Source organism: Neovison vison, chromosome 6 (genome assembly GCF_020171115.1).
Source record: "Neovison vison isolate M4711 chromosome 6, ASM_NN_V1, whole genome shotgun sequence".
Classification (NCBI taxonomy): Eukaryota; Metazoa; Chordata; class Mammalia; order Carnivora; family Mustelidae; genus Neogale; species Neogale vison.
The window spans coordinates 178267012-178411190 of record NC_058096.1 but is presented as its reverse complement, the minus strand read 5'-3'; positions in this window follow the sequence as shown (position 1 = coordinate 178411190).

Sequence of the window (144179 nt, the reverse complement as noted above, 5' to 3'; positions counted from 1 at the left end):
ACTGACAAACTGGACTTCATTAAAATGAAATATTTATGCTCTGTAAAAAACAATAGTTAATACAATAAGAAGACAAGTCATAGGGAGAAAATATTTGAAAAGATATATGTAAAGAATTGGTATCTAAAATATACCAAGAATTCTTAAAACTCAATTACTTAAAAAAAGGACAATTAAAAAATGGGCTAAAGACCTTGACACCTCACCAAAAAAGATGAACAGATGGAAAATAGTATATGAAAAGATGTTCCACATATGTCATCAGGAAATTGCAAATTAAAACAACCGTAAGATTACTACACACCTGTTAGACTAACCAGAAATGTGGAACACTGACAGCACCAAATACTGGTGATGATGTGGAGCACAGAAATTCTCACTTACTGCTGGTGAGAATGTAAAAGACACAGCCAGCTTAGAAAATATTTTGGTGGTTACTTATATATAAGGATACACACAGACACACACACACACACACACACATATATACATACACACACACTTCCATATATATATATTTATATATAAAAATATATAAATATACTCTTACCATATAATCCAAAAATCATGCTCTTTGGTATATACCCTAAGAGTTGAAAACTTAAGTCTACATAAAAACATGCACCAGCTATTTATGGTAGCTTTACTTATAATGGCAAAAATCAGGAGCAATCAAGAAGTCCTTCATTAAGTGAATGGATAAATAAACTGTGGTACACTCAGACAAAGGACTATTATTCAGTATTAATAATAAATTATCTAATCAAACCATGGAAAGACATGAAGGAAACGTTAAGTGCATACTATTACCTGGAAGAAGGAAATCTTATATGATTCCAACTACATGACATTCTAGAAAAGGCAAAACTATGGAAACAGTAAAAAGATCAATAGTTGCCAGGGGTTGGGGACAGGAGAGGGATGAACAAACCAAGCACAGAGCATTTTTAAGGCAGTGAAAATACTCTGTATGATACTATAATGGTGGATATATGTCATTATACATTTGTTAAAACCCATAAAATATACAACATCAAGAGTGGATCTTAATGTAAACTACAGGCTTCAGGTAAGCATGAAATGTCAATGTAGATTCATCAGTTGTAACAAATGTATCACTCTGGTGGGGGTTATTAGTAAGAGAGGAAGCTATACGTGTAAGGTAGCAGAGGGTATATAAGAAATCTCTGCACTTCCCTCTTTTTGCTGTGAACCTTAAACTGACCTAAAAAGGAAAAAAGCAATCTCTGTAAACACTTAGAATATAATCTCATTGTACCACTTTCTGATGGTAAACAAGTATCTTAAACTGTCTTACTTTCTCATCTTATAATAAGGGTAATAATAGAACTTACTGAATGGAATTGTTTCAAGAACTAAGTAAGAAATGGAAAGTGTTCTGCACAGTGGTACTATGATTATATCCACCATTATGATTTCCACTTTCATCATCACATTTATCATCCTTTTTATTTCCAAATAAAACTAGTGGAACTTATAACTCAGTCTCTCCAATATGGTATTCCTTGAGCATCAATTTCAAGGGCATCATTCTTACCTCGAGGAATATGCATTCTATGACTCTCTTTGAGAAATGTCCATATGTAGAGGACTATGTTAGTGCCAATCAAAACCATTAAGGCATTTTCAATAGAAACAGAACAAAATGAGAGCTAAATCAACTGGTTTTATATACCTTTCAAAGTCACCAATGCAAAGTTGTTAATACTGGGATTTGTTATAAGTTCACTATTTTATTGACTCTAATCAATTCAAGGTAGAGTGATTTTGTATTTATTCTACTACACACCTTCTTCAGCATAAGCTAACACTATAGTGTAAGTAGGCTGAAATGGTTTGTTCTAAATAGCTATTTTTACATGAGAGGACAAGGTACAGTAAAAACCAGAAGTTTGAAACACCAGACATAACAAAAAAGGCAGGTCAGGGTCAGATCCAAAGAAGTAGAGTCTTGGAGGCATCTGAAGCCCACTGATAGATGGGGGACACATCTATGTCCCCATATGATAGAAGCATAAAATTATTGCTAAGAGGATGAAAGAATTGCAAGCACAATTTTTTTAAAAGTAAAGGAAATTAAAGATAGGAATGGCGGCACGTTGGTGGTGCAGTTGGTTAAGCGTCGACTCTTGATTTTGGCTTAGGGCTCAGGTTGTGATCGATCTCAGGGTCGTGGAATCAAGCCCCATGCCAAGCTCTGCACTCAGCATGAAGTTTCCTTAAGTTTATCTCTCCCTCCCCCACTGCCCCTCTCTCCACTAATAAATAAATCTTATGGGGAAAAAAGAAACAGAATAATTCCAACATATCATTCAAGTGGCTAAATTTTTAGAAAGCTAACACAACTTGTTCTTCAGCTTCCTTTTTGATAACCCACTTGACTACTTCCAGATTCAAGATTAGTTGGACCCCTTATATCATACACAAAAGTCAACTCAAAATGGGTTACAGCTTAAATTTATGACCTAAACCATAAAATTAGAGGACAATATAGAAGGCAAGCTCCTTTACATTGGTCTTGGTGATAATTTTTAAAATTTGACATCAAAAGCAAAAGCAACAAAAGCAAAAATAAACAAGTGGGATTACATCAAACTAAAAAGCTTCTGCACAGTGAAGGAAACCGTCAACAAAATGAAAAGGCAACCTATGGAAGAGGAGAAAATATTTGTAAATCATACATCCGATAAGGGGGTAATATCCAAAAATATAAAAAGAATACAGATTATTCAATAGTAAAAAAAGACAAAAACAAATAAAAAATCTGATTTTAAAAAATAGGCAGAAGACCCAAAGAGTTTTCAAAAGATGATATGAAAATAACGAAGAGGTACATCCAAAGGTTCTTAACACAACTAATCATCAAGGAAATGCAAATCAAAACCACCTCACACCTGTTAGAGTGGCAGTAATCAAAAAGAGAGAACAAGTATTGGTACAGATGTGGAGAAGGGGGAACTCTTGTGTAAGGCTTGGAATGTAAACTACTGCAGTCAGTATGGAAAACGGTATGGAGATTCTCCTCCAAAAAAATTAAAAATAGAACTACCATAAAATCCAATAATCCCACTTCTGAGTATATTTCTTTTCCTAGGCATATCCCTAAAGTAAATGAAGACAACATCTCAAAGAAATAACTGTACTCCAGTGTCCACTGCAGTGTTATTCACAATAGCCAAAATATGGAAAGAATCTAAATGTATGTCAATGTATGATTGGATAAAGAAGATGTAGTATAGATGTGCAATACAATATTATTCAGCTATGAGAAAAAGGGAATCCTGCTATTTGCAACAACATGGATGGAATTTGAGGGCATTATGCTAAGTGAAATAAGCCAGGCAGAGAAAAACAAATAATCTATTGTATCACATATCTGTGGAATTTAAACAAAAAGTCAACTAAAAAATTAATTTACTCATCTTTCTGCAAATAGCCTAAAATATGTTTTACAACCGTCACAGTCAACAACAACCAAAAGAACAGGATCTTAGAATCAGGCACAGGATAAAATCCTGGGTATCTGGTATGAGCAAAGCATGTAATAAGATAGTTTCTAAGGAGTCAGCGCTTGGAAAAGAATCACTGGCAATACTCAGTCAAGAGTTTGGTAGGATTCTTGTGATCTTTCTCAATCCATGGACCTTCAAGTCCCCTCCCCCATATCTCCTTCCTAAAAGATTACTATCCCTCAAGTTATCCTTGAGGGATAGTAGGGACCACCACAGCTTGGTGTTAAACATATTTAGGCTGGACTCCCAATTCACCCATTGAAAGAGTAAGTTATTTAGCCTTTTTAAATTCTGGTATTAACTAGAGAAAAATGGGGATTATATCATCCATCCCAACAAGCTGTTATGAAATAAAAAGAGACAGTGTTGCAAAACACTTAGCTATAAGCCTGGCTATCAGTGCTTCAACATCGTCATCTGCAAAATGAGGTTGGATTAAAAGTGGTAAGTGACAGGGTGCCTGGGTGGCTCAGTGGGTTAAGCCGCTGCCTTCGGCTCAGGTCATGATCTCAGGGTCGTGGGATCGAGTCCCGCATCGGGCTCTCTGCTCAGCAGGGAGCCTGCTTCCTCCTCTCTCTCTCTCTGCCTGCCTCTCTGGCTACTTGTGATCTCTCTCTGTCATAAATAAATAAAATCTTAAAAAGAAAAAAAGTGGTAGGTGACAGATGGTACCTACACTTATGGTTCAACAGAGTGGTTGATTCACTATGTTGTATACCAGAAACTAATGTAATATTGTGCATCAACTATACTGAAAAAAGAAGGAGGAGGAGGAGAAGGTGAAAGAGCAGTGGGGAGAGAAGAAGAGGTAAATCTTCATGAAGGTATCCTTCTCCTGCTGTGAAATTCCAGGGCTGCCCAAGTATCCCAAGTTAGTAATAATATCTCCAATTAGGAATTTTCCCATCAAATTGTCTTTGAGCTTAATAGTCTAACATTAAATTTCCTTCCTGTGCCCTCTAGTTTTCATCACTAATCTTTCAAATGATCACAAAGAACATGTAAGGTGATCCCAACCCTAAGGAAGACTATTTAATAGTGCGGCATAATAAAAAATTTTTGGATCTAGGCAGAACTTGAATTAAATTCTGACTCTGCCATATTGGTTACATAATCTTGAACAAGTTATTTCAGCTGTTTAAATTTTGTTTTCTTTTCTAAGAAATGAGGCTAATAAGGTGCTAGCATGTGAAAACTTGAATTAATGCATCTATCAGGCACTCAGTGTTATACAGTTATTTTATCTCAATAATTTGACCAAAATACCCTGAAAGGATCAAGAGAATTCAGCTTTAATCCTTCATGATATGTTTAATACATCTTTGATTAAATAATATGGCAGTGTTTTAAGCAAATTTCCCCCCAAATCCTGTGTATTTTAAAATAAAAATTATAGAAACAGTGAGTTATAAAAATGCTTGCTCTAACTTTGCCACCAAATTGTGACAAGACTATTGAACACATGAAATGTACCTCAATTTGAACTATGAAGAATTACAACATCTAGAAATGTATTTTAAATTGTTGTAATGAGTACTCATTAATGTTGAAACAAAAATTGTTCACTTTTGAAAGACCCCCAAACTGAATATTTAAGCACTATTTCAAAACCTATTTTCACAAAGTGCATCAAAACGTTCAGAAAGATAATTTGTGAATAATGAAACACCATTTCAAAGTTAGGAAGAAAACTATAGAATGGCCGATTTTTCAGTTCTCATATTATTAGTTTAATAGATTTATTTAAAAATCTTTCTGATCTCTTGCTCTGATTCACCGAAAGCAAATTTTGAAAAGAGAAGAACCTATAGAGGTTTTCGTTTTCTATTAAGTATCATCTACATACCCAACATCAATAAAATATGACAGCCCTGAACCTGAATATGACAGCCTTTATACTATTCCTACACGTTGTCTAGGCTATCAGCAGAACAATCACTAAAATCAGCAGGAAGGAAGATCAATCAATGAAAATAGGGATGTGAATTTAAATAAAATACCTGAGAATACCAAGTCACTTTCACATATTCTCATCTAAAAAGCCGTAACACTTTTTAAAAAATAAGTATATAAGTAAATTAATGAAAGAAGGATATATTTCATGAAGCTAGCAATCATTTCTGCCTTCTTAGGCACCTGGAAATAGTCAACTAATATCTACTGAACACCTACTGTATACCCAGACACCTTCTAGATGCTGTGGTTATAGTAGTGAATAGGATAGAAAAATAAGACCACCGCTCTGATGATTTTAAAAAGGTAACAAATAATAAACAAATAAATGGCCAAAATAATTGCATAACATGGTAAATGCAAGGAGGATATAGAAGTGATTATGTGATTAGGGGGAGGGTACTAATTTAGCTTCCACATCAAGGAAGGTCCAGGAAAGTTTCTCCAAGCTGAGACCTCAAAGATAAGAAGGACGCTGCCAGGGGATAACCTGAACACAAAGAATTTCAGACAGAGGAAACAAGTATCAAAGTGTTTTAGCAAATACAAACTTGAGCTTGGTGTATTAGAAGTGCAAAAACAGGGCAGCTCTATCTGGAGCCAACATAGCAAAATGGAGACTAATAGGAGATGAGATCAGAGAATAAGGGAGACAAGAGGGCAAATTTGAATTCTATCCTAAGACTAATGGAAAAAGCTACTGGAAGTTTTGTTTTGTTTTGTTTTTTTCTTTTAAGATTTATTTTAGAGAGAGAGAGTGAGTGCATGGGGGGATGGGAAGAAGGAGAGGGAGAGAATCTCAAGCAGACTCCATGCTGAGCACAGAGTCCAAGGCAGGGCTTGATCTCACGACCCTAAGATCAGGACCTGAGCTGAAGCCCAGAATCAGAGGCTTAACAGACTGTGCCACCAAGGCAACCCTGGAAGGTTTTAAAGAACTTTCAGGAGGCTGTGCACAGAAGGAAAAGGAGGCAGGCAGAAGTGGAAGTAGGATGTATCAGGAGCTATCATTATAATCTACGTTAGATATGATGAGTTTGGGATTAGGATTAAAAGTGAAAATGGAAAGAAGTAGTTAAATTGGAATATACATTTGAAGATAGACCTTAAATTACCAGCTTTTGGACTGGGTAAGACTAGGGTTAAGACAGAGATGGGCTCTGTTTTCGGCTTGAGCAATTTATGCAGACATCTCTAAAACTGCAAGAGGAACAGATTTGGGTGGGAAGAGCTCCATTTTAATCATTGTTTCTTTTCTGCTATGGATATCAACTAACATTCAGCCCTTATGCACAGCGAGATTAATATAATGGTATAATAAATTGCACATTTATCATGTGTTTTAATGATTGCTTCCTGACCAGTATCACTTTGCAGCTCTATCCATGATGTAATTTTTGTCAAATTACATAGACGCTTCTAACAACTTAAAGGTACACAGATATGTTTGTTCTTTCACACCATTTGCCCTCCAAATGGAAGTGATATTTAATTTACTCTTATTATTAGAAGTGAATAACCCAAATCAATGCTTGAAATCAAAGCCATCAGAGTTTTACCTATTCATGGGGATCTGAAAGATCACAATGACATACTAATGATTCTGACGTTTTGTTTCTGTGTGAAGCCTATAGCACTGAGGATAACAAATTATTTAATTACATAAATGGTAAGGCTCAATCACTCAGTACCAGAAGTTCTCCAGGCCAAACATCATTACACCAAAGTACACACTGAGAAGTATCACATGCCTATCTGTAATTAAAATTCAGTTGGCTTTTGTATTTTAACAATAACAGTGAAAATAATAACAATAACAACAATAGTTAACAATTCCATGAATAAATACTAAGGACCTGAGTATCTAGGCTTAGTGCTTTATCTACTCGACCTCATTCAATCCTCAAAAAACCCAACTCACAGTTCATAAAACTGAGGATCAAAAAGCTTAAGTCACTCAACCAGATCAAACATTAGGTAATGATGGAGCTAAGATTAGAAAGCAGACATGCTGTTTCTTTCATTTATTCATTCAGATATGTATGCATTCACCAAATGATTCTTTTTCTTAAAGATATGCCACTGTAGGAGAAAGATGGCTGCAAATTGTCGCTCTACAAATTGGGAAATAAAGTCCATTTCCTCTTCTCTGAAACTGGGCTTGTCCTGTGACTTAATTTGACAGTGGGATATAGAAGTGCCTAAGTCACTTCCCAGGCTCAGGCTAAGGAGATCTGCAGATTTCTGTTATCACACCTTTGGAACATTCTTGGGACTATTCTGTCACAGAGAAGCCCAAGCCACATGAGAGACTACATGGAAAAAAAACTAAGATATTCCAGTTCATAGCCTGAATAGGTAGGCCAACATCAAATGCCAGCTATGTGTATAAACCATCTTGACAATCCCTGGCCAGTAGAACATCGTGATCACACTGGCTCCAATCAACACCACAGGGAGCAGAAGAATAACCCAACAGAGCCCAGTCAACCCACAGAACAGGGAAAGAATAATAAATGATCATTGTTTTAAACCACTATGTTTAAGGGTGGTTAGTTATGCAGTGATAATCAAAGAGCCACAGTATTTTTCTTCAAAGGAAAGTATTAGTTATTATAGCAAAATGCAACTCTAAAAAGAAAATACATGAAGAGATTGCTTTGCTCTCATGGCTGCATATGTTTTTCTAATACTCACTGCCCATTAAAGTAAGAAAATCAGAATAGACCATGGTCTTTTTCCTTCACTTACTTGTTCAATCATTTATTCATTCATTCACTTATTCACTTATTCATTTTTACATTCATTCTGCAAGTATTTCTTGTTCTGTGTGAGCCTCTAAGTTAATCATTTGGGTGAACAAAGAAACTATGTAAGACTTTTGTTTTTAAGAACTTTTTAATCTAAAGAAGGGCTGAATAAATACTTTTGGTCTATTGACTCTTGCTCATTCTACAAGGAGTAAAGTGGAATTTAGAAAAGTTAAGGAAAGTAGAAAAAAAAACTAGGAGAAGCCTAATTTACATTTTTAAATTTTGCTTTTGGTAACATACTACAAATTATGGACTATGCACTGTTTTTATATTTATATTTTATTTTGTTTTATTTAAAGATTTATGTATTTATTTTAAAGAAAGAAAGAGTTTGAGTGAACACAAGAGTTGGGGGAAGGGCAGAGAGGAAGAATCTTCAAGCAGGACTCTCTGCTGAGTGGGGAGCTTAACACAGTGCTCTACCCCACAACCCATGAGATCATAACCTGAGCCAAAGCCAAGAGTCAGACAGTTAACAAACTGAGCCACCTAGGCACCCCTGTATTTATATTTTAATACTTTATTCTTACCCATAAGATGTTAACCCCTTTCCCCCAAAAAAGTAGACATAAAAGGAGTATACATTAAATTACTTTTGCTCTTCTGCTTGGTTCTCCTTAAAAGTACTGACTAACTTCCTAATCTATCCTGAGCTTCAGTTCTCTTAAATGAACAGGTAAGATGACTCTAGCTCTATCCACCCCAAGAGACTGCAACATGCAAATGATAATATGGACATAAATTTATTAAATTTTGGTATTGGGGTCAACACTTACTCACTGAACATCTCATTCATTCAGTGAAAATGCTCCCTTTTTTACAAGTGGTATTTTACGCACAAGTAAGCAAATGATTAAAGAAAAAAAATAAAAATCACTACCTAAATATAACTAAACAATGTCTCCCCAGATTTAAACGTTTGATTCTAATAGGACTAAAGATCATATTACTCTGCCTCCCTCATCTCAAAACTGGACGTGTGATGCAACTGAGTCAAAGTCTACCATCTAAGGATTTTTAGTAAATCTAAAAGCTAAGGGAGGAAGGGCTTAAAATCTGAGTCACTGAGACAAAAGGATTTGAATCAAATACTGCTAGCATCTCTTCCCTGCTATAAGAAGAAAGACTGGGTCTGAGAAGGAAGGGTTTCAACTAGGTAAGGGATACAATGGTGACTGGGGTTAAGGTATCATACACCTCCTTTATTCTAATCAGGCTCATATTTTTAAGATTAGAGATACTTTTATCCTAAGAGAGTAATTGTCCAAACAATTTAGAAAAGTTTCAGATAACTTCAATATGCCTTTCATGCTTTAATTTTTTTATTCAAAACTCTTTTGGTTGCAACCAAGAGAAATTAAATTCAGCTTCTATTAACTTGAATAATAAAAGGGAATTCACTGGCTCACATAACTTCAAAGTTAAAGGCTATTATGGCTTCAGGCATGGCTGGATCCAGGAACCCAAGTAAGGTTATCAGGATTTATCTCTCTTTCACATCTACAGGAAAATAAGAGATCCACAGAGAAAAATAAAAGTGAGGAAGAGATCAGTCCTGACAAAGTCACTTGGATCCCCTTCCTGACCATATACAAAGACAGGCTTTGTCTCATCCTGTCTTTTTAATTTCTATTTCACAACATGTTATCCCTCCAGGATACCACAAAACAAGCTCAAATCTAGGGAAAGAGTCAAGAAAGGGAGGATAAAATTTAGGTTGTTATCTGTTGGCACAATAGCTAATACATCTAACCCTCAACAGATGCTCAGAAGTCCTGAGCCCAGAAGTCTTATTCATTAATACTAAAGAAATGAATCTTACACATTAGCTGTACTGAATATGTTAAGGGAATGGAGAAGCACTGCTATTTTGATAACCAACTCAAAAGAAAATTAAATGTACTAATGAAAACTACCACTATTCATCTGTCTGGCTGCATGTAAAGATAAAGCCAGCTTAGGGTGCCTGGCTGGCTCAGTGGGTTAAAGCCTCTGCTTTCGGCTCAGGTCATGGTCCCAGGGATCGAGGCCCGCATCGGGATCTCTGCTCAGCAGGGAGCCTGCTTCCTCCTCTCTCTCTGCCTGCCTCTCTGCCTACTTGTGATCTCTCTCTCTCTCTCTCTCTGTCAAATAAATAAATAAAATATATATATTTTTTAAAGATAAAGCCAGCTTAAAATAGCAAACAGCCTCCTAATCTCTTAACCTTCAGATATGGTGCAAAAACATTACCTAAAAGGTACTTAATCAGTAGTGAAGTAGGCTGTACACACAAACTGCACCTTTGACCATTGGACATCTGCCCATTTGTCTTGTGTTGCCTTTCTCGTTCAGTGTCCTAGATACCAAGGAACTTGACTGCTAAAGGCTGAGACTATATTCAAAGTGCTCTAAGCTTTCCTACCAGAGCTCCAATCATGAGGCAAAGAGGCAGACTGGGAAACAGATTCTCTCTGGAAACTGCCTGGCCCTTCAAAATGCTATGTCTGAAAAATAAATTAGTGTGGGGCAAACTGGACTCTTTTCCTCAACCCTGATCCCAGGAAGCAGCAAGAGTCTTGTGGTCAGTCTGTTTTTGGCCTTTGCTTACATTCAGAGGTATGTGAAGCTAAAGTCTTCTTGGTAGACCATGATGAGCCCCCTTTTATCCTCCTACTCTCAGGGATGAAAGATGTCAAGCCTTGAGTGCAACAGAGCTGCAGGCGCCGACTTTTCCAAAAGATAGAAATAAAAACCCAAAAAAGACCACAAATTCCCTTTGAAATACAGAAAAACCAGCTTTCTCAGAGTGGCTACTTTCCAGACACACAAATGCTTTAAAGATAAAAACAGATTGTCATATTTGTCAGGGCAAATAAAAAAGCCTAGAGCGGGGCTCTTAAGTCTCTCTTTTTGTGATAAGGAACATCTTTCCAATCCCTTGCAGCCTTAAGGCAAACGAGGACAGGGAGATGGCTGGGAAATTGTTGAAGAGGGCACGAAAAGTGCCTTGTGTTATATACTAGATACAGGTTCCAATACACAGGGGCAGCTATAACAAAACAAAACTAAACTAAACAAAAAAGATTTTGGGTACTCTTCTTGGAGTTTCCAAGCTTTTAGTTGCAGATCCTGTCATTTGACCAAATATTTATTGAGTAGTTACTATATATTAAACAATATTCTAGGTCCTGTGGATTCATCAGTGAACAAAAAGAAAACAGAGGAGAAAGAGTAAAACAAGAAACCTGTTCAAGTAAAGGTTATGTTGTGATGGACTCTGTGGAGAGAGACTTAAAATAAATAAAATAAATAAGAAAGTTTGTAATGCCTTAGAAAATAATAAGTACTACAAGGACAATTAAGCCAAGGAAAATATTACAAAGAAAACAGAAGTACTACCAGGTACTCAAAGGAAGAGGTACAGGGAGTGTCAGGAAAGCAAATGATAGGTTAACAATTTTATTTTATTTTTTAAAAGATCTACTTATTTATTTGAGAGAGAGAGCACATATGGGGGTAGGGGCAGAAGGAGAGAATCTCAAACAGACTCTGCACTGAGCGGGGAGTCCAATGCCTGGCTTGACTCTCACAACCTATGAGATCACGACCTGAGCCAAAACCAAGAGTTGGAGGTTTAACCAACTGAATCACCCAGGCACCCCAGGTTTACAATTATAAATCAGTGTTCAGAGAAGATGCCAGTGAGCAGGTAAAGCCTAAAAAGAGATTTGAAAAAAAGATATTGGAGATGAAGAGTGTTAGAGGCAAAGGACACAGTAAGTGTAAAAATCCTAAGGAGAGACCTTGCCAGTCAAGTTAAAAAAATAACAAGGAGACCAGCATGGCTATAAAAGAGTGAGTGAGAGGCACAGAGGTTGGAGATGTGATCAGAGAAGCAGACTTGGATTAGATTAAGTATAGATTTATAAAACTTCAGCTTTTACTCTAACATGGAAAGTCTTTGGAGAGTTTTAACCTGAGATGTGATATGATTTAATTTAGTTACAAAATTCAGGACAGAAGATTAGTTAGGAGACTATTCAGTAAAACTTTGGTGCTTTAGAATTAAAATATGCATCTTCATTTTATCACAGTCTACCTTCAAATAATATTAAACCACTTCACATACGATGGAAGACCCTTACAACAGAATGCTTACATTTCTCCTCCCTATCCATTCTGCTATTGTCCTATTTTATTCTTAAATGTGTTATAAATTCTACATTATTTTTGCTATAAAGAAAATTATTCTTGGGGCACTGGGTAGCTCAGTGGGTTAAGCCTCTGCCTTAGGCTTGGGTCATGATCCTAGGGTCCTGGGATTGAGCCCTGCATCAGACTCTCTGCTCGACGGGGAGCCTGCTTCTCCCTCTCTCTCTGCCTGCCTCTCTGCCTACTTGTGATCTCTGTCTATCAAATAAATAAATAAAATCTTTTTTTAAAAAAAAGAAAATTATTCTTCAAAGAAATATATGAAAATAAATTATTTGTATTTATATCTTCCCACATATTTACCATATCCTGAGACCTTAAATCTGTTTTGTGGATCCAAGGTTCTATCTGGTATCATTTTTCTACATCCTGAAACTTCTTTTATCATTTATTGGAGTACAAATATGCTGGCAATGAATTCTATCAACTTTTCTTTATCTGAAAATTTCTTTATTTCACATTTATTTTTGAAGGATATTTTCCATTGGACATAGAATTCTAAGTGTTTTTTTTTTCTGCCCAGCATTTAAAAGATGCCATTCTATTTTTTTATGTATTGCCTTATTTCTAACAAGAAATCAGTGATTATTCTTATTTTTTTCCTCTGTGGGTAATGTGCCTCTATTTAGCTGTTCTTAAGACTTTTTTTAATAACAGGTTTTCAATAATTTCATTATAATATATTTTGGCATAGTTTTCTTTCTGTTTTTCTCTGCTTGGGACTCATTGAACTACTTAGATCAGAAGACTGAAAGATATTCTTTAACTTTGGAGATTTTTCACTTATTATTATTATTATTATTATTATTATTATTTTTTATGTACCTGTCCCATCCTTTTTTTCTGGAGCGCCAATTATATATGTTAAACTGCCTGTGGTCCCAGAAGCTCATTTAGTGTCTGTTAATTACATTTAAAACTTTTTTTTTCTCTCTGTGCTTCAGTTTAAGAGTTTCTACTGCTGTGTCTTCAAGTTCTATGATCTCTTTTTCAGGGGTGGGGGGTGAAGAGTGTGATTCACTTGCTGTTAATTTTTCCTTTCTGAAATGGCATTTCTACATTTTAGAAGTTCCATCTGATACTTCTTAAATATCTTCCATTTATCCTATTACTACATTCACAATTTCATTTAAATCTGAGGACATTTACTAGAGCTATTTTAAAATCTTTGTCTGCTCATTCCATTGTTTATAACATTCCTAGGTCTGACTCTACCGAATGATTATGAGTCACAATTTCCTGATACTTAAAATTTCCTGCTACTTCTAATAATTTTTTTCTTGGATGATGGACTTTAAAAATATTATATTATTGAGTGTCTGGATTTTGTTGCATTCCTTTAAAGAGTGTTGAAGTTTCTTTTGGTAGGCAGTTAACACTGCTTGCAAATGGACCTGATCTTTTCAACATTTATTCTTCTGTTCTGTTAAGGTAGGTCAAGAATACTCTTTTTTTTTTTTTTTTTTTTTTTTTTAAAGATTTTATTTATTTATTTGAGAGAGACAGTGAGAGAGAGCATGAGCGAGGAGAAGGTCAGAGAGGGAAGCAGACTCCCCATGGAGCTGGGAGCCTGATGTGGGACTCGATCCCGGGACTCCAGGATCACGCCCTGAGCCGAAGGCAGTCGTCCAACCAACTGCGCCACCCAGGCGTCCCAAGAATACTCTTTATTTAAAGTTAGTTTAGTACTACTACTAAGACATAACTCTTGTGGTGTCTTTAATGATATGCTGGGTGTTCAATGAAGTCTCTCCAAGATGACTGGTTGGAACTAAAACAGCTTCCAGGCTGTGTGAGATCAGGAAACCATGTAGCTCACCACTACCCCGTCACTCCATTGTCCATCATTGTGAAATTTCACCATATGCATTTACATCTTAGTATCCAGCAATGGTTCAAGGGGAATACTATGCAGATTTTTGGAGCTGTCTTTCTGCATAATTCTCTCCTCTCTGGCACTCTGCACCACAAATTCCAGCTCCCTGTCCTACAAAAATTCCAACATTTTTCTTTTCAACTAAGCAATGCTGCTGGGCTTTGTTTTGACTCCCCATCTCTGAGATACAGTGCATAAAGTGCCTGGAAGCAAAACCTGGAATAATCTTTTTTTTTTTTTAAGATTTTTATTTATTTATTTGATAGAGATCACAAGTAGGCAGAGAGGCAGGCTCCCTGCTGAGCAGAGAGCCGAATGCAGGACTCTATCCCAGGACCCCAGGACCATGACCTGAGCCGAAGGTAGAAGCTTTAACCCACTGAGCCACCCAGGTGTCCCAAGCAGGAATAATCTTAAAGCTCATCTTTTTTTTCTCTCTCTCTTTTCTCAGTCAACACACTCCTATGCTGCCTGTTGTCTACTCTCCAAAAAGCATTATTTTATGTTTTGTACGGTTTTCCAGTTTTTTTTTTTTTAAGTAGGATAATAAGAGTAGACCTAGAAGGACTTGAAAGGATTTCCAAGTCTTCATTTTATGGTTCAGAGAGAGGTTGTGACATACCTAAGGTCACACAGCTACCAATAGCAGCCTTAAGCTTAGAAACTATGTTTCCTAACTCTAAATCCAATACCTTTCTATTCCATCATGCTGTGACCTACAAAATGCCTAATGGAAGGTGGTACATTAGCTTCCTAGAGCTACTGTAGCAAATTAGCACAAATAGGTGACTCAAAATAATGGAAAGGTATTATCTTACAGTTTTGGAGACCAAGAATCTAAATCCAGGTGTGAGCAAGCTTCTAGAGGCTCTGAGGGAGAATCTTTTCCATAACTCTCTCCTAGCTTGTGGTGACTGCTACAACCATTGTGTCCCTGGGGTTATAGGCAAATCACTCCAATCTCTGCCTCAGTATTCTTATGGTCTTATACACTGCATGTCTTATAAGGACCTTATAATTGGCTTTAGGGCCCACCCAGTTAATCCAGGATGACTTCAACTAGAGATACGTCAGTTACTTGCATCGGCAAAGACTCTTTCTCCAAACAAAGAAATGGGGTCATATCCACAGGTACTAGAGTTAGGTCTTGCATATATCTTTTTATGGATGGCTACATTCCACTCAATACAGCTGGGAAAGGGGAAGGGCAAATAATACAGACAAACTCACACAATACAGTTTGGAAATGTTTGTCTCATATAAACACAAATATTGAGAATGACCCAAGCTAGGTGTATTTTGGAGAATTTGAAAGGGTTTCCAGGTAGAGCCCTAAAATCATGAGGAAAAAAATACAAAATTAGATTGGTAATGTCCCGTTTCATTTAAGGACAGTTATGTTACTGGCTCACACCTTTTTACAACACTTTCTGTATTATGCACTTAACACTACTATTAATTTAGCCAAATCACCCAGATGTAACAAGTAATAACTGTTTTCACTTAATCTAACCTCTTCTTTCTCTAATAACCCTATCAGTCATGACTAGAGCTCTGAATCCTGAAAATAGTGACATGTAGAAGAAATAAATTGCTGACAAGGTTTTACATGACAGGAAGCTTGTCATCACTGTAATTGTGTTCCTTCTTTCCTGAGATGACCCAATGCCATGTTCAGAGCATCTGAGGAGTAAAAAAGAAAGTCTATCATGTGACATCTAATTGTTACTTTGCCTATCATTTTCCACTAACCAATAATGTTTGTTTTTCAGCATGAACTCGTTTTTTTTTTTTCAGTTTTTTCCAACTTTCTAGGTACGTTCAGATGGTATATTGTGAGACTAAAGCAAAAACAATAGAGAATCATCTCACCAAAAACCAAATAAACAAATAAATAAATAGCAAGAGGCATCATGATGGGACAGTAAAGATACTTTGTTAAAACATCATTCCAACATGAATATTTTGAGAGCGCTAATTTGTAAAGAAAAAGATATATAGAATAGATACCACCCTGAGATCCTTAAACAATGCTCTGAAACTTCATGTGCTACAAACACATCCACTACATTGCAGTTAGGAATTCAACCCAAATTTCAACCCAAATTTCACCTGGGTTTAAAGTCCTATTGGCTAATGAGTAGTGGCCATCAATTTGGTTTCTTATGGTCTCTTCCCATAGCTTTTATCAGACTAATATCCAATTTTATTTCTCCAGTGTCAACTTCTCTGATCTTCAGACTTAGAGTTAACAGTCTCATTTGTGTGTTTCATAGGTATGAAATTTAACATGTACAAATGCAAACTTTCAATTCCTACCCTTGCCTCTACAAATCTACTCCTGAATTGTTTTCGAACGACTAGATGAAACTACCATCTTACCAGTTCCTCTATCCAGAATCCAAGATGTCAGCCTTGAACTGATGTCTTCCCTTTACCTTTGTACTACAACCAACCCATCAATGAGACCCCTAAGTAGATCTCAAAAAAGTCTCTTTTCACTGCCACCAACACAGTCTAAGGCACCAACACCAACAGATTACCTCCTACATGGTCTCTCTATTCTGATTTTCCCTCTTCTAATTCATTTGCCACACAGCACCCAGGTGATCTATTAAAAACATTCTGTTTTAATCAAATCTAAATTCCTTATTATTGCTTACAAGGTCAGATATTATTTGGCCCCTTGGTTCCTTCCCCAACTTCACTGCATGCCAGCCTCTTCCTCAACCACTCTGCTGTAGCTATACTGACCTCTTAAATTTCTCAAACACATTACAGTCTTTCTATTTCAGGGCCTTTGCAGATTCTACTCCCTTTGTCAAGAGGACTCTTCTCTCAATGCTAAAATGCTAATCTCTTTTATACCTCAGGGCTTGTAGTAAACATCACTTACAAGTCTCTACTTCTAAGCCTCTGTTCACTCATCTAAACTAGGCTTTAGCTTCCTTTTGCTCCTTTCTATAGCAGCACTTTATTCCCTTTATAGCACTTATTACCATGTGTAATCACTTATTTGTTTATTGAGTTTTATCCATCATGTGTCTTTCAGTTAAATATTAACAAGAGTCAAATCTGTCTCTTCTACTGCTCCACCCTTGTATCACTTGCAATGAGCCCAAAGCAGGTACCCAATAAGTGTTCTCCTAATTGATGAAAATGACGGACACTTAACAGCACTGTTCTTTCTACCCAAAAAGGACACAAAAGACTATGAACTTCCATTCTATGTAAACATATTCACCGAGATAGAAGGAATGTCACAATAGAGGATAGCTAAAATATTGAAGGTTGTCAACTATTATTCTCTAGAGATCTTTCTTAAACAGTGTCCCATCCATCAAGGGTGAATTAAATTCAGCCCTACTTGAAGACAGAATGAAATGACTTCACCCAGCCCCTTATGAACTTATGATTTTATGAAAAATCCATAAGCTCTCATCCTTCCAGCACACTGATAACTAGGTAATTACCCTTTTGATGAAAAAGGAACCCTTTTTATATCTATCCTCATTGAATTACAGACCACAAAATTGAATTGGAGTCTAATAGACATCAAGCACCACTACCTACCAGTTCCCAGCAAAGATGAGAGATAATTTATAGTGGTATCTGGGGACTCAGGGACAGTGCTGTCAGCATGTCCTTCCTGCCTTCTCCAGAGACTCCTCACTGTGAGCCCTAAGTGCATAGTATCAATTAAGTGCCCTCCTCATTTTGTGAATCAGTCCCTAACAAAACAGAAGTTGCCCCACCTTGTCTGTTCATGGATTTTGAAATTAAGCCATTAAGTTGAAGATTTGTATAGATTCACGTTGAGATGTAACTTTCACCATTCCTACCATGTTAACCAAGGTCAGAGGGCTTTTTCCTGACAACACATCAGTTCCCACACTGCAGTGGACCTGTCCCAGAATCCCAATTTGCTTTCCAGTGTCTTGACACCCGTGTAAGACCCTGTCCACACTCTCCGATTACTGAATGACCACTTACAACAACAACAGACTGATTACTGGAATCGTATCATTAACTCCCCACTTGATTGTACCCAGAACCCACAATATGTATGTCTTCCCCATCACCCTACAGTTTATTGGCACTGCTCAGTTATCAGTACTGGATCAGACTAAGTTCTCAAATGTTAGCTGCCCCATTCCATGGCCATGGCTATTACTCTTACTCCTAGATTTTCTTGCCTAACATCTTGTTTTTAGGGGCTCAGACCACAGACATTTATAGTTGAGCCTATCCAAACTATCATGCCCACACTTGTACCTGGTATCTCATATTAATCCCCTGTGATTTCTTTTCATCCAACTATCTGTTTGAAGGCATAATCTTATAAACCTTTACCTTCTGGACATTAGCATTGGAAAACTTCATTATGTCTATGGCCATACCACCCTGAACGTGCCCGATCTCGTCTGATCTCGGAAGCTAAGCAGGGTCGGGCCTGGTTAGTACTTGGATGGGAAAACTTCATTATTTTTAGTTAAGATACAACAGAGTGACAAACATAGCTTCAAAAGCTGAACAACTTTTTTCCGCTTGAGAATTTTTGCACAACTTTCCATATTTGGTACCCAAAGACATTTTTTCTCTCTCTCTGCTAACATGGAATACAGCAAGGTTACATTGGCTAATAAAAGCTCTCTGCTGACAAAAGATGCTTTTGAAAAGTCACTCGAAAAGGGAGCACTGTTGATAGCTTTATTAAAATAAAATGCCACATTTTTGTGAAGTTAAAAGTCTGTAGATTATGGTTAAAAGTCTGGTCAGCTCTAAATACAATGGAAAGTCTTTGAAGAAGCATGTTTTTCTCAAACTGGCCTCACTATACATAACAGCTAGAATATAAATCCACACTATTCCAGTCCATCTATCATTTCCTTTCCATGTCCTGAAGGGGCTCCCATGGGAAGAAGAAATCTACAGAATTAAATGAGACAGGTTCTATTCTGAACACCAATTAATAGAAGTTATGGAAATCATGATATCAAAACAACATGCAAGTTAAAACAATAGTTAAGTACCGTTTTTGCTCACCACCGGGCAAGAACACTTAAATATGAATATTGGCCAGTATACAAGGAAATGGTATTCTCAGACACTGTTACTGTGAAGTGTATTTGTGCAGCCTTGCCAATAGACATTTTGATAATATGTATCAAAGTATAAAATACAGATAATCTTAAACTCAGTGATTCCTCTTCAAGGTATCCTAGAGAGATAATTACACATGTGTAAAAAGGGACCCTTATAAGGATGCTCACTATACAATGTCCATAATAGTAAAAATATTGAGACTCACCAAAATGCCCATCATCAGGGGAATGGTTACATGCACATCTATTTGGCAACTGAAATAATCAGGTAGATTTACATGTACAATGTTTGGGAAAGACAGCTATGCAAACAATATAATCTATATGTATGAAAGAGAAACCTATTTAAATCTTTACATATATAATATGTATATATGTAAAATAAATAAATAAATAAATAATAAGTATATATTTATTTCAATGTATATAAAAAAGTTGTGAAGAAAATATTTATAAACCATATATCTGAAAAGAATATATTCAGAATGCTTACAACTCAATAAAAGGACAAATAGTCAATTTAAAAAAAGACAAAGCATTTGAATAAACATTTCTCCAAAGAAGATATACAAATAGATAATAACTACATGAAAGATGCTCAAGATTACTAGTCATTATGGAAACATAACTCAAAACCACAATGAGATAACACTTCACACTCACTACAATGACATAGCGAAAAACACAGACAAGAACAAGTGGTGACAAAGATGTAGAAAAACTGGAATCCTCATTCATCGCTGGTGGGAATTGAAATGGTGCAGCCGCTATGGAAAACAGTTTAGCAATTCTTCAGCCCATTACACATAGAGTCACCATATGACCCAGCAGTTCCACTCCTAGGCCACATACCCAAGGGAACCAAAAACATATGATAACACAAAAATTTGTGCAGAGATGTTCATAAAGTATTATTCATAACAGTCAGAAAGTGGAAGCAACCCAAATTTCTTTCCACTGATAGATAAACAAAATACATTCTATCTAAAATTAGAATATCATTCTGCCATAAAAGGGAAGAAGAACTGATACATGGCGCCAAATGGATGAGCCTGGAAAACAGTAAACTAAATAATAGAAGTCAGACATAAAATGCTTCTTGGATGGTTTCATTCGCAGGAAATATCCAGAATAGGTGAATCCCCCAAGACAGAAAGTACATTAGTTGGTTATTAAGGGCTGATGGGGAGCAAAAACTGAGGAGTGACTGCTAATGACTAACATTAGATACTGGTGATGGCTTCATAACTGTGAAAATGCTAAGAATTGTCAAACCGTACATTTTAAAGGAGTGAATTTTATTGTATGTGGATTATATCTGAATAAAGCTGTTATTTTAAATAAATAAATAATTTTTAAAAGCCTTGAAGAATATCCACCAACTTAATAACAGTGGTTACCTTGGCAGAAGGGATTAATATACATTTTCAAGGATAAGAATGGATTCCTGTATTTCTTATTACTATATAATTTAAAATATATTGAAAAAAGGGAAGAAAAAGTCAGAAGAAGCACTCAGAATGGTGCTGTAATAAGAGAAATTCATGGAAGTGTCTTTCATCCTTCTTGATTTACAACCTAAGAACAGATATACATTGCTGAAAATAAGCTCTGCTTTTGAACACTTTTCTAGGCTCTGGGTATATAAAAGTGCATGAATTAATGTTCTTTTTCTTCCATGAATCTATGGGATACACAGAGATAGGGAGAGGTGCACAGTCAATTGTTAAATAGTGTGATAAATGCATAGTAATAGCATGGACATCTAGCTATGGAAACACAGGAGCAGGCACCCAGGGGAGAAGAGCTGAACTTTGAAAAATATGCAGAAGTTAGCCAAGCAGAGAAGAGGTAAGGGCAGACAGCCAGCAAAAACAGCGTGGGCAAAATCCTGCAGGGGTGCTGGGGCATAGAGTTTTTAGAGAAGAATGAACATCAGCAGCTATGGCTGTAATAGATGTTTTGTGGGGGAGATTCTTGCAGATGGAAGGTAGGCTGGAATCAGACTGAAAAGGTGTTTAAATAATGCCTTGCTAAGGAATTAGGACATCATTGTGTAGGCAAGGGAAAGGAGCAAAGGAAAGGAGCAGACCAGATAGAAAGACAAGTGACACAGGGAACCAAGTTAGAAAAATTCCTGACTTAACCAGGCAGGAGAGAAGGGCTTGTGAACTAGAGCTGGGGCAGAGGCAATGAAGAGTGAGGTCAGATTCAAGAAATATTTCAGAGATAGAACAGGCAAGACTCTGGGACTGACTGGTGTGGGAAGGGAAAAGAGGTGTGGCAATGACTCCGAAAAGCCATTAGTTGTCAGAGAATATATACAAAGATTCTAGTCAGACTTGAAGACCCCTCAGGAAATAAGGTGGGGATGGAAAGAAGGGCTTCATAGCCAATAAAAGAAAATATGCCCTGTACTTTGCATGCTTCTAGATAGATAAGCTCTCCTCCTTTGCCCCAGGGCTTGGTTCTGAGTTAGGCATGTGATGCAACTCAGCCCAGTGATAGTCAGGCCCAGGATACTTTTTCAAATTTACCAATAAGAAAAAGTTTTCTGTTTCCTGTGTTTGGACCTATAAGGAAGAATGTTTGAAGTTTCTACGCACATCAATATGGCCAGACTCTGTTTGAGCTAGTTAGCCAAAATGGAGGGATGAAGAGTTGCAAAATAAAAACAAGGAAAACTTGAGTTCCTAAATCAAGCCATTCCTGAAACCTAAGCTGAACTTTTCTTTAGGTTATACAAGTCAATACATTCCCCTTGCTATTTGAGCTATTTTGAATTTCTGACATCTGCAAGCAAACCAAAAAATCACAAGAAAGAAAAACCTAAAACACCTGCCTCAATAACAACTAGGTAGTGCCGAGTAGGTAGTTAACTAGCTTTCCTACAAAAGAAACATTCAGAGGTGGCTGCTACTTCCAAGGCAATTTCTGCCAAGATCTGCCTAGAAGAAGCAGTAACGTAAGAGCTGTCACATCCAGAGACACTTAGCGTTGGCCTTGTAAATAGTACATTACACAGAGCATCTGTGGGGCATAAGCAACAAAAGAGAAGGTGAAAAAATCTCTGTGCACATAGCATGGACCTGCTGTCAGCCCAACTTCTATGCTGACATCTTGCACGAGGTTTCTTTCTCTCTCAGAATGTCCTCCCTATTCAAGCCCAACTGTTCTAATCCTAGCCATTTTGAAGATTCAACTCTAGATTCACCTATTCCAAGGAATCTTCTCTGGTCATTACACCCTTTATTGGCATCTTATTTGAGTTCCTATAATGCTTAGACCTAGTACCTCCTCCATGGAGGAGGGCAAAAGAGCTGAATTTGCCTTTCTAGCTTGGGAAAATGTTCCCACGGCTGGCTTTCCATATGTGCTACAAGCCCACAAGGAGGGCACTAGAAGAGGAATTGGGAGCTTTGGTCAAGTCTACACATGGTATGGATTTTAGTATTGAAAGGAGAGGCTGACAGGGTCTTTAATATTCTACAACTTTGCAACACTGAAAAGGGCTTCCTGGAGAAGGACAAGTGCTCACCATTAGCCATGGATGTGGATACTCAGGCCTTCCTACAGGGGGTTTTTGTGGCTTCCTTCATTTCTCCCATGGGTCATGAATTAATGCAGAACTGCAGGTGCAAAAACCGTAAGACGCTCTCCAGAAGTGATGCTAAAAGTGAGGCTAAATGTGCAGGAGTTGAGAGCTCAGAAAGCCAGACTCCAGCAGACATTAAAGTGTCTCTGAGAAATGCTCTGATAGGCGAGTCCCCTGGGAGCACTCTCAACCAGTGACACTCCTGACAAGAGATACTAAGGAGAGCTGCTCCTGACACTGTGGCCACAAACATAGCAAAATCCTTTGTCTAGAATTGCCTTTGCAAAGAGCAGCTAGACAGTCTGACTGGGCAACATTTCCCAGCAGTGGCTCAGCCTCTTGGCCCTTCCAGAACAAGAGGCTATATGGCATTGTGTTCAAGATAATGGGCCATGGACTGACAGACTTGGGTTGTTATAATAGCTCTGTCCCTGTCTATTGTGTGACCTTGGGGGAAATCTCTTAATCACTCTAAGCCCCTTTTTTTATCACTCATAAAATATGAATAATACTATCAAATTACAAAGGTCTGAAGCAGACAAAATGTGATACTGCACATCAAGTGTTTAACTCTGCCTGGCACAAGGTAAATTGCTAAATGTTAGGCATCATCACCATTATTGTCATTATCCAGAAGACTGTGGGGATTAGAAACTGTTGGGTGTCTCAAGATGCCATTCACTGAGAAGACAGGATAATAAATTCTTCTCCAGAAACCCAGAGCAGTTTCAGGTTCAGGCTCAGTTTAGAGCTCAAGCTAATCAAGGAGACCCTATGTTGTAGAGACCTCAGATTCCTAACATGGCTTATAAAGGAAGATAATAGAGTTTCTGTCTTGAATTGTTTGTTAATTTTATGCCTTAATTTTGTTATCCAGTTAGATATAAACTTCTATGAAACAAATTTTACCTCTTATTCTATCAAAGGGTCTAAATCAAGGTTAAAGGCCCTCATTGACTGGCTGATTGGCACCAATGGCCCAAAGTGGGTAGCCACAGTAATTCACACAGTGTCAGAAAATATTGCACATTATCAGCAATGTGTGAGAAGAAGACACTCAGAGGTTGAACAGAGAATATGGCACCATAACAATTCTATAAAAATATTACATATCAGGAGTCTTAAAAATACTCATAGTCTTTTCCATTATAATTCTATTTCTAGGAAATTATCCTAACAAAATAATCTAGTGAGTAGAAGAAATTTTATGTGGAAAGTCACTGTTTTAAAACAACCTACCAAACAATAGACTTATTATGTAAACTATGGATCTTCTTTCATGTAAAGTACCAGTCAGAATAGCTAAAATTAACAAGTCAGGAAATGACAGATGCTGGCGAGGATCCAGAAAAAGAGGAACCCTCCTACACTGTTGGTGGGAATGCACGCTGGTGCAACCACTCTGGAAGACAGCATGGAAGTTCCTCAAAAAGTTGAAAATAGAGCTACCCTACGACCCAGCAATTGCACTACTGGGTATTTACCCTAAAGATACAAACGTAGTGATCTGAAGGGGCACGTGCACCCAAATGTTTATAGCAGCAATGTCCACAATAGCCAAACTATGGAAAGAACCTAGATGTCCATCAACAGATGAATGGATAAAGAAGAGGTGGTATATATATATACAATGGAATACTATGCAATCATCAAAAGAAATGAAATCTTGCCATTTGCGATGATTTGGATGGAACTAGAGGGTATTATGCTTAGTGAAATAAGTCAAGATAACTATCATATGATCTCCCTGATATGAGGAAGTGGAGATGCAATGTTGGGAGCTTGGGGGGTAGGAAAAGAATAAATGAAACAAGATGGGATTGGGAGGGAGACAAACCATAAGAGACTCTTAATCTCACAAAATAAACTAAGGGTTGCTGGGGGTGGGGTGGGACGGGAGAGGGTGATGGGGTTATGGACATTAGGGAGGGTATGTGCTATGGTGAGTGCTGTGAAGTATGTAAACCTGGCGATTCACAGACCTGTACCCCTGGGGCTAATAATACCTTATATGTTTATAAAAAAATTTTAAATTTAAAAAAACAACAATTCTTAAGAAGCATTTTAGGGGTGCCTGTGTGGCTCAGTTGGTTAAATGTCTGACTCTTGATTTCAGCTCAGGTCATGATCTCAGGGTTATAAGATCAATCCCTGAGTTGGGCTCCACACTCAGTGCAGAGTCTGCTTGATATTCTCTCTCTCCTTCTCCCTCTGCTCCTCCCCCTGTGCACGCACGCTCGCTCTCTCTCAAATTAATTAATTAATTAAAATCTTAAAAAAGGAAGCCTTTTAAAGGCTTAATAAGTGTTTATGATGTAATGTTCAGTGGAAAAAGCCACATGCATACTATGATCTCAATTGTGAGAAAATGCACAGAATATTAACAGGGTTATTTCTGAGTGGTGAGATTTAGGATGGCTTTTATTTTCTTATTTATACCTTCTAGTTCCTGTTTCCCAAATTTGCCACAATAATAATGTATTACTTTTATAATAAAAAACATGTTAAAATATTATTTTTAATCACATATATAAAAAGCCTAGAGCCAGCTGAGGGTAATACTCTACCTAGATCCTGGACCTGGCAATGAGGGGTTAATATAACAGGGTAACAGGATGGTAAAGCAGAGAAGTCCAGTGGAGGTGAAAAAGCCCAGCTTTCTACATCTATAGGACATGAAAACACCCAAAACAAAGACTTCCAAATTCTCCTTTGGAGCAAGGGAAAACCAAGGCTTGGGACTTAAATATTCTCTTCTCAAGGGGAGAAGAAAAAAGGAAAAAAGCTAGCTCTCTCATTAAAGACACCATCAGTGGGGAGTAATATCGCCAAGATGGTGACAGAGGTCATTCCTGACTTGCTTCCTCTTGCGAGAACAACTAACAACACTTTAAGAACAAGACACTACTGAGAGAATCCTAGAATATGGAGGTGAGGCTGAAGCACCCCCCTACCCTGCATCACAGAGACGGAGACAGACTACATTACAAGAGTAAAAGAAGCAGCTACACCCTGACCCAACTGCCTCTCCCCCAGCCCAGCATAGCACCACACTGAGAGATCTTCCCTGAGTCCCAGCACCTTTGATGAGAAAAGAAAACTCAAGGGGGACAACACACGCCCCTAGCATTGTGGGTCACTTTGTGGGAGCTACTACTCTGATCTCATGCCTTGGAAATGGCCGGGGAATCTGCAGGTCTCGACCACTAGAAATCTGACTGTGATGGAGTCAGGAGAGCAGCCAGCAACAATGAGCATATAGATCTTGACAGAACTAGTTCATACCTGTAGTGCCCACATAATATTCCCAACCAGTGGCTTTGCTTATCTGCAGAACCAGGTTGGTGGTACAATCTGATCTGAGAACATAACACAGTGCAGATCTGATTGATTCAGATTCCCAAACAGGAGTTTTGCCAGCCCTAGATCCTGGTTTGCCCATGCCCAGGCAAGAAGCTGAATCATAGCCACAACCCCTGTGGAGAGTGTCTGACCAAAGGTCTGGCTGAAGCAGTATAGCCTGGAAGCAGTATAGCCCAGGGTGCTTGAGCTGAGAGGCAGGTAGGCAAAGCTGACTACCAGCAGAGCAAAGCTAGTTGCAGGTGTGAAGGATTCCTGTGTGATGCATAGGCAGGAGGATTAATTCATAGCAAAGTTTGAGGGTATTTCCTGGCCTATCCCAATCAGATAACCTGTTTGGGAAATTGAGAATTGCCTGGAATGTTCCCTCCCTTCCCCATACAGTTCAGGGAACTGAGAGATAGCTCTACCCACACTTTGTACATCCTAGCTCCATCTGACCAGCAAGCATGTCACTTGGAAGCTGTGTGGCCCAGTAGTCCTAAAGCTGAAAGATGGGCAGGAAGAGGCCATAGTTTTCACAGCAAAGCCAGTGGAGCTGTTCAGCCAGAAAACCTGAGGCATGAGTCAGTCTGAGTTAGACAACAAAGAGCTTTACTTGCTTCTCCCCCTATGCCTGGGCAAGAAAATAAATTCATAGTCTGGGTCATCCCTGAATACACCTACCAGTCTGTCTGACCAGGGAATCTAACCAGGGCACATGGGAAACTGTATAGCCCATTCAACACCCCTGCTTACAGAGGCACTTAGACAGAGAGCACAGCTTGTGGCTTTCCCCATCTGCAGAGTAAAAGCAGTGCCCTCATCTGATTAGGCAATTCGGTGTGCACTCCTGCCTGAATCAGATTCTCAAAAGATGAGCCATACAAGCTCTGGGTCCCATCCTGCTACCTTGCCAGGGCAAGGAAACTAATTCAGAGTCCCAACTACTACTGAATATCATACACTTTCCCAACCATCTAGAAAGACTGATCAGACAATCAAAAGAGCCCATCCTTTAGCCTCACTTGAGTAGGGAACCAAGCCAGCAGTTCTGTCCAACTCTTCTCAGATGATGGTCCATACCCAACCTCTGAATTTGAACAGGTAACTAACCCCAAAACAGACCATAATAGCAGGCCCCACCTGCCAAAAAACATTACCAGCAGACAGGCCCCAAAACTCAAACTGTGCTGATTGAGAAAGATCCATCTCTACAAATATGTGAAGTCTAAAAGAGGATCCTAATTACTCAAATGCACTTTTACCAACATGAGGAATCAAGGATCATGAAAAACCAGGTAAATATGACATCACCAAATGAAACTAATAAAGCTCTAATAACTGATCTTAAAGAAAGAATTGCCAGACAAAGAATCCAGAATAATCTTCTTAAAGAAGTTTAATGAACTACAAGAATGCACAGAAGTAAATGAAATTGGGAAAATAATTTACAAATAAAACAAGATCAGCAAAGTGATAGAGACCAGCAAATAAACAAACATCCCAGGGGGGGAAATACAATAACTGAACTAAAAAAGTCAATCTAAAATTTCAAAAACAGACTTAACAATGCAGAAGAAAGAATAAGAGACCTGGAGAATATAATAGTAGAAAGAATCTGGTCATAGGAGGAAAACAAAATGAATAAAAAAGCATGAGGAATGCCTATAAGAGTCATGGGACACAATGAAAAGAAACAATATTCACATTATAGGAAATCCAAATAGAGAAGAGAAAGAGCAAGAGGCAGAAAGTATATTTAAGGCAATCATGGCTGAAAACTTTCCAAACCTAGGGAGAGAAATAGACATCCCAACCAATAAGATCCAAAGGATTCCACATAGGTTGAACCCGAATAGGGCTACACCAAGACACATTTTGATTATTAAAACTTAAAGACAAATAAAGAATTTTGAAAGCAACAAAAGGAAAGAAAAAATTTACATATAAGGGAACCACCCCCCCCATAAGACTTATCAGCAAAACATTCTCAACAAAAACATTTCAGGCCAGGAGAGAATGCAATTGCATGTTCAAAATATTGAAAGAAAAAAAAAACTGTCAGCCAAAAATTCTATACCCAACAAAGATGTCCTTTAGAAATAAAGGAGGATAAAGACTTTCTTGAACAAACAAAATCTGAGGGAGTTCATTACCACCAGACCTACCTTACAAGAAATGCTAGAAGGAATTCCTGAATGAAAATAAAAGGATGCTAACTAACTTCACAAAAACATTTTAAAAAGGGAACCTCTGGGTAGCTCAGTCGTTTAAGCATCTGCCTCTTGATTTTGGCTCAGGTCATTATCTCAGTGTTATGAAACCGAACCTCATGTTGGGTTCTATTCTGGATGGACAACCTGCTTAAGATTCTCTCTCTCTCCATCTGTCCCTCCCCCAACCCCTCTCTTTAAAAAAAAAGGTAGTTCAAACCTCACTGTAATGGTAAATATATTGTGAAAGTTAGATTCTGTAACTTGGTAACAGTGATGGACAACTCCTTTATAATTGTAGATTAAAAGTTATAAAAATGAACATAGTAAAAATAATCATAACTACAACAATCTCTTATTAGTTACACAATATAAAAATATGTACATTATAACTCTAATAACCTGAACTGTGAGGGGGAGAAGTGAACATGTAAAGTTTAGCAATTCAATTGAAGTTAAGTTATCATCAACTTAAAACCAACTTATACCAAATAGCCAAAGAAATTCTGAAAAATAAAAGAAAAGTGGGAGGCATCTTGATTCTGGACTTCAAGCTTTATTACAAAACTGTAATCATCAAAACAGAATGGTACTAGCACAAAAACAGACACACAGATCAATGGAACAGAATAGAAAACCCAGAAATGGACCCATAACTATATGGGTCCATATCTTTCCCACAAAGCAGGAAAGATATCCAATTGAAAAAAAAAATACAACCTCTTCAAAAAATGGTGTCAGGAAAACTGGATAGCAACATATAGAAGAATGAAACTGGACCACTAAAATAAATTCAAAATGGATCAAAGACCTAAATATGAGACAGGAAACCATCAAAATCCTAGAGAGAACACAGGCAGCAACCTGTGACCTCAGCTGTAGCAACTTCTTACTAGATACATCACTGGAAGAAAATGAAACAAAGGCAAAACTGAACTACTGGGACTTCATCTAGATAAAAAGTTTCTGCACAGCAGAAGAAACAATCCACAAAACTAAAGGGCAGCCTATGGAATGGGAGAAGATATTTGCAAATGACATATTAGATAAAGAGTTAGTATCCAAAATCTATACAGAACTTATCAAACTCAACACCCAAAAAACAAATAACCCAGTTAAGAAATGGGCAGAAGATATGAATAGATATTTTTCCAAAGAAGACCTCCAGACGGCTAAAAGACACATGAAAAGATACTCAGCATCACTGATCATCAGGGAAATACAAATCAAAACCATGATGAGATAACACCTCATATCTGTCAGAACAGATAAAATTAGCGATACAGGAAACAACAGATATTGATGAGGATATGAAGAAAGTGGAACTCTCTTGAACTGTGTGCTGGGAATGCAAACTGGTGTATTCATTCTGGAAAATAGTATGGAGGTTCCTCAAAAAGTTAAAAATAGAATTATCCTATCACCCACCAATTGCACAACTGGTATTTACTCGAAGGATACAAAAATACAGATTCCAAGGTATACATGCACTCCAATGTTTATAGTAACATTATCAATAATGAGATCCAGCCCCATGTCAAGCTCCCAGCTCGGCAGGGAGCCTGCTTCTCCCTCTCCCTCTGCCTAATGCTCCCCCTGCTTGCGCGCGCGCGCTCTCTCTCTCTCTCTCTCATGAATAAATAAAATATTAAAAAAAAATAGCCAAACTGGGAATAATCCAAGTGTTCATTGACTGATAAATGGATAAAGAAGATGTAATACACACACACACACACACACACACACAGGAACATTACTCAGCCATCAAAAAGAATGATATCTTGCCATTTGCAGTGATGTGAATGGAACAAGAGTATATTATGTTAAGCAGAATAAGTCAGTCAAAGAAAGATGAATACCATAAGATTTTACTAAGAAACAAAACAGCTGAACACATGGGAAGCGGGGGGACCAGAAGAGAGAAGGGGGAGGCAAACCATAAGAGACTCTTAACAATAGAGATCAAAATGAGGATAGATAGGGAGGTGGATGGGGGATGGGTTAAATGGGTGATGGGTATTAAGGAGGGCACTTGTTATAATTAGTACTTGGAGTTATATGTTAGTGATGAATCACTAAATCCTAGTCCTGAAACCAATATCGCACTGTACATTAACTAACTAGAATTTAAATAAAAATTTAGAAGAAAAAAAAATAGGAGATTATAATTTTAAGATTTTTATATAAGCCTTGTAATAACTATAAGAGAAAAACCATAACAATTAGACAACACAATAAAGGAGTGAAAGCATAGTGATACCCAAAAACATCAAAACACAAAAAAAGGTAGTAAGAAGTAAGAAACAATAAATCCACAAAACAAAATAGCTAATAAAATGGCAGTAGTAAATCCTTAGGTACTTTAAATCTAAACAGACTGAATACTACAATCAAAAGACAGAATGGTTGAATGGATTTAAAAAACCCAAGATCTAATGATATGCTCTCCAAAGAGACCTGCCTTAAACTTCAAGACACACACAAACTGAGAGTAAAGGGACAGAAAAGTAATTTCAAATGAATGGTAACAAAAAGAGAAAAGGGAGTGGGTAGTCATAGTCATCAGACAATATAGGCTTTAAACAAAAAAGTGGTAAAAAGAGACAAAGAAGATCATTACATAATGATAAAGAGGTCAATCCATCACGAAGATACAATAATTGTAAATATTTATGTGTCCAACATTGGAGCACCTAAGTATATAAAGCAAAACCAAACAGAACTAAAAGGAGAAATAAACAGTAATACAGTAATAGTTAAGGACCTTAACCCACTCTCAACAAAAGATCATCCAGACAGAGAGTCAATAAGGAAAGAGGATTTGAACAACAGTGTAGATCAAAGGAACCTCACAGACACATACAGAACATTCTATCTAACAGGACCAGAATACACATTCCTCTCAAGTGCACCTGGAACATCCTCTAAGACAGACTGTATGTTAAGCCACAAAACCAGTTTTAGCAAATTAGGAAAGATTAAAGCCATACCATGTATCTTCTCTGACCACAATAACATAAAATTAAAAATCAGTGACAAAAGGAACACTGAAAAATTCACAAACATGGAAATGAAACAATATTCTCCTAAACCACCAGTGGAACAAAAAAGAAATTAAGAGGAAATAAATAGTTTCTTGAAACAAATGAAAATAGAAACACAATATACCAAAATTATAGAATACAGCAAAAGCAGTTCTAAGAGGGAAGTTCATAGCAATGAACACCTACATTAAGAAAAAAGAAAGATCTATAAACAACCCAGCTCTACACCAGAGGAAACTAGACAAAAAAGAACAAACTGAGCCCAAAGTTGGCAGAAGAAATGAAATAATAAGGCTTAGAGCAGAAATAAATGGAATAGAAAACACAAAAGCAATAGGAAAGATTAACAAAACTAAGAGTTGGTTATTTGGAAAGATAAACAAAATAACAAGCTCTTAGCTAGACTAACCAAAAGAAAAAGAGAGGGGCACCTGGGTGGCTCAATGGTTTAAGCCTCTGCCTTCAGCTCAGGTCACGATATTGGGGTCCTGGGATAGAGCCCTGCATCAGGCTCTCTGCAGGGTGCCTGCTTCCCCTCTCTCTGCCTGCCTTTCCACCTACTTGTGATGTGTGTGTGTGTTTGTGTCAAATAAATCAATAAATCTTAAAAAAAAGAAAGAAAGAAAAAGAGAGAGGACACAAATTTAAAAAATCTCCTAAGATAAAAAAGGAGATAATACAATTGATCCCACAGAAATAAAGGATCATAAGAGTCTGCTATGAACAACTACAGACCAACAAACTGGACAACCTAGAAGAAATGTTAAAATTCTTCAATAAAACTTATCAAGACCAACTCAGGAAAAAAATTAAAAATCTGAATAGACCAATTGCTAGTAAGGATATTGAATTGGTAATCAAATTCCTCCCAATGGCAAAAATCCCAGGACTAGAAGGCTTCACTGGTGAATTTTACCAAATATTTAAAAAAGAATTAAAACCAATTCTTCTCAAACTCTTCCAAATAACCAAAGAGGAGGGAACACTCTCAAACTTATTTTAAGAAGCCAGCATTATCCTAATGTCAAAACCAGAAAAGAATGTTGTTAGAAAACTACAAATCCATATCCCTAATGAATATTGATGCAAAAATTCTCAATAAATACTAGCAAACAAATTCAACATCACATAAAGGATCATTCAGCATGATCAAGTGGGATATATCTCTGGGATGCGAGAATGGTTGAAATCAATCATTGTGATACATCATGTTAATAGAGTGAAAGAAAAGAATCCCCCATATGATAATCTTAATAAATGCAGAAAAAGCATTTGACAAAAAACAATGTCCATTTGTGATAAAAAATTTTTTTAACCTATTAAGCAGAGAAGGAACATATTTCAATGTAATAAAAGTCATATAAAATAATCCCCCAGCTAACATCATACTCAACTTGAAATCATACTCATCAACTTGAAATGTTGAAAGCTTCTCCTCTAAGATCAGAAACAGGGGTGCCTATGTGCCTTAGTTGGAAGAACATGTGACTCTTGACCTGGGGGCTGTAAGCTCAAGCCCCAAATTGAGTAAAGAAATTATTTAAATAAATAAAACATTTAAAAAATTCTAAAAAAGATCAGAAACGAGGATGCCCATTCTTGTGACTCCTATTCAACACAGTATTGGAAGTCCTACTTAGGTCAATCAGACAAGAAAAACAAATAAAAGATATCAAAATTGGAAAGAAGAAGTAAAATTATTTCTATTTGCAGATGACATGCTTTTATATATATAGAAATTTCTAAAAGAACCAACCAAAAGACTATTAAATCTAATCAATGAATTCAGTACAATTGTAGGATACAAAGTTAATGTACAAAAATGTTTATACAATAACAATGAATTTTCTGGGGAAAAAAGAGAAATCAATCCCATTTGCAATAGCATCAATAAACAAAAAAAACCAATAAAATATTTAAGAATAAATGTAACAAAGAAGGTGAAAATCACTCTGAAACAAAAAATTGATGAAAAAATCAAAGAATGTACAAATAGAGACACATGGGTGGTTCAGTTGGTTGAGTGTCTAACTTCAGCTCAGGTCATGATCTCTCGGTTTTCAGATTGGGCCCTGTGCTGGATTCCATGTTCGGTCGGGAGTCTGCTTCTCTCTCTCTCTGTCTACCCCTTGCTCCACTCATGTGCTCTCTCTCTCTCTCTCAAATAAATAAAATCTTTAAAAATTATTTTAGGATCTATAAAGAACTCCTCAAACTCAACACACACAAAACAGACAATCATATCAAAAAATGGGCAGAAGATATGAACAGACACTTCTCCAATGAAGACATACAAATGGCTATCAGACACATGAAAAAATGTTCATCGTCACTAGCCATCAGGGAGATTCAAATCGAAACCACATTGAGATATCACCTTACACCAATGAGAATGGCCAAAATTAACAAGACAGGAAACAACATGTGTTGGAGGGGATGTAGAGAAAGGGGAACCCTCTTACACTGTTGGTGGGAATGCAGGTTGGTGCAGCCTCTTTGGAGAACAGTGTGGCGATTCCTCAAGAAATTAAAAATAGAGCTTCCCTATGACCCTGCAATTGCACTCCTGGGTATTTACCCCAAAGACACAGATGTCGTGAAAAGAAGGGCCATCTGTACCCCAATGTTTATAGCAGCAATGGCCACGGTCGCCAAACTATGGAAAGAACTAAGATGCCCTTCAACAGACGAATGGATAAGGAAGATGTGGTCCATATACACTATGGAGTATTATGCCTCCATCAGAAAGGATGAATACCCAACTTTTGTAGCAACATAGACGGGGCTGGAAGAGATTATGCTGAGTGAAATAAGTCAAGCAGAGAGAGTCAATTATCATATGGTTTCACTTATTTGTGGAGCATAACAAATAGCATGGAGGACAAGGGGCATTAGAGAGGAGAAGGGAATTTGGGTAAATTGGAAGGGGAGGTGAACCATGAGAGACTATGGACTCTGAAAAACAATCTGAGGGGTTTGAAGTGGCGGGGGGGGGTGGGAGGTTGGGGTACCAGGTGGTGGGTATTATAGAGGGCACGGCTTGCATGGAGCACTGGGTGTGGTGAAAAAATAATGAATAACGTTTTTCTGAAAATAAATAAATTGGAAAAAAAATAAAATGACAAAACTTTAAAAAAAAAAAAAATAGAGCTTCCGAGGGGGAGACAAGATGGTGGGGAAGTAGGAGAAGGCACCCTTTCAACCTGTACCCTAAAGTTAGCTGATTACCTTCCAAAGAACTCCGATCACCCACGAAATCAGCCTGAGATCAGAATTATACATGTCTGGATCTCTACTGGAGCAGAAGACGCCAGTGGGCAGGTAAAGCAGAGTGGGAAAGTTGGACTGATATTGAAAGATAAACCAAAGGGGGAGGGAGCCACCAGAGGCAACCCCTTGGAAAGTAATATCCCAATTCGAGAGTGCCCTATGCCTGGGGACCAGCATTAACTCGGGAGTCTGGTAGAAAGCACTCAAAAAGAGCAAAGGATTACTGGGGGGAAATTGCGGGAATCGGGGTGTTAGGGTTGGGGCTTAAGTCCCCAGACCCAGGACAACCACCCCTGGCGTAGAGCCAGAGAGAGTGTGGCAGAAAAACCAGTCTTGGTCCCTGAACCACCAACCCTCCTGAGAGTGCATGGGGCCCGGCTCCCGTGAGGGGCTGGGATCCTCGCCAGCCAACAGAAGCACAGCCTTTTTGCAGTCCTCACGCGAGTGCCCTGCTGTGCCATCAGAGTCCGAGGCAGGCCCCGCACCCTCCCCTGAGAGAGGTGCACACAAACGCCAGCCGGGTGCTCTCAGACCGGAAAGAACAGGCACTCCCAGCCCGGGCCAGTGGGAAAATTTCAGTGTGCGATCGCCCCCTTGGAACTTCTCTGGCAGTCTGGAGCTGCCCAGACAGCCGCCGCTGCCGTGGTTTTGGGTACAAGCAAAAAATCCTGAGTCCCCAGGGACCGAGACTCAGAACCTGCTCTGCCAGCGGCCAACGGGGGATTTATTTGGGCTCTGCAGCCAGACTGAGGCCTCTCTCTGAGAGGGAGGTCAGGGTGCAGTTTGCTTTCCTCTAAACCTACAAAAACCATCAAAAGCAGTCAAGGCAAGAGAGAAAAACAAAAGTGAACAAATATAAAAACCTCCAGAGAACAAAAGCCTGAAAAAACCAGTTTCCTCAGAGCCCACCCCCTTGAGGGGGGCAGGAGGACTTAACTGAGAGAACATCATTGATTGAAAACCCATGTGGCAGAAAAACAACCAGAAAGGAAAAAAAAAAAAAAAAAAAAGACAACAAGAGAACAACCACCACTACTTCATAGGCCAATTTTTATTATTAATTCGATCCTACTATTCTGGCTCATTTTTTTAATGTAGTTAATTTATTATTATTATATAGATAATTTTTTAACCTATTTACCATCACAGTGAGATGTCCAGTACATAAAATTCCATAATAACCTTCTAACCTGAACTTTTTAATACATACACCTGTGTTTCCCTTTTGCATTTCTATTTTTTAAATTTTTTTAAAATTTTAATTTAGTTTAGTCTATTCCTTTTTTAAATTTTTATTTTCTAATATTCATATAGAGTTAAACTTCAAGGTAATCCCCTTTCTGCAATCATTGCCACCCCTATAGGTAAACCAATTCCTAATACCCCCTTATCTTAGGAAAGTTGAGTCCTTTAACAAAGATATCAAGATACATCCAGGAAGAATCAAAACAACCTTCCTCACCCACACTGAGAATTTACAACCACTCTCCCATCTTTTTCTTCCACCAGTATTTCTGTGTTTTTGTGTTTGTCTTGATAGTATATAAATCTTACACTCGGGGTTCTTTTTGACAAGGTTCTTCCTTTATTTGCATATATATATGCAAATATATATATTTTTTTCTCTTGTCATATACTTTTATCAGTCTTTTTGTTTGTCTGTGTCTGTTTGCATACTTCATAAATCTTACATTGGGGCCCATTTAGGCTGAACCTTCTCTTTTATCTCACCTTTCTTTCCTGTCTCTCTCCCTCTCTCTTTTTTTCTTTTCCTTTTCTTTTTCCTCTCCTTTGGGTAGGGAACCCTGATTGCTCAGATGCACTCCAGGGTGCACCTTGACTGCACCACAGACGATACACCTAGCTACACCCATTCAGCCATCTCTCACCAAAATGACTAGGAGGAGGAATGCCCAACAGAAGAAATATACAGAGGATGGACCTTCTGCAACAGAGCTAATGGCTATCAACATAGACAATATGTCAGAGAGAGAATTCAGGCTAACAATTATCCAAGCAATAGCTAGGTTGGAGAAAGCCATGGGTGACCAAACAGAATTGATTAGGGCCGAACTGAAAACAACCAGAGATCATGTTTTCAATATTAGGGAAGAGCTGAAAGCTACCAGGGATGAGCTTCACAATGCTCTCAATGAGTTCCAATCTAATCTAAATTCTCTCAACACTAGAGTAACTGAGACAGAAGATAGAATTAGTAATCTGGAGGACAAACAGATAGAGAGAAAGGATCAGGAGGAAGCCTGGAACAAACAGCTTAGAAGCCACAAAAACAGAATCAGGGAAATAAATGATGCCATGAAATGATGCAACGTCAGAATTATTGGAATCCCTGAAGGGGAAGAGAAAGAAAGAAGTCTAGAAGATATAGTGGAACAAGTTCTTCATGAAAATTTTCCAAATCTTGTGAATGGAACCAGCATTCATATACTAGAGGCCGAAAGGTTTCCCCCCAAGATTACAGATTCTCGAAAGTCCTCGAGACACCTAATAGTAAGAATGAAGAATTATAATTGTAGGCAGAAACTCTTGAAAGCAACAAGGACAAAGAAGATTCATACGTACAGAGGAAAGCCCATCAGAATAACGTCAGACCTGTCCACAGAGACCTGGCAAGCCAGAAAGGGCTGGCAAGATATATTCAGGGCACCGAATGAAAAGAACATGCAGCCAAGAATACTTTATCCAGCAAGACTGACATTCAAAATGGATGGAGAGATAAAGAGTTTCCAGGACCCGCAAGGCTTAAAAGACTATGCAACCACCAAGCCGATACTGCAGGAAATATTAAGGGGGCTTCTTTAAAGGAGGAAAAAGCCCAAGAATAGCATTGAACAGAAATATAGAGACAATCTACAAAAAGAAAGACTTCAAAGGTAACACGATGTCAATAAAAACATATCTATCAATAATCACCCTCAATGTGAATGGCTTAAATGCACCCATAAAATGGCACAGGGTTGCAGACTGGATAAAATGACAGGACCCATCCATATGTTGTCTACAAGAGACCCATTTTGAACCTAAAGATATACCCAGACTGAAAGTGAAGGGATGGAGAAGCATCTTTCATGCCAATGGGCCTCAAAAGAAGGCTGGGGTAGCGATTCTCATATCAGACAAATTAGATTTCAAACTAAAGACTCAGGGTCCTGGGATCGAGTCCTGCATCAGGCTCTCTGCTCAGCAGGGAGCCTGCTTCCCTTCCTCTCTCTCTGTCTGCCTCTCTGCCTACTTGTGATCTCTCGCTGTCAAATAAATAAATAAAATCTTAAAAAAAAAACAAAAAAACAAAAAAACAAAACTAAAGACTGTAGTCAGAGATACAGAAGGACACTACATCATTCTTAAAGGGACTATCCACCAAGATGATCTAACAATTGTAAATATCTATGCCCCCAATATGGGAGCAGCCAATTACATAAGAAAACTGTTAATCAAGATAAAGAGTCATATTGATATGAATACACTAATCGTAGGAGATCTTAACATGCCTCTCTCAGAAATAGACAGATCATCAAAGCAGAAAATCAATAAAGAAACAAGAGCATTGAATAACACATTAGACCAGATGGACCTCATAGATATGTACAGAACATTCCACCCTAAAACAACAGAATACTCATTCTTCTCAAGTGCACATGGAACCTTCTCAAGAATAGACCACATACTGGGTCACAAATCAGGACTCAACCAATACCAAAAGACTGAGATTATTCCCTGCATATTATCAGATCACAATGCTTTGAAACTGGAGCTCAATCACAAGGAAAAGTTCAGAAGGAGCTCAAACACCTGGAAGCTAAAGACCACCTTGCTTAAGAATGCTTGGATCAACCAGGAGATCAAGGAAGAACTAAAACAATTCATGAAAACCAATGAGAATGAAGACACTTCGATCCAAAACCTATGGGATACAGCAAAGGCAGTCCTAAGGGGGAAATACATAACCATCCAAGCCTCCCTCAAAAAAATTGAAAAATCCAGAACACAGCAGCTGTCTCTACACCTTAAAGAACTGGAGAATCAACAACAAATCAAACCAACTCCACACATAAGAAAGAAAATGATCAATATTAGAGCTGAGATTGATGAGGTAGAAACCAGAGATACAGTAGAACGTATCAATGAAACTAGAAGCTGGTTTTATGAAAGAATCAATAAGATTGATAAACCATTGGTGACATTAATCCAAAAGAAAAGAGAGAAAGCTCAAATACATAAAATTATGAATGAAAAGTGAGAGATCACAACGAACACCAAGGAAGTAGAAACAATCATCAGAAGTTATTATCAACAGTTATATGCCAATAAGCTAAGCAACCTAGATGAAATGGATGCATTCCTGGAAAACTATAAACTCCCAAAATTGAATCAGGAAGAAATTGACAACCTGAATAGACCAGTATCTCGTAACGAGATTGAAGCGGTGATCAAAAACCTCCCAAAAAACAAGAGCCCAGGACCTGATGGATTCCCTGGGGAATTCTACCAAACTTTCAAAGAAGAAATAACACCTATTCTCCTGAAGTGGTTTCAAAAAATTGAAGAAGAAGGAAAACTTCCTGACTCTTTCTATGAAGCCAGCATTACCCTGATCCCCAAACCAGGCAAAGACCCTACCAAAAAGGAGAATTTCAGACCAATATCATTGATGAATATGGATGCTAAGATTCTCAACAAGATCCTAGCAAACAGGATCCAACAGCACATTAAAAAGATTATCCACCATGATCAGGTGGGATTCATCCCTGGGTTATAAGGATGGTTCAACATTCACAAATCAATCAATGTGATAGAACAAATTAATAAGAGAAGAGAGAAGAACCACATGGTCCTCTCAACTGATGCAGAAAAAGCATTTGACAAAATCCAGCGTCCGTTCCTGATTAAAACGCTTCAAAGTATAGGGATAGAGGGAACATTCCTGAACTTCATCAAATCTATCTATGAAAGACCCACAGCAAATATCATCCTCAATGGGAAAAAGCTTGCGTCCTTCCCGTTGAGATCAGGAACACAACAAGGATGCCCACTCTCACCACTCTTGTTCAACACAGTATTAGAAGTCCTAGCAACAGCAAGCAGACAACAAAGAGAAATAAAAGGTATCCAAATTGGTAATGAAGAAGTCAAACTCTCTCTTTGCAGATGACATGATTCTTTATATGGAAAACCCAAAGACTCCACCCCCAAACTACTAGAACTCATACAACAATTCAGCAACGTGGCAGGATACAAAGTCAATGTACAGAAATCAGTGGCTTTCTTATACACTAATAACTAAAATACAGAAAGGGAAATTAGAGAATCGATTCCATTTACTATAGCACCAAGAACCGTAAGATACCTGGGAATAAACCTAACCAAAGAGGTAAAGGATCTGTACTCGAGGAACTACAGAACACTCATGAAAGAAATTGAAGAAGACACAAATAGATGGAAGACCATTCCATGCTCTTGGATCGGAAGAATAAACATTGTTAAAATGTCTATACTGCCTATACTTTTAATGCCATTCCGATCAAAATTCCACCGGCATTCTTCAAAGAGCTGGAGCAAATAATCCTAAAATTTGTATGGAATCAGAAGAGACCCTGAATCGCTAAGGAAATGTTGAAAAACAAAAATAAAACGGGGGGCATCACGTTACCTGATTTCAAGCTTTACTACAATGCTGTGATCACCAACACAGCATGGTACTGGCATAAAAACAGACACATAGACCAGTGGAACAGAGTAGAGAGCCCAGATATGGGTCCTCAACTCTATGGTCAAATAATCTTCGACAAAACAGGAAAAAATATACAGTGGAAAAAAGACAGTCTCTTCAATAAATGGTGCTGGGAAAACTGGGCAGCTGTATGTAGAAGAATGAAACTCGACCATTCTCTTATACCGTACACAAAGATAAACTCAAAATGGATAAAAGACCTCAATGTGAGACAGGAATCCATCAGAATCCTAGAGGAGAACATAGGCAGTAATCTCTTCCATATCAGCCACAGCAACTTCTTTCAAGATATGTCTCCAAAGGCAAAGAAAACAAAAGCGAAGATGAACTTTTGGGACTTCATCAAAATCAAAAGCTTCTGCACAGCAAAGGAAACAGTCAAGAAAAAAAAGAGGCAACCCACGGAATGGGAGAAGATATTTGTAAATGACAGTACAGACAAAAGGTTGATATCCAGGATCTATAATGAACCCCTCAAACTCAACACACACAAAACAATCATAACAAAAAATGGGCAGAAGATATGGAAAGACACTTCTCCAATAAAGACATACAAATGGCTATCAGACACATGAAAAAATGTTCATCATCACTAGCCATCAGGGAGATTCAAATCGAAACCACATTGAGATATCACCTTACACCAGTTAGAATGGCCAAAACTAGCAAGACAGGAAACAACATGTGTTGAAGAGGATGTGGAGAAAGGAGAACCCTTTTACACTGTTGGTGGGAATGCAGGTTGGTGCAGCCTCTTTGGAGAACAGTGTGGAGATTCCTCAAGAAATTAAAAATAGAACTTCCCTATGACCCTACCATTGCACTCCTGGGTATTTACCCCAAAGATACAGATGTACTGAAAAAAAGGGCCATCTGTACCCCAATGTTTATAGCAGCAATGGCCACGGTCGCCAAACTGTGGAAAGAACCAAGATGCCCTTCAACAGACGAATGGATAAGGAAGATGTGGTCCATATACACTATGGAGTATTATGCCTCCATCAGAAAGGATGAATACCCAACTTTTGTAGCAACATGGACGGGACTGGAAGAGATTATGCTGAGTGAAATAAGTCAAGCAGAGAGAGTCAATTATCATATGGCTTCACTTATTTGTGGAGCATAACGAATAGCATGGAGGACATGGGGAGTTAGAGAGAAGGGAGTTGAGGGAAATTGGAAGGGGAGGTGAACCATGAGAGACTATGGACTCTGAAAAGCAATCTGAGGGTTTTGAAGGGGCGGGGGGTGGGAGGTCGGGGTACCAGGTGGTGGATATTATAGAGGGCATGGATTGCATGGAGCACTGGGTGTGGTGCAAAAACAATGAATATTGTTATGCTGAAAATAAAAAATAAAGTAAAAAAAAATTCTCTACACTATAAATGCCACATTCTCTAAAGGCTAAAAAAAAAAAAAAAAAAAAAAAAAGAGCGTCCTTATGACCCTGCCATTGCACTACTGGGTATTTACCTCAAAGATACAGATGTAGTGAAAAGAAGGGCCATCTGTACCCCTATGTTTATAGCAGCAATGGCCACAGTCACCAAACTGTGGAAAGAACCAAGATGCCCTTCAACGGACAAATGGATAAGGAAAATGTGGTCCATATACACTATGGAGTATTATGCCTCCATCAGAAAGGATGAATACCCAACTTTTGTAGCAACATGGACAGAACTCGAAGAGATTATGCTGAGTGAAATAAGTCAAGCAGAGAGAGTCAATTATCATATGGTTTCACTTATTTGTGGAGCATAACAAATAGCATGGAGGACAAGAGGAGTTAGAGAGGAGAAGGGAGTTGAGGGAAATTGGAAGGGGAGGTGAACCATGAGAGACTATGGACTCTGAAAAACAATCTGAGGGTTTTGAAGGGGTGGGGGCTGGGAGGTTGGGGGAACCAGGTGGTGGGTATTGGAGAGGACACAGATTGCATGAGCACTGGATGTGGTGCAAAAACAATGAATACTGTTACGCTGAAAATAAATTTTAAAAAGATTAGAAAAAATATATATATATATATAAAATAGAAAAAAACAAAACAAAACAAAAAATTATTTTAGGGGCACCTGGGTGGCTCAGTGGGACTCTCTGCCTTCAGTTCAGGTCATGACCCCAGAGTCGTGGGATTGAGCCTTGCATTGGACTCTCTGCTCAGCGGGGAGACTGCTTCCCCCCCCACCCCGGTCTCTGCCTGCCTCTCTGCCTACTTGTGATCTCTGTCTGTCAAATAAATAAATAAAATCTTTAAAAAAAATAAAAAATAAGTATTTTAAAAAGAAGACACAACTTAGAAATTTATCCCACATTCATGGAGTAGAAGAAGTAATATTGTTACAATATCCATACTACCAAAAGCTACTTATAGAACTAATACAATCCCTATCAAGATTCCATTAGGATTTTTATTGAAGTCAAAAAAAATGTATATGGAACCACAAAAGACCCTGAACAGCTAAAGAAATCCTGACAAAGAAGAACAAAGCAGGAAGCATTACAATTCCTGATTTCAAGCCATACTATAAAGCTATGGTTATCAAAACAGGATGGTACTGGCATTAAAAACAGACAAATAAACCAAAAGAACAGAATTGAAAACCCAGAAATAAACCCAAAGCATATACAATCAACTAATATTTAGCAAGGGGGCCAAGAATACTCAATGGAGAATAGGCAGTCTCTCTAATAAACGATGGTGAATTAATCGGATATTCACATGTAAAAGAATGAAACTGGACCCCTATCTTACACTATTCACAAAAGTAACTAGTGGTGGATTAAAGACTTAAATATAATGCCTGAAACCATGAAACTCATAAAAGAAAACAAAAGAAAAAATCTCCTTGACATGGCCCTTGGAAATGACTTTTGGGATGTGACATCTAAAACACAAGAAACAAAAAATAAACAAGTGGGATTAAATCAAACTAAAAACTTATTTACAGCAAAAGAGACCATAAACAAAGTGAATAGAACATACAGAATGAAAAAAAATCTGTAAACCATATATCTGATAAGGGACTAATATCCAAAATGTATAAAGAACTGATGGACCTCAATAGCAAAAAATAGCCAAATTTAAAAATGGACACATGATCTGAACAGACATTTCTCCAAAGAATATATACCAAAGGCCAACAGGTATGTGAAAAAATGCTGAACATCACTAGTCATTATGGAAACACAAACAAAAACCCCAATGAGATATCACCTCACACCTGTTAGAATGGCCATCAACCAAAAGATAAGAGGTAACAAAAGCTGGCATGAATGTGGGAAAAAAGGGAAACCTTGCACACTGCTGATGGGATTGTAACTTGGTACAGCCCCTAGTGGGGGAAAAAAAACCAGTATGGAGGATCCTCAAAAATTTAAATTTAGAACTACCATATGACCTAGCAATTCCACTTCTGGGAATATATCCAAAGGAAATAAAAATACTAACAAAAAGATATTTGCACTGCCACTTTTAAAGACCACTATTTAAAATAGTCAAGACATGGAAACTATCGAAGTACCCATCAATAGATAAATGGATAAAGAAGTTGTGTGTGTGTGTATATTATTCTTCAGCCATTAAAAATGAGGAACTTCAACTTGCAACAACATGGATGACCTTGAAGGCATTATACTAATTACAGTAAGTCAGGCAAAGAAAGACAAACACTGCATGATCTTACTTATATGTGGAATCTAAAAACCAAACCAAAACAAACAACAAAAAACAGAAAAAAAGAGATCAGATTTGTGGTTACCAGAGGCAGAGTGGTGGTGATGAGGAAAAATTGGAGGAAGATGATAGACTTACTGGAAAGCAGTATTTTAAATATTCACTTTATTTCAATACTTCATTGGTGGACTGCATATCTTATAAAGCCATCTCTTTCTACTTGATATACTTGGTTAGCCATCTTTTATTTTTTATTATTAAATAAAAAACTAGATGAAAATTTCTGAGTTATTTCCCTTTTCCTTCAGAGTTTCAAAGTATTTTGGTTGTGAATACTAATAAAATGATTTTTTTTTTCACTTTCCTAGATTCTGGTCATCTGTCTACTAACCAACTTATTAAGAATTCAACTCAACAGGGGCGCCTGGGTGGCTCAGTGGGTTGGGCCTCTGCTTTCGGCTCGGGTCATGATCCCAGGGTTCTGGGATCGAGCCCCGCATCGGGCTCTCTGTTCAGCAGGAGCCTGCTTTCCTTCCTCTCTCTCTGCCTGCCTCTCTGCCTACTTGTGATCTCTGTCTGTCAAGTAAATAAAAAAAAAAAAAATTCAACTCAACAAAAAAGTTCTTGGAGATAGAACATTAATGTGTCAGTACAGAGAAAACAATATAAAATTACTTTTGCTGATCACAGTTTGAGAAATGTCTAGAGACAGCAAGATAGATGTTTTAAAGATGCTCTCACATCCCTCCTGACCCTAATGATGATTCAGGACACAAAACTCAGGATTTCAGCTCCCTTCACTAACACTTAATGATAACAACAACAACAACAACAACAACAACTCCATGTATTATTGATGAGAACAGTTAAACAGGTAAAAATAGTCTCCTGCCACTTCAAAGGAAAATGAAGAAAATATCTGTAAATATAAAATCACTTCATCAGATATGTTTTAAAATCACAGCTGTTAGAAAGAATCTCAAAAGATCATTTCACTCCATCTACTGGCTTTATAACCAGGTAGCTCTATCTGTGTGTGCACAGACGCAGCTCCAGAAGGTTAGGAGCAGGTCTCTTGGCACACAGCTGATTAGGACCAAGAAGCAACATGAAGTTAGATTTCAGTTTCCAGTATCCTTGTGAAGGACTTTTCCCACTGTGTCAAGTTGCTTTTCTTCTAAAAATTATTCTGTTTGGAGCATTAGTGGTCATTCCCATATTCATTCTACATTTTTTGAGCACATACTATTTGCCAGGCAGTATGCTAGACAATTAGAATAAATGAAGAAAACAATGTATAGTGTCAGTACTTGAAGAGCTCACAATCCAGTAAGGAAAAAGTCATCATAAACAATGAGCTATATAATGATTGCATAGCAACAGTAAAGTACTATGAGGACATATACAACGTATACATTTTGCCAAGAAGGTGGGAAGAAAGTTAGCCACATAGGGTAGTTAATCCCCAAAGGATGAGGAGGAAGTGTTCCAGGAAGAAAAAATCATTAGAACCAAGGTATGGATGTGAATGGCTTTTTGAGAAGCAGCAAGCATAAAGCATGAAAGATATTCCACATCAAAAACAAAAGAGCCTTTGCTTTCACATAAACCTCATATGATAAACCATCCTCACAGCTGTACACATTTAAGTCCTCTCTGCATCACACAGACTTTCTAGAAAAGGCCATAACTATGTTTTCCTTACCTTTACCCATGATGTTCTCCCTGTCAGGAAAAACCCTTCCCCTCTTTCTCTATGCCAACTCCTTAATGTCTTTCCTGATAGATTTCTGACATTACCCCTTCTCCATCCTCCCAGAGACAGCTCCTTCCTTTGTGCTCCATTGTTATATCTCTCTCTAGAGAGTATTTTAATTGTTTAAATTAAATTAAATGTCTATATCCCAAACAAATCTGTGAAGGTTTCAAAGTCTGCCTTTAGATCACTGTACGTTTGATGAACATAGGAATGAATGAATCAATCAATCAATGAGTGAATGAGTGACCGTTTAGATGGAAAACTAGGTGGAGAAGATGACAGATAATATGTGTAGTACAAGTTCTCAAGAGAAATAGGCCACACATAACTTATAAGTGGAAGAATAATGTTCAGAATTGACACCCCCCAGGGAAACATTTCCACTCAAATGAAGTCCATAACTGTGATCCAAAGATTTTCACATACAACTGTTTTGCCATTGATTTAAAACTCCACTGAGATTCATAAGCTCAGATGTTTTCTTATTACATTCTTAGAGCTCATAAAGGGTGGCCTGAAAAAGTCGATCTTTAGGTATAATTTAGTCATATTAGAGAAGTGTAAGGGGGAGAAAATCACTGGTCTTTCTTTCATCACTGGCATGTAATTCATTAGAAAGGTGTTAAACTCATTGGTAAGTGTGAAAATGAGAGGAAATGAGTCTACTGACAAAAAAAATGCAATGAGACAATAAACTAAAATTAATGCTTCACAAATCCTCAGTGTCTCAGCCTCATTGTCTCAATTTGTTATTCTCATGAAATACCAAAGTGAAGCACAGCCACTGCTCCTAAAAAAAAAAGATTTTATTAAATTTCATTATGTACCAAAAGGCCTAAAGACATTGCCTCTCCTTTGACCTTATGAGCTTCTCAAGCTCCTCTATCCCAGGGTTAAAGAAATATCTCATTAGCAATACCTGATGTCAGCGGATGTGTTATTTAACTGCCTGTCACTCAAGCCCTCAATACCAGAAAATACCTAGGTCACGTAATCCTTTACATCACCCCTTTCTCTTTGCAATATAAGAGCAGAAACTATAGTGCCTGGAGTTGTAATAAAAATAATTCCCAAAACTTAGTCATTTTGGGGATGTCTCTGGGGTTGGTGGGAAAGGAGCTACTACTACCTGCCAGGCAAGTTGCTACACATCAAAAAAAGGTGATTGATAAATGATAGACAGTATCAGTCTTCTCAGACAGCTGTAACAAAATACTACAGGCTAGGTGGCTTAAACAACAGAAATTTAGTTTCTCACAGTTTTGGAGGCTGGAAATTCAAGATCAAAGTGTTAATAGGGTGATATCTAATGTGAGGCCTCTCTTCCTGACTTTCAGATGGCCATTTTGTCACTCTGTCCCCCACATAGCCTTTTCTCTGTTTATGCTCACTTCTGGCACCTCTTCTTCTTTTTTTTAAATTTAATTTTATTTTTTCAGTGTTCCAAGATTCGTTGTTTATGCACCAGGACATCAGTTCCTTATGATCTCATTTACACTTAATCACCGCCACAAGGAAGCTATTTCTAGGGGCACCTGGATGGCTCAGTTGGTTAAACATCTCCCTTCAGCTCAGGTCATGATCTTGGTTGGGCTCCATGCTCAGCAGGGAGTCTGCTTCTTCCTCTGTCTACCCCCCTCCCCCACCACCACCATGCGTGGGCTGTGCTTTCTCTCTCTCTCTCTCTAAATAAAGAAAAGAAAAAAAAAAGAAGCTATTTCTAAAAATAGTCACATTGGAGATTACGGCTTCAACATATGAATTGGAAAAGTGGGGGCACAATTCTGCCTACACTAGGTAAACATAGATAAGTAGGTAGATAGATAGATAATGGAAAGAACGAAGGGAGAGGAACCATTAACTTCCTAGGGAGGTGGGACTATAATCAGATTAAAATCTGCAGAAGTAAGCCATTGCCTATGAGGTTAAAAACTGTGAAGTATTAGAAAAGCCCACACTGCTCCAAAGTGCTGCATATGCACGCCCATGTGTGCGCACGCACACACACACACACACACACACACATACATACATGAGCCACAGTGCCTAAAGTTTTACATTAATCATTGAACAAATATTTACTGAATAAGAACTTTGAGGCTAGCACTGAGTTAGGTGTTATGGAGTCTCTTAACTGAATCCCTGACTAAAGATATTATGTTCCAATACAGGTGAAAGAACCTATGCTTTAAGAAAGTTGTTCTTTGCCTTTAATGATGAAAGGATCACTTGTGGGACTCTTAAAGATACATATTCCATAATCAACTCTTCTTGATCTAAATAGCCTGAAGTTGGTCACATATACTTATGTGTGTGTGTGTGTGTGTGTGTATTTATATATATACACACTCTAATCTCTGGAAGTAACTCACGCACATAGCCAAATGGAAAACCAATTCAGTGTACTGAGATAATAAAACATTGGTCTTTCCTTCTAAATAGAAGTGTCTCTGGAAGACAATATGTGAAGATCCTACTACTTCAGAATGGATGAACTCACTATAGACGGCTAATAATAAATGATCCGTGACAATAATAGGCTACTGAGGAAGAAAAGGCACAAGCATTTGAAGGTAAATATACACATGAAACTTAATTGCAAAGATGAAATCCCTTTGTAAATGTAAGAGATTATTATGCAGTAGATCACTATTTTACCAAGTAACTGTTCCATTTGAAGTGTTTCCAAATACTGAGCCAATACCCGTCTTTCCTAACTTCCTTCCAATATTTCTAGTTCTACACTTTTTACTTCCTACTTTGTCTAGAAGTATTTGGGGTAGATTCCACAATGCCTTAGATCTGTGGCCACAGCCCTAGCGGGTCCCTGATTAAAACAGGATCAAGGCTGATAAAAATCACTAGGCTTAGCCCCATCAACAGGTGAGAGTCTGGAATTTGCCCTGCTGCCTTTACCCTGGATTTCACTAGGTTATGAGCCTGGGGTAGCTGTGTGTCTCTGGAGCTGTCCAGCCAAGGTCACCTGTACTTTCTAGGACTGGTTTCCATTCCCTGAACATCTAGTCAATGGCTGGGTTACTTTCACTTTTAGCATGCCAAAGCTGCTGTATGGACTCTTTATTTAGACCGCTGATTCTCAATTGGAATGGCTCTGTCTCTAGTGCAGTATTTGGAAACAGCTGACAGCATATTTGGTCATCACAATAGAAGCTGCCTCCACCCACACCACTACTCTGCTTTTACTGGCATTTAGAGTGTAGGAGCCAGTGAAAATAGACATCCCACAATGCAATGAACAACCCCACACAAGGAACACCTGTACTGTGTCTCTCTAGACATTCACGCAGGGGAAATAACCTCTTTGACATTATCTGAGTCTAGATGCTTTGTTTTACATACATTTCAAGGTGTTTTGTTTTACACAAGTTCTAATACCTAACAGATTGTCCAGTGTCTAGCCTATAAATCAAGGGGAATCTGTTCCATCTAACTGGAAGCTTTACCAAGAATTGTTCATTTTTGTGAAAATCACTTCACCAATAATGCAGTGACATCCTACATACCTGAGTCACAAGCATGAACCTCCTATATGAGTATACATTTATGGTTTCCATTCTCTGTGTGGGTATAAGCATATGACTGCTTCATTATGTCTTTTAGAGTAGTCAAGTCCATGTACTTACATATTGAAATACATATTATTTTTTAATTACTTTACACTTGGTAGTCCATCGTATTAAAACTAGGGCATTCACTTATTATTAACTTATTGCCTCTGTGAAATTATATTTGTATATATACACACACAGAGATTTTATCATCTATAAATATCATTATCTGAGAATAAAGAATACTTTACTAAATACCTCTTAAAGACAGGAGATACTAGGTCTGATAGGTTTAAAACATCAATATTATCCTTGATTCAATGAACAATTACAATAATTCCTGTGGATCTTTGACACACTCTTTCAGGGTTCAGCCCTTGTAACAATACTACCTCCTGCAGTCCTGCTTTCAACAAGACATCCTCTACCCCAAGGATATCCCAGTATACCCTGCAGCCAGTACTACCTATTTACAGATACCATCCTAATGAATTCAGAAAGAAATTATAAAAATTATGTCATTCATTTTATCTAACAGCTAGATTCATATTAGTAATGCTAGCATATAAGAGATTAACACTTATTTTAAACCTATATTTAATGATGCTTTCACATGGATTGATTTTATTTGATATGCACAACACCCTGTGAGATGTTATGGAAGACTGTGTATTTCCATCCCTGCTTAACAATGGAGAATCCTGAGGCCCTGAGAGGCTGACTGGTTCAAAGTCACAGATCTGGCAAGAAAGAGCTGAGATTCAAATCTAAACCTTCAGAAGACTAAAGCTGTGCTGCTTTTGCTTATGTAACACTGACTCTCAAGTAACAAGACAGAAAAAATAACAGAAAGACTAAAATAAAGAGAATCGATATGAAATGCTAAAACATGTAAATATTCTAACAGCAATTTTTGAAAGCCTAAAGAGGAAATTCAGCACCATAATCTAGATTTAATTAAGGTGGTTCTTTTCACATGTGAATATACTCTTCCATTGCAACTTGCCACAGCCCACACCTTTGGACCCAATGTGTACTTGTACATGCATAAATGGCTCCCAGAAAAGATGCTCGAAAATAAATGTGCTGCTCTCTACTGTTGACAAAGAAGTACGCATGCAAATAGCAAACATTTGCTCTTTGTGTCTCTGAGCTGCTAATAAAAATGGACAGCTACAAAGCGCTACTAACATCATTTCACTTTTATTGATGAGTGTGGTTTAACAGCAACTTTTTTATTGAAATAAATTTTTGACTCATTAATGAAACCAAACAATTCCTTTGGCTTAAAAAGACAATACAATTACGATTTCTAATTGTTTTTTTTTTTTTAATTCTGTGCTCAAGTCTAGCTGAAAAGACATGAACAAACATTCAGTACTTGTAGCTAGCTTGCAAATTCTTATGTCAGGTTTATATGAGCCCTAAAGGTCAGAAAGCAGCAGATGAATGCCTTACAGATGATAAGTCTGAACCATAGGAAGCAACTGCCTAGAGAAAAGCATAAAGGAATCTGAGGCTCTGTCTAGGCTCACTGAGAAAAAGTACCATAATTGATTAGCGATGTCTTCCACAGAGGGTCAAGTGAGAAGACAGTAAACAGGCAACATTTCTGTGGTACCTGCACTAGTTTGACCCACTTATTTCACAGATGAAGAAATTGAGGTCCAATAAGATTAAAATCAAATTCAAATTAAATCGAAGATTTCATCACTGCTTGAAATTAGGCAAGGGTTAAGAATTCAAGCATCTTGGGGTGCCTGGGTGGCTCAGTGGGTTAAAGCCTCTGCCTTCGGCTCAGGTCATGATCCCAGGGTCCTGGGGTCGAGCCCCACGTCAGGCTCTCTGCTCAGCAGGGAGCCTGCTTCCTCCTCTCTCTCTCTGCCTGCCTCTCTGCCTACTTGTGGTCTGTCTGTCAAATAAATAAAATCTTAAAAAAAAAAAAAAAGAATTCAAGCATCTTGTATCCTGGGACATTTTTCTTGTCATTAGATATGTTTGCTTAGTTACATCTCTTAGAACAGCACTCAAAAATTCTACTCCAAATTCTGAAAGTAAAAAGTGATGTTTCATTTTCACTATAGCACCTATGTGCATGTTTTCTCCTTTTCATAGACCAAGAGACTTTGTGAAATGTATGGGCACAAAGCCCTTTCATTTTACAATTGATCTTCTTTGATGATTTGGTCATAAGGAAATAGAATTTCCCATTGCAGTCATTTCCATGGTTACCTATTGATTTCCTATAGGAAACATCCTGTTTACACAGCCATCATGTCTTTATTGTAGAGGGTAAATCACTTTCTGAGTTTTTGCTTTATCTGCAACCTGAGGCACGTATAAAAATGAGCTCTGCAAAATTACCAGAACAAGATAAATAAAAGATTCATGTGAGTTGGTTTTGCATGAATAAGTGATTAATCCTTTCTTTCAACCTTGTTAAGAGAAAATGCAGAATTAATGTCATTCTATGCAAATAGAAGCCCACTTTCCTGAATTCTGACCTAATTATAGGTATTTGTGAGGGAAAGTATATGTGAAATTTCTTGCAGTTAACAAAAAAAAAAACAAAAAACAAAAAACTTGCTACTGAAAATCAGAAACCAAACTTTTCTTTATAAGTCTTAACTGCAGATACACATAGATGGTATCATGATTTACCCTGAAGGTTCTTTCAAAACATCTCATATTTTTAGCATGCCAAAGGTAAATGATTGTAATGGTTCAAAACAGGCCTTACCATCAATTGCCTAATAGGTGAACTCAAGAGTTCATGTCACAACCTTACCAGCCTGAACTGACTATACTCTTGGAACCAAAACACCCAGGATACCAGCGTCTTGGTGTAGTGAAAAATGAGTGAACCGTTTATTAAATCAGTAGAACACTCAAGAACCCAAAACAACATCAACAAAATGAAATTCCCTCAAGTCAGGAGTAGAAAATTACAATTCCACTCTGGAGAGATGTGCCTCAGCTCTGTGCCAGACGCTTAGGTCTCTGCCTCCCGTAGGACTTCACCTGCAGGTGGGGACTTTGAACATAAACTCATATCAACCAAATAATTCTATACAAATCACAAAATAAGAATACTTGAAAGAAGAGGTCTCCTTGGACTGGAATATAGTCAACAAAGACTCCTTTTATACGAAATAGAAGTGCATTTTGAGTGGTGGCCCTGAAGAAACAGTAAGATCTGGATAGGTACAAGTGGAAAATTATGGCAGCTAATAATTAGTGAGTATTTACTATGGGTCAGGTATTCCACCAAATCCTTTACACTCACTATCTTATCTCAACTTTGCAACTATCCAGTGTGATGAGTAAGCTATCATCATCTCCTTTTATATGTGAGAAAGCTGAAGTTAAACATCTAGGGTTACAGAACTGACGGCAAAAATTTCATTATAGACTGTCACCTGAGTTTACAGTTATTAACTACACCGTTCTGGGCAGAAGGAAATAAACAACACAGTGGAAGGGATGCAAATCATACAGCAAGAGGGAGGCAGAGGGTAAATCACTCAGTCAAGAGATGAGTGGCATAGATGGAGTGAGGAAAGGCGAGGCAAACTGCATGACAATGGATTATAGAGATCTCTGAATGCCGTTCTTGGTGGAATAAGACATGTGAGAATGAAACTCCAACTGAGAAGGTGCCAATTAATTCAAGGGGCGCTGACCTGTGAGGCAGAGCACGTCTTAATCACCAGAACACTAAATGCTCATTATCCAACCTTTTAATTGGCAGTCTGGAAGAGTTATCAGCAAAGAACCAAGATACTATCATGCTGTTAAGGGAAAAAGAGAGAAGAGGAAAAAAAGGAAAGAAACAATGCTCTGATCTCTCCCAGGTAACAACTCTGTATTTCAGATGTATGTTTTCCTATCTTCCAGGTCCCTGGTGGAGATAAAATGAACAAAAGGAAGAACAGATGGGACTCAAAGCAGAAGTTAGCTGATGAAAGAAAAAAGCAAGGCTGGGGGAAGAGTGTATAGAGAAGGACAGAGAATTAGAGCAAAGGGTTTTGAAATGTAAGGTTATCTCTGTGGCTGAGCTAAATACAAAACAACTATATTGAGTACTTTGCAATGTTAAGTAGCTTTATCAAGCATTAGGGGACGTTGGTACCCAGGAATAACCATACAGATCTCTCAACAGAAAGGTCACCTGACAGAAGCAGGTCAGCTATAGGTCCTGGAGCAATGTGCATCACTGTTTCATTGCAAAAATGCAGAACAGAGTCAGAGACCACTTCAACATCTTAAACTGGTACAAATGGAAAATGAAACCAGAGACAGTCAAATGAAAGGATGTCATATTGGGAATTAGGAGAGTGGTTTCTCCTTTTCCTGAGGCGGATAAATGCATGTTCCCAAGGTGACAGGATAAATGATAAGGTGCCTGGATCATGTTTTCTGACTTAGGACAGTATGCTTTCTCCTATAACCATGAGCTGCAGAATGGGCCACACTTTATTCAAATCCCAGCTCTGCCACTTATTAGATGTATGACCTTAGGCAAGTTATTTCCTCCCTTGCCATCAAGATTGAAAAGAAAAGGGGGAAAAAAGGCAAGATCTTTGCTCTCAAAGAATTAAAGTATATCTGACACAAATAGATTGACCAGGTTGAAAAGGAGGAACAAGTGCTCTTGATTTTCTGCCCAGCATCAGACTCATTGTTGTAATTATAACTTAGAAGGTAAAATGTACTGCCTCAGCAAGGGACAGCCTCCTTCCTCTTCTGCCAGACTGACTCCTGGAGTTGGTCTGATTGCTTGAGGGGAAAGGCAGGAATCAGGACAGTACTTCAATACCGCATAGTATTTATTGATTACTCAGAGCTGTCTACTGTACTTAGAGCTTTATATACATGATCTCCTTCAATCCCCCAATAATCCTGTGGATTATTATCTCAGTTGTACAGATGAGAAAACTGAGCTTCAGAAAGATTAAGTGACTTGCCCAAGTCCTGCTGGAATAAGAATCTGGCTCTAAGCTACTAGCAAGCTAGGAAATTCTTATGTGAATCACAACAAAACTTCAGACTTCCCAGTATATTTACCATGACCAAATTCAGGACTCTCCAGTACAAACAAGAAGGTCCTGCCAGCCCAAACATACTTCTTAACTCCCAGACATCATTGCCATTCCCCACAGAAAAGAATCTTTTATGCCAGTTCAGTAACTTTGTTGTATTCCAACAATTTGCAAGACACTGGGGTGATGTAGCAATTATAAAGCAAATAAGTCCTGTCCTCAAGGAAGTTACTGTTTAGCATGAAGTTAACAAGGAAAGAAATAACAGCAGGTTAGGTGACCTTATTCTAAGACATACTTGAGCAGTATAGATGTACAAAGGCTGGAAGCAAGAAAGGAACAGATAAGGAGATACTGAGGGGAGACAGGAAAAGAAGGGAGGAAGGGAGGGAGGGAGGGAAGGAAGGGAAAAGAAAGGCACCACCTCCTTGGTGCCCCAAGAGAAGAATAATATTTCTTGATAGCCGTTCAGGAAGGAAGGAAGGAAAGAAGGAAGGAAGGGAAAGGAAAGGAAGAAGGAAACAAGAGGTCTTTGGGCACTTATCAGCACACACTGTGCCAGGCTTTGTATAGACTGATCTCTTAATTCTCCCGATACTCCGTCGTAGGTAATAGCACTTTATATCCCTGCTCCAAATCCTGCAGTGATTTTTGATCACACTCAGAATGACCCAGTCCTTCCTCTGTACCACATGGACCCATTTACTATGCCTGGAGCTCATGAAGCTCCTTCAACCTTACATCTTTTGGTACAAGTTATTCTCTCCACTTAAAATACTCACCACTCCCAGGTAGCTACATGGTCTGTTTCTCTCCCTCGTTTCATTCTAGTCTCTGCTCAAATGTCACTTCCACAGGGAGGTTTTCCCTGACTCCCCTAGTAACCCACCTCCCACCTTTAGTCTCTGTCTTCTTACTCTGTTTTATTTTTTTAAGACATTTACCATTATCTAATCTCTATAATTATTTGTTTACTGTCTGCCTCCCAAACTCTCCACTAGAACATGAGTTCCCTGTGGGCAGTAATACATACATCCCCAGAGGCTAAACAGTGTCTGGTACATAGTGAGTGCTCAAGAAAAATGTTATGAATGAGCTAATGAATCTGTCTTTGTGACCAAAAGAACTGGGGCACTGAGAGTTGAGCTCCTTAACCAGTTCCCACAGATGGACCTACTGATTTCATGGGGCTATTATGAGGCTGACTCCTGCCTCACTTACACCTTTGGCCTTCAAATTCTCTCTGCTGCCAGATCTCCACATAGCTGGTTCTTTTCAGAAAGGTCTTCTGGGATCCCTCTATCTAAAAGTTGCCTCTCACTCCCAGTCACCTTCTACCATGTTACTCTATTTTACATCGTTCATAACACTTACTACTCTGATATTATCTTTTGCTTGTTTCATTTTTATTATCTTCCCTAGTAGAATGAAGCACCATGAGGACTGAGACCATATTTTCCTTATTTGCTGGTCCACCCAGAACAGTGAAAGCAGAGATTAGGCATGAAAATCAAACTATTACAGGCATACCTCCTTTTACTATGCTTTGCAGATACTGCACTTTTTACAAATTGAAGTCTTGTGGCAATCTTGCATCAAGCAAGTAAGTCTACACAGCACCATTTTCCACCATTTTCTCACTTCATATCTCTATGTCACTTTTGGTAATTCCTCCAATATTTCAAACTCTTTCATTATTACTATATTTGTTATGTTGATCAGTGATCTTTGATGTTACTATTGGAGCCTGAAGATGTGACTCAATTATCACAATCTCATGATAAAATGTTAATGGTGGAAGAGTTGCTGCTTCTGGGTAAACAAAGAAAGTGGTTTATTGAAATGGAATTTACTGGTGTAGATGCTGAAATGACAACAAAAGATTTAGAATATGACATAAATATAGCTGATAAAGCAGCAGCTGGGTTTGAGAGGATGGACTCCAATTTTGAAAGTAGTTCTGTGGATAAATGCTATTGAACAGCTTTGAATGCTACAGAGAAATTGTTTATGAAAGGACAAATCAATCAATGTGGCAAATTTCATTGTTGTCTTGTTTTAAGAAATTGCCACAACCACGCAGCCTTTAGCAACAAGCACCCTGATCAGCAGCAGCCATCAACGCTGAGACAAGACCAGCAAGAAGATTAGGACTCACTGAAAGTTCAGATGATTATTAGCATTTTTAGCAATTAAGAATTTTTAAATTGAGGGTGCCTGGGTGTCTCAGTCCATTAAGCATCTGTCTTTGGCTCAGGTCATGATCACAGGGTCATGAGATCCAGACCCACGCTGGGATCCTTGCTCAGAGGCGAGCCTGCTTCTTCCTCTCCCTCATCCTGCCATTCCCCCTGCTTGTGCTCTCTCCCTCTCTGTTAAAGAAATAAAATCTTTAAAAAAAAAAAGAAATTTTAAAGTGTGTACATTGTTTTTTAGATATAACTATCACACATTTAATATATACAGTATAACATAAACATAATTTTTTTTCTTGCTTCATTTTTTTTTCCAATTTATTTATTTTCAGAAAAACAGTATTCATTATTTTTTCACCACACCCAGTGCTCCATGCAAGCTGTGCCCTCTATAATACCCACCACCTGGTGCCCCAACCTCCCACCCCCCCGCCACTTCAAACCCCTCAGATTGTTTTTCAGGGTCCATAGTCTCTCATGGTTCATCTCCCCTTCCAATTTACCCAAAAGCACATACCCTCCCCAATGTCCATAACCCTACCCCCCTTCTCCCAACCCCCCTCCCCCCAGCAACCCACAGTTTGTTTCGTGAGATTAAGAGTCACTTATGGTTTGTCTCCCTCCCTATCCCATCTTGTTTCATGGATTCTTCTCTTACCCACTTAAGCCCCCATGTTGCATCACCACTCCCTCATATCAGGGAGATCATATGATAGTTGTCTTTCTCCCCTTGACTTATTTCGCTAAGCATGATACGCTCTAGTTCCATCCATGTTGTCGCAAATGGCAAGATTTCATTTCTTTTGATGGCTGCATAGTATTCCATTGTGTATATATACCACATCTTCTTGATCCATTCATCTGTTGATGGACATCTAGGTTCTTTCCATAGTTTGGCTATTGTGGACATTGCTGCTATAAACATTCGGGTGCACGTGCCCCTTTGGATCACTACGTTTGTATCTTTAGGGTAAATTCCCAGTAGTGCAATTGCTGGGTCATAGGGCAGTTCTATTTTCAACATTTTGAGGAACCTCCATGCTGTTTTCCAGAGTGGTTGCACCAGCTTGCATTCCCACCAACAGTGTAGGAGGGTTCCCCTTTCTCCGCATCCTCGCCAGCATCTGTCATTTCCTGACTTGTTGATTTTAGCCATTCTGACTGGTGTGAGGTGATATCTCATTGTGGTTTTGATTTGTATTTCCCTGATGCCGAGTGATATGGAGCACTTTTTCATGTGTCTGTTGGCCATCTGGATGTCTTCTTTGCAGAAACGTCTGTTCATGTCCTCTGCCCATTTCTTGATTGTTCTTTGGGTGTTGAGTTTGTCATAAACATAATTTTTATATGCACTGGGAAACCAAAAAATTTGACCTGCGTTATTACAATATCTGTTTTATTATAATAGTCTGGAACCAAACCCACAATATCTCCGAGGTATGCTTATAAAGGAAAGAGAGGATCTGTAGAAATCTTTTGGCACCATTCCTAGCCCATGATAAGTACTTACTAGCTACTAATTATTTATCTTTTAGGAGTAGAGTTGATGAAATTAGTAATCGTAAAATTTTAATAGGCATAGATCACAGGAAAAGAAACAAAGGGAACAGTATAAACAAAGGTGGCTTATCTTAGATTGTATTCCCAAGGTAGTTTTGCCTTATAAGTCTATTATCTGGGTAAAAATAGTAGAAATTGGCCTCAGTGCAATTACAGGGGTTCTAGAAGATTCTCTCACTCCTTATGGATAAAAATATTGTGTTTTAACCAAGAACATGGCTTTGGGTACCTTCCTATACAATTCTACATATTTATAAAATATATAAATATTTCAATTTCAGGAATGGCTCCCAATGTGCAATTTAATTTTGCACCTCATTATTTCAAGTGACAAAGGTAGTTATTTTTACTTGTGGCAAACAGTTTGTTAGAATTATGAGTGACTATTGAGCATTACTAAGAAGCAAAACACCAAACAAAAGCAACAAAACTGGAAATCCATGGCACATAGCCTAAAACATATATAATTTTTAAGAAATATTTATTTAAGAAAGTGTATGCATGCGTGATTGGCAGAATGGAAGAGACTGAAAGAGAGAGAGAATCCTCAATCAGACTCCCCACGGAGCCCCACACAGGGCTCAATCCTAGGACAATGAAATCATGATCTGAGCTGAAATCAAGAATCAGATGCTTAACCAACTGGGCCACCAAGGTGCTCCAAAACACATATAATTTTTAATTAATAATTTAAAACAAGAATCGATTCTTCCAGAAGAAAGAACTGAAAGAGGTGATAAAAATTCAAGTTCTAATATAGAGAAAAATGAATAAAGTATTCATATAATTTCCAGTTTCCCTCACAACCAACAAAGATCACAGGGTAAATTCATCATCCTAGAGTATATCTTTATTTTGGGATTTTGGGGGGCACACCTGCTACTGCCCAAAAACAAAAGCAAAACAAGCAAACAAACAAAAAACCACCTTGAGTTAAAATGCCTATTACATAAATCAAAACCAAAAAACTCTCACTGGCTCCAAAACCATTCCTGAAAAAAAAGAAAAAGATGAAGAGATGAAGGATGTTGCAAAGAACAGGGACAGGGAATAAAAAATAACGGCATTCAAACTTTAACTCTGTCGTATCTAAGAACAGAGGAATGGAACAGAAGGGTTGAATATTTGCTGCATACCTATCTCTGTTCTCTATGCTTATTCCGCTTCCCTTCAGAGGGAAAGGTTATGCCCATGATTTATCCTGGGAAGGCAGGCCTCCCAGGAAAAAAGTTAGCTTTCTAAAAAGTTGCATGAAATTTCAGCAATGGCCTATTGCTTCAGGCATTAATCCTGGTCAGTGGTGGCCAGTCTTGGACTCTACTCCCCCTACTATGCCAGCCTCCCCAGCCTGAACACTAATGTGGAAAATCCTGCCAGTGGCTTCCTAGATCATACAGTTGCAATCACAACTCTTAGACTCCAGCCCACTAATCACTTGCGGAGAGAGGCTGGTATCCCCAACCATAAATGCTGAGTTAGCGGCTGCAGCTGGAGCCCACTCTTAATTGTGTTGTATCCTGGCTGGCCACCAACAACAGCAAAGAAGAGCTGACGCTTTCCTAATAATTCATCCTAAAAGCCCCAGATTCCAAGAATGGCAATCTCTTTGCCAGAATCTGATTTCTAGCTATGCTAGATTTCTGTGTGTTGTCCCAGAATCTTATGAAAAGGGAGAAAACCACACATCTGCTACTCTATGCCATTATAAGTTTTCTCCCAGGGCTGATATGTGTGCATTCCGGCTATCTGACCCAGTTCCCACAATATCTCTATTGATAATACTTTTCAAGGGAAGAATAATACTTTTTTTATTTTTTTAATTTTTTTATTTTTATTTTTTTTTCCAATTTATTTATTTTCAGAAAAAAAGTATTCATTATTTTTTCACCACACCCAGTGCTCCATGCAAGCTGTGCCCTCTATAATACCCACCACCTGGTACCCCAACCTCCCACCCCCCCGCCACTTCAAACCCCTCAGATTGTTTTTCAGACGTTTCTGCAAAGAAGACATCCAGATGGCCAACAGACACATGAAAAAGTGCTCCATATCACTCGGCATCAGGGAAATACAAATCAAAACCACAATGAGATATCACCTCACACCAGTCAGAATGGCTAAAATCAACAAGTCAGGAAATGACAGATGCTGGCGAGGATGCGGAGAAAGGGGAACCCTCCTACACTGTTGGTGGGAATGCAAGCTGGTGCAACCACTCTGGAAAACAGCATGGAGGTTCCTCAAAATGTTGAAAATAGAACTGCCCTATGACCCAGCAATTGCACTACTGGGAATTTACCCTAAAGATACAAACGTAGTGATCCAAAGGGGCACGTGCACCCGAATGTTTATAGCAGCAATGTCCACAATAGCCAAACTATGGAAAGAACCTAGATGTCCATCAACAGATGAATGGATCAAGAAGATGTGGTATATATACACAATGGAATACTATGCAGCCATCAAAAGAAATGAAATCTTGCCATTTGCGACAACATGGATGGAACTAGAGCGTATCATGCTTAGCGAAATAAGTCAAGGGGAGAAAGACAACTATCATATGATCTCCCTGATATGAGGGAGTGGTGATGCAACATGGGGGCTTAAGTGGGTAAGAGAAGAATCCATGAAACAAGATGGGATAGGGAGGGAGACAAACCATAAGTGACTCTTAATCTCACGAAACAAACTGTGGGTTGCTGGGGGGAGGGGGGTTGGGAGAAGGGGGGTAGGGTTATGGACATTGGGGAGGGTATGTGCTTTTGGGTAAATTGGAAGGGGAGATGAACCATGAGAGACTATGGACTCAGAATAATACTTTTTTTAAAAAAAAGATTTTATTTATTTGATAGAGAGAGACACAGTGAGAGAGGAACATAAGCAGCGGGAGTGGGAGAGGGAGAAGCAGGCTTCCTACTGAGCGGGGAGCCCGATGCAAGGCTTGATGGGGGGCTGGATCCCAGAACACTGGAATCATAACCCAAGCCAAAGGCAGATGCTTAACGATTGAGCCACCCAGGTGCCCCAAGGGAGGAATAATACTTCTTGATAGTCATTCAGGAGCTTGGTAAAAAAGAAAAGGAAGGTTAAAATATTTATTTTTACATCTAAATTTATATATGGTTTTTTCCATGACTTCTGATGTCTCTCCTCTCTCTCATACCATGAGTCTCTGCAGTAAATACATAAAACATCAATAAGATAAATAAAATAAAATTATATATTTTTGAAATATATTGAAATAAATTATATATTTATTTTTGAAACATGTGTATTAAATATATATTATATAAAATATATGTATATAAATATATCCATATTTTAAATGTGTTATATATTCATGTATTTATATATACTTACATATTTTAATACATGTATTACATATTAAATATATAATAAATATATTTGTGTGATATAATTATATATGTATATATAACAATAATGTATTTGTGTATTTTATATATTTATATCTATAAACATATTTCAGTGTTTTTCAAATAAATGGTTTGTATACTATTTTTCTATTTCTGGGCATTTTGAGGTCTCAGGGTAAAGGCCTCAGCCATCTCTGCACACAGGCAGCATGGGTATCCTCAAAGCCAGGAGGCTCTTAGGGCACCTATGTTGAGAATGATGGAGTAGGAAGCTTGGAATGCTGAGCAGGGCGGTGTGAGAGTATCTTGTTGTAGTAGCAGTAACCAGGGTAGGCTGGGCTGCCTCTGAGACTCAGAGGATCTTTGCAAATAGTCCACGGATGTGTAGCTTCCACTACTCTCCTGAGCTATCTGCTTCTTCCTTGAGATAGCCCATTCTGCCCATACCTACACACAGGTACACTTCCTGCAGTGGACTGTATCACTAACAGCAGAATCTGGAGTAATGCCTGTCCTAACATATAAATATGAATTCTTCCTTAGTTTCCTAATTAATACCACACTATCCTTTCCCATCTGTAACTCTGTCCTTAATTCCAGTCCAGCCCAAGCTGCTATTGGGATGCAGTCCTAGATGTTCCTCTCTAATCTGGACATAGCTAGTACAAGGAGAGCTAGAATTCTGAACCCAGTCTCTTTCCCATGAAGAACTCGATTTTCTTTTCATCTGTTAGGAGTTGTTACGGGTTGAATTGTGTTCCCACCAAAAAGAAGTCCTAATTCCCAGTTCCTCAAAATGTGAACTTATTTGGAAATAGAGTCTTTACAGAGGTAATTGAATTAAAATGAGAGCATTAGGGTGGGCCCTAAACCAATATGACTAGAGATCTTTTTAAAAGAGGAAATTTAGACACAGAGAAGACATATATAGGGGGAAGGCAATGCAAAGAGACCCGGGGAGAAAATGGTCATCTACGAGCCAAGGAGAGGGGCCTGGAACAGGGATCCCTACCTCGCAGTCCTCAGGATGACCCAACTATGAGGGTACCTTGATCTTGGACTCTAGTCTCCAGAACTATGAACCAATACACTTTAGTCGTTTAAGTACCAGTCTGTGGTACTTTGTTACAACAGCCCCAGCAAACTTAAACAGGAGAGGTCCAGAGATTCCAAACCTGAAATGCATGTACCTGAACATCAGATCATTGTAGCCACACAGAGGACACAGTGCACTGATTGGAGGGCAGCATTCCCATGGTCATATCATGACTCATCCCCAAACTGGGCAGCATGCACTCTGTACAACCTCACACAGTATCCCTGATCAAATCAACTCATAAATAAGAGTCTGACAGTGCACAGACTGCCTCAATGATGGTTAGGAAGCACTTGCTATATGTAGTTAAACATCAGCTTTACATTTAGCTAACTTGCAGGCAAATCAGAGATTATAAAAGAATGGTGTTAGGCAGGCACTATTGGGTTTTTACAGGGCTTTTAAAAATAGATAAATTAAGCCCTTCCACACTGCCTAGAGGGAGGTCCATATGGCATTGTTCTGGGTTCCCACTGTCACTTAAAGGGAAACTTTCACAGTGTCTGGAGCCCTTGATGTCCTGCAAGGGAAGGAGGAGGATGTTCTCAAATCCCTTGCAGCAGAAACCCACGTAGGTCACCAACCTTGACTTCCAAATGGAATAGTACATCTACAAAAGGAAAACTGATGGCAGCTACCTCATAAATCCCAAGAGAACCTGAGAGAAACTTTTACTGGCAGCCCACACCTTTGTTGCCATTGAAAACCCGGGTGATGTCAGTGTCACATCGTCCAGGAATAGTGGCTAGTGAGCTGTGCTGAAGTGTACTACTGCTACTGGGGCCACTCTCATTGCTGGTTCACTCCTGGAACTGTCACTAACCAGATCCAGGGAGCCTTCCAGGAGCCAAGACTTCTGGTGGTTACTGATCCTAAGATGGACCACCAGCTTCTCACAGAAGCTTCTTATGTTAACCTGCCTACCATTTCTCTGTGTAACATACTCTCCTCTGTGCTATGCAGACATTGTCATCCCTTGCAATAACAAAGGAGATCATTCAGTGGGTCTGACATGGTGGATGCTGGCTGAGAAGTTCTACACATGCGTTGCACCATTTCCTGTAAACACCCATGGGAAGTCATGCCCAATCTCAACTTTTACATAGAACCTGAAAAGACTGAGAAGGAAGAACAGTTTGCTACTGAAAGACTGTGACCAAGGAGGAATTTCAGGGTGAACGTACTGCTCCAGTTTCCAAGTTCACTGCTATTCAACCTGAATCCTCAGGCTGCCTCTGTGTCATTCAGCAGTTCCCTACTGAAGACTGGAGTGCTCACCCTGCCACCAAAGACTGATTTGCAGTCCCCACTATTCAGGCCACTGAATGGGTGGCAGCAGACACTGAGAGGTCTCTTAAGCTACTGTTCCACAAACTCAAACAAAATGGAAATAAGGTTGCTGGAATATAAAGTTTCTAAAAGTTGCAAAATAAATACATAAATATATATATATGTGTGTGTGTGTGTGTGTGTGTGTGTGTAACTTAAGGTTCATGGTATATGGGAGTGTTTTTTAGTACAAAATTACAAAACCAGAGAATTCATTTGTGTGTGTGTGTGTGTAACTTAAGGTTCATGGTATATGGGAGTGTTTTTTAGTACAAAATTACAAAACCAGAGAATTCATTTGTGGGTGTTAGCTTATCAGGATACTCATCTGAATATGAGCTGTCCATTTTCAGGCATTTATCTGAATATGAATGTTTTCATTGTCTTTGGAGAGCTGGGCTTCCCACATATTTCCCATTGGTCATTGGTCCATTAGGCTCAGTTTTTCAGATGAAAAAAATGGGTGCAAGGTGAGTAGAAGTGGGTGACTCCAGGTATTGTACTTGAATATTCAGGTAACTGGAATATAGCACTGTTTTATGATAATGAGATTCAGATGATCTAGTAATTTAAGTTATCCCCAAAGTGGAATGGATTTCCTTTCAGCCTTCCTGGCACAGGGATAGGCAGCAGAAGATTGGATTGGTCTGCCCATCAACTTCCATAATAATGCTTATTGAGTATTAGGCAATGTCCTGGGTACTGAAATACAAAGGACAGTCACAGTCATATTGATCTGTTCTCAAAGTGTTTATACTGTAGTAGAAGATGCCAGATAGACACACAGAAAATACAGGATAGAAAATTATTAGTGTCACAAAAAAATATAGCTGAAGTACCACAGGAATCCAAGAAGGAAGATAGGGTTGAAATGATGGTATTTAAGCCACATAAATAGCATTAGCAGGCAGAGAAAATGGCATAAAGAAAAGACAGAGAGGAGAAGTTGAGGAATGACCAGATTATAGGTCTTATTTGGGAGAATTAAGGAAATATGGCTGAAAAGGTCATCTATATGTCAACTACAGAGGATTTAAATTACTAGGGTAGGAATATAAGTTTTATTCTGAAGATCAACAGGAGCCACTTAAAGATGGTGACATTTCAGAGATGTTGTCAGAGAAATTCCAGAGGTAAGAGGCCACCCTTCCAGATGACTTCTTATAGCTCTCCGCACTCTCAGATCTTCTCTGTCTAGATTTATGTTTCAGGAGATATAATCCTCCAACGCAGACATGGACGACAGTGGTTGAGTTAAGGCTTGGGGTATGGGGAAGCTACTAAATGGTTCTGAAAGCACTGGCTGTATCATAGGTGATCACAGAGAGAGCCAAGTTCAAGCAACTAAAGGGAACAGCAGACCCAAGCCATATGGGCTCTTCCCTTTCTGGTGATTCTTTGAGGCAAAAAGTCAGTTCAGTGATGTCATCAGCTTGTCTTTTCACAAATGACATTTTTTTTTTAAAGTAGGCTCCATGCCCAATGTGGAAGCCCAGTGTGGGGCTTGAACTCACAACCCTGAGATCAAGACCTGAGCTGAGATCAAGAGTCGGATGCTTAACCAACTGAGCCACTCAGGTGCCCCACAAATGACAGTTAATCAACAGTTAAGTGTTATTTTTTCTTCTTTGTCTCACTCCTTGACACATAATTGGTAGTCCCTCCCAATATCTGAGGGTCTCATAAAATAGCTGTAGGTAAAATAAACTACATAACAACCTAAAATAACCTGGGATGGAAGGAAAAAACTCAACTCTAGGCATCTTTGGCTCGATTCAAACCATTTATAGTGAACTTTGGCCAAGTGAAGCACTACTTGCCGAGCAACTAGAAAGGACTTGTAGGATCCAATGAGCTGGAATTTGCAGCACTGAGCTGACCCTGCAAAAATGTGACTACAAAACTACAAAGCTTGACCAAGGAAATGCTCATGTGTTTCAGGATTTTGTATCTAAAATCACCTCAGTCTGAAATCCCCTTTCTTGACTACCATAGGAATTGACAAACTGTATTGCTCTACTTACACAATTTTGCACCTAAATATTATGATCAACTTGAAGTGTGGTTTCTAGAAATTTATCAGAAAGAAACAGGACTATGCAAAGATGCATGCAGAAGGCTAGTCACTGCAGCATTGCCTGCATTTTTTTTCTTCAAATTTTATTTATTTATTCATTTAAGTAATCTCTACACCCAATGTGGGACACAAACTCACGAGATCAAGATTCACATGCTCTGGGGCGCCTGGGTGGCTTAGTGGTTAAAGCCTCTGCCTTCGGCTCAGGTCATGATCCCAGGGTCCTGGGATGGAGCCTCATATTGGGCTCTCTGCTCAGCAGGGAGCCTGCCTCCTCCTCCTCTCTCTCTCTGCCTGCCTCTCTGCCTACTTGTGATCTGTCTGTCAAATAAATAAAAATCTTTAAAAAAAAAAAAAAAAAAAGATTTGCATGCTCTTCCAACTGAGCCAGCCAGGCACCCCCAGCAATCCCTAAATTAGTGAAAGACTGGAAACAATATAAATATCTATTAGGAGAGAGATGCTTAAGTGAAAGAGAGTAATACAACAAACTACTACTCACCCCATAAAAAGAATACATTCGATGTACAAACTGTCTTTGACTTACACTTTTTCAACCTTACAAAAAAAGCGTAAAAGCAATATACATTCAATAGAAACCCTACTTCAGTAGAAACTCTTAATCTTTTCAATTTTGATCTTTTCTCGGGCTAACAATATGCAGTATGAGACTCTTTTCTAATCCTGGGTTGCAGCAGCAAGCTGCAGCTCCCAGTCAGCACCTGATTCTGAAGGCAAACAACCAATATATTTACAACCACTCTGTCTTTCACTTTCAGTACGGTATGCCCTAACTTACCAACACAGTCAATACTTTATTATAAAATAAGCTTTGTGTTAGATGATTTTGCCCACCCACAGGCTAATGGAACTGCCCTGAGCACATTTAAAGTAGGTTAGGCTAAGTTATGGTGTTCAACAGATTAAAGGTATTAAGTACACTTTCAAAATATATTTTCAATTTATGATGGCTTCGTCAGGATGTAACTCCAACATAAGTGGAGGAAATGTACCAACAAGAAAAGATGTCTATGTGTTGTTGTCCATGGGTCTCTTAAATATTGCCAAGAAAAAGAATTAGAAGGCAAATAGTATATGACCTAATTTTTAAATATATATGTGTATATATGTATACGTAAGATATCTATCTATATAGTCATGTAGAAACTGTGATATATAGATATATATGAAAAAACATATATGTTTGAAAAACCTAAAAATTGTGAACCAAGTTAACGATAAGTATCTATGGAAAATTTAGATTGTGGAGAATCCTTCATTTTCAAGGTTGTGCACTTCTGAATGGATTGGGTTTTGTTACAAGGAGGATGTATTACTTTTGTGATTACAAAAAGTATATTTCCATCAGAAAACAGAAAAAAGACCACAATGCTTCATTAAGTTTTCCAGATTTGATTATTATTATATCAGAGACAATTTTAACATTTTTTAAATTGTGCTGAAAATAACAGTGTGGTATAAAATAAGCCATGTGGTATAGTGGAAAAAACACTGGACATGAAGTCCAAAGACTTCAGTTGAGTCTGAGCTCTCCATTTTCCTCTCCAAGCCTTAGCTTTCCCAATAAATAAAATAAGTAGCTATATTTACTGACTCTCAAAGTCCTGTCCGATACTAACATTTTATTATTATAACTGAAAATAAACATACCAGGATTCAATCCTCCCTTATGAAAAATGACCTACAATGAGCCCTGTAATACTGCCATAATCAATCCAAAGATAGGTGGGACCAATCCCGCTATACTCTTCGAAGAGCAAGATTATATCACAGAATAAATTCCTATCCTAAATCCCCAAGTCACAGCACATTCTACTTCATTTAGCAAGGAATATGAGGGAAAAAAGAAAAAGTTGTTCCTACAGACCTGCAGTCATATTTTTTGCCAATTATTCTGTGATCATTTCCACCCCAAGACTTATTTACTCATTCACTTAGCATTTTTTAGACGTGAAACTGAGGCCAGAGATGTAAAGATACCTGCAGAAAGTCTGACAACTAATTAGTAGAAGATGTGGGACTACGAACATTTAATCATATCTAGACCGAGTATAGTATTCTTTAGACCTTACAACTTCAGTCTAAACACATATTGTCATAAGCACCAAACAATGCTTCAAACTTCCCCCATAGCCCTCACCTGATGAGTCTCTGTACTACCTCTAATAGTTTCATATATTTCCCTGAAATTGTAACACATGACAAGGGAAAGACTCTTGAAGAAGAGGATTTCCATCTTTCTTTCCCATGTCCCTTTTCAGGCACACTGATACACACCTGTCATCTTCCTTGAGGCTGCAATCACACTCAAGGTGTGATCTGAGCTATCCTAGCCACTTGCAAGAAACCAAAGAAACAACAACTATAAGATGGAAGGTAAATTAAAAAGGGTCAAATTAGAAGCATAGAGTAGCTGTGTTTAACAGAAAAATCACAAAACTAGGAAAGAGAAGGCCTAGGTTTGAGTCCTACCTCTGTTACTTAGTTGCTGTAAGACTTTGGTGAAGCTATTCAAGAATTCTGTGCCTCAGTTTCCACATGTATAATTTAGGAACCATTCATTCATTCATTCATTCAACAAATATTTGAGTATTTACATATACAAGGCATGGTAATAGATGCAGAAGATACAATGTTGGGCCAGATCCAGTTAGTACTTGTTCTCGTGGAATGAATGGTCTAGAAGGAGAGTTAACATTAAATAATCATACAAATAAATGAGTGAGAATTAAAAGACTAATGATGATCTTTTTAGATCATCAATAAAAGTTCCTAAATTTTTCTTGAGCAAGTGATCCCTCAATTTGGATTTGACAGGTGAATTAACTTGGTGAAAGGAAGAAGGAGGAAAGAGGAAGCACATTCCAGGAAGAGGAAGTATCATGTTCAAAGACCCTGAAGTAGCAGAAAACAAAGCTGGTTTGAGAAACTGAAACTCCCATGAAAGTGGCCACAGAAAAGTTTTAAGCATAGGAGTGAATGTCATAGAGTAGCTGTGAGAGGGTATGAAACAGTACATAGAATATTGCTTTAACGCTTTAAGTACAAGATATGCTGGGTGTTAATAGGAAGATAAAAGCATACAAATCATTTGAAACAACTCTCTTCCCAATTCAAAGGCATTATTAAAATACTAACTGATCGATTTCAAGATATACTACAAAGCTGTAGTCATCAAAACAGTATGGTACAGGGGTGCCTGGGTGGCTCAGTGGGTTAAAGCCTCTGCCTTCGGCTCAGGTCATGATCCCAGGGTCCTGGAATCGAGCCCCGCATCCGGCTCTCTGCTCAGCAGGGAGCCTGCTTCCCTTCCTCTCTCTCTCTGCCAGCCTCTCTGCCTACTTGTGATCTCTGTCAAATAAATAAATAAAATCATTAAAAAAAAAAACCAGTATGGTACTGAGTTCAAGTTCTGTGTTGGCCTCCATACTAGGCATGGAGCCTACTTAAAAAAATATACCATGGTTTTGGGGGTGCCTGAGTGGCTCAGTCAGTCAGGCATCTGACTCTTGATCTCAACTAAGGTCTTGATCTTAGGGTCATGAGTTCAAGCCCCATGTTGGGCTCCATTATTAAAAAAAAATAAAATAAAAACAAATAACAACAACAGAAAACCCAGGATGGTATTGGCACAAAAATGGATACACAGAACAGAATAGAGAGTCCAGAAATAAACCCATGATTACATGTTCAACTAATCTTCAACAAAGAAGGCAAGAATATGCAGTGAGAAAAATACAGTCTCTTTGACAAATGCTGTTGGGAAAACTAACAGCTACATGCAAAAGAATAAAATTGGATCACTTTCTTACACCATACACAAAATTAACTCAAAATGAATAAAAGACCTAAATGTGTAACCTGAAACCATAAAAAAATCCCAGAAAAGACCACAGGCAGTAATTTCTTTGACATCACCTGTAGCAACATTTTTCTAGACATGTTTCCTGAAACAAGGAAAACAAAAGCAAAAATAAACTACTGGGACTTCATCAAAATAAAAAGCTTCTACACAGCAAAGGAAACAATCAGCAAAGCTAAAAGACAACATACAGAATGGGAGAAGACATTTGCAAGTGGTATATCTGATGTAGAATTAGTATCCAAAATATGTAAAGAATTTATACAACTCAAAACCAAAAAAACCCCAAATAATCCAATTAAAGTAGGCAGAAAACACGAACAGACATTTCTCTAAAGAAGACATACAGATGACCAACAGACACATGAAAAGATGTTCAGTATCACTCATCATCAGGGAAATGCAAATCAAAACCACCATGAGATATCTCCTCACACCTGTCAGAATGGCTAAAATAAAAAACACAAGAAACAACTGTTGATGAAGATGTGGAATAAAAGGCACCCTCATGCATTATTGGTGGGAATGAAATCTGGTATAGCTACTGTTATATTATGGAGTTTTCTCAAAAAAATTAAAAATAGAATTACCATATGATCTAGTAATCACACTACTGGGTATTTACCCAAAGAATATGAAAACATTAATTTGAAAAGATACATGTACCCCTATGTCAATTGCAGCATTATTTACAATAGCCAGATTATGGGGGCACCTGGGTGTCAGTTGATTAGGCATTTGTTTTTGGCTTAGGTCATGATCCCAGTGTCCCAGGATGAAGCTCTGCATCAGGCTCTCTGTTCAGTGGGGAGTCTTTTTCTCCTTCTGCCCCTCACCCCATTCTCATGCGCTCTCTCTCTCTCTTTCAAATAAACAAATAAAATCTTTAAAAAAACACAAACAAACAAATGAAAAAAACAACAGCCAAATTATGGAAGCAATCCAAGTGTTATCAATAGATGAATGGATATATATACACAATGGAATATTAGTCATTAAAAAGAATGAAATATTGTCATTTGCAACATGAATAAATCTAGATGCTATAATGCTAAGTGAAATAAGTCAGTCAGAGAAAACAAATACCATATGACTTCACTCATCTATGTAATTTAAGAAACAAAAGAAAGAAAGAAAAAAGAGACAAAAAAAAAATCTTAACTATAGAGAATAAACTTATGGTTACCAGAAGGGAAATGGGTGAAGGAATGGTTGAAATAGATGACGGGGATTGAGTACAGTTATCATAATGAGCACTGTTTAATATGTAGAATTGCTGAATCACTATATTATACACTTGAAACTAATATAACACTGTATGCTAATTATACTGGAATTAAAATTTAAAAATAAAAAAATAAAACAAAATACTAGCTGATAATGTTCAGTGACTAGGATCCTGTTTAAAAGGAAAGGAATATAACAAATGTAAAACAGCCACCACAGTGGCTTTTTTGGAAAAAGTTGAAAATCTTCCAGCAGCAAGAGTAAAAGACACAGATTCACTATGTTTAAAAGAAGGGCCTGCCTTTAGGAAAACAAATGACAGAATTCATCAGAGCCACCAATGGATTCAGACCCAGTTTGATACAGTACAGGTGAAATGCCAGAACCAGCCACGCAGATTGTGACTGAGTGTAATGTTTGGAAAAATTCAAAACGTAGATACCTGACTTCAAACTCCTAGGTCAAGTTCCAACCACAGATATTATGAGCTGACTTTGTCACAACTAAAATTCCTTCCACAGAATGGATATTTTATTTTGAACTTAAACAAAACTTTTTTAAAAGTCTCAAAAAAGTTGATGGATTTTTTTCTTCCTTAAGAACACCAATGAAGGGGAGCCTGGGTGGCTCAGCGGTTAAAGCCTCTGCCTTCGGCTCAGGTCATGATCCCAGGGTCCTGGGATTGAGCCTCACATTGGGCTCTCTGCTCAGCAGGGAGCCTGCCTCCTCCTCCTCTCTCTCTCTGCCTGCCTCTGCCTACCTGTGATCTGTCTGTCAAATAAATTAAAATCTTTAAAAAAAAAACAATGAAAAATTTACTAATAGACTTATAAATGAGGGTGCTAGAATGTCAGCTTTGATAAAAATATTAATTAAAAGAAAATTGACTATTGACATTTCTGCAAGTGTAAGCTAGTAGATCAAACACAACCCCAAAGGAAGAGAAAAAGTCAAGGTGATACTGTACACGAAAGTGGGTTAAAAAAAATAAGCAAAGATATATGAAGTCACAGACCTATGGACTTTTATGCTTATAGAAAATCTAAAATAGAACCATCTAAAACTTAAGTGACAAGAAATTTGTAGAAACAACATATTAGGTAACAATCAGCATTACTTAATATAGAACAGGCCAATGTACATAGTCTTCTTTGAAAAGTCACAGATAATATAAGTAAATGGAATAATAATACATAATCTACTGTACGTTTAGCAATTTTTAAACTTCTCCCACGAACTATGTAGTACCATGTAAGAATAATTCTAGATTTTATAGTAACCAGGTGGCTGGAAGGTGACACCAAAAAGTAGTTCACTATAGACCAGAATACATTATAGATATTTAAAGATTAAAATATATAAAATATAATCATTTAAATACTAATTGAATATATATTAAGGCTGCAGGAAAAAAAAAAACTAGAAGCAATTTGAAAACACAAAGAAAAATGACTTACTATATCACCCTCAAATGAACTTACCTCTGAATATAAAAAACATTACCAAAATAAAGACAAATTATTGAATGGAAAAAAACAATGGCAAATAATATGACAGATACCAAATAACCATTTTTAGTATACACCAAGATCACTAACATACCAACAGGAAAATGGTCAAAGAATTGATAAAGACAATAAGCCTTTAAGGCCTGGTTTCTACTGAGGTCTTGTTTGAGTCACTGCTTTGATCTCTATGTATATTTGTTACCTACTGTCACAAAAAAAATTAACTCAGAACTTAATAGCTTAAGACACCAAACATTTTTATCTCTGTTTCCATGAATTAGGAACTTAAAAGCAGCTTGGCTGGCTGGGGCAGCAGCCATCTGAAGGCTTGACTGGGACTGAAGTATCCATTTCCAAGGTAACTTACACACATAGGTATTAATGGCAAGCCGCCTCAGTCACACCACATTAACCTCTGCATGGTCTCCTTGAGTATCCTCACCACATCATAGCTGATTTCTCCCAGAGTAAATGATCCAAGAAAGAACAAGAGGGAAGCCACATGTATTTCAGGACCTAGCCTCAGAAGTCACACTCTGTCATTTTCACAACATCCTACTGGTTACATGGGTCAGTCCTACCCAATATGAGAAAGGACTAAATTAGGGATTGAATGTCATAAGACTATTGCTTAATAATAGAAATTGTAAGTCTTTCCCTCATTCACTAAAAACTTATTAAGTCTATACTGTCCAAAGTGCTAAGTGTTACTCTGATAAAACCAATTCATAACAGTAAATCTCTCAGTCGCAAAAAAAACGTTGGCAATAATAGCACATTTCAAAATGCGGCAAGAATGCGAAATGTAGTTCCCAAGAGGCCCAACTTCTGTGGGCCACTGTACTCATGGGAAGTTCAGAACTCTATTCAATGGACAGAGGACTATCCACAAATATCAGGACATCTCTGCCCAACACCAGACTTGTCCTAAGCATGTCAAAAACAAATTTCCAAACAAAGCCAATAGCTTTCTAGCTAGGACCAACACATGAGTTATCGACCACTGTTTAAAAGGTTTAGATCTGAAACCTGTACAATTTCTCTAGATTGTTTAAATTCAACTCATAAAACTTGAAAGTCTAAAATTTCATCCTATATACCAAAAATGACATTTTTTTGTCCACCAACCCTAAAGTGGATATTTTAGTTTGTCTACTGTCCAATCAACAAGTATTTATTGAGTAGCTGTTAGATGTCAGGTATTATACTACTTCTGGGGAAATACACAATGGTTTTATAAGAGAAACAGTCATTGAGCAAGCAAACAAAAAGTAAGTTACATAATACAACTTGCTAGGCCCTAAGAACGAGGACTTTAAGTGTTCTCAAGTCACCAAATCCAGATTGTTCTTCTTAGGATCTTGCAGTCTGACCATACTCAGGCAGATCAACAAATACAAACACTATAGCAAATGCACAAACATTTCTCATTCTGTGAGGAGCAGTCCCAGGTAAAGAATACTTTGCTTAGAAATTCTTTTTGCCCCTTAAATACTCCAAGATTCCAGATATGCTAATGTTGTAAACAATAATGACTATTATTATATAGTATTAACAATTTAGGATATAATTTTTCATTAATATTACCTCATTAAAAGTAAGATGATAGCCTATGATGTTGTATTATTATACAGTGTTAATAACAGCTTATTAAGCATTATGAAATAATCCTGGACCTATTGGATGACAGTAAGGCTGAATCAGGGAGCAAAAGGGAGAGTCCCTCAAAATGAGGTTATAGAACTAAGAGGAAAGGGCCAAACTGTACAAAGCCTTAAGGCCTCTGATATGGAGTCTGGATTTCATGCTCATGGAATGGGAAACCAATGAAAGATTCTCAAAAGGCAAGTGACAAGGTCAGCTTTAATTCTGAAGTTCACTTCATACTGCATTAGACCCATGTATGTATTTATGTGATAGCTGCTAAGAAGTGAGGAGGGCAGTCAGAGCCAAGGAACCAGTCAGCCTGACTTGGCTCATAGAGAGATCAGACCCTTGGCATTAGAATAGAGCCATTTATACTTGGGTACGAAATAAATGCAGCTATTGCTACTGATGGTTCGTCTGTCCTCATTTACTCAAAGTGAAAGGTCTTCTCTTCATGACTCATCCACAAATCCTGCTGATCCTCCTAATTAAAAAGTTCTCAAACAAGTTGATACATTAGTTATTATAAGCCCAGACACACTGGGTATAAATCCTTCCTACCACCCATACGCATGCCAGGATTTCACTGCTGCATCTTTCATCATGATGAGGGAGTTTCTTCAATGTAATTTTCATGACACCATCTGCCATGTTCTTCTCTCAAAATTTTTTTTTGGTGGGATGACTGCCCAGTGATTATGAATATCATATCTGGCATCTTTTAAAAATAAATCCTTGATAGAGACTCAAGAGGAAAAAGGAGTCATAAAACTTAACTGCAAGTGCTGTGGACCATAGACTTAGGAATGCACTGTGGGTTAGTCTTTTTTAATACAAAAATCAATAATGCTTCTAAAAATGGAAGTAAACTGCATTTGTGGTCACCTTCATTTTCAGCAAATTGACTGACTCATTCTTGCAACCTTTTTAAGCATCGCACCTTTTCGTCAGTATAATTGGTTACCCACTGTGAACCCTTAGAAGGGGAAAGGACAATTCTGAAACTTAAGCTGTGTCTCTGTTAACCTTGAAGCCATCTATCCAAGGCCTCTGGTGCTGTCTCCTCTGAGATAACTTCTCTAATTAATCCAAACACATGGTTTAGTCACATTACGTAACATTGTATGTGGCCTACGGCTCAAATCCATTAGCAAATAGACATGTATCTTACTTGTTTTTTTTTTCCCTTTCCCACCCAATACCCCCCCCCCAAAAAAGCTCATATGGACAAGGAGTTGGGTGCAAGGAAATTTACTGTGGAGATACTCCAGCAAGCAGCAGTTAGGGAATGGAGAGAGGGAGACCGAGAAGTATGAGAAAATGAGCTGTTGGTAACCATAGCAGGCAACTGATGTTCAGTGAAGCTGAAGACTAACTCCCAAGAGACCATGTAGACTCTACCGAAGACATTTCTCTCTAGAACAAAGGTAGAGGCCTTTATCCTATTTTTCATGGGGTGAAGTTTTCCCCTGGGGGCATTAAGTCCTCCACAATTCTGTGCAGCCCAAAATAAAAGAGCTTCAGAGACTTCAGAAAAAGCCTTGAGGCAGAACAGAGAGAAGTAAAAGGCCCTCAGGCTGAAATGTGGACATCCTACATGGGAACCTATCCAGCAGGGCAGCACCAGAATTTAGAGGTAGGTCAAGGGAATGTGGCACAGGATGCAAAAAGTGTCTGCTATAGCACAGGAGTGATGTCACCAGTGATAACAATAAAGTATGAACAATCATTTCTTTTAGTTCTTAGTGTTACAAAGAGACTAACTGATCATCCGGCTGAGTCTAAGAATTGTCCAGTAGGTATGGAATGAGCTCATACTGAGCACTAGCTAAATAGTATGGAGCAAAACAAAAGTTAAAGACAAGTGTCCAACTTTCAAGGACTTCACAGTCTGGTAGGTAGTACCAGCAGTCACAAATAAATGAATATAGAACTGCTGGTTCTGACTATAAAGGCAGAAAAAGTGAAAGTATAATAAGGCCATTAAGAGATTCCATTGTGGAGTCATACACACCTAGGTTTACATCTAAGCCAGGACCCCCTCGGTGACTACCCTGAGGACAAAATGCTTACTCTCTGTGTGTCATAATCTCTTCATGTTAAAAAAAAAAAAAGGAAAAAGAAAAATAATAGCACCTACTTAATGAATTCAGAATTAAATGTATATAAATTACTAACCACTGCCTGGTACGTGAGTATTTGGTAAATTTTCATTATTTTTGTGAAAGTTAAGTAGAAATTTAATAGTAGAATAAGTATAGGGAAGAGAAGGATCTCATCTCCATGTCAGATCCTTTCTCCTTTTTTTAAACATTTTATTTATTTGACAGAGAGATCACAAGTAGGCAGAGAGAGAGGAAGGAAAGCAGGCTCCCCGCTGAGCAGAGAGCCCGACGTGGGGCGTGATCCGGGATCATGACCCAAGCCGAAGGCAAAGGCTCCAATCCACCAAGCCACTCAGGCACTGCCCTTTCTCTTTTTTAAATATAGATTTTGCTATAGCCCCTGTTCTAGTGCCATTTTCCCTCTTCTAGAAGCTATACTATCTAAGAAACTACTTATATTAAAACAAGAAGGCAGGCATTTAAAGGTACAGATATATGGCACAAAAATGCATGGCTACTGGAGCAATAATAACCTAATTTAAAATCCATACATCTTGCTACTGCATGACTTGGATAAATTTCTGAAGCACTCTGTCATTGGCTTTCTCATCTATAAAATAGGGACACTATTATTTGCCTCAAAACGCCACCAAGAAGATTAAATGAGAGTGTCTTCAAAGGGTTCCCAACACATTTTTAGACCCTTAAATGTGTTATTACTATTCACCACTCATTCAACAGATACTTATCAGGTATCTACTACTTATAAGGCACTATACTAGGCTTTGGGAAATAAGAAGACAAAAGGCATGAATAAAATATTGTCCTAACAGACAAAACTCCTGTATGTTATGTAGTTAATACTATTTAAACAAATCTGGTCATTAAATGGTACCCAAATTAGTAAGTTACCCTAATTCTAAATGCTATTACCCTAATATTAAGGAAAGGGAAGTAGGGAAAGAAGGAAGGTAAGAAGGAAGGGAGAGAAGGAACTAGACCAGCTAGATCTGAGATGGGTTTTCCGGAAATACAAGATAATGAGAGCCATCTAAATTCACATCCTTTCTGTGGGTAACCAGAAAAAGCCTGTAATATGAACCGAACTCAGAGAAGTTTTCTCTGACAAAGGGCTAAGAATACATAAAGTCAATCCTACTTACCCCAGTCTTGGAACATGTAATAACGCTGCTCTTTCCCGATCTTTTAGTCCAGTAAAACCAGGATGAAAATTCCATCCATGACAGCTACAGGGGAAATGATATAAGTCTGGGTAGAGAGGGAAAAAAGAACAGCGTGATCATGGGGATTGCTCCCTAGCTAAGGTGCACATGAGGCCTCACCTCTTCCCTAAGTCACTGCCTTGCCAAATAGGGGCTCTCTAAAGAGGAGGATCTAAGACAACATCCCAATTGTATTACATCTCAAAAATGGGTCTCAGAATGAGGATGATCTTCACAGGTCTGCACTCCTCCCTGGCTCAATAACATTCCATCCTCACATTTGCAGAACACTTCATAGTTCACAAGTCATTTCAAGGTCATTATTTCACTTAATGCTCACAAAAAACGATGTGTGATATGAGGCTTTTCACCTTCATTTCATAGATGAACAAGCTGATACTTAGAAAGCCTAAGCAATCTGTTTGAGGTCCTACACCAACATGCAGAAGAGCTCAGACTGAAACCTAAGTTTTCTGGCCCCACTTCCAGGTCATTTCTCATATTTGCATGTGGCCTCTAAGGAAAGGTGAGGGGCAATCAATGGAACTGGGTGGCAGTGACAACAGGAAGTCATTTGTCCTCGGAGACCTTGAGAGACCTCCCTCAAATCAGAATTCCTAACTAAAGAACTGTGGTGACTCCAATTCTGTGCCATCACTCTGAACAGTTAGATGTGAAGTCCTATATGAACTTGAAGTCTACTCCATGAAGATCACCATTAGATTCAAGACCATAAAATTCATTTGAAACTAATTGGTGAATAACGAAGTTGCTGAGGTTTATGAGCCTTGCACTAACACTAATACAGAGGTACAGTGTCAACACTAAAACTGTAACCACTGACAAAACGAGCCTTCTGTGGAGAAAAGGGAGACTTTCTTCCTTGGCCTAGAGGTAAAAACATCAATTTCAAGAGTGACAAAATCACTTTTGCTTGCATGGTCTTAAAGAGTGAATAGAAAGAATAGCTCCACCCTTAAAATAATTAGTTATTTGAAATGGGGCAAGGGGAAAAAGTGTGTAAATCTCTAGTTAAATTGCAAGCATTTACAAAAGAAGGTGTATCTATATAATAAAATGTCCTCAGAGGATAGTCAGAGACAAGAGGGAAATACAGAGCCCCTATACACGCAACCTTGCATATGCAATTGTCTGTGACCACTGCAGAGTGCCAGAGAATTTGTGATTTTAAGTAAAAAAGGATTAACCCCTCTAGTGCACCTATCAAAAGGTGTTATCCTCCTATCTACCTCCCAGATAGCTGAATGGATCAATCCATTGAGTGTTTGGGAAAATCTACTACAAAACAACTATTTTGATTATTGCTTGGTTGGTATTGAGTGGTTCTTCTTAAGTGTATTGACTAAAAGAAACAAGTGTTTCTTGAGAAGCACCTTATATTCACACTTCCTCTAGAGCTTCACAGTCCAACACAATCTCCATAAACTACACATAGGCATTGGACCCCCCAAAAATGTGACTAGTCTAATGGACACATAAACACACTAAGTGAACTGCATCCTAGATTTTGAAGACTCAGCATGCAGATAATGTAAGATATCTCATTAACAATTTCTACATTAAATACATGTAAAAACAATAATATCTTAATACACTGGATTAACTAAATAGATTATTGGATTATACTTTAAAAATCAATTTCATCTGTTTGTACTTTCAAAGTGTGGCTATAGAAAGGTAAAATTACAAACATAGCTTGCATGTGTGACTTGCATCCTATTTCTTCAGGACTGTGCTGCTCTGGAGGGTATATCCTTAGTCCCTAAAAATTCTATCAAGACATTTAGGTAAATTTAAAAGAAGAGGGTATAAATGTCATGTTTTAGTGCCCTTGAGTTCAGGTAAGTTGGAAATGTCTTACTTGCTCTCCAACATGCTTTGAAAGTAAAGGGATGCAAACCATTGTGTTTGCTTGCCTGGCTATTTGAGGCAGTTTAAGCTTTCGCTATTTCTAGCAGGAGCTTGCCTGTTTAATGGATCTGCAGGACTCAGCATAGCATGATGGGGCATGTGAGTGTTTCATTGTGACACTTGAGGAGAATGCTTATACCTCAGCTGTTAGAATGTGGTGCTGAAGAGTCTAAGATTAAGGGTTCAATCTACATCCACATACACTTAGCTCAGCTTTTTTGAACCAGGGATGTGTTCCCCACCTGGGCTTGCTTTCTTGTAAATGTTCACTATTGGTGACAATAGGGGCCCATAAATAATGGTACTGTATGTTCTTCAAATCCATTATCACTACTCCAAGAAGCAGCTCAGTTTTATCCTTGGGGGGAAAACATCACATGTGCCTTTTTTTTTTTTTTCATTCTAAAGGAAAGCATATTGTCTTCCTTTGTTTAAAAATATATTTTTAGGAGTCCCTGGATGGCTCAGTCAGTTAAGCATCTGATTCTTGGTTTTGGCTGAGGTCATGATCTCATGGGTTGTGGGATCAAGCCCCATATCAGTGTCTGCATTCAGAGGGGAGTCTCCTTGAAGATTCTCTCCCTCTGCCCCTCCCCATTCTCTATCTCTCTCCCTTTTTCTCTCTCAAATACATAAATAAACCTTTTGAGAAATAAAAATAGGTTTTAGAAAAGTATATAAGTTTCAAAGCCACAAGAAAGGTAAAAACTTATAAAAGTTATTGGGTCCATTCCCTCATAAGCTTCCAAAAAAAAAAAAAAATTTTTTTTTTCAAGATACAAAATGTCCCAAGCTAAGTCCTACCTATCAAGGAGACTTAGAAGATTGTAGTGGGAAGCATTTACTTATGTACCATACCTTCATATCATTTTTCAAACCTTACTATTAAGTAACAGTATATTACATGACTTTCGTCCTTCAGATTGCCAAGAGGCAGCAGCCAACAGTGGTTTGTGATAGAAACAGAGATCCAGACCACTGGCCTGACTTTACAGTGATGGCTCCAGAGCCTGGGACAATTCATTTTCCTCTCTGGTTCTGAGTGTCCCCCTCTATAAAGTCAGAGCTTAGATTCACATTTAGTCTAATTCCAAAGCACCTTGGCTGACCACTATGAACAGCCAAATTAGATACTAACTTTTGTCAAATCAATTTTTTTTCTGTTCATCTTCAAGAGCAATAGGTGTGACACCTCATGAATTTGGCTGACCTGCACTTTCAACAGCTGTGCCAGGTAACTTTGGAATAGACTTCTGTCTCCAGTGGCTTTTGCACCTGTGGTCTGGCTAGCTTAGGCTTTCTGTTTTCTGCAGCTCTGGCAGCATGCTGGAAGTGAGAACAGTTGCGTATGGTGTTTTCTGAGTTTCCTGCCCCTGGTGATTGAGCCAGGAGATACCTAAGGGTCTTATCAACAGCTAAAGCTTTCTCTCCTGTACCTTGGCTCAAAATATTGTCCTGGGAATTACTGTGGCTGGGTCTAGCTAAAGATGTGCCTTCTGAAGCAAAGGCTGACCTTTTATTAAACACCAAGCAACAAGAAGGCTAGAATAAAATTGTTCTGTCATAACTTACCAGTTTTAATAGATCCATAGAATTTGGACAGCAGATGCTAAAATGATTTTAAGAAATAACACTGATTGAGCACTTACTATAGACTAGACACATTAGTATAATATGTGGATTTCAAAATTAATCTTTATAACAAGTCTATGTAATGTAATAGGTAGTATTATTATTGCTATTTTGCAAATGCGGAAACAGAGGTTTAGAAAGAGTAATTTTCATATCAAATCTTCAGCTCCTCAGTGACAGAGGTGGGATTTTAAAATAGCTAGATCTGTTTGATTACAAAGCTCAGACAGACACCTACCTACTTTACCATCAGGATAGTTTTTTGGAGCTCATTTTGAAGCAAACATTCAATTGAGGGTGCTTGACTTGATCACTTCTTCTGCCTGGGATGCCTCAACATCTTAAACAGTTGTGCATTCGTTCAAGTCCATTGAGAAGCAGGTGCCAAGACAGATTAGACACCACTATTTATTTCCAAGCTTCCTTCTACTTCTGTTATTTTGTTTTCTTTTCAAGGGAAATGCTGGCAGGAAGAGGCACACACAAACCTCAGCAGGGAGCAGACAATTCACAAATTTCTACAATTCAATCTTCAGTGCCAGTAGGCATCAGAGAGTAAAGTTTCCCCAGGTGTGCCCCTGAAAATCTCCTTCGAATGAACTGAGAGACCTGAGACATTTCTGCATTTATGCTCATCTGTCTATTTTTATCCTCTAAATTCATTCGATGTCTGCTCTTTCTTCCAGAGGTAACTCACATCACACTATAGCACCATGAACCATAAATCATTCTGAACAGAATTCCACTTCTGGGGCACATCAAAGATGACTCAGGGGATCCACCTTTAAAAATAACCCACCAATGTGTATTTTGGTGATCTACTCCAATATTTATAGCCTGACATAGGGGACAGTCTTAGCATTCACCCATATTTTCAACACCTCCATATTTCACTCAGCTTTCCAGAACTCCCTTTGGAATTTCATCTTGCAAAACAGAGTTTATAAACAGCAAAAGAGATGATAAGAAATCATATTTACCAGAAGCTCAACTAGAGGAACAGCTAAGGATAAAACATGAAGCTTATTAATAAGCCCTCCAACCCTCAGATCTGATTGCTTTAGATCTGCTAAGCTAACCAATCTGCATTGAGTATCCTGGTCTCCTCCATTGTATTTCCCAGATTAAGGACACCTCTCTGAACCTCCCTCTAAGCTAAGATGCTTGCCAAGGGCCTAAGGCTCACACTAAAAAATGATGGAGGGCTGCTGAGACAATTTTCCCCAATCAACAGCAATTTCACCAGGCCCAGAACTTACCAGACCTGGACTCTCATTTAGAGAGGCAGCTGGTGTACTGAACAAAGCATTCACTAACAACAGCTACTAAATACTACGTACCAGGCATTTTATATACATTATCTCCATTCAACCTAAGGAAGTAGGTATGATTATCCCCATTGTACAGTTGAGTGATTTGAAGATTAGAGAGCATCCAGGATTTACCCAAGGTCACACATGTAGTGCCTGATGGAGCTATGATACAGATGAGCTCTTTCTGATTCCACATAATTCTGCTATATTATTACCACCTCCAAATAGAAGGCAGGCAGCTTGGTATGAGTCCTAGAAGTGTCAGCTGACAAACCTTAACTTAATCTTACTCTGGATCTTAACTAGTTCAGCTGAAGAATGGAAAAAATATTTTGAGTTCAGTTTAGGATACAGTCCCAGGAGTCAAATTTAAAACAGAGTTGAGGGGCGCCTGGGTAGCTTAGTGGGTTAAGCCGCTGCCTTCGGCTCAGGTCATGATCTCAGGTCCTGGGATCGAGTGCCGCATCGGGCTCTCTGCTCGGTGGGGAGCCTGCTTCCTCCTCTCGTCTCTCTCTCTGCCTGCCTCTCTGCCTACTTGTGATCTCTCTCTGTCAGGTAAATAAATAAAATCTTTAAAAAAAATTTTTTAAAAATTAAAAATCTTTTAAAATCTTTAAAAAAAAAAAAAACAGAGTTGAGTACCTTGAAGAATTTGATTAGCTTTATCACAAAATGAGAATAACAGCGGTTACCTACCCCAAAGGATACCGACAGGCTTAAACAAGACAAAATATGTAGAATGTTTGACATTGGCATATGGTAAGCAATCATTACCATCATCATCTGATTTTTTTCTTCCTATCTTATGCCACAGGATGTTTTTGAGAATGGGAAAACATTTAAAAATGTGGTTAAAGGATAAAGAGCTACACAAACATAAAGAAATAGTACTATAACTTAAGGCCCATGACTTATTGATAAGGATTCAGCTGGAATTGGGAGAAAGTTCTGCCTCCCCACTGAAACTTTAGGAAAATCTGCAATCTTACCCATTCCCACTTAAACATATCAAAATCCTCTACTCTGTACTTATGTACAAATGAAATGGAGCTACTTGGTGACAATTTAAAAATTTCATGTTTTAAAATAGTTTTCACCTTTGCCTGGCCTAGAGGGTATATAGACTCTGTACATTATGGCATTTACCTACATATAGGACAAGAGCCCAAATGCCATGATACCTAGTATCTGATATTTCAGTCAAGGATAAAGTGTGCAAATTGTTAAGAGTAGAAAAGTAAAGATATAAATATCTCTATCTGAGAAAAAAAAATTACAGTATCACAGAGTATAGTAGTTTTGTGCCTGACTGCCAAGGTTCAAATCTCAGCAAATCTGTTTATCAGTGTCCATTTCTTTGTCTGTAATGTCCACCTATTAACAGTATCTACTTTATAGGGTCACTAAGTGACATAAAGTACTTAGCAAAGAGTAAATATTAAATAAGTAATATATATGATCACACAAAATATACTATGTATTTCCTGAGATACAATGTTGTTCCTAAAAATGTTTCTTCCATCCTCTGGTGAAAGTTCCGGTGATGATAATGTTATAGCAGAAAAGGTCCGAAACTGGGAGAAAGCTGTGAAAAGAGTTACAAGAAGGTGTTGTGCCCCATGTCAGTAAGACTTTGTCACAAACTTAAGAGCTCTCGTTTGGCTCTCTAGCCTCCTACGGATAATCAAGTTACTGAATGCAGTCCAGACTTTTTCTTCTTTTTAGTCATCCCAGACTAGGCCATGAGCACAGAAAAGGGATTCTTGGCCCTAGTACCAGAGCCCATCATATTTTTTTTTTAAGATATATTCTTTGTTTGGTGGGGGAGAGGGGTGTCGTACATGTATGGGTGAGTGAGGGGAGGGGCAGATGGAGAGGAAGAGAGAGAATCCTTGGACTCCCAAGGATAGTACTATTTCTTGAGCTCAGAGCCCAATGTGGGGCTGCATCCCAGAACCCTGAGATGATGACCTGAGCTATAATCAAGAGTCAGCCACTTAACTGACTGGGCCACCTAGGTGCCCCACCAGAGCCCAACTTATAACTCAACACAGTGTAACTCTAAACAGATTTTGGAGGCAAAGTGCCTAGATTTCAGTCTGAACTCATCAGCTCACTATGAATTCAACCCTAAGCAAGTTTTTTTTTTTTTTTAACTTGTTAAGACTCTCTTTTCCCATCTGTAAAATGTGGATAATGAAATCCATTTCACAGGGACACTAGGAGAATTCAATGAGATAATGGATGTGTGGTAGACAGGATGCCCTTCAACCCCATCTCCCCCCCCCCAAATGCCTGTGTCCTAATCCCAGAACATGTGAATATGCTGTGTTACATGGCAAAAAGGATGTTGCACATGGAATTAAGGTTGCAGACCTTAAAATAGGAAAACTGTCTTCGATTATCTGGGTGGTATCAACCTTATCACATGGGCCCTTAAAAGTAGAAGAGGAAGGCAGAAAAGTCAGTCAGAGATGAAATGGCAGGAGAGTTCCAAAGCATGAAAGGAACTTAACTTACCATTGCTGGCTCTGAAGATGGAGGAAGAAAGCCATAAACCAAGATATACAAGCCTTCTCTAAAAGCTGGGAACAGCCCTCATCTGACAGCCAGCAAGAAAATAAGGACTTTAGTCCTACAACAGCAAGAAGCTGAATTCTGCCAAGAACCTGAATTGGCAGGAAACAGATTTTCCCCTAAAGCCTCCAGAAAGGAATGAAGCCATCCCAACACCTTGATTTTAGCCCCATGAATCCCTCATGTTATACTGTTGACCTGTATTGAGAGAAAATCTGTGTTGTATTAAGCTGCTAAATTTGTGGTAATTTGTTATCATAGCAAGGAAAACACCTAGGATGTGTTTTACACAAAGTAAACACTAATTAAAATCCAGCAACTCGATGACAGTGCTGATGTTGATGATGAAGAGGATGACAACAACGAACTTAGGTTCCATCTGAAATACAAATGTTAAACCTGCAAATGATCACAAGATTAACTATTATGGAGACCCTCCTATAGGTATGATACCATATTAAATGCTTTCTATGTAGCAAATTATTTTATCTAATTTTCACAACTAGCCTATGAAGTAGATGTGATTATCCCCCTTTCACAAGATGAAATTGGAGTTCAGAGAAGAAAAGTTCATTCATCTCATACTGAATTCTGCTCTGAGGAATTTGTGTTATGTAGAAGTTATCAAGGACATAAGACATTTCTAAGTGGGAGGAGGGGAAAATTCCTAATGTCTCAAAAGAAAGAAACACAGCACAAAGTGTTATTCCTTTAGTGGACAGAGACGCTTACGCAGCCTTCTATATCAATGCCTCAAACGATGCAGTTGGAGTTCTTTGAAGTCAAGTGGAACAGGGAGATGTGCATAGAAACATTAGAACTTACAATTGTTTAAGAGACAAAATAATTGTGCTGTTTGAATAAGACAGTCCTGACCATGTACCTGCTGAGAGCCCAAAGCATGTGAGTTTTAAATAAGGAAATGAACCCCAATACTCAGCAGCTGAAATGGATCTCAAATGGACTGAAACAGAGTTTAGAAATGTGATCAAATGTGCAGTCTCTTTTGATTGAATTCTAAAGGGATGATTTGATTCTTTTCCCAAGCAGAATACAATTTTAGGTCACTCGTTATATCCCAAGAAAAACCCATGAAAGTATCCTTCAATAAGTAGACCTCACAGAAGTTTCTAAAGCAAACTTTAGACTACTGTTTCTCAATATGTAGTCAACCAACCACCTACATCAAAATTATCTGGACTGTTTGATAGAAATATAGATTCCCGGGCCCCACTCCAGAGGCAGTGAATTTGCAGATGTTCAGAAATCTGTATTTGTAACAAGTTCCTTAAGTGATTCTCCTGCAAATCAGAGTTTGAGAAGCCTTTGTGTAGAGATCTCAAGGGCTCCAGAGGTAAGTCAGTCCTCAACAATGAGACATTCCACAGCTGGCACCAGGAGAAATACTGAGATAAATGTTATTCCTACCCTGCCTCTAAGATTTTACAGGCAACTAGATACACTGTAGGACAGATATAAGTAATACATGGAGGGATCAGTAGATAGCTCTGGAAACATGGAAACAGAGCAGCTAATTCTGACTGGGGCTCTCTTTCCAGGATTTCAGGAAGAGGTATCATTAAGGCAGAGTCTGAGAATGAGATCAGCAGCTTATGGGTAGAATGGGAGAACAAGCTCCACAAGGAGTGAAGGGGACCAAGGTGAACAGGGCATGAAGTCATGTCCAGAATACTGTGCACAGACCATACTGCTATGGAAGAGAGGTCCTCAAAGGCTATAAGTGGAAGAGGCAGAAAATTAGTCTAGTTAATTAGACTAGTCTAGGCATCAGTGATCATAATAACATGAGGGCAGGCCACCTGGGTGGCTCAGTGCCTCTGCCTTCGGCTCAGGTGATGATCCCAGGATCCTGGGATCGAGCCCCACATTAGGCTCTCTGCTCAGCAGGGAGCCTGCTTCCCTCTCTGCCTGCCTCTCTCTCTCTCTCTGTCAAATTAATAAATAATATCTTTTAAAAAACTAATATGAGGGGCAAGGGGATTTCAAATTTTTAAAGGTATGGTATAAGTCGGTCTATGGTTTCAAAATGAAACCAGATATGCATTAGTTTGTCACTGCCATAACAAATTACTGCAAAATGAGTGGCTTAAAACAACAGATGCTTACTCTTTCACAGCTCTGGAGGCCAGAAGTCCAAAATCAAGTGTTGGCAGGGGTGTCGCCATCCAAAGGCTATAGAGGAGAATCTTCCCCTCGCCTCTTTCAGCTTCTGACAGCTCTAAGCACTTCTCGCTTTCTGGCTATCATGACAATCTCTGCCTCTGTCTTCACAAGGTCTTATCTTCCCCCGTGTCTTCTCCTCTCTGTCTTTTATAAGGACATTTATCATTGCCCTTAGAACCCATCCAGATAATCCAGGATGATCTCATCTTGAGATACTTAATTACATGTGCAAAGACCCTTTTTCCAAAATCAGATCAACATTCACAATGGGTAGGACATGAACATACTTTTTCAGGCATCACCATGCGACCCAGTATAGGCTACCATAAGATAGTGTAATATAGAATAATTTTTGAAAGAAGACCTATGGCTTATTTGGCACACTTGTTAGTGTCTAAAATCGTGATAATAAATATTTTATAGGGTTGTTGTGAGGATTAGAATAATAATATTTACCTTGGATAGCTAGCATAGTAACTGCTGCATAGTGGATTTTCAATTAATTGAAGCTTATGTTAATAGTATAAGGGACCAATACTGTGTGAGATCTGTTAGAGAGGCTCTACAGTTTGGGGGTTAAATGCATACACAGGGTTGAGAGATGAATCCCCTGGGTGCAATTCTTATCTCTATAGTGGCCTGTGTGACTTGGGTAAAGTGATTTAGCCTCTCGTGTTTTTTTAATATATGAAGTTTATAAATGGAGTTTATAATATTAACTACACAAATAGATTGTTGCCAGGCTTAAAAAAAGAAAAAGTTAAGTCTGGAAAACACTCAGCCCAATGTCTGGGACATAAAAAGTCTGCTACTTAATGATTATGAGGATGAGTCAGAGGACCACATCAGAGAAAGTCCAGTTCCTCATACACAGAGACCTAGTGTCTGGAGCATGAGTAAGACACATTTATATGTGATATACACCTGGGTCTCTGATAAACTGTCATCTTAATATTTTGCCCAGGCTCTGTCCTGGGCAGTAAGACTGTCCCTCCAGATGCTCAGGGAGAGGCCTGCTCCCTGGACCATATTCATTACCAAGTTAAGTACAATGAGGATTTTCTGGTGACTTTTGAAGGACAAAAAGGGAAAGAGGAAATGTAGGCTCTATGGAAAAAAAAAGCCCGTGTGTAGGATCCTGTAACTCTTTTCATGGGCCTGAGGGAAGGTTGCTACCAGCAGAGCATTCTCACCCCATCACTTAACATTTCCTTCTTTGTTATGATACTCATAAAAGAATCCATGTGGAAAAATAGATCTGGCAACTGACACCTGCTTGGACCAGAGAAGTTACACAGAGCCCCACTGTGAGCAGAAACTAACATGATAACCTACTCTGATACTAGAAGTTTTGTCTCTGCTTCAACAGAGAGGAGGGACTTTGCTCTAAAATTAAAATAATCAAAAGCTAATTAATTATCAGAGTGCCCATGTGAAGGAGATACTGGGCAGCTTTCTTCCTTTCCATTTTATGCTGGGATCAGGGAGGCAGAAAGAAGAGGCTAAGAAGAAAGCATATGGTGAGTCACAGAGAACTTGGTGGAGAACTCAGAAAGTCTTGACACTATCCCAGGCACTGCAGAGGTTTCCAAATATGAAGATGACAAGTTTCCAAAATAAACACAGCTTAAAATATTCAAGGAGATACAAATCATACAGGTGCATCATCTCAGAAGGGAAAACAAGTAAATCAAATATGCCTAAACCATGAGAGACTATGGACTCTGAAAAACAATCTGAGGGGTTTGAAGTGGCGGGGGGGTGGGAGGTTGGGGTACCAGGTGGTGGGTATTATAGAGGGCACAGCTTGCATGGAGCACTGGGTGTGGTGAAAAAATAATGAATACTGTTTTTCTGAAAATAAATAAATTGGAAAAAAAATATGCCTAAACCATACTATAGAAATATTCTAACGATTCAGATCTAGTTAAATAAACTGAGAGGAGAATGACCTACTGGCATCAGTGAGACAGAATAAAGAAATGGTACTGAGGGACCATATTCTCTTTTGGTGAAGAAACCCACATAGCAAAGATGCAACTGAAACTGGATTTTTCAACAGTCTTATTGCAGGTCCCTGCCTTCTCATTCAGACACAGCAACTCCCTTCACTCAACTCTTTCAATAATTTCTAACTGCTCTCCTTGTCTGTTTGCAATTTTAACCCATTCTTCTCACACCTATCATGTTAACATTCTTCCTAAAAAACAGAAGTGGTTAATACACTGAAATAAACCTGCACACATGTCAATGTAATAAAAGATGACGGAAGGGTGATAGGGAGATATAGTGATACATAGACCTTTTTACATTTGATAAAGGCCATTTATTTCCTGCAGTTGATAATTCAGAAAATAGAAAAAGCATATTACTTAAAAGATAAAAATAGAACCACTAGAAAAACTAACTGAAAGTTTTTCTGGCTACATCCAGTGGAGAGTTCGTTCTCTGGGATGTCTTTTATCAGAGCCTGATCTCATTCATCAGCGCTCCAACCTCATGACCCAATCACCTCCCAAAGATTCTACATTCAAACATCCTCACATTGGGTTTCAATGTATAAACATGGGGGAAGGGGCAAGAACTCTTTTTTTTCCTACTTATGTTCATCTAGCCACTGTACAGTACATAATTTGTCCCTGATGCAGTATTCACTGATTCATTAGTTAAGTATAACACCCAGTGTTCATCATAGCATGTGCCCTCCATAATACCCATCACCCTGTTACCTCCTCTCCCCACCTTCCCCCACTGATACCCCCAGAGTGCTTCTTGTGGTCCATAGTCTCTCATGGTTCATCTCCCCCTCTGATTTCTCCCTCTCTGCATTTCCTTTCCTTCCCCTATGGTCCTCCATGCTATTGATTATGTTCCACACATGAGTGAAACCATATAATTGTCCTTTCCTGCTTGACTTATTTCACTAAACATAATCCCCTCCAGTTCCATCCATCAGTGCAAACGGTCGGTATTCATCCTTTCTGATGGCCAAGTAATATTTCATTGAATAAATGAACAACATCTTCTTTATCCATTCATCTGTTGAAGGGCATCTCAGCTCCTTTCACAGTTTGGCTATTGTAGACATTGCTGCTATGAACATTGGGGTGCATATGGTCCTTCTTTTTACTAAATCTGTATCTTTGGGGTAAATACCTAGTAGTGCAATTGCAAGGTCATACATAGGGTAGCTCTAGTCTTAACATCTTGAGGAACTTTCATACTGTTTTCCAGAGTGGCTGCACCAACTTGCATTCCCACCAACAGTGTAAGAGGATTCCCCTTTCTCCACATCTTTGCCAGCATTTGTCATTTCCTGTTTTGTTAAACTTTGCCATTCTAACTGGTGTAAGGTGGTATCTCATTGTGGTTTTGATTTGTATTTCCCTGATGCCTAATGATATTAAGCATTTTTTCATGTGTCTGTTAGCCATTTCTATGTCTTTGGGGGGAAAGTGTCTGTTCATGTCTTCAGGCACAAATTTTCATATACCATTTTCTTTTGCCTTTTCTACTAAGAGAAAAAGTTATGGAAACAGGCACCAAGGCTTTTTTCCTCCCATTTTTTTTTTCTTTCTAAGAGCATGCTTAGTGAAAGAAAGCCTAAATCATGGATGTTGTTTTTCTAGAATACATGAAAGATATGGTTTCAGACTCCTCAAAACTGTCTGAGTCCCTCAAAACTGTCTGAAATATTACACTTAAGTGTGGTAAGAGAAAATTACAGTCAAGTTTAAGTCAAAAGATCTATTAGCCTGTGACCTTAAAAAAACCACTTTCTCCAACTCAATCATCTAATCTGTAAAATGGGGATAATAAAAACATTGTGGCTACCCTACAAGCTAGTTTTGAGAAGTAATTGGGGTAAGAGACATAAAAAGATTTACAAATTATAAAGTGTAACAAAATTTAAATTAATGAAATAAGTGCATCTGCCATGTCATCAAATCCTTATAACACCACCAAGATATGGGCAGAAGTTATTATACCCATTTACAGCTGGGGGGTGAGGGGAAAAAAAGGAAAAGGATTAAGTTATCTGCTTGAACTCGTTTAGAAAGTTGGTTAGGAAGCCAAGACCAGAACTCCCTGGTTCCATTATCCGCTAGCTCTCACCTGTGCTGATTATTCTCTCTGTGCTATTTCCCCGTATCCACTCTCTGGATTCCCTTCCCTGCAGTACACAACCTCCTGTTTCTTCTGACTTCAGGTTGGACTGAATAGAAAGACCAGAAGTTAGGAAGAGAGAGAGTTTGAGGTATTTCTTCCATTATTTTCTCCCTCCTCAGCACTGTGGCTCTGGCAATGGTTGCATTCCCTCTGCAACTTCAACCCATGTCTAGAGCCTCAATCCACAATGATAGGTCTCATGGGGTTCCAATACCATTGTGTCTCTCCCCTCACTCTTTGCTCTCCAGACCTATGCAATCAACAGCTTCTTTTTACTGCTAGTCCCAGGCACCTCATAATCTCTTCCTGGGTGCCTCAGCCCTGCCTACATATCTCTAAATAGTATCTTCTTTAAATTCTCTGCAAAATTTCAATTGAGCATGCCTACTGCCTTCTGCTGGATTCCTGACTGATAAACACTCCCTTTCAAAATATGTGCTCACAGGTTGCCATCACCTTGTTTATAATTCCTCTCTCAGCCCTCTCCCTCTCTCTCCTCAGATTTCTCCCACAGAAGCCACAGGCCATCTCCATTCTCTAGGCAACAACTCATTATGGGCATGCACTGTCCTTTCCTAATTTTTCTTTATTAATTTAAAAACTGCTAAGCTCTCTCCTTAGCTTCGTTTCCCCCACCTTCTCTTCCTCCACTGTCTCGTACTTTTGTTTCCCCCACAGTAGAGAATTTGGACTGTTTGATCTGTCTGCTTATATTCTGGATCTGAGAAACAACATTAAAGCCCTTTCTGAGAGACATGTAGTCTTTTCACACCATGTGTTTCTTCAAACTCTATATTTGTAAACTATCTCAAAAAAAAAAAAAAAAGAGAAAGAAGAAGAAGAAGGGCAAGGATGGGGAAGGAGAAGGAGAAGAGGAAGAAGAAAGACAATTCTGCCTAAAAGAGATTAAAAAAAAATTGACCGCCCTATCAATTTTGCCCTCAAGGTTATAGGGAATATTCCCACCCTGGCAGCACAACCAAGTTCATCTTCTTTCAGACTAGACCACTATTGTTACCAGGCACGTGGGCTGCTAACTATCTCCAAGGCAGCAATAAATCAGTGGCCCAATGGTCTTTTCCATCGTTGAAATTTATGGCAGAAACAGTCACAATAGTCATTTTGGCTCTCTAGGGTGCTTTCTCACTAAAGACCATGAGTTTGGTGGTTAGACATAACCTATAATAATAGCTTTGTCTTTCTAGTGTGTGGCTGGAGGGAAAAAAAATAAATAAAAATGCCCTTGTATTTTTATGTTAGAATGCACAACAGAAGCATCCAAGAGCTGACATATCATTCAGGATTTCTAAGCCCCCTCCTCCCCTCCTTGCTGTGAAAAATAATGATCTGTTGATCTCTAATTGTCATTCAAACTGTAGGCCCATGAAGCCAGCATCTGTCTCTCCATTGGCCTCCTCTTCTCTAAATGTACTGGCTGTCACCAAAAGGGAAATAGCACTTTTTGTGACACTTTCCAAACTACATTACTCATGAAGAGCTGACAATAATTACCAACAAATTGAAATGGATGCCCAAAATTATGACTGTAGAGCCTAGAAAATAACTGGTATTTCTACTACAGTTCAAGAGTATGAGACTTCATAAGTTATTTTCTGACATTTTGGCTACTGATCACAGGTAAAAATTATCCATGCTCAATTAAAGAAAGATGAAAGTTCAGCTTTCTATAATTAAAACAGTAACTTGTTCAGCCTCAGGATTGGAAATAAATGTTAAGGATTTGTATCTCTTATAATCCTGAATGAAGAATTAAAGAGGAAAATTCTACTATCACTGACTTTCTTAAAATCAAGTCCTTATACATACTGGAAATTATGCATGATGAGACTCTTAGACAAGGAAAAAATAAGTCATTCTCATACTCTACTGTATCATTTAGATCAGGCTTGGTAAATCTATCCAGATACTTTCTTTGGATCCTGATGCAAACATGATATGAAACTTAAGGACTTGAAAAATACCTAAGAATATATTTCAGTGTGAAAGAAAAAGCCCAAAATAACCTGCTCTGCAGCTTACTGCTTTTCCTTATCTGTAAAATGGGACGGTATGATCAGTTGTATAGGTTAACTTGACTAGGATTTGTCCTCATTTAGTCATTCAAACACTAATCTAGGTATTGTTATGAAGGCATTTTGTAGACATGTAGAGTTAAACAAAGGAGATGAACCCAGACAATCTGGATGGGCTGATTCAATCAACTGACAGTCCCTAAGAGCAGAATTGAGGCTTTCTTGAAGAGGAAATTTCGTCTGTGCTTTCAGCTCATGCCCAGGAGTTCCAAACTCCCCTTCCTGAGAGCTTGCCCTATAGACTGCAGACTAATCTTGCCAACCCCTCTCATATAAACCAATCCCTTGCAATAAATCTATTTACCTACCTAGCTATGTCTATCCTACTGGTTCTGTTTTTCTGGTTGACTCTGACTGATACATAGGGATAATAATGGCTATTCTGCAGGAGTGCTATATTAACAAAATGAGATTATATGCATAAAAATTATTTTATCACAAAATTAATGTAAGGAAGTATATGTAGCATTACTGTTTGATGACTAACTCCAATCCATCTAATAACTCCCTATAAATGACACTCTTTCTTAACAGGCTAAACTAAACCACTGTGTTTTCCAGATTTTGCAAATTCTCCTACATTCTCCTACTGCTTTACCAGACCCTGCTTTACAGTTCTGTAGACTAAGACAGACAATCATCCCAAAACCATTTTGTGGGTTTGGGATCCAGATGTGGTACTCTTCACATGGAATTGATAAAGAATCAGAGAAAGAGTCTGTGAGTAAGGGTATGAGAGATCAAGGTAAAGGCAAAGGTGTAAGGCTGGTATTCAAACAGAAGCCTAAATAAACCTGAGAAAATGAGTCCAGAATCAGAGCTAAAGGGTAAGAAGCTCAATGAAATCACTAGGTGGAGGCGGGGATCAACTCAGCTCCCCAGTCAATGGGTGAGGTGATGGGCTGGGAAAAGAGGAATTCTTTTTTTTTTTTTTAAACTAATTATGCTTTTTTATTTCCATAACAATTGTAGTAGAACCTTCTGAGGAATATTTCCTTTTTTTCTTCATTTTATTTTTATTTCTTTTCAGGGTTCCAGAATTCATTGTTTATACACCACACCCAGTGCTCCCTGCAGTACATACCCTCCATAATACCTAGCACCAGGCTCACCCAACCCCCACCCTCCTCCCCTCCAAAACCCTCAGTCTGTTTCTCAGAGTCCACAGTCGAAAAGAGGGCTTCTGACCTAAATGGTGCTCCAAATGACCCTTAGGATCAGGAGTTCCCATACCTGAGAATCAGGTGACTAGTAGCACCTTGTGGGAGAGATAATCATCAAATTCACCTCCTTTTTTTTCTGGTCACAACAGGCAAATTATATCCCCCAGACTCCCTTGCAGTTAGATCTGGCTTTAAGACTGAATTTTTAGCCAGTGGGATGACAGCGGAATTCCAGGCAAGGCTCATAAGCACCTCCCACACACAACTCTTCCTGCTCTTTTCTCTATCTGACTGAAACGGAGCCAATCCTCAAAACAGCCCTAAAATTATCATATGGGTTCACTCATTTGTGGAGCATAACCAATAGCATGGAGGACAAGGGGCGTTAGAGAGGAGTAGGGAATTTGGGTAAATTGGAAGGGGAGGTGAACCATGAGAGACTATGGACTCTGAAAAACGGTCTGAGGGGTTTGAAGTGGCGGGGGGGTGGGAGGTTGGGGTACCAGGTGGTGGGTATTATAGAGGGCACAGCTTGCATGGAGCACTGGGTGTGGTGAAAAAATAATGAATACTGTTTTTCTGAAAATAAATAAATTGGGAAAAAAAAAAAAAAAACAGCCCTAAAAGCCCCATAGGGAAGGTGGGAAAGCCACAAGATTCAAAAAGCCTGGGTCCCTGAGTCACTGCTTGAAGGAGAGGCATCCAGAAGAGTGATCTGCCTAAGAATAGCGACATTAGATTATTATATTAGCAAAATATGAACCTGAACTGTGCTAAGCCTTGAAAATTTGGGGGTTTATCTGCTAGGTCAGCCAGCTGACAAAACTGAACATAATAAAAAAAAATTCTAAACAAATTTGGTACACTGTTGCAAGAAAAGGGGGGAGGCAAAAAAAATCCTTAAAATATATGGCACTGGCTTTCTCAGGTAGCCAATAGCAAGGAAAGTGAGAGTGGAATATGGGAGATGGGAACTCGTGCTACTCGGCTCTACTTAAGAACAAGCCAGCACTTAAGCTTAGAGGTTTGTCTTAAAGTCTAAGTAATAATAGAATCACTATTTTAACTCATTTCCCCCAATTTCCTTCTCCATATTGACTAGATTCCTCTTTCCTATTTTTCATTTCCCTTCTTCACTCCTTTAATCAGACTGCTTTTATCCTATCTGAATACACCATCCTGCCCTCTTCTCATCCAAGTCCTATTCTTTTTTTTTTTTTGAAGATTTTTTTATTTATTTGACAGACAGAGATCACATAGGCAGAGAGAGGCGGGGGGGTGGGGGGTGGGGGAGGGGGAAGCAGGCTCCCCGCAGAGCAGAGATCCCGATGCAGGGCTCCATCCCAAGACCTGGAGATCATGACCTGAGCCAAAGGCAGAGGCTTTAACCCACTGAGCCACCCAGGTGCCCTCATCCAAATCCTAGTCTTTGTCAATACCAGAGCAAGCCTCATCTCCTTCTAGAGGTGAGAACACTTCTAGAGTTGCTTTAACACATGGCAATCCCATCTTCCTCTAAATACACTGTTCAGACCACTCAACTAGACACTTAGTCACACACTGTAATGTCACACACACTGTAATGTTCTGTAATGTCCTTTAATTATCCCCCCGTGGGTATCTTGTAAATTTCTTTAGGGAGGAAACAAGCCATATATTAATTGATTCTCCCACCCAGAACCTTGTAGAGCAATGGACATGCATAGGGACTCTTAGTAAATGTCAAAAATGAATCATATTTCACTCGCTCTAACTTTTACAGTAAAACCAATAGTAAGCTGAGATGGTCAAGGAAGAAAAGGCGCTAATACAACATGGTAGGAATGGCCAAGAGATGTCTTTGGAATACTAACACCAGCGGGGTAGTGGTATGGCTACAGGAGCACTATGATGAGTGAGGCTGTAAGTCTGTTCACAGGCTCCTCGGGAAGGCATGCTGCAGTCAATTAACAATATCTGCATGGCATTGGGTAGGAAAGTGCATCATGAAGTTTTACTTTTCACAGTAGGCTTATAGCCAATGATTGTGATGATTAGAGTTCTCAAGTCATTTATAGCCAACTGGGTACTGACAATACCACTTGGAGGTCACCCTGGCATCTCGTACTCATTTTCTCTAATACTACACTCTTAATCTTATATGCCCATATCTTGTCTTCTCCTAGCCTTCTTCATCTCAGTGACACTGCTGTATACTCAGCTACTCAAGGCAAAAATCAAAGACCAAAAAAAAAAAAAAAATCAAAGAGTCAATCTTGATCATTCATTAACTTTACCTCACTCTCTCCCAACATCCTCCAAATTCTGTCTCTAAAATATCTTTAGTTTGTCTATTTCTCTCCCTCCCCTCCAGTCTACTACCTGAGTTCACTCCATCACCATCTCTTATCTAACACGATTGAAATAAATTCCTAACTGATCTCCCTGTTATTTTTTGTCATGCAATCACCTATTCTCAATACAACAGCAGAATGACTTTTTAAATCATTAAGCAAATATTGTCACTCCACTGCTTGAAACTTTCTAATAGGCTTCCTTCCTTTTGTACTTACAATGAAACTTGAGCTCCTCTTAATGACCTAAAACCTACGAATTTGCCTTACCAACTTCTTTGACCAGTATCACCCTAGGTCACTGGGCTTGACACACTTAGCTTCAAACACATCAAAATATATCCCTGCCTATAGACTTTGAACTTGCTATTCCTTCTGTCTGGAATTCTCCTGCCTCAGATCTTTGCATGCCTGGTACTTTTATATATTTCAAATCTCAGCTTAAATGCTAACTCTTCAGTGAGGCCTCCCTGGCTACCTTGTATAAAATAGCCTCCAAGTTCATCATTCTTTATCATTTTACCCTGTTCACTTCTGGAATTATTGGTTTTCCTGCATTTTTTTATATCTCCCTTGCTGGATCATTAATTCCATAAAAGCAGGGACCATGCCTAACTTCATCATTGCTATATCCCCAGCAGTGTGACCTTGGTAATCTTAATCCCCTTCATAGCCTTTATTTTCCCCATTTTTACGATGAGAGTTTGGGATTAGGAACCAACTAGAGACAGGCTCTGACATTCTTTGCATCCATTATTCCAAGGAAGGTTTAGAGTTTAGGACTTTCCAGACAATGACATTTCTAAATGCATTTTTCAAATGAAGTCAACCCCCTCAGGCAGCCCAGTGGGGAGGTCATAGAAAGCCAGCAAGAAGGAAGTCTGGTGAGTTGAATTACACAGTTCCTTTGCCATGCCACTCCACCCATACTGAGGAGATGCAGCTCATTAGGTACTAAATGTTTAGTGACTGTCACTATTAATTGGTGGGTATTAATACTCTAAGGGGACAGTAAATCTCACACTGGACTCAATGACATCAGCCCCTTGCAGTCAGACAAAGCATTAGCACTAAAGCACTACAAAAAAGAACTCAGAGATTATTCCTTCTCTGCTTGTAAGAGTAAATACTGGCTGCTATTTATACTGAGCATTTACCAGGATCTATATGAAATATTTTACATTTCTTTATCATTTCATTTTTACAATAAGCCTAAAGAATAGGTACTTATATTATCTTCAATTATGGATGGGAAAACTTTCACACAGGGAGATCTTTGCCAAAGATCACAGAGCTAATAAGTGGTGGATCCGAGATTTTAATTGGGGTCTGTCTCATTCTGAACCCTATGATCCTAACTACTAATACTGCCTGTTTCTTGTAATTATTGACTCATCATATGCTTATAATTGTTTTTACCAAAGCCTTTCCTATTCTTCAAGTCTGACCTCCAGACATAACCACCCCCTACCTTAACTTTTCCTGCATTAGTCATATGGTATCAATCACATAGGGAAAGGAAGGTCAGACTAACATTCTTTGAGCATATACTATACACCCTGTCACAACAAAAGCTTATCTCATTCTCACAACTACCCTACAAAGTAGGCATTAAATCTGTTCTGAAATGTTAAATGTCTTGGGCAGGGTCTTATGTCTCAAAGTGGCAGGATCAGAACTTAAACCCCAGGTTGGCGTGATATCTGCCTGAGCCCACGCCCTTTCCACAAATTTACTCTGAACTCTCCATTATACCCCTAGATTAAATAAATCCCACTTTCATAAACCCTCAAAGTGACATGAACCTTTTCCTTGCAGTCATTTTCAAAGTTAAAATTTCATATATAATTGTATGGCTATTAGTAACTCCCCTAACTCCATGAGGCAATGAATATGTCTCTTTTTGCGCTACTATAACCCCAGCATTCAACAAATATGTTTAATTGAATTAATAAACTGCATATGTTTCATTACATATATCTCATGTATAAGTTTAGCCCATTTCTGCTAGACTATAAGCTCCCTGAGGTAGGTTATCTACTTAATTTGTCTCTGGATCCCACATAATGCTTTGTACATGGTAGGAACTCAATAAACATTTGCAAAATGAAATTTGCTTATCAGTCTGTACTATTTCAATCTTTACATTATCAAAATCTACTAAGCAGGCATTAAATAAAACCACAGAGTAAGAAGGCCATATAGTTCCTTTACAAGAGAAGTCTACAGTCTAACAGGTATAGGTTTTATAACCAAAGGAAAAAATAACTGTAGTGTGAAACCCAAATCATACAACTGTATCAGTCAGGATGTGTAAAGCTATGCTGCTATGATAGACACCTGACCATCTCAATGGCTTAAAGCAAAATTTATTCCTCATTCTCGCTATACATATGTTTCAAGCTGTCCAAGGGCATTGTTCCACACCTTCCTAATTCCAGGGCTGAAGTTAACAAAACAAAACTGGTTGCCATGACAGAGGGGAAAATGAGAGCAAAGCCAATCACACAGCAGCTCTTAGAGCTTCTACCTGGAACTAATAATGTGTCACTTCTACTCATATTTCACTGGCTACCTTCCAAGTGTGGGAGTGTTCTCAGATCCCAGAGCAGGGATGAAGAAGCAAAAACATTCAGTGAATGGCACTAGTGACTGCTACAATAACAGACTGCTTAGGAGGAAACATTAAGAAATAACTTAGTTGGAACCTGACATATTACCCAGCAAAAGGTATCTCAATCACTGTTCTAAAAGCAATCCATTGTTAATACAATGATGAAACTGATCATTTTTATATCAGCTCTTGAAACAGCTGTACCTCAGTGTCCTTATCTATAACATGGGAATAAAAACAGAATTTCAGAGCTGCTTTGTAAAAAGTAATGATGTATCTGAAAGCACCTGTCAAGGGCATGGCACTACAAATTGGTCTTTAGGGAAACAGAGTTTTCAAATACAAGTATTGTCTCTGAAATGTAGGAAAAATTAATTCCTTCAGATATATACAAAATTACTTACTTTCCCTTAAGACTGACAATTGTATTTGGCTGATATTGGCAGTCTCCCTGCTAAAATGACTTGCTGCATAAAATCACCTGTATAAGGGTGCCTGGGTAGCTCAGTGAGTTAATGCCTCTGCCTTCAGCTCAGGTCATGATCCCAGGGTCCTTGGGATTGAGCCCCATATTGGGCTCTCTGCTCCACAGGGAACCTGCTTCCTCCTCTCTCGCTCTGCCTGCCTCTCTGTCTACTTGTGAACTCTGTCAAATAAATAAATAAAATCTTTTTTTAAAAAATTACCCATAGGGGTGCCTGGGTGGCTCAGTGGGTTAAAGCCTCTGTCTTCAGCTCAGGTCATGATCCCAGGGTCCTAGGATCGAGCCCCGCATCGGGCTCTCTGCTCAGCAGGGAGCCTGCTTCCTCCTCTCTTTCTGCCTGCCTCTCTGCTTACTTGTAATCTCTGTCTGTCAAATAAATAAATAAAATCTTTTTTTAAAAAAATAAATAAATAAAAATAAAAATAAAAAATTACCCGTATATCCCTCTAATACCAATACTCAAATAATTAGAGAAGGACCAAATGTACCATATTCTACGGCAAAAGAAGGTTGGAAAGAAGAAGGTAGTGAAAGAAGACTACTAAAATAACTGGAAACTACCTGTCCTTCCCAGGCAGATCCAAACCACCTCCATCCAGTGGGTTGTACAGTTGCCGTGATTCCTCTACCCTTCTGCTTTATTTCTTGTCTTCACACTCCTCCCTTGCACAGAGCTGTAGTTTCAGTGTTGCACATTCCCCAGCTCTCTTTCTTATAGCTAAGACTCAGGACCAGAACCAACAATGATGGACAACATTTCCATCCTCTTACAATCCATACTGACCCAAGTGTGTAATTGAAAGAGCTTTAAAAGGCAAATGCCTCAAGTTAAATATTACTATATCTCCTTTTCTACTCACACTTCCATACAAATGTTCTCAGGATGAGGGGAAAAGCACATGTCAATGTTGTATTGTTTCTTTCAGATGCACTGAGAGGAAGTTCTCCACTTTTTCCTCCCTCCTACCCTACTCTGAAGGATGAGCCCTAATTCCAGGACACTGGGCCATGTTTGCAAGTAGAGGGGGGGGCTATTAAGCAATGAAATACCACTATTTATGCTCCCTTCTGCCTTCTCTTCCTTTCATGCTAATGGAATAATAGGATACAGACACGTTTCCAAATGGGAAGAGACCTAGCTTTCTTTTTTTAAAATTTTTTTATTATTTTATTAACATATAATGTATTATTGGCGCCAGGGGTACAAGTCTGTGAATCGCCAGGTTTACACACTTCACAGCACTCACCATAGCACATACCTTCCCCAATGTCCATTACCCCACCACCCTCTCCCTACCTACCCCCCCACCCCGGCCACCCTCAGTTTGTTTTGTGAGATTAAGAGTCTCTTATGGTGGGGCGCCTGGGTGGCTCAGTGGGTTGAGCCGCTGCCTTCGGCTCGGGTCGTGATCTCGGGGTCCTGGGATCGAGTCCCGCATCGGGCTCTCTGCTCAGCGGGGAGCCTGCTTCTCTCTCTCTCTGCCTGCCTCTCCATCTACTTGTGATTTCTCTCTGTCAAATAAATACATAAAATCTTTAAAAAAAAAAAAAAAAGAGTCTCTTATGGTTTGTCTCCCTCCCGATCCCATCTTGTTTCATTTATTCTTTTCCTACACCCCAACTCCCTCGCGTTGCATCTCCACTTTCTCATATCAGGGAGATCATATGATAGTTGTCTTTCTCCGACTGACTTATTTAGCTAAGCATAATACCCTCTAGTTTCATCCACGTCATCACAAATGGCAAGATTTCATTTCTTTTGATGGCTGCAGGGTATTCCATTGTATATATATCCCACCTCTTCTTTATCCATTTTTTATGGATAAAAAATTTATCCTTTTCTTTATCCATTTGTCTTTTGATGGACATCTAGGTTCTTTCCATAGTTTGGCTATTATGGACATTGCTGCTACAAACATTTGGGTGCATGTGCCCCTTCTGATCACTACATTTGTATCTTTAGGGTAAATACCCAGTAGTGCAATTGCTAGGTCATAGGGTAGCTCTATTTTAAACATTTTGAGGAATCTCCATGCTGTTTTCCAGAGTGGCTGCACCAGCTTGCATTCCCACCAACAGTGTAGGAAGGTTCCCCTCTCTCCGCATCCTCGCCAGCATCTGTCATTTCCTGACTTGTTAATTTTAGCCATTCTGACTGGTGTGAGGTAATATCTCATTGTGGTTTTGATTTGTATTTCCCTGATGCCGAGTGATGTGGAACACTTTTTCATGTGTCTGTTGGCCACCTGGATGTCTTCTTTGCAGAAATATCTGTTCATGTCCTCTGCCCATTTCTTGATTGGATTATTTGTTCTTTGGGTGTTGAGTTTGATAAGCTCTTTATAGATTTTGGATACTAGCGCTTTATCTGATAGGTCGTTTGCAAATATCTTCTCCCTTTCTGTCAGTTGTCTTTTGGTTTTGTTAACTGTTTTCTTTGCTGTGCAAAAGCTTTTGATCTTGATGAAGTCTCAATAGTTCATTTTTGCCCTTGCTTCCCTTGCCTTTGGCGATATTCCTAGGAAGAAGTTGCTGCCGCTGAGGTCAAAGAGGTTGCTGCCTGTGGTCTCCTCAAGGATTTTGATGGATTCCTTTCTCACATTGAGGTCCTTCATCCATTTTGAGTCTATTTTCGTGTGTGGTGCAAGGAAATGGTCCAATTTCATTTTTCTGCATGTGGCTGTCCAATTTTCCCAACACCATTTGTTGAAGAGACTATCTTTTTACCACTGGACATTCTTTCCTGCTTTGTCGAAGATTAGTTGACCATAGAGTGGAGGGTCTATTTCTGGGCTCTCTATCCTGTTTCATTGATCTATGTGTCTGTTTTTGTGCCAGTACCATACTGAGACCTAGCCTTCTTGCGTCTTAGTTTTTCTTCTTTCTTGTCTATTCCTACAGCATAAGTGATAAACTGGCCTAGAGTAAGGTCAATACTGCATTTGAAATCGTGAGTGACATAAAACAAGAGAGTATCAAGTAACCACCATTGGCATTTTAATTTTCAAGTTGCTTTTCATCTTCTGTCTCACCATGTGTAGTGATCTATATGAGCTTCATAGAGTTGCCACATCAAAGTACTCACAAACTAGACTGCTTAAAATAAAGAAAATTTACTATCTCTCAGTTCTGAAGTTTAGAAGTCTGAAATCAAGGTACCAGCAATGTTATGTTCCCTCTGAAGCCTGTAATGGAATCCTTCCTTGCCTCTTTGTAGCTTGTGGTTGTTTGCCAGAAAGCTTTAGAATTCTTGGTTTATAGCTGCATCACACCAGTCTCAGCCCTCCTGGTCACATGGCATTCCTCCTGTCTGTTTCTTCACATAGCCATCTTCTACTTCTTTTTTTTTTTTTAAGATTTTTATTTATTTATTTGACAGAGAGAGATCACAAGTAGGCAGAGAGGCAGACAAAGAGAGAGGAGGAAGCATGCTCCCTGCTGAGCAGAGAGCCCAATGCAGGGCTCTATCCCAGGATCGTGGGATCATGACCCAAGCCGAAGGGAAAGGCTTTAACCCACTGAGCCATCCAGGCACCCCATATAGCCATCTTCTTATATGGACATAAGTCATACTAGATTAGGGGCCCACCGTACTCTACTATAACATCATCTTAATGGGCTTTATTTCCAAATAAGGTCACATTCTGAGGTCCTGGAGCTAGAACTTCAACATAATCTTTTTAAGGTGGGGACACAATTCAATCCATAAAACAAGCTTATGGGTAAGATTTTCAGGAGATATTAATATTAATGGGTTAAAAGAGTTTATATGAAATTTCTAGATCTATAGTCTAACCTCCTCATTCTATGCATATGAAAACTGATTTAAAAAAATGAAATTACCTCTTCAGTGTCTCATGGCAGTGACTGGTAACAAATGGGAAGCGGCAGGGTTATCTGGTTTAGTGAGGGTCACCTCAGTGATCCCCCTTTGCTGATTCAGCAGATTTGTAGTCTTCAAATATCTTCTTCCCAAATGTCGTGCTTGGTGGAAGATGAGCATCCTAGATAGAAGAGAGCAGGTGGTCAGCTGAGGGTTTCATAAATAGTTACTCTCCCCTTCCTGGAACTGACCTGACTAGTCTCAGGGTTAGCCCGCAGCTCTGGACATACATGCTTCTCCCTCCCATCTTGCATTTCCCAGAGAACTCACTGCACATGGCTGCTTTCCAGTGGCACTACTATAATACCAAGCAACTACCTGGCGATCAGACATGCTCTCCTCTCAAATGCAATATTACTGACCTAGGTGCTAACTGGAAACTGCTAATAATAATCCATCATTTTCTTTGCATTTTTAATCCACTCTTTTGCACACATAAACTGCCTCTCACTATATCTCTAAGATATAGGCAAAGCAATTACTACTTGAAAAATGGGAAAATAAAGATCAAAGAGACTAAGAGGAATGTACAAATTTATAGCACACTTTAGGAGATGGACTACAATCCCAGAATCTCCCAACCTACAGAGTCCCCATTGCCCTTCCATATCCATTATGATATGGCCTTTGAAATTGGGGAAAGAAAAAGTCATAAGATTTCAGAGCTGGAAGGAAATTAATCTTATTAAGTAGTACAGAAGGGAGAGTGGAGGACAAACAATTCCCAAGATGTACACTAAAACATCAAATAATTGACACTGCCCCCATGTGATCTGTGCCCATTAATAATTTCACCTTTCCAGTGTAGGAGAAATATAAAATATGCACAAGCTTGTGAATAATATAACACCTATAAAATCCTTCAAATGGAAACTGAAGATTTACCATAATCACTGGCTCTGAAATAATTTAGAAGCCCTACAATCACCTTTCCTGTGGGTTAAAAACTGCCATCTGCCGCAAAATTAGTCTCTACCAAATCCATTTCCAAAACAATCTATAGCAATACATTAAAAAAAAAGAAGAATGCCTGAGAAATAATAAAGACTGATAAAACAAATCACATCAGAGAAAACTCAAGCATGACCTTTTGAGCAATACCATTTGTTAAGCTGACACTTTGTGTGATAAATAACTTTTAAATAAATGCATGCAGGCCAAAAGTGATAGAAAGAACAGTATATGAACATAATTGCAATGCAGAACCTTAATATGGCTTTCAAAGCAATCTTACCTTCACCTGAAACAGCTTCGATTTAAGGAATTTATCATATAATGATAAAGTATTTTGAAATGTCCGTGCTGGGTCCAGAAATCATCAAAGGAAACATAAGATCAGTAGAAACTGAAAAATGTGATGACTGCAGCAAAAATACCATAATAATCTACCAACTTGTCAAATTATTTTATTCTCCCTGGCATCAGTATCCCATCCTCAGCAACCTGTACAAATGCTGTAGCAAACAGTTAAAATATTATATTCAGGTGTATGTTTATTTGCCTGTTTTTAAAGACTTCTTTACCATCTACCTTCCCTTTATCTGTCACAACCTTTGAGAAACAAGAACATGCCTGTTCCCAATATTACGTAATATTTATGAGACTCTCACACTGTGCTCTTTGCAGATAATATGCTGGAGGTCTGTCATCCCCATACCCAACCTTCTTGACCCTGAGTCCCAGAGAAATCAATCAATAAACATCCACCCCAGTAATAAAACCTCTTAACAGGTATTGAGCTTTTAACTCTGTGCCAGGTCCTATGCTAAGGGCTCACAGACACAATCTTTCTCACCTGCACAACAAATGTGCAATATAGGCATTATAATGATCCCCATTTCACACAGAAGAAAACAGAGACTCAGGAAGGTTAGGCAATAAACCCAATATCATGCAACTGATATAAACCAAGGTCTTTCCACCTCCAGCACGTTATGGACAAGCTTGACCAATCCACTGTGTGGCTCCCCCAATTTGCCTTGCCTCTGTGCATGCTGGTGAAAGAAATACTGCAGTAGAGTGAAGATGCCCTTTCTTTATTCAGCATGGAGTGGGTGTTCACCTACTGAACCAAGTCATCAAACACAGCAAAAAGACTTAGGGAATGGCTAAGGGACAGATGATAAAATGGCAGAAATATAATGAAGTAGAAAAGTGTGAAAAGTAAAAAAGCAGATTTTAAAACACTGAAAATGTGAAAAATAATGTTACCCTCTCTTATTTACTATATTCTGAATATTTTCTGAATTACTTTTCTGTATTCATTCATTAACCCCTCAAAACAGCTCTATTTATTTGCATATATCAAGTGTATTTGTTTTCTTTGGCTGCTGTGGCAAATTTCCACACACTAAGAGGCTTGAAACAACAAAAATTTATCTTTCAACTGAGATATAAGTGGTTTTACTTGTTTTTATTTTTTTTCATTCCAGGATTGTTAACATACAGTGTTCTATTAGTTTCAACAGAAATGTATTATCTTACAGTTCTATAGTTCAGAAATTTGAAGCAGGTCTCAATAAACTAAAATCAAGGTGCGGCAAGGCTTCTTTCTTTTCTGGAGGCTCTAAGGAAGAATCTGTTTCTTTGAACTTTCCAGCTGCTAGAGGCTGCCCACATCCCTTAGATCCTGAACATCTTCGTCTCTCTTCAAAAATCAGCGATGTCTGGTCATGTCTTCCTCACATTGCCATTCCTCTGGCCATTTTCCTCTTCCATTTTTAAAGACCCTTGTGATTATACCAGGAACACCTAGATAATCTAGGATACTCAGCAACCTTAAATCTCCTGTGCCCTATTACATAAACACAACCACATGTTCTGTTAATTAAAATGCTCTTTTCTCTGTCTACATTGTCTTATGAAACTACAGATTCAAGGATTTGAGACAGTGACAGAGCAGGGATCAGGAGCCTGGATACACAAATCAATAATTATAACTGTTTTATATGTGCTGTAGCACTTTATATTTTTATAAATGACGAAACTGAGGAATCAAGAGGTTAAATGCAACATAAGATTATACAGATAGTAAATGTACAAGTCGAGATTTGAACCCAGGTATTATGGCACCAGAATCTGTGTCTGTAATGACCAGGAGACACCACTGCCAAGCAGGTGTGTTCATATATTCTACCAGACTATCCCACCACCATCTTAAGCACTGCCCACACCCCTACACCCATTATAAAAGGTCATGTACATAACAAATGCTCATTATGTATGTATTAGGTTTAGAAAAGCCCTTAAAATGTAGTACTGTTTAGGGTCATGATTAAGAATGAGGAAGCAGCAGCAGATATTCCGGGCAACTGGATATGACAAACCTAGGAGAAATATGGTCAAGAAGGTGCCCAGGATAAGGTACCAGGGAATTGGCTGGATCTTCCTAGATGGAGAGGAAATTCAGTTGAAAGACGTCTGGGAAGGTAAGAGAGAAATCAGATATGAGAAACGCGGGGCTAGGGAAGCCATTTGGTGGCCACATATGTGATGAGTTCCTCAAGATACTATGTTAACTAGTACCTCTAATAATGCAAAAACAAACAAACAAACAACAACAACAAAGAAACACAAAAACCTCAAAGCTGAAGGAAAAAAATTAGCATTATTAGAAGCAAACTAAGACAAGTGTAGTTCCTTGAATAGATTCTGAGAAAAGAAAAGTTTTCAAGACATGTTCAAGAAAATACAAGCAAAAAAAACCACTCAATAACAACTGTTAATCCAATGCCTCTTTACCAGACAGTCCGGTTTAGTTAATAGTTTTTATATCGCATTTAATTTTCAATTTGTGAGATGTCAATCTGGGAGGCTTTGTTGGTGGGACTACTCTAGCAATTACTTTAGCAATTACACCCAAATAATGGATTACTGCATTCAACAAACTTGTAAATAAAAAATGCATTTCTTCTCATTAGAGGGAATGAACTACTAGAGAAAAGAAAGAATTTGGGACAACATATTAGAAAAATTGACCACTCTAAGTTTTTATGTGACAGATTTCTAGAAATCTGTATAGTAATTCCACAAACATACTTCTAAAATTTTCTAAAGATTTATTTATTTTAAAGAAAGACTGTGCACCTGTGAGTGAGAGGAGGTGCCAAGGGAAAGAATCTCAAGCAGGTTCCCCGCTGAGCTTGGAGCCCAACTTGGGTCTTGATCTCATGACCTTGTGATCATAACCTGAACCAAAACCAAGTCAGACACTTAACCAACTGAGTCAACCAAATATACTTACATTAAAATAGTCAAAAGGCAGCACTACTCCCTGTAGACAACCCCAGCTTCAGCATAAGACTGTAGATAGCAACTAGATGCCCTTGCTGCTCTAATAATACTTAATAAGAGGGCTGTAGCCAGCTGAGCACCTAACACAACTTGGTTTGTTATCTGAACTTGCAGGAAAGCAGTGTGTTTTCTCTTTCCTGTTTCTCATTTCAAATGTCCCTTCTATGTCAATAGGAGCAGGAAAGGAAGGCCCTTAGAAATTGCAGTTTTGAAAATGAAAGTTTAAGTCTTCCAGGCTAGACATTAACTTTTAAAGAATATCTGAAATTCCAACTCTATGACACCCCAAAAGATGGTGGGGATAGTTTTGTCCATGAACAAATACACAAATCTCTGAAAACTCAACATGTGTCTCAACAAAATAAAAAAAATAAATCTCACATTCTGCCCAAAAGTCATTCTTTCATTTTATCTAACAAATTTGTATTCCTCTCCTACCAGATGACTGACACTGAGGATAAAGTCACAAAAATGAACAAAAATGGAAATAACTCTTGCCTTCAGATGTTTGTGAAATAATTACACAAATAAATGTAAAATGGAAACTGTTATTAATTTTACAAACTTCCTAAAAGTAACTTTGACCTGGGACCTGAAAAGTAAGGTGGAGGTCACTAGGGCATGGCAGAGGTGGGATCTAGGTAAGGAGAGTCATCCTGGAAGAGGATACAGCATAGGAAAAGGCCCTATAGCAGGAGGGACCACAATGTAGTTAAGGAACTAAAAGAAGGTAGTGCCTTCTTTCAAAAGAAGGCAAAATGCCTGGGGACTGTGGCATGAGTTGAGACCAAAGAGATAGTCAGAGTTAAACTATGACAAGTGAAAGATTTGGGTTCTTACAAACGCAACAAGAAAGCATGGAAGCAGAGGTTGATAGAGAAGGAATAATAGAGATCAGATTTGCATTTTGAAAGATCTCCCTAGCTGATCTGTGGTAAACAAATGTGTGGAGACAATAAATAAGGGCGGAACTAAAGTGGTGACAATAGGAAATGAAATTAAGGGATTTCCGAACTCACATGATATGCATACAGACTATCTGGGCAAAGCAATAAATGGCAGTCTCTCAAGCTATATGGTTGGCCTTGTCAGAAGAAAACTATGTGGTGAGGCTCAGAGCATCTATATTCATTAAGAGAACAGACTTTCAAGCCAGACTTTCTAGCATGGAGTCCCATGAATGCCACTGTGTGCCCTTACAAGTTATGCAATCTATCTGCGTCAGGAGGGGAGGGGATAGTAATACAGAATCCACAATTTCTTATCCAAAATCTTCAGAGTCAGATCTTTTCTGAAATTCACAACTTTTCAGACTTTGGAAAGGTATGAGGTTTTATTAAGTATTATGTAATATTTGCAACAAAGTGTTGGGTAATAACTCATAACCAAATCATTGACATGTTTTAAAGCAAAATGTATGATTATTTATACTACATGGTACAAAGACAATAGCAGATTTATATCAGTTCATATCAAGTTTTGCCACCAATGAGTCTGTACCAATGTCCAAAAAAATTTTGTATTTCAGGTTTGTTTGTTTTTTTTTGTTTTGTTTTGTTTTGAAATTCAGATTTGCATGTAAGGGACTATGGACCTGCAGTAACTTTCTGTTAGAGTCATTGGGAGGAATAAATGAATTATTATTTGTAAGCACCTGGCACAGTGCCTAACACATAGTAAATGCTATAAAAAGCATTCATTTATGAAATAAAGCTCTACTGTACAAAACTAGCAAGCTACATGAACTTAGGAATTTCTAATCCATAAAATACAAGGAATACCAAGGATGACCTCTGAGGTCCTTCTAGTTTTCAAGTTCCATAAGACTTGAGGAATGTGTGTTTTGAATGTTTTGTGGAAACGGCAAGGATAGGCCCCGAATCCACTCCTGACAAGGTATAGATAATGCTATAGCAATTTTACACCCTCCCCTCCCACTTCTTCTATCCCCATGCAGTTCAGTTATGCTCAGACCTCAGACCCCCTTCTCCAATACTATCTCACTCCATCCTCTAAGATTTCAGCCTGGACAGCCTCACACCGCCCCAACCTCACAGTACTACTGTTATGACAGATTCAGTCGTGAACCTAAGCTCCATAATTGTCAGTGTGAATCATCAAGCTCCAGAAAGAAACAACTCCTAAGCCAAGCACAATCCTTCCCTAGAAAATGGAAGCAAACAACTATCCTTACTCTGCTTCCCTCAAATGTATTTGGGAAAGGGCCAAAATTAGCATCAAGGAGTCTAGCCATGACTTTGGAAGAGTCAGAACCTTAACTGCTCAAACCTTGGTTCTCCTTTGTGCAATATTAGGATAATTAGAATAGAACCTATTCTCCTTTCTTCATACAGGTGCAATGAGGGTCAAACAAGGTGATCCAGGTAAAAGTTACCTTACAGGGTATAGCATATTGGTAATTACCACCGTTACTTTACAACTGAAGTACTTTCTGCATGGGAAAGATGTCCTAGTAATGGATAGTCTCCTCAGTAAAGTTAAAATCTGCATTTTCAATGTTTTATTGAAGAAAGAAACAAACATTTATTGAGGGCTCATTATATGCCAGACACTATTCTAGAGACTTTTACATGTGCTATTTAATCAGAGGACTTACTTTTGTGGATAGTATCATCACATGCCTTATTCAGTTACTAAGTGTTTTTTGGTCTGTATTTCAAGGAGAATACAGTTTGATGAAAGTCAAAAGCATTTATGACAGATTGTTAGCTTAGAAATAATAACCCCTTAAATCAGTACAGCACTTGACATTTTATAAAGGGCTTGCTCAGTGACCGTTGCACTTGATTGTCCCAACAAGATAGTTATTAGTCCCATGTGACAGAGAAGGAAACTGAGGCTGAGCTAATAGCTTGATAAGGGAGGAACTCGGGAATCAGACCCAGGACGAAACGTTCTGGGTGCATGTTCTTGACCGCTGATCTCTGCACAACCTCTGCTGTCCTGGGAAGGCCTGTGCTGCAGCACGATTTTTAATGAACAAATGCTAACTTCTTTGTTCACATCATTTCTACAAACTATTTCACTTGGAAGGCTAGTAAAACAGCATGGGACACAACAAAAGTGCTTTCATTAAACCAGGATTTTGCAAATGCAAGCTCAGAGGAAGAAATAAATTCCCTAATGGTCACTTGTCACATGAAAATGAAAAAGTAAGGTTTGGACCAGGATGCAGTTCTCTGTCCTCTCCTTCAAGGTCCTCCTAATAAGTCTAACTTATGGTATGTAAAGTTCTAGAGCAGAAGGAAAATCGACGTTTGTTTTTCTTGCTGCACTATTTCCCTTCCTATGTCAGATGGTACTGTGGAAAGCCACAATGAAGACTTAATAGGTTCTTCCATATTTCAAAATGCGTTTTTCCATTGCTTTTTCTCTTTTTTTCTACAATGAAACAGAAAAGCAATTACCACTCCGTCTGCTCATCTTGATACTCATGCTTCACTGGGCTAGAAAGAAGAGGAATTGGGAATGGGAAATCTAAAACCAAAGACCTAGAGCTAGAAGAAAATGAACAAAGTTTTTAACTCAATGAGATTTCCATGGAAATCTGCCGTTAAAGTTTCTTACTCCATTTCTGAGAAACACCTAATTGCATCTGATTAAGGCAAGACAGGTATGGCTATATATTTTTTTTCAGTAATGATTTTAAGATTCCGGTAGTCTAATATAAGTATACCTTGCTTATAGTGATTTACACTTTACAAAGAACTTTCACATACATCATCTCATTTATTTCCTAAAACACTGCTAATTCTTTAAGCAATCATTTGAATTTAGAATTTAAAAGGATTGGGAGGAGGGTTGGATTATCATTTTGAGTGCCTACCAAGTGCTAGTCATTGTACTGAATGATTTGCATTCATTATCACCAATCCTTAAGACAATCTGGCTAGGCAGGCACATCAGTCAGGGTCCTAGCAGAATTTAAAGTCATCTAAGGAGCAATGCTGCAGTAACCTGAGGTTATCAACAGCTTTGGGGAATTCAGAGAGGCTGCAAATGGCAGCTGAAACTTTGGCTCTCCTGGAAGTTGAGCAGCCAAACTTTGTGATGCAGCAGGGAAATAGCCAAGGGGATAGAAACTCTAAACTCACTATCCACACCTGCTAGTACCTTCCACACCAGCACCCTCCACTAAATGAACACAATTGGAACCAGAGGGCAAAGGATCCCACTGGTGGAACCTATGTAAGTGCCTAGCACAGAGGAGGCTAGAAAAGGGTAAAAGGTAGATCTGGGTCAGGGAAAAGAAGTTATCCAGTACAATCCACTCCCTTTTCACCAGACCACTGTCCTCAATAAAACCCCCAGGCCCAGAACTAAGACAAGACTCGTGCTTCTTTCCTTTCCAAGTCTCCCAGACAGGCTGTATCTGCTTTCTTATTTCTTCAATAAACTCTGCTCTCAGTTTCTGCTGGCTCCTGTTTCTTTTCCATCATTCATGAAGCCAAGGACCGTCCTGGTTAGCCCTGCAGGATCATCACACTGACCAAGACTGTTAAGCAAGAGGCACCAAAGTGGATCCCTAAAGGCTCAGATATAGTCCTCCTCACTCCATTGTGGAGCAATCACCCATTTCTCCTGGTAATCAAGATCACTCACCGCACCAAGTACAGTGAACTCTTTTCTATCTTATGGTCCAGCAACACGAGGAGCACATAATGTCCAGGAGCAATTTCAGCTTCCAATTCACTGGGACCATGACTGTATCCTATTTGGATGCATACTTTCTTTGAGCATTAGGGTCTCTGGGACATGAAGCAGAAGTTCTTCCCATAGGGACGCCTGGGTGGCACAGTTGGTTGAGCATCTGACTCTTCGTTTCAGCTCGGGCTGTGATCTGAGGGTCATGAGATCAAGCCCCACGTCCAGCTCTGCACTCAGCATGGAGTCTGCTTAGGACTCTCTCTCCCTCTGCTAAATAAATAAATCTTTAAAAAGAAGAAGAAGAAAAGTTCTTCCTTCTTCCCATGGGTTTGGGTGTATTTGAATTGGGTATATTTGTAAGACAGGCCATTCCCATCTTCACCCTTGGTTCTGACCAAGAGTGTCTCCCGACCAAACTTCAGTCATGCTTCTTTGGGTGCTCTTCTCAATAAGGCCCTGACATTTGAGCTTTCATGTTGTTCTCTGCATTGTCAAATTTTAGCAAGAACATTGCTAAATAAGTTTAGCCATAATCTTCCAACCTCAATATCTGATCAGGATCTTCATCTTCATAATCACTCGTATGTGGTATCTAATGTCCCTGGCCTGCCTTCAGCAAAAATTTTCTTAGGTTGGGTTAGCCAGAATCCCTTTTCCCCCTGATGTTTCCTCTAAGTAATTTTACATTCACTGCCCCTTACCCTGCTCCTTGGCTATAAAGTCCCACTTTTCCTTATTGTATTCTACTTCCTCTTTGCTACTATAAATCTTCATTGTAGTATTCTCTCTCTCTCTCTCTCTTTAAAGATTTATTTGAGAGAGAGAGTACCCAAGCAGGGGGAGTAGCAGAGGGAGAGGGAGAAGCAGGCTCCCCTCAGAGCAGAGAGTCCAATGTTGAGATCTGTCCTAGGGCCCTGGGATCATGATCTGAGACAAAGGCAGATGCTTAACTGACTGAGCCACCCCAGCAGCCTATACTATTCTCTCTTAAATAAAGTATTCTTTACCATCTTTAACAAGAATCACAAATATTTTTTTTCTTAGACAGTTTTCAGACCTCAGCATTCTAACTACAAAGGATGACACTGTATCCATTGGTTTTAAGGCATATATACTACATCATGAAAGACAGCACCCCAAAATTTGCAGAGTATTATCTTCCTACTAGCGTCATAACTGAGCCTTCACCAAGTCAGTCCACTATTCTGTTAAGTGGCTGATTCTAGATGATGTGGGACATGATAAAACCAATGAATTCCATAGGTGTGAGCTGACTATGGCACATATTCTGTTGGAATTGTGACCCTGCATCAGAAGTAATATTGGGATACTACTGTGATGGCAGAAGAGTAGAGAGCAGGGAAAGAATATATACACATGAAATATGTCTTTATCCTTTGAAGACAAATCAAAGTCCACTCCATGAAATAAGAGGTCCAACATAATTAATCTGTCACCAAGTGGCCATCTGCTCCCTCTAAAGAATGGTCACAAGTAGCTGGGAGTTTAGCATTAGCCTCTGTTGTGGGCAGGCTGGACACCAAGTATTTAAAAGGAATTTCTATGTTGTTGAGTTCCTGAATAATAATCTCTCCTTGCCCTTGAGCCATTTGTAAAAGATCCCACCATGCAAGTACTGGGCCATCCAAAGAATGGGCATCTGGCCCACCTGGTTACCTACAGCCTCATTCACAATGGATGCTCTATACATTAACATGGAATACAAATATCTATATTCACACCAGAAGAGTTTTTCCACATACTTCTGTCCCAGAATCCTGATGCCCATAGGGTACCCACTCCCACTGTCCAAACTGAACCTGAAACCAGTGGGCAAGAATGGCGATTGACACAGTTCACAAGTCATCCTCCCAAATATAGAACAAGCTAGGCCAGAAGGCAGGTATCCCACTCAGCAGATATTATTGTCCTCTTTCTCAGATAAACTGAGACACAAAAGGCTTAATAGTTTGCCTGAAGTCACACAGTTAAACAAGGAAGCTGAGATTCAAACCTTCCATTCTGAAGCTTGTTCTCCTCTCTAGGCCCTTAAGACCACATGGAGGAATAGAAAGCCTCTCAGATTCCTGTCAAGGAGAATTAAGTTCATCTGAGAAGCAAACCGATTACCAGCTTTAAAATTTTTTTACATTGATAAGTAAAACCCCAAATTCCCTCCTGTGGTCATTAAAATTAAATCTGAAAGATCATGATGAGCAAGGAATTTAAAGAGCTTTATTATTTCACTCAGTGGAATATGTACTTAAAGATGGCTTCACCTCCAATTGTCAGTCCCTACAGTTCCTATATTATAGGAACTCCTATAACTGTAACTCCTATATTATAGGAATATAATGAGGCAATATTAGTAATTTTAAACTTTCATATATTAAAATTTAAAAAGAACACAGATGAAATTAATTTTATTAATGTACTTTATTTAACCCAATATGTCCAAGATGTTATCATTTCAACATGTAATCAATATAAAAATATTCGTGGGATTTTTACATTCTTTATTTAATAAACAAAGTCCTCAAAAATCCAATGTGCATTTCATACTTCTAGCACATCTCAGTTCAGACCAGCCACATTTCAAGTATTCAATAGCTGCACATGGTTAACCCATATTGGATTATACCACTCTAAAGATAAAAGGTCTTCAACTGGCTGGCTGTGTCCTCTCAATGTCCCTCATATTCCTCATCTCGAAAATGACCAGAATGGCATTCTTGGGAACAAAACTGATAATAACAGTAAGAAGAAGAACCAACAACTAAAATTTGTCATGTGACAGGCACTCTGTACTCTTAGAAAACATTGAATTACAGCTTTTAATTCTTATCACAAAATGTTAAGTGAAATCAAGACACAAGACAAGGGATACCTGGGTGGCTCAGTCAGTTAAGCGTCCAACTTTTGGTTTCAACTCAGGTCATGATCTCTTAGATCATGAGATTGAGTTGGGTTCAGCATTCAGTGGGAAGCCTGCTTGAAGATTCTCTCCCTCTGCCCCTTCCCTACTCACATGCGAGTGCTCCTTCCCTCTCTCTCTCTCAAATAAACAAAGTTTAAAAAAAAAAAAAAAGGAAGAGAAAAAGAAAAATCAAGACAAAAACAAGTATCTTGTCCTAGGTCATAGCTAGAAACTAACAACTTGAGCACTGGCAATATAATTCCAGTATGTGAACTCTTTGAGAATAATAATAATAATAGCAACCAAATATTATATTTTAATACCCAATAAGTCAATAGAACTGTGATTCAAACCTCAGCAAGACCAATCTTGCATGATATATAAAGCCATTATTGTGACTTTGTCCCAAGAAGTTTATAATATTATGGGGAGAAAGAACATGTCAAGAAATAACTAATCACAAAAGACAGTTTATAGTATGTAACAGGGAAATAAAGGTGAGTTCTACAGAAATCCAGGGCAGCGGTCCAGCAGTAGTGATCAATTTGGTCTATCATAATCAAGCCAGTCTTCTAAGAAGTGTCTAAATGTCCATCAACAGATGAATGGATAAAGAAGATGTGGTATATATATACAATGGAAGACTATGCAGCCATCAAAAAAAAGAAATCCTGCCATTTGCAGTGATGTGGTTGGAACTAGAGTGTATTATGCTAAGCACAATAAGTCAATCAGAGAAAGGCAATTTTCATATGATCTCTCTGATATGAAGAATTTGAGAGGCAGGACAGGGGGTCATAGGGGGAAGGGAAGGAAAAATGAAACAAGATGGGATCAGGAGAGAGACAAACCATAAGAGGCTCTTAATCTCAGGAAACAGAGAGTTGCTGGAGTGGCAGGGTGGGTGGGGGGAATAGGGTGGCTGGATTATGGACATTGGGGAGGGTATGTGCTTTGGTGAGTGCTGCGAATGGTGTTAAGACTGATGAAGAGGCAGAGGCAATGTGTGAAACCGGTGGTGGGTATTAAGGAGGGCATGTATTGCATGGAGCACCAGGTGTGATACATAAACAATGAAACACTGAATGAAACAATGAAACAATGGAACACTGAAAAAATAAAATAAAATTTTTTTAGAAGATTGGTAATTCACAAACCTGTACCTCTGAAACAAATACACTATATGTTAATAAAAAAAAAAGATTTACCATTATGTATGGGTTATCAAATTACAGTCTTCATGCTCATGAAATCAGAGACATGGCCTCTTCTAAAAAAAAAAAAAAATCTTCCAAGAAGGAGCCAGGTCTTAGGATCCTGTAAGGAAGATAGTATTTGACCAGCAAATGCAAGCAGAGTCAGTTTCATAGAGATGTGACCTGCGCAGTCACATGATGATCAGAAGGGCCCCATACTTACTTTAATCCTGACTTGAAATCCTTAGTAATTTTATCTTTGAACTTACTTTTTTTTAAAGTGAAATGTGCTGGGACAATGGAGAATGTGCAGGAGCAGAAGAAATATGTGTAATATGCAATATAAGTGTCCACCTCCATTTCTTGCCACTCCATTTGCATATTGTGCTCAAAATACACTATGAGTACAGCATTCCAGCAGACCCGCAATGTGTAGGAGTTCAGTAAGACGCAAAGTGAGTACAAGGTTCAGTATGATATAACTACAACCAAATAAGTGAACAGACCCAAGGTGCCACAATTTTCATTTGAACCAGAAGTTGTTCCGAACACTGAAAGAGAACAGGAGCATCCTAAGAAACATGAACAACCAATGAATCCTATCATACCCTTCCTTATTTAGCTAATTCCCTGTATTAGCCAATGATTCGTGTTGAAATTGAGGACACAGAAGAAAAGGGAAAGATAGAGGTAACCATAGTTTCTTTTTCTTTCCGTCATCGGTAAGCCTAAGGTAGAGAGTATTGATAGACTGTCTGCATTCCAAGAAGAGAAACAATACAGTTCTGTGAAACATTTTCAGTGCTCTGATAAGAACATATATGTACAAGCTATGAAAAACAAATTGAGTAATTTTGGTGATTTTGTATATAAGTTAAATGCCTTTATATTTGTATTTAAAACTGGCATTGAACAATACAAGATGAATGGTATATTCATTCAACTAATTCAAATTTTTACATCTTTTTACATCTTAAAATTTAGAACAATATTAAATAGCAAATAAAAATACCATGACAAATCAAGACATAGAGACTACAGAGGAAAGGAAAAAGCTTTATATTTTCATATATGTAATGATCCTTTTTTCCTGCTTTTGAACGAGTGTGCCTACATTTTTATTTTGCACTTTTTCTCACTGTTTCTTTTTTCTTTTTCACACATTATGTGGCCAACCTGATAACAAGCATGCAGCTTCCCCCTTTCCCACACTTATGGCAGACATTCCTGACTGCAGATGGCTCTGTTTCTCATTGAGCCCAAACATGACACCGGAATCCTTCTCAAAGCGGTGCTGCAATCTAAGCAGGCACAAAGGTTACATTTATGGACATTCCCCCAAACCAAACCAGAGAGATACAAGGTGGGTATACCAGGCAAAGAAAATACTGGGTAGTGAGCACCAGGGCAATGAACAGGTCAAGCTTACTAACCTATCTGTAAACTATCAACTCCCTGTTAATCTACCACTCCATCTCCAAGCATTAAACAACATAGCAAAAGTCAGCTTGATGAATAGGTAATTAGATTCTTGTTTTGTTAGTTACAGAAATGATCTACAATTTAGAGCTTTTAAGAACTAGATTAGAAAGCTTTAAAAAAATGTTTAACACAAAAAACGGATGGATACTTTTCTGGTGATTTTTATATACCAGACACTGTCTTAAGTTATTTGTGTATATCAACTCAATCCACACAACAGCCCATGAGTTAGATACTGTGATAGCCCATTTCTCTATGTGAGGAAACAAGGCCACAGAGGGATTAAATAACTAGTCCCCAGCCATCAGCTAATCAATAGCAGAACCAGCAACTGAACCCAGGCAGTGTGAATCTAGAGTTTGTACTACTCTAGTCTCCTAAAGGAGTCTCTGCATGTGTCTATCACAAACATGGCAATGTTTTGCCAAAGACATTGCATGTGAGTGTCCTTGGTGGCATGGGTTTCTTACAGTCTCAAAGGGAATGACCTTTCCCATGTGATATTCTTTGTCATCTGGACTCTAGAGCAGTTCTACTTGAGCTACCTCAAAGTGCCTGGTGAGCAATTTCATCCTTTTCAGTCCTTCCCACTCTAACCATAGCAGTTCAGTGTCAGTCCAAGAAACATAAACATCTGGGACACCAGCTCAGCCAGCCAAAATACCCTATATGCCAGTTTAGGTAAATATTAAATAATGTCTTTCTTCAACCCTTAAAATTACTTATGGAAATCTTATAATCAAAAGAGTCCTTAGAGATTATCTAATTCAGGGACAATTTTAAAAAGTTTATTTTAAATGCCCACTCTGATCTGATCAAATGGTGTTTGCATGGGGCAATCAGATAAGAAGGATTTTAAGGACATTAGGAAGGGGGTTGTGTCTGATAGGTAAAGGGAGGTAGAAGCAGAAACCCATATGCTATTCTGGCAATATGATGTAGTACTCAAGAATATGGGCTCTGAGGTTAGATTTCCAAGGATCAAAGTCTTGCTTCACTGTTTTCTGATGGTGTGACCTTGACCAAGGTACTCAATCTCTCTAACCATCACTTCTCTAATTTATAAAATGAGGATAATAAAACTATCTCATAGTTTAGGTGTGAGAGTTTAATGTAATAATGTATATAATGTATTTACTGGAACATCTAGCATAGTCCAAGTACTTGACATATTATTATTATTACGCACTGGCCGTAAGCTATTCATGGTATCTGCTATGCATCCTGAAGGAGACAGAGATAGCAATAATGACATGTATACAGCATTTCTTTCTCTTTTTTCTTTTTCAAGATTTTTCTTTTTATTTAGATTCCAGTTAGTTAACATGCCAAGTAATATTAGTTTAGGTTTAGAATTTAGTGATTGATCACTTACATAGAACACACAATGCTCATCACACAAATGCCTTCCTTAATCTCATCACCCTTTTAACCATTCCACCACCCACCTCCCCTCCAATAAACCTGTTTGCTCTCTTTAGTTGACAGTCTGTTTTCTGGTTTGCCTCTATTTTTTCTCTTATGTTCATCTGTTTTGTTTCTTAAATTCCACATACAAGTGAAACCACATGGTATTTGTCTTTCTCCGACCAACTTATTTTGCTTAGCATAATACACTCTGGCTCCATCATGGCTTTGTAAATGGCAAGATTTCATCATTTTTGACAGCTGAGTAATATTCCATTGTGTGTATGTATATACACACATATATACCATATCTATATATCTGTAACTACCACATCTTCTTATCCATTCATCAGTTGATATGCATTTAGGCTCTTCCATAATTTTATTTCCATAATTTGGCTATTGTAGATAATGCTGCTATAAACATCAGGATGCATGTATCCTTTTGAATCAGTATTTTTGTATCCTTTGGATAAACACCTAGTAGTACAAATGCTGGGTTAAAGGGTACTTCTATTTGTAACTTTTCTTGGAATCTCCATACTATTTTCCAGAGGAGCTGCACCAGTTTGCATTGCCACCCACAGTCAAAGAGGGTTCCCCTTTCTCCACATTCTTGCCAACATCTGTTGTTTCCTGTGTTGTTAATTTTAACCATTCTGATGAGTGTGAGGTGATATCTCATTGTAGTTTTGATTTGTATTTCCCTGATGATAAGTGATGTTGAGCATTTTTTCATATGTCTTTTGCCATCTAGATGCCTTCTTTGGAAAAATGTTTACTCAAGTCTTCTGCCCATTTTTTAACTGAATTATTTGTTTTTTGGATGCTGAAATTAATAAGTTCTTTATATATTTTGGATACTAACACTTTATCAAATATGTCATTTGCAAATATCTTCTCCCATTCTGTTGGTTGTCTTTTAATTTTGTTGACTATTTCCTTCTCTGTGCAGAAGGTTTTTATCTTGATGAAGTCCCAATAGCTCATGTACACAATATTTCTGACCTAGTTGCATCTCTCTAAACATACAGATGGAGAAACTGAGGTTGTGGAAATCTGGGGACATTCCCTAAATCACATTTGTTGTCTCCCTCAAAATTGAAGGAAGGACCTCAAGGAACACCATGTTGGGGCCCCGACTCTGTTCATGATCTGCATGCAAACCTGGGCATGTCACTGCTCTCTAGATTTCAGCTTCTTCATTCATAAAATAAAGCAATTAGAATCTAGTCAATCCCCACATATCAGTTACTCCCAAAGAGTCCTGTGATTCCAGCAGTGAGGACCACTTTTACCCATACTTCAGTGGATGTCACAAGCAGCAATTCTTTCCTTCTAGTATTTTTTTTCTTTTTTAGATTTTTATTTATTAATTTGAGAAAGAGAGAAAGAGAGAACATGAGCAAGGGACAGGAGCAGAAGGAGAGGAAGAAGCAGATGCCCTGCTGAGCAGGGAGCTAGAAGTGGACAATCTCAGGACCCCAGTATCATGAACTGAGCCAAAAATGGCCACTTAACCAACTGAGCCACCCAGAGGCCCCTCTTTCCTTCTAGATTTGACAGCTTTGGTGTAAACTAACCACTCAGGAGTTCCTTTCACAAAATGCATGTTCCATTTGCTTTTTTATCAAAATTCAGATTTTTAGTAATGAATGCCAGAGCTGGATACCAAAAGATCACACAATTATTTTTTTTCAGCAGACCTCAAAGAGTTTATTGGGCTATGATCCACAATGGTCATATCAACAGCCTTTCACTTCCTCTTGCATCTTGGCCAAGGTGCATTTCCCAGCTTATCTCTCCAAGTCCTTCCCTAAATTCAGACTTCCTGGACCTATGATTATACTTTTTAAAACATTTTTTTTTTTTACAAATAAACAGACCTATGATAATACTTTAAACAACTTTTTTTTTTTTAATTGAGTCCAGCATGAGTGGAAGCCCTGCTTCAAAATCTCAAGGCAGAATGTAAAACACTGGACAAAATCCAGATTTTTATCAATTTTAGGCATTACGTTTATATCTTTAGGGTAAATTCCCAGTAGTGCAATTGCTGGGTCATAGGGCAGTTCTATTTTCAACATTTTGAGGAACCTCCATGCTGTTTTCCAGAGTGGTTGCACCAGCTTGCATTCCCACCAACAGTGCAGGAGGGTTCCCCTTTCTCCGCATCCTCGCCAGCATCTGTCATTTCCTGACTTGTTGATTTTAGCCATTCTGACTGGTGTGAGGTGATATCTCATTGTGGTTTTGATTTGTATTTCCCTGATGCCGAGTGATATGGAGCACTTTTTCATGTGTCTGTTGGCCATCTGGATGTCTTCTTTGCAGAAACGTCTGTTCATGTCCTCTGCCCATTTCTTGATTGGATTATTTGTTCTTTGGGTGTTGAGTTTGCTAAGTTCTTTATAGATTTTGGACACTAGTCCTTTATCTGATATGTCGTTTGCAAATATCTTCTCCCATTCTGTCAGTTGTCTTTTGATTTTGTTAACTGTTTCCTTTGCTGTGCAAAAGCTTTTGATCTTGATGAAATCCCAAAAGTTCATTTTTGCCTTTAAATTCTGCTTAAGCACCCAAACAATTGTATGAAAAGGAAAAAGTATAGATTTTACATTAAGCATACACATACATAACATACATTTTAATAGGAATAAACACATATATCATGAAACACATTTGTACTTGATAATTTTATATATGTATTGTAAAGGTTGTTTATGTTCAAGCATTATTAAAGCAGTGGCTTTGTAAACCAGGGATCACATATTCAAATTTTGCTAAGACCTTCCCAATACATTTCAGAGAAGTATAAGACAGATGTTAAGAATTTGAACTCAAAGCCATATTATCTAGGTTCAACTCCAGACTACTCCACTTTGTAGCTGGTAACCTTTACCAAGTTACTAAATTATCTTACCTCAGTTGGCTCATCTGTAAAATGGGAATGAAAAGAGTTATGAGGATTCAATGAGGTAATACTCAACAAATCCTTAGTCTAACAACTGCACATATTTTGGTAATGGTGAGTTCAAGCCTGTTGGAATGATAAACCTCTGTTATCAACTTTGATTCCTCTTATCTTGCAGATGAAGAAATTGAAGTCCAAAAAAAGAGTTATGTTACTTGCCTAATGTAGCCTTCATTCAGCAGGCCAGGGTAGGATGGTACTTTGTAGCAACCAGGACCAGAATTCCATTTTCCTAAACTTCAGACCACTGCTTTCCCCAGGTCAGTTCTCTTTCTGCTTCATTTGCAGCAATAATGCTTCACCACCTGGCTCTAGTTAGATGGGCTTCTTGAGAGGGAGTTTGTGTCATTGTATTTTTATTACCTGGCATAGTTCCCAGCACAGAGTAAAACTGATTAATGTTTATTGTTGAATTAAATTTGTTGGTTATTTACTTTATACATCTGAGTTCTTTTTAGATGTTGCAAAGAAGCTGATGGCCAATTATTTAGTTCTTGGGGAGAGAGTATACTATAGTAGTCAAGAGAAAGGGTTATGAAGCCAAAACGTATGGACTCAGATTATACTTCTGCTACTTACTATTTAATTTAACTGTGTGCAAATTACTTTCCCTCAGTTTTCTCAATTATAAAATGGAGATAATAATGCCCTCTGTCACAGAGTTATGAGTAATACATTGAATACTATGTGAAGGTCAGTTTGTTCGTGTCTTCTTGGCTAGCCTCTAATTCCCAATTAATCAATCAAATACTAATCTAGATATTGCTGCAAAGGTATTTTGTAGAGGTGGTTCACATTTATAGTCAGCTGACTTAAAGTAAAAGAGATTGTTATGAGTGGACCCGATCCAGTCATTTGAAAGGAAGAAAAGGAGAACTGAGGTTACCCTGAGGAAGAAGAAATCCCACCTGTGAACTGCAGTATCATTTTTCCATTTGAGAGTTTCTAGCCTTCCCAGGGGCTTCACCTACAGATTTTGGACCCACAGTCACAGAAGATAATTCCTTGCATGTGTGTGTATACATACACACATATATTTATATATGGCATGTAGAAATATCCCATTGGCTCTGTTTTTCCAGTGGGACCCTGACTGATACATAAACGCATATGTGGCATACAGCACTTACTCCATCAATGCTAAACGCTAATAGTGTTAGCAGTGTTTTTTTATTTTATTATCATTATATACTGAACATGAAGGAAAAGCTTTCAACACATAACTGTAAAAATAAATGTTTGTCTTTGTCTATAATTCTCCTGAAAGGGATCATGACTGCAATGTTTGAACAACTAAATAGAAAAACTGTATAGAAGTAGATAATACTAAAGCAAATGTGGGAAAATATTAACATTTAGAGAACTTGGTAAAGGATATATGAGAATTCTTTGCATGATTTTTGCAATTTTTTATGTCTGAAATTATTTTAAAATAATATAAAATATACATATAAATATATATATAAATATATATAAAATAATAAAAAAGTAAAATTTTTAAATGAAAATAGAATAAATTTTTTTAATTTTTTTAAAATTTTTTATTTTTTAAATTACTTTTTAGTGTACTAGAATTCATTGTTTATGTACCACACCCAATGCTCCATGCAATACATGCCCTTCATAATACCCACCACCAGGCTGGCCCAACTTCCCACCTCCTGCCCCTTCAAAACCCTCAGATTGTTTGTCAGATTCCATAGTCTCTCATGGTTCACCTCCCCCTCCAATTTCCTTCAACTCCCTTCTCCTCTCCATCTCCCCAAGTCCTCTGTGTTATTTCTTCCGCTCCACAAATAAGTGAAACTATATGATAATTGACTCTCTCTGCTTGACTTATTTCACTCAGCATAATCTCTTCCAGTCCCGTCCATGTTGCTACAAAAGTTGGGCATTCATCCTTTCTGATGGAGGCATAATATTCTACAGTGTATATGGACCACATCTTCCTTATCCATTTGCCCATTGAAGAGCATCTTGGTTCTTTCCACAGTTTGGCAACAGTGGCCATTGCTGCTATGAACATTGGGGTACAGATGACCCTTCTTTTCACTACATCTGTATCTTTGGTGTAAATACCCAGTAGTGCAATTGCAGGGTCACAGGGAAGCTCTATTTTTAATTTCTTAAGGAATCTCCACACTGTTCTCCAAATTGGCTGCACCAACTTGCATTCTAATAGAATAAATTTAAATTAAATTTTAAAATTTCTAACAGATTTACTCTCTCAGAATCTAAAGGTCTGACACAAAGATTGCTGATATGAAGTGAGAGAAAACTATAAAATGCCGAATTTAAAATTACTAATACTATTTAATAACCAACTCAATTGCTCCTATTTTAATTGTGCAATATTATCTTTATGAACTCTTAAGAAATAAAGGCTCAGGGGCGCCTGGGTGGCTCAGTGGTTTAAGCCTCTGCCTTCGGCTCAAGTCATGATCTCAGGGTCCTGGGATCGAGCCCCAAATCGGGCTCTCTGCTCAGCGGGGACCCTGCTTCTCCCCCTCTCTCTCTGCCTGCCTCTCTGCCTACTGTGATCTCTGTCTATCAAATAAATAAATAAAAATCTTTAAAAAAAAATAAAGGCTCAAAGGAGAAAGAGAGAGATTACATTATGCTTGGGTAGAATAGAGAGAGAATGGGTATGATTTCACTACTGAAAAAATGAAAGATGGAAAAGGAGGGCCTGGTGCACCTGGGTGGCTCAGTGGGTTAAAGAAAGCTTCTACCTTCAGCTCAGGTCATGGTCTCAGGGTCCTGGGATCGAGCCCTGCATTGGGCTCTCTGCTCAGCGGGGAGCCTGTTTCCCTCTCACTCTCTGTCTGCCTCTCTGCCTACTTGTGATCTCTCTGTCAAATAAATAAATAAAATCTTTAAAAAAAAAAAGAAAGAAAGAAAGAAAGAAAGAAAAGGAGGGCCTTTTTGACAAGTGCAATTGGGTAAGCCAGTCTATTTTAGATGATAAAATCTATGTCTATTTAAACTCTTTTTCTGTGTAATAAGTGCCCAGCAGATAAATGACCAGACTGGCTCACTGCCTGGCAGGAGTCCATATGCTTAAAAGTTCCTCTTGGAGGCCGAGTGTTAAAAAGTTTATTTAGAAAATACCTAGAAGTTTCCTGGGTCTAGGCCTTTCTGCTGGATCAGAGTGCACCCTGTGGGTAAATGTACCCAGACTGAAAAGGCTGAAATCCTGGGCTATCTGCTGGGACTCAGCTTTGTTCTAACACCTCACTTTTGATTAAGAGAGCGCAAGCTGCCTTATTATTAAAATTGTGATTCAAACTTTCTTGGCGGCTATACAATTGGAACCTCACAGACAGGCCGCCTACCCTTTAAACATGACATTTGAGCTAATACGCTGTCCTTTTGCCAAGACACACATTGCTAAAAATCACTGGAATCTAAAAGCACCAAAAGTTCAGCAATCAGACCCCAAATGCTGATTGCCACTGCTCAGTACCCATGGTGAGGAGTTTCATTTAGGCTTACGAGAATGCATTAGCAGACCAGAGCTCATCTCCAGGGCACCTGGAGACAGTACCAGCATGACTGTGAAACACCACTCCCCCCCCCAAAAAAAAACCCAAAGAAAAATCTACACGCTTTGTGATTTCATCTAATTTCCCCAGTCTTCTCCTATCACTATCTTCCATTTGCAATCTGTTCCAAGGAGAATGCAGACCATCCAAAATTGGGGTCTTAAAGTAGAACTTAAATTCTGACTTCAATATTTTACAAAGTATTCTTTGAAAGCCTACCAAATACACAATGCTTTGTTAGTTACTATGCAAAGATATATGAGATATCATCTTTATCTTTCTATTAAAAGAGCGTATATAATCTAGGAGAGGTAAGACATATAAACCAGAAACAAGTATGACATTTTGGCCACACTGGTATTCCAAAAACAAAGAGGTTAGGGATGGTCTTAGTGGTGTGTCCACCATAAAGTTAACTTGTTTCCTCTGAGTGGTGGGATTTGGGTTGATTTTCACTTTCGTAGTACTTTATATTTTGTTTCAATTTTTACAGTGAGCATGAGTAATTTTTACAAAAACAATATTGCTATTTCAAAAAGAGAAGGGCTTCGTGGAGGAAATGGAACTTTTTAAATGGCTGTAATTTGGGAGAATAATAGTAAATTTGTTGTGTAACTAGCCCTCACTCTACCATCTTTGGAAATCAGGAATCAAAGGAAGAGAGGCACCCGTTCCTTGAGCCTCAGCAAATTCATAGCTCCCTACTACTTGCTCCTAATTACTGCGCAGTGAAGTCCAGGAAAATCCAAGTGGCATAAAAGGCAGGCTCTTTTCAAACCACCAGGTCCAAAAGAATCACTGGAGGAGGCTACACAGAAGCAGGTATTTTCATGAAATGTAATTTGCCAAAGAGAAAAACCTCAGATAACAAGAACCAACAGGATGGTTCTGATCTGCCTGTGTGCAATCATCCACTCAGTGGTCAGAGCAGCCAATGGAATGACATCTACTCAGAGGGAATAATTCACCTCTGCTGCAGAGAATCTGCATATAATAAATCTCCTCATATGCAGAAACCTAAAACAATATATGCTTAAATTGCTTGACTGGTAAAAACTAAAGCTTCTCCAGAAACAAGGTAAGGCGATAAAGTGGCAATAGCATAGGACTAAGAAACAGAAGATCTAGGTATCTTCTCAACTTGTGCACTTAGCATGTGTTATCTTTGATCCATAGAGCCTCTCTCAAATTCAATTACCAACATTACTCTGTAAATTAGGAATATTATAACCGTGCCCTTACTACTTTGCAAAGTTAATTTAGAGATTGGTATATAATTTTTGCTAATGTTCTTGGTACCTTGCAAAAATAAGGAATCCCACTTATGATCACTAGAGTTTAGAAAAGCATAGTGCGTTGCTATCTCATTTAAAGGTGAGGAGAGGACATTTTTCCTCCAGAAATGCCAATCCCATATCTTTCCTGGTTTTCAACACAACGGGTAAGGTGTCAAACAGACCATCTTGAATTTTCAAGTGACTATAAGTCAATGAAATTTTACATGATGTGTCTTGATCCATTTATTCAAGAAATGGACATTGCCCATCTATCCTATGCCCATCTTCTATCTTAGTATAGAATATCCATTCCCTTATTGCAAGCTCAGACACAGCTTAGGAGTGAGCCACTCAGGTAATAAAGGCATCACCAAATAGGGGAAACTGAAACATGGTGTTTGAGGCACTAAATTATTATTAATATAATGAGACAAAGAACATGAGACATTTATCAAAACTCAAGTAGAGAAAAAATATATGTGATTGGAAATAGTTACTTTATAAATTGCTTTGGAAGCTCTGTGAGACTCTACAAAGCTACACTCAAAATAATTATCTTCCAAGGAGGGTGGATATGAGCGACTCAGGGCTATGGTTTCACTGAGTGGAAAATATAAATTTGGGAGCCAGGTTAGAAAATAGAGAAGTTGAAGGCTTCTATGAGTACTCATCTTTCTCTACCCATATGCTGCTCCAACTCACCTCTAAATGAACAAATCTTAGTCATTCAATCACTCTTACTCTTTGAATCATTTCCATGTTCCTTATACTTTACCAAAATCATCCTAGACTAATTTTTGTACATCTTTCTACAAAAATAGATAATGCCCCAATGATTTAATATTAGAATCAATAATTCCTTTACTCCTCCTTCCAGAAAACCAACCAATACACAGACCACCCAAACAAAAAAAGCATAAAAATTGAAATCTGCCAATGCCTGATTTGATATTAGAATCAATAATAATTCCTTTCCTCCTCCTTCTTCCAGAAATCCAACAACTACACGACCATCAAAACACCAAAAAAAGTATACAAAATTGAAATTTGCAAATGTCTGAAGTAAATCTCAGTCCTGGGAAGCAATGGATGTATCCCTTGTTGCATGTTAATGCCAATTACCTCCAAAGAGATCCACAATACAATGAGTCTGAGATTTTAAATGCAGAGAACACAGGAACAAGGGAGATTAAATAACCTAGCTGATGAGGCAAATATTCATTACCCAAACTGTAATATTTAAAATACTAAAACAACAATCCTATACTATTTATACAACCCAGAATCAGAAGAAAATGAAATTATCATCATTAAGTTCTAGTAAATTCAAACCCAAAACAAGAAATACAAGAATCCCAAAACCACATTTAGTATTTTAGCTTCTTCTCCACTTTATATGGGAACTTTGTACCCTTGGAAAGTCATTTCACCTCTCTGGGACTCATTTTCCTCTGTAAAATTAAGAAGTTGGATTAGATGATATTTACAATGCTGAACGGCTGCATAATATAACACAAGGGAGTTAGAAAGCCTGCTATCCAATGCCTGATCTGTCGTTAAATGTTAGGCAAGCCATTTAACCTTCCCTGAGCCCCAAAATTCCTCATCTATTAAATGGAGACAAAAATCACCTGCTCTGACTACCTTACACAGTTGAAGATAATTGGATTGAAAGTGGTTAGAGAACTGCAAATGTCATACAATTATAATGAAGTAGAAGGATTATGATCATTTTAACTTCCAAAACATCTAATAGAAAAGTTTTTTTTTTCTTAATTTCGAAAGGGAAAACAAAATGTGTTACTCTATTGCTCTGAGTAACTGTGGAGCCAACAGCTGATGAAGTTATTGAAGATACAATATAGGATAGAGAGAATCAGAAGACAGGTCCCAGTACAGCAGTACAGATTCTGTATGACCTGGAACAAGGCATGTAATCTGACAGATCTCCCTTAGCTTCTGGAACTCCCAGACACAGAGCTGGGCAAATTATAATACCTAACATTTATTGAATGCCTAATACTTGCCATGCACTGCTTTTCCCATACTTTCTGTTAGTTACACCTCAAAATAGTCCTATGAGATAGGTAGTATGATCTTTCCTTTTTAAAGGTGAAGTAACTGGCACTGTGTGCGTATATAATGCTTAGGGTCACCTAGTACTTGGTAACAGGTGATCAGTCTGATTTCAATGTCCAGACTCTTGACCTCAAACCAACAGCTCTTCAACTCTTAAAAATTATCTAGGAACCCAAAGAGCTTTTGTTCAGAGTTATATCTATTGATATTTACTATATTAGAAATTAAAATTAAGAAAAATTTAAAACTTTATACACATTTAAAAATAAGAATCATAAACCAATTACATGTTAATATAAATAAAATATAAACAATTTTCTGAAAACTTTTATTTTTTCAAAAACTAAGATAATGAGAATAGTGGCAGTATTTTACAGTTTGCAAGTCTCTTTAAAGTCCAGCTTTAGAGAAGACAATAAGAGAAATGGCCATTACCTCCCAACCCCATTCCCCAATGGCAATAAAACAAAATATTATAAAAGCAAATGGAAAAGAAACTAGAAAAAGATCATCACAATTATAACAGCACCATTTTAACATTTATCTAATAAGCATCTTAAATTTCTAAATTAGAAGGTCACCATATTTAGTGAGTGAAATGGAATAATAATCATAATGAGATTCCAAATTGCATTTTATAGTTCAGTGATAATCCCAGACAAATCAGCCGTTACTAGCAATTACTGATAATTTATTTTTGTTAACAGCCTGAAAAAGTTTTTGAAGGGAAATTAATGATAGAGAGATTGATTAGGGAAAAAATGCACATGCCTATTTGATTCTAAGAAGGTCTAATACAAACCCTCCTAAACAGAAGCATAATCTAAGGGAGAAAAATGATGACAGGTGTAGGACTGGTAAGGCAGTGAGATCTCTTATGAGAACTTCTCCTGTGAGAGGATGGAGTGTCAGGTAGCCTCTGAACTAGTATTAGGTGAGCATTCTGCCTGAACATCTGTGATTTACATCCACCATTTCCTTCCTCAAGCCTCAGCCAGGCCATTCCTTCCTTCACCCCATTCCTTCTACTCCCCATGTTCAGGTAGAGCCAGTCTGCTTTTTATGACACTATGAAATTGACATTTGACCTCAGGGAATAGACAAAAATAATATTCTGAATTCCTTTCTCTGTTTGGTCCACTAGGTAAACAATCTGTATTCACTCAACTCACCGGAACAATTTTCATTCACTCAACAAATGCTCTGTAAACAATTATGTGCCTTTGTTTCCTTCAAGTCTTAATGTAAATGTCACCTTCTCAGTGAGGCTGTCGGTGGCCATCCCTCTAAAAGTGTAAGCACCATCACCATCGCCAGGTGGCTGTTACATCCCTCTCCTCTCTTCTTCCTTTATCTTCTCTATAAATTTTATCCCTAGCACATTTAAAATTTCATTCATTGATCTTACTTACGTTCTAACTCCCCAAGAAAAATATCGGTTCCATGGAGACAGTTATTGTTTTGTATGCTTCCCTCACAGTTAATTCCCCAGCACTTGTTATGGAGGCTAGATATAGATATTGATAGATATATATCAATGACTTTATTTCTGTCTTTCTGGCACATAATTCCTTCCTTACTGAAGAGAATTTGACAGGGCCAGGTCTCCAAACTGCCTGTCCTGGTTAGCTTCCTCACCTGCTTTCACACTCACAGCACTTTAATGCTAAACAGATAGACAGGAAGAGAGAAAACCACAAAACACATTTGTTGAGTGAGTGAATGAACAAAGAGATGTAGCACTTTATTTCTTTGAAGAGAATAAGAAATAATTAAGTCACAGAGTATGCTCTCAAGGAGCTTATGGTCCTTCAATGACTCTAAAACAGGAACATGTGACAGATGACATTCACATCTGTCAGTTCCATAGCCAGCACTTGATATTACAAACTCTGGCACTAACAAAATGAACAAGAGACTATGTGCATTTCTCCCTTCTGTTTCCTGAAACAGAAAACAAAATGGATGGATCCTTTTGTTCCTACTCAAGAAAGTATTAAGATTGAGGAATTCAAGAGATTGAACATGGTATTCCCATGGGGTAACCTTAATTTTATAAGGTAATTTTTCTTAAAATTTGATACTTTCACTATAATTAGTAATCAATTACTTATACATAAATCATGACCATTGGCAACATTCCAGAATGTCTAATTCATTTTGTAAAACTGCTTGTCTAGAAGACAGGATGAAGAATGTCACTTCACAAATAAGGAAAGCTACTTGGTCTATTAAAGTGATATGTAATAACTACCTGGAAAACACTTGGATAATACTAAAAAATACAGGACATTGTTCTTGACTCTACATTAATCTCTAAAATGTGAGTTTTTATTTTTCGTTCCTTCCCTCCGTAACATAGAACCCTTATATACCTGAACTCCAGGGTTTTACAAATCAATCAATCAATGGATAAAAAACTGAAATGCAAAGGAAGAATAATGAACAAGTCATTAACAATATGCCAGAGACCACGGGCTTAGGCCCCTTGGAAAATAAAATAGAGCTACGCTATGACCCAGAAATGGCACTACTGGGGTATTTATCCCAAAGATACGGAAGCAGTGAAAAGAAGGGCCACATGCACCCTGATGTTCATAGCAGCACTGTCCTCAATAGCCAAACTATGGAAAGGGCCAAGATGCCCTTCAACAGACAAATGGATAAAGAAGATGTGGTCCATATACACAATGGGATATTACTCATTTATCAGAAAGGATGAATAAATACACTTTATGAACATTTGCAACAACATGGATGGAACTGGAGGAGATGATGCTAAGTGAAATAAGTCAAGCAGAAAAAGTTAATTATCATATAGTTTCACTTATTTGTGGAACATAAGGAATAGCATGGAGGACATTAGAAGAAGGAAGGGAAAAATGAAGGGGGAGAAATCGGAGTGGGAGACGAACCATGAGGGACTATGGAAACAAATGGAGGGTTTTAGAAGGGAGGGGGTGGGGAGATGGGTAAGCCGGGTGGTGGGTAAAGCATAACACAATTAAAAAAAAATTTTATATTTATTTATATATATATATATATAAATATATATAAAAGCATAACACAATTAAAAAAAATTATATATATATATATATATATATATATATATGCCAGAGATTCTAAATGCCCCAAAACTTATATAACAAATAACACATTCTTCAGAACACTTCTACCACCTCCTACCAAAGTCTTTCTGCCTTTCCCAACCCAAATCTCATTTTTCCTACCCCTTGATCACATCTTTTGTTAGTTCCTTCCTTAATATACTCACCACATTTCACTGTGTGACAGTCCTTCAGTTTTGACTCCAGAGTCCTTTAATACCCTAACCACCACTACAATCTTGGACTAGTTCCTTTGTTACACATACACATAGAACCATATTCTTTTCTTTCAGGGCAACTATCTCAGCTGTAGTCACATTTTTCTATTTGGGCATTTGACCTGAACTGTCTCCCTCATGAAACTATAAGCTCCATGAGCCGAGTGACCACATATAATTTTGTTCAATATGCGTTTCAATCACGAGCACGTGCTGGCCAGAGATACTCCATTAATATTTGTTTAATTAGTTAATTAATATGTAACTCATGTATATGTGGCATCTTCCCTAAAAACTGATAGCTCCTTTTACCTCTCATAACATGTAGTTTAGTACCCTGAACAAGATAATGACTCAGTAAATATTAGATTGGCTCTATTTGCCTAAAAGCTGTGTATCTGTGCATGAAAATATATGTATACCTGTGTGGCAGGGAAAAGACAGGAGTTACATAGGAAATTGAATGCACCTTTCAAAATTCATCACAGCATTCTGTCTTTGGCCTCCATCTTCCTTCCGAAAAATTTTCTTTTTTTATGTTCAAACGGAACTAATTTAAGCCATTACAAGATACTATGCTGTTGACAAAAGAACCTGTTGCAGCTTTTAAAACAACCTCAAATGGGGCAATAGTCCTCTTTCACTGGAACAAAAACTCATTTTTATTGAAATTAAACAGCATGCACCAGAAGCTAAAAGTAAAAAGTAATTTTGCCAGATGTGGCAGCTTGGCTGGACCAGTTTGTGCACCATATTCACTGGTAATAATGGTTATGCACAAGGCCCCTTGGAACCATCTGTCATTTATTCACAAGGACAAAACTTCACAGCTTACTTCAGAACACATTCATTATTCTGGATGCTCCAATTTCATTTCAACCGTATTTTTTGAGCACGTAATTTTTTTGAGAGAAGAAAACATCTTCAGGAGACCATTAAGTAATCCTTGAGCCCTTCTAAGGACAGATGAAATCCAGTTAGATTTAGATTAGCCAGGCAGTTTTCACCTCTTCTCCCTAAAGGCCAACATAGCAGAGAAAAGGAAGGTATTGGAAAATCCTTCCCTGGTATCCCGGCCAGGTATCCCCTTGGCCTGATGTAGTGTACAGACCAACTATCAACAATCAGTTCTTTAATCCTCTCTTGGGGCTGCTTGGCTATTGGTCCTGCTTCAGGCTCACTGTCATAGTCTCCTTTAAAACCCTGTGGCATCTAAAAAGCAACTCCATACAGAGTCAGATTCCATTCTGGAACATGTTAAGTGTGAAGTATTTGCATTTGACCCTTCACATGTTCACTCACAGATGTCCCTTTCTGTAACAGAAAGAGCACAGGACCTGAAATAGTCAGGAAATCCAAGTTCTCTGTCCAGACTCTGCTGCATAGGCTAAGGGATTTTGAATAACAACATAGGATGTCCCTCGGTTTCCTCCTCTGTTTTCTGAGAGAGGCGAATTATATGACTTCAAAGAATTCTTTAAAGTACAGAGTCTATGCAATTCGTGAGATACTGCTTTGATCTGCCAGGACTATGTTTTGTTTTGTTTTGTTTTGTTTTTTCCTCCTTGTTAAAAGTAGTTAAGAAGAGAATTTGACAATGATGAGATGCAACATGGGGGCTTAAGTGGGTAGGAGAAGAATCCATGAAACAAGATGGGATAGGGAGGGAGACAAACCATAAGTGACTCTTAATCTCACAAAACAAACTGTGGGTTGCTGGGGCGAGGGGGGTTGGGAGAAGGGGGGTAGGGTTATGGACATTGGGGAGGGTATGTGCTTTTGGGTAAATTGGAAGGGGAGGTGAACCATGAGAAACTATGGACTCTGAAAAACAATCTGAGGGGTTTGAAGTGGCGGGGGGGTGGGAGGTTGGGGTACCAGGTGGTCGGTATTATAGAGGGCACAGCTTGCATGGAGCACTGGGTGTGGTGAAAAAATAATGAATACTGTTTTTCTGAAAATAAATAAATTGGAACAAAAAAATAATAAAATAAAATCGGTTAAATTTATCAGATTCTTAGCCTACCTCCAAATTTGCAGAGACTCATTAAAAAAAAAAAAAGACAACAAAAGCAACCAACTACATATGGTATTAAACAAAAATTTTTTATCAAAGTTCTATTAAATATCCAAAACTGTAATTAGTGTGTATTATTGGGGAAGGACTGGAAAGTCATTTAAATAGAGAAGACAGTGCAAGTCCAGAGAGAATCAAGAAATGGATTTGAAAAATGATACGTGTCATTCATGTTAAAGTACTAAACTTCGGGAAACATGGTCAAATGGGTGAATACTAGAAGGAAAGGCTGATATAGTCATGGAACAAATGGGTAGGAAATAAATTTTGGCCTGTGCCATAAAATATAAAAAAATACTTTGTATAAAAGAAAAAATTGAGGAAGAAGTTCTTCCACAAACATGCCAAAGTTTGAATAAATATATGCAGTACTTAAAAGTATGAGCTTTGCAATTCACTAGCCTGACTTCTGATCCTGGTTCTGTCATATGGCTGTCTATCCTTGGTCAAGTTACTTAACCTCCCTGAACCTCTACCTTTCCTCACGTGTAAAATGGGAATATTAAGAATGCATATCTCAAAAGGTGTATGGGGGATTAAATTAAACAAGGCAATACCTAGCACATAGCAAGTACTTAATAAACATTAGCTATTTCAATACTACTATCAATATTTGTTAAGAACTTACTATATATTTTTTCTTAGATCCAAGAGATACAAATAAAGTAAAACTATGTCCCTAGCCTCAAGAAACTTAACCTGAAATAGAAACAGACTAGTCAATAATTCACTGTGATAAATATTGTACTAGAGCTACACAAATAGAAACACAGAGAATGAGTACCCAGCAGTGGTTGGGGAGTAGAGAAGGATGAAGAAAAAGATGGCAGAGAAGGTAGTGATTATGATAAGTCTAAAGAATGAGTAGGAATATATGTCATAAAAGAGAAGTTTTTCTAAACAGAATAAATATCACACGCAAAGGCATACATGTTTAAATGATCTAAGAATTGCAAATAGTTTGATGGTGGATGGAGTGCACAATACAAAAAAGAAACAGCAAGGGACAAGGCTGGAAAATGATGAGAACCAGATTTGAACCTATTTTCTTAGGCATAGGAATCAGATGACAAGGACTAAGAATTCTAAAGAAGAGGAATAAAAAATGCAAGAAGCAAGGATGAATCTATAAATTATACCCAATTATTGAAGGGCTTGAGATGTCAGTTTGAGTTTGGATTTTAGCCTGTGGGCTATTGGAAATATTGGAATTGTACTTTACATGGACTAAGCCAATATATGACTAAAAGGGAATCAAAAAGAAATTCAAAACAAGATAATTAGGAGGTTATAGCTTACATCCAAAAATAATACAGTAGACCCTGCACCTGGATTTTGACAGTGGTAATGAAGAAGAAGGAACTCTACCAGTTACCTAAATAGATCTTGACATAGAAAATAAGTAAAAGAGAGAGTCAAAATTGCCTGGAGGAAGTAAGATTTAGGAGGAATATGTGATGGTGAAATGGACTAAGTTTAGATCATTTGTTTTAAGACGAGAAAAAAGGTAACAGTTGATAAGGCTATCAGTTTTTTGGTGTTGAGATCATTTATCCATCCATGGATTCACTCATTCATTCAAAACTATTAATCAGTACTTATTATGACAGAGTAATATGTATAGGCACTGGACATAGAAAGATGTTGTATATGTAGATCATGTCCTCATGAGCTTAGAGCCTAATGAGGGAGATATGGAATGTACACCTAAGTAACTATTAAAACAAGGTATGAAATGATAAATTTAATGAAAAGAATTTCAGTGCAGTAATTCACTGCACTCCATTCCAATTGAGGAAACCAAAAAAGTCATTATGGAGAGATTAGGATGTAAGCTAGGCTTCGAAGGCAAGGTAAGTTCATCAAACATAGGGTAATCGTATGTCCCAATTTACCCAATAGGCCCAATTATGCCTTTTGTGAAGAATCACTACTAATAGCAGCCCTATTTTTCAAGTATCTCAATTTAGGTGGTCAAGTATGTGGAAACCGTAGTCATGGTGAACGAGTGCTCATAATCAAAGTCAATAAGAAGCTTGAATGGTGAAGTCAAAAGGCTGTTGTTAATAATATAACATGCAGGTATGCCTGGGTGGCTTAGTCAGTTTAGTATCTGCCTTTGGCTTGGGTCATGATCCCAGGGTTCTGGGATCCAGCCCTGCATCAGGCTCCTTGCTCAGTGGGGAGCCTGATTCACCCTCTTCCTCTGCCTGCCATTACTCCTGCTAATGCTCTCTCTCTCTCTCTCTCTCTCTCTCTCTCTGTCAAATAAATAAATAAATAAAATCCTTAAATAATAATAATAATATAATGTCTATAGCTAAGGAGATAATAACAGCATTCTCTGTGGTCTTAAAGTCATCTACTTACTTCTAGGCTCCAACTATCCCCTTGGAAAATGGAGAAGTATGTTCAAAGAAGAGGAACTCTCCTAAGATGTAACCACGTTAACCAAACCATATTAACAATGATTTTCACCATGGAACTCTACTTTGAGGAAGCAGTTCGTGAATCAGTGTTCTATGGAACACACTTCAAGAAACTTAGGACTTTATGATAAATTGGCAATGACATTATAAACAGAAAAAAAAATATTGAATGGGGTACTGATCATAAGTAAGGTATTTCTAAATATGAGTGTCTAGGATAATTCTATCTCACCCACAGCATAATCTGAAAATTCATATATAGCATAAATCTATCTAAACTACTACTATCTAAAGTCTCTTTAACAATTTCTAGGCTTCTTCAAAGACATGATTATTAAATTTAATAAGTCATCACTAGCCATCAGGGAGATTGAAATTAAAACCACATTGAGATACCACCTTACACCAGTTAGAATGGCCAAAATTAGCAAGACAGGAAACATATGTTGGAGAGGATGTGGAGAAAGGGGAACCCTCTTACACTGTTGGTGGGAATGCAAGTTTGTGCAGCCACTTTGGAAAACAGTGTGGAGATTCCTCAAGAAATTAAAAATAGAGCTTCCCTATGACCCTGCAATTGCACTACTGGGCATTTACCCCAAAGATACAGATGTCGTGAAAAGAAGGGCCATCTGTACCTCAATGTTTATAGCAGCAATGGTCACGGTCGCCAAACTGTGGAAAGAAGCAAGATGCACTTCAACGGACGAATGGATGAGGAAGATGTGGTCCATATACACTATGGAGTATTATGCCTCCATCAGAAAGGATGAATACCCAACTTTTGTAGCAACATGGACAGGACTGGAAGAGATTATGCTGAGTGAAAAAAGTCAAGCAGAGAGAGTCAATTATCATATGGTTTCACTTATTTGTGGAGCATAACAAATAGCATGGAGGACAAGGGGAGATGGAGAGGAGAAGGGAGTTGAGGGAAATTGGAAGGGGAAGTGAACCATGAGAGACTATGGACTCTGAAAAACAACCTGAGGGTCTTGAAGAGGCGAGGGGGTGGGAGGTTGGTGGAACCAGGTGGTGGGTATTAGAGAGGGCACGGATTGCATGGAGCACTGGGTGTGGTGCAAAAAACAATGAATATAAAACGATGAATACTGTTACGCTGAAAAGAAATAAAAAATAATTAAAAAAAAATACATAACTGGGGGTGCCTGGGTGGCTCAATGGGTTGAGCCTCTGCCTTTGGCTCAGATCATGATCTCAGGGTCCTGGGATCAAGCCCCGCATTGGGCTCTCTGCTCAGTAGGGAGCCTGCTTCCCCTGCCCCCTCTGCCGGCCTCTTTGCCTACTTGTGATCTCTCTCTCTCTCTCTCTCTGGAATAAATAAATAAATCTTTTTTAAAAAAGACATAATTGTTTATAGACTATAGTATACCTAATGGTCTGAAACTAGGTTTCAAACTTTAAAATGGTTTTTAAAATTCTGACCATGGGACACCATAAGTAACAGAACAAATGGTGTTCTGCTTTCTTGTTCAAAAGGATTATTGTGCAAGCCATCTCTATGAATGTAAATGCCAGAAACCTCCTTGGCTGCAGAAAAATCTAGTGCCTTTCAAAGTTTTATTTTGAAAGCTCTGAAGAATGAGATTGATGATAGAATCCCTAATGTCTCTTTTCTTTGTAATCCACACCACACAAGATTTAAGAGCTAAGCCAGAAAACATCAAACAACATGTTCAGAATTGTTCAAGGAGAAACATTGATGTTTTTTGCCACCAACGAGAACACTAAAATATAAAAGGTAAAGCTATAAAATAAAAAAAGTAAAAATAAAAGTTTAAAAGGTAAAAAGAGATGACCAGCAGCATGTCCGCTACAAGGTGCTGTTACACCAACTACTGTAAGCAGATCAATATAAAATTCATATTCCTGACTGCCTGAAAGGAGAAAGACCCTCACAAATTCACAGTGCATGGAAGAAAAATGGTGTTAGCAGATAATGAATATAAAGTTCAGTCCCAGTGACCTCCACACCTACAAAAATCAAACACATTTTTATACACCTTTCTTATTTCTTGTTTAGAGCTAGTGGTAGATAACTCCGATATTCATTGAATAAGGGATAGCAAGATATTCTTTTATCATTTTAAGGGCCTACCTGGCCATATCTTGTTGTAATGAATCTTCTCTTCAGTCTTTAAAAATGGAAACCACAACACCATCAGAAAATACAACTAACTTAAAAAAAAGAAAGAAAGAAAGAAAAGAAAAGAAATGTTCATGTGTGACCTGGACTGGTCACAATGTGAAGAAAAATACATAGACATAAACCACTAATTAGAATGTCATATGAACATCATGTCTAAATTTGTAAAGTTTTTATAATATTCTAAGCTGGTTCATTTACATTAGTACATTTGAGCTTCCTCAACAAGCTTGTATGATTGAAAAGGCAGGTGATAGAATCCAAATCAAAAGAGGAAGTCAATTGCAGGGTCGTAGGGAAGCTCTATTTTTAATTTCTTGAGGAATCTCCACACTGTTCTCCAAAGAGGCTGCACCAACTTGCATTCCCACCAACAGGGCCATCTGTACCCCAATGTTTATAGCAGCAATGGCCACAGTCGCCAAACTATGGAAAGAACCAAGATGCCCTTCAACGGATGAATGGATAAGGAAGATGTGGTCCATATACACTATGGAGTATTATGCCTCCATCAGAAAGGATGAATACCCAACTTTTGTAGCAACATGGACGGGACTGGAAGAGATTATGCTGAGTGAAATAAGTCAAGCAGAGAGAGTCAATTATCATATGGTTTCACTTATTTGTGGAGCATAACAAATAGCATGGAGGACAAGGGGCGTTAGAGAGGAGTAGGGAATTTGGGTAAATTGGAAGGGGAGGTGAACCATGAGAGACTATGGACTCTGAAAAACAGTCTGAGGGGTTTGAAGTGGCAGGGGGTGGGAGGTTGGGGTACCAGGTGGTGGGTATTATAGAGGGCACGTACCAGGTGGTGGGTATTATAGAGGGCACGGCTTGCATGGAGCACTGGGTGTGGTGAAAAAATAATGAATACTGTTATTCTGAAAATAAATAAATTGGAAAAAAAAAAAAGAGGAAGTCAAGCATCACCAGTCATCATGCCTCAGAGCATACAGCAGTGCTGAGTTGGGACTGCAACCCAAGGACCCTGATTCCCTTTCCAAGGGTCTTTCTCTAACACTACAGCTAACAAGCAGTTGTTTTCTACACCTCCTCCTCCACTTCACACATGCCTCTTTCACATTAAGTTTTCAAATGAATGATGACAACTTAGAGTTACATTCCCTGAGCCCAAAAAAATGGCAAAACATGGGGATGGGCAGTTTTTGCAGGTCCCTACCAAGTTAGCAAACACCAACCTATAGGCTCAGTCTTCATACAGCCATTGCACAGAGCAGCTTGTCCACAAACACTCGAGATCGATACTTAAGCAAGGACTTAATGCAAAGAAATCTAACTCCCTTTGTAGATTACCACGATAGCCATGGTCTTCATGAGGGCATATGACTGAATGAGGAGGGTGAATCCTATAAAAATAAGGCCACTAGAACAATCCCAATGGCATTTTGCCTGAAGAATGAGTCACAAATAGAAATGTCAACAGAAATCTGACAGATAACAGTGAGAGAAGTGGGCTGGGGGGAACTGGACTAAGCTGTTTGATGGAAGGGACATTATTTAGTTCTAGTTGAATACTGCCATGCAAGAAATCATGCTTGATGTTGCCAAATCTTCTTGTCCCCTGAATGTTTTAAGAAGAAAATCTGGATTATTATGAGAAATTTGGTTTATAAATGCTAGCAAGTTATCAGTAAAATTAACAGTATGGATTAAGCTGAACATTTTTTTAAGGTTTTATTGATTTATTTGACGGAGAGAGATCACAAGTAGGCAGAGAGGCAGGCAGAGAGAGAGGAAGGGAAGCAGGTGCCTTGCTGAGCAGAGAGCCTGATGCGGGTCTCCATCCCAGGACCCTGAGATCATGAAGGCAGAGGCTTTAACCCACTGGGCCACCCAGGCACCCCTGAACATGTCTATTGATTAAATCTGATCTGAGTGTCAGATTGAGCCTGTAAACTAACAATTTTCAGACCCAAAATTTCAGTTTAAAAGTTCTAGTTTAAGCAATAAGAAGTCTTTTATCCCTTCCCTGTTGAACACAAATTGTAACTAATTGTTTAAAAATAACAAATGCAGTGCCCTTAAAAGTAGGCTAGAGTTTTCATATACTCACTGGATTGGGGCATAGGGAAAGACGGCCACTAACAGCTTATTATTTCCTTAAAACCTCTGGTTTTATCTTAAAAATGCATGTGATTTTTGCCTTCCAATTCAAAATACATCCATGTTTTTTTCCTTATTTTTAGCTATTTATTTTTTCATGTTTTTCCTTTTAATGTCAGAAAGATGTTTTTTACCTCAAATCTTTACCTTTTACCTCAAATTGATGCTCCAGGAAAACATTTATCCTGCGGCTTCCAAAATCTTCAAGATGCATAGCCCTAGATTAACCAGAGTTCTCTCAGGAGTGTCACCCTTTCCTACCTCCAGCTGTCCTTGCACCTAAAGCCTTAGCTCTAGCTATCCATCAGACTGACAACAGCCAAGGGCCAGGCCTGGTGTGGCATACATAAAGAGAGACACACTCCTGGGAATTCTCAAGGCTCACTCAAAATACAGCCTGCTGGTCTTGCTTAATCTGATCAACACCCCCAACTGCTGTCAGAAACAATGGCCATGATTTCTCAGGCCTTCTCTGGCTTTCTGACTTTCAAAACAGTGCCTCTGCCAAAGCACCTTAGAGGAATAAATCATCTTCCTCTTGGGGTTGAGACTACAAAGCTTCCTTTCTCCAGAGTTGTTTCACACCACTTTCACCTTTAATACCAAAATTCACACAGAAGTCAACCTCAGAACAACTCGGTGGGAGAGTGTCAACTGGAAACTGAGGCTCCTATAATTGTATCACTTATTGCAAGTGCTGAAGTATTTCATTTCCTCAGGCTATTCTTGGAGATATCTTTTCCGAGGAGCAACAAAATTACAAAATGTACTTAATGCCTAGAAGCACCTTTGCCTCTAAGTAGAGGATACTTCTAATAAACTAGATTAAGAACCAGCAGACATATACATTTCAAGGTTATAGATATACATGGACATATATCATTATATATTAATATTTGGCAGAGCCTAAAAAATTATTTGTTTGCTCCAGCTAAGAGCTGTTTTTTTAATTTTCTATTTCATTTTGAAATGGACTCCCAAATGTATTTCCTTTGTATTCTTCAAGATACCAGAAACACCTTTTGTGAGGGAATGACTAATGGTTTTGAGAGGCAAAAGAAGCTGTTTCCTCTGAAGAATTTCTGGGACTCTAAATGCACATAATTTTTTTTTCTGTACTAAGTATCTCCATATTTTTATGCACAGTATCTTTTTCTCTGACAATTGTATTATCATGTTAGCTAAATGTTGGTACAGGATTTTACTTTGAGACCTTCAGATATCTCTTCCTTCTACCAAGAAAGACTCTGAAGATAATTTATCCTTTATGGTTTCAAGCCAAAGGGAAAAAAATGTAAAGATTAAAACTACCAGAGAACCATAACCTCCATTCAAAGACTTCAGATGAAGTCACAAAGGAATAGCTCAAGATAGCTTAAGATAATTTGCAATTTATCTTAAATATGCCAATGCACTGCTCACATTCAAGACTCATTAAGCAGATCTGTAGCATTCTGTTCACATCTGATGTACTAGGATTTTTTTTAATCTGTTAGTGACACTGAAGCAGACTGGCTCCTGCAGCCCTTAGCAAAAACAATATCAAGCCTATCCTCCATGAGTCATGAAATGGCCTAAGAAAAGGAGAGAAGTGAATTGGGAGAAATCAGAAGGGGAGGCGAACCATGAGAGACTGTGGACTCTGAGAAACAAACTGAGGGTTTTGGAGGGGAGGTGGGTCGGGGGTTGGGAGAGCCTGGTGTTGGGTATTAAGGGGGGCACGTATTGCATGGAGCACTGGGTGTGGTGCATAAACAATCAATCTTGGAACACTGAAAAAATAAAATTAAGTTTAAAAAAAAAGAAAAGGAAAAAGGAAAGAAAAGATCAGAGTCCATCTAGATATACTACCCAGTTAATAGTGACTTCCATAGAATAAAT